The sequence below is a fragment of the Pollachius pollachius genome (assembly GCF_949987615.1).
Source record: "Pollachius pollachius genome assembly, chromosome: 19".
NCBI lineage: Eukaryota > Metazoa > Chordata > Actinopteri > Gadiformes > Gadidae > Pollachius > Pollachius pollachius.
The window spans coordinates 4,941,739-5,065,434 of record NC_136952.1 but is presented as its reverse complement, the minus strand read 5'-3'; the positions used below and the strand labels follow the sequence as shown (position 1 = coordinate 5,065,434).

Below are 123,696 nucleotides of genomic sequence, written 5' to 3'. Positions count from 1 at the left end.
TGAAACTCAGGGCTGGGGGGGTTGTGCTGTCACATCAAAAAAACAAAACTCCTGAAGAAAAACACGCTCACACACACACAAACACACACGCACACACAAATACACACACGCGTGCACACTTTTTCTGCTTGTCAGCATGTTTCATGTCAGCATCAGCATGAAAAGTAGACATTTACATTTTGCATAAGAATCCTAATTTACAGCCCTTAATAAATAGCTTTAACTAACTCTTTACACTGGTTAAAACACTTAGGCCTAATACATAGCTTTAACCGAAATATAGCCTTTAAACACTTAATAGCGTTTTCATTCTTAGTGCTGGTAAGATTGAAGAGTTGTAAAGAGAGAGAGAGCAGAAAAGAGCGGAACAAAGCACGATTTTGAAACTAAACCCTAAAATGACCATCCCTCCCTTCTTACTTTTCTCTGCTATTGAGATGCGTTGCATTTTACGCACCTGTGATTGACAGAGAATGTGTACAGTTATCTAATATAAAATAGTAAAAGTTATAGTAAAAGTTGTAGTTATATCCGCCTGTTAGAGAGTGCATGCTTATAGTTATAGTATAATATTTAATAGTTATAATTATCGTAATGGTTATCCGCCTGTTAAAGAGAGTGTGTTTGAGCATCCAAGATGGCCGAGCGGGGCTGACTGACAGACAGACAGCTGAACATGATGGATTACCTCTCCACCAATCACACGCTGGACTGCTCTAACGCCACCTCCAGGGTGTGTGTGTGTGTGTGTGTGTGTGTGTGTGTGTGTGTGTGTGTGTGTGTGTGTGTGTGTGTGTGTGTGTGTGTGTGTGTGTGTGTGTGTGTGTGGGTGAGCTCTGGACTGTGAAAGCTCGATTAGTGGGAGGTGAGGGTTCAGATTGAGGTCAAAGGTTAAGGCTTATGATGTCACAAAAAGAGAACTCCCACCCAGAGCACATAAAACACACACAACTACTAACACACACAGACACACACACACACACACACACACCATGGTTCTACATGGTAGAAAAGGTCTCAGCTAACCTAACCCAGTTGCCAGCTCCAAGTACAACCAGATGATGGTTGCACTGGCTCCCAGTGTGTCAAGAAGTAGACTCTGGTTTTACTGGCCAGCTCCAAGTGTCCACTAGTAAAATACTGTGGTTCTAATGGGCAGCGCCAAACTGAACCAGCAACAGACTGTGAGTGTACTGGGGCTGTTAGCTTGGTGTTAGCTTGGTGGTAGCATTAGCTCCACGTTAGCTTGGTGTTAGCTGGCTGCTGGCTTGGCGGAACCTTGGTGTAAGCTCACTAGAAGAGAGCAAGTAGAGGACAAGGACTGAGTTGTGTTAGAGAGAGAGCGAGAGAGAGAGAGAGAGTTGCAACAAACATCTTTAAATGAAGCATTAACAGAGGGATGGCCTGGGGGACTCCATGTTTTACGCTCGGAGAGATGCTACAAGAAGCTAACATGCAGCGCTAACACTACAACATCCACCAGTCAGCTAGACCGCTCAGTGGGTGCTTTCAGAAAAAAGCCTTACTTTAAGGTCATGCATTCATGTTGGGTGGTTTGTTTTATTAAGAGGTTTAGAGCATTCTAGAGCAACCGTAACCCCCTTTACGCTTACATGACTATTTATTAAAAGGACAAATTAGTAATTTAGAAGACACTTTTAGAACGTGAGAGTGAATTCAGCCGTCTCTCCTGGCTTCAGTTAAACATCCGTCACTGATAGAATTTGTCAAAATGACTACCTTGTATGGATTCTGCTGAATAGCATTTAGTGTGAGCATGCTCTCGCCACAAACAGTATATATGTATAGCCCTTTCTTTTTTGGAAGCAATACATGATTCACTCAGTATGGCGTTTATGGAGAAAGAAAACCAGTGAATTGTCGTAAATCCCTCAATGTCTTATTGCCGTAAGAGTGCTACTACTATTGTTTAAGTCTGTCGCAGGCGCGATCACAGACAGAGTTGGCACAACAAAGACATTTTTACAAATGATATTGGAAACTGATGTTTAAGTAAAGCCAGGGGAGGCCTTACAGTGATTTAATCACCCAGACTGGGATTGTCCGTTAAGCTACAGGTAGAGGTAGAGAGCTGAAGGATGACACAGGTACACTGGATGGATGATGGATTGATGGACGGCTGGATGGAGAGATGATAGATGGGGGATGGACGGAGAGATGTTGGATGGGGGATGGATGGGGAGATGTTGGATGGGGGATGATGGATAGATGGATGAGATTTAGGAGGTCAGGGGAGAACGGGTGTGAGCCTTGGGGAGCTGAGTTCTTCTGAAACAGCGTTTGGCACTTTAGTGACCTTCACTCAACCCTCCCTCCCTCACCCCTCCTTTACTCTCCCCTCCCTCCCTCCCTCACCCCTCCTTCACTCCCCCCTCTCTCCTTTCTTATATCCTCCCTCTCTCCCTTCTTCACTCCCCCCTCTCTCCCTCCCTCTCTCCCTCCTTCACTCCCCCCTCTCTCCCTCCCTCTCTCTCTCTCTCCCTCCTTCACTCCCCCCTCTCTCCCTCCCTCTCTCTCTCCCTCCTTCACTCCCCCCTCTCTCCCTCCCTCTCTCCCTTCTTCACTCCCCCCCTCTCCTTCACTCCCCCCTCCCTCCTTCACTCCCCCTCTCTCCCCCCTCTCTCCCTCCTTCACTCCCCCCTCTCTCCCTCCCTCTCCTTCACTCCCCCCTCTCTCTTCCTCCCTCACTCACCCCTCCCTCCTTTCATCAAACCCTTCTTCCATCTTCACTACTTCCTCCCTCCTTCCTTAACTCCCTCTCTCCCTCCCTCCTCCACCCCCTCTCCTTCCCTCCCCCCACCGTCCTTCACTCACTCCTCGTTCCTTCACTCCCCCCCTCCCTAATTCACTCCCTTCTTCCCTCCCCCGCCTTCTGTGTTTCCTTTGAGCTGCGGTGGTCAAATCGTTTTCCACTCGTTTACCAGCCTCTGGAGAACACAGAATGATTGACTCTTTCTGCTCGCCCTCCCTCTCTCTCTCTCTCCTTCCATCCCTCTCTTTTTCCGTCTGATTCTGTCCTTTTTTCTTTTTGTCGTTCATGCTCTGTCCGTCTGTCTGTAAATATGATTCTCTCGTATAATGGAGAGAGTATGGAGAGAGGTAAACAAAGAGAGGTAGAAAGAAAATAAGTAGAACGAGGAAGAGAGAGGCTGTGTGTGTGAGGTAAAGAGTGGTTGTGTGTGTCTGTGTGTGTGTGTGGGTGAAAGATAGAGAGAAAGAGAAGTAAATCTTTTACTTCAGCCTATTTTTAATCACCAAGCACTGCAGCAGTGAAGACTTCTCCTCCAGATTCTACGGGTGTTCACTCCAACTCTGCATTCATGAGGATAACTGCTTCCTGAATACTAAAACGTGTTTTGGTTTTATCCAGATGTACGTCTGGCTCTGCATTGTGTTTAATAATAACCAAACACTATAATAACTTCACTAATCTCAACCCAACACTTATCTACATAATAAGGTTTCTTCTCTTTGTCTCTTTGTCTCAGAACCCACCTCAGAGCTCCATCAGAGCACAGCTCCATCATAGAGCTCCACCTCAGAGCTCCACCGCAGAGCACAGCTCCATCATAGAGCCCCACCGCAGAGCTCCACCGCAGAGCACAGCTCCATCATAGAGCCCCACCGCAGAGCTCAACCTCAGAGCACAGCTCCATCATAGAGCTCCACCACAGAGCACAGCTACATCATAGAGCCCCACCACAGAGCACAGCTCCATCATAGAGCTCCATCATAGAACCCCACCGCAGAGCTCAACCTCAGAGCAGAGCTCCATCATAGAGCTCCACCGCAGAGCTCAACTTCAGAGCACAGCTCCATCATAGAGCTCCACCGCAGAGCACAGCCCTATCATAGAGCCCCACCGCAGAGCTCCACCACAGAGCACAGCTCCATCATAGAGCTCCATCATAGAACCCCACCGCAGAGCTCAACCTCAGAGCACAGCTCCATCATAGAGCTCCACCGCAGAGCTCAACTCCATCATAGAGCTCCACCTCAGAGCACAGCTCCATCAGAGAGCTCCACCGCAGAGCTCCACCTCAGAGCACAGCTCTATCATAGAGCCCCACCGCAGAGCTCAACCTCAGAGCACAGCTCCACCACAGAGCTCCACCACAGAGCACAGCTCCGTCATAGAGCTCCACCGCAGAGCTCCACCACAGAGCACAGCGCTATCATAGAGCTCCACCGCAGAGCTCCACCTGAGAGCACAGCTCTGTCATGGACTTCCACAACAGAGCACAGCTCCGTCATTGACTTTCACCTCAGAGCACAGCTGAACTCCAGTCACTTCAAAACCCCAAACTCCCTGGAGGTTCATCGTAGACCACACAAAAAGCCACACAAAAACAAGGGAAAACACATTATTACTAACTGATTTAAATGTTCCGTGTTATAGTGAGGCGATCCAACAGAATTCCAAAGAGTCGACTTAAAGGTAACATTTTGATCCAAATACATCCAGTTGAATAGAAACAAATCTGAAACTCAAAGTCTGATATAAGTAAAAATGCATCCAACCATTAGAATAGTATACCCTAAAATGTTAGTATAGTTTAGAATTTTTCCGAATCTAGAATGATTTAAGATTGTTCACCTCAATCTTAGTGAAACAAAATAATTCTTGGTAAATAGTCCTATAAGTCTTCAACAAAGACTGATTATTATTTCGGGGTGAGTAATTTTACAGCTCCTTGGCAGCCCACAGTGACACGCTGTGGTCACCCGGTGTACTGCAATGATTAATTCAGTGTGTAAAATTAAAATAAATTGGTACATCTTTTGCTTTACAGAAGGTAATACTTTACAGTCCAGTGATATATATATATATACACATATACATATATATATACACATATACATATATATATATATATATATATATATACATATATATATATACACATATATATATATATATATATATATACACACATATATATATACATATACATATATACATACATATATACACATACATATATACACATATACACATATATACATACACATACATATATATATACATATATACATATATATACATATATATACATACATACATACACATACATATATATATACATATATACATATATATATACATATATATATATACATACATACATATATATATATATACACATATATATACATATCTGTAGTCCCTCTACCACATATAAACCAACAACTCAAAGTCAATAGAGTATTTATTTATTACGTATTAACAATGATGTCTTGTTAAAGTCAAATTGACAGCTTGTCTCTTTCAGATGGAGCTGTTCAGACAAAAGGTGGAAAAAAGCAGGATATGAAACAAAAAAAATCTGATGTGTTAGCACATTCGACAGAAAACAAAATGGGCACCGATACGCACAGCACTAGCAATTAACTAGCAGAGGTTTTTTGTTTTTTCGCTGAAGGAGGCTCATCTGTTACCATGGAGACGGTATCTGTGTCGGACTCTGTAAAATAAAACAAGACAAATAAGTTTGATCCTCAAGCAGAAAGTTGGAAATGAGCCCTACAGAGAAAGAGTTAGTCCAGAGTCCTACAGAGAGGTTAGACCAGAGTGCTGCTAAGATAGATTTGGTTCGCCTACCTTTTGGTTGCGTGTCTTTAGGTGTTTTCACTGTGTAGATGATTCCACAAGCTGTTTTCCTCGTTTCTGAAGACAGAAATGTAGACAGACACAGAAAGATATACCAGATCACCGGATTAGGCTGAACTAATGTTGACATTCACATCAGATCAGTTGATCTTTTATCTGTCATCAATATTATGTACGTCATGTTATCATAAGTAGTAGTAATACTGGCTCTCATAGTGTTATTCGCGGTGATGCCAGATGCAGTTGTGTTGTAAAGGTACTGTACCTGCGTGCATCAGAACCGAGCGACAGTTTGAAGACACCCCGTCCTTTGCCTCCACCTCCGACATACCAAACAACTGAGCTCTGAATGCTCACGTTAAAGATGATATACTTAACATATCAATACTTTAGATTATTTGTTTAGTTTTGTGGACAGTCCCTTTTGATTTACTCTACAGTAACAGGAGCAGCTTTAGCCCATTTGGCTCATTTCCCGCTGTAGTCCCCTAAACACTTAAGATTATACATTTAATACATAGATACGTCTATACATCTGTAATATAACCATATCACCACTACAAAACAGGTGTTATATAAAGATATACATGTGCAATGGATGAAGGATACAGGTTGGCAATGTCATAAGGTCCTCTCAGCTCTAAAGCCTGTCACAACAAAAGAAATAAAAGCGTTAACGAAAGAAATTTAGACAACGTTTGATTCTTTAAGATGTTTTATTAAAACTAACCTTGTCCGTCCCGCTGGAGATGATGACATTCTGGAGGAAAAAGTATAACTTTATTAAACAACATATACTTTACATTATTAAAACTGATATACATAGGTAACATTCAAGAGCGATTATTTTAGTTTGATTTGTTAGAAATGGCCTAGCCACCGGTCAGTTATTAGAGAGTGAGTGAGTGAGTGAGTGAGTGAGAATTCACTTTAAGAATATCCCTATTGACTGCGCTTGCCTCTGAATGAGACCATCCAGATTTTATTTACTTTTCCGGGATAGTTTTGGAGAATCCCTCTTGCCTGTCAATCACAGATGCTCTACTTCTGAGGGCGTATAACGAATATAACAAACAGCATCTTTAAATGCAATCCGTCCGCCATGATACAGAGAGACAGCTTGTGAAGACAGACAGACTGACTGACCTTTCCGCTGTTGCGCTCCACCAGGGCCAGGCCGTTGGTAAGGGTGTAGCGCCTCGTGGTGGAGTCTCTGATAGCTGCAGCGTAGCACACCTCAAACATCACCCCTCTCTCTCTGGCCTGCACACACACGCACACACACAATCATTCCTCCACAGGAGTCGTATGAATGATGATATTGCTGGGTGCTTAGGTATGGTGATGAAGACTCACCGCGTTTATAGGTGCCCTTTTGAAGAAGAAGGGAAGCCGCTCTGTCATAGTGATGCAGATGATGTCTACATCAAACGTCATGCATGCCGCCTACACACACACACACACACACACACACACACGCAGTTGATATACATATTACGTTTGAGCATTAATGTGTTGGACGTGTGCGCGTGTGTTGCTGGCTTACATGGAAAAGTTTTTCTGTGGTTGGATGAACAGCCAGGATGTCGTAAGCTTTATACTCAGCTGCATTTTGTCGCTGAGGAGACCGGACAAACACACACCACAGATCACATACTCATTTACATTTACATTTAGGGCATTTAGCAGACGCTTTTATCCAAAGCGACTTACAATAAGTGCAATTGTTACAATAAGTACATTTGTCATAAGAAGTTCAACAATATATCGCTGTCGGTACAGTAAAGATGTTCATAGAACCAAGTGCAAGTATTACAATCGCTAGGCTAACCCATTCCCCGTGTAAAGCAGCGATAGCAGCTACTGTAGATGCTACACAATTAAGTACCTTGAATAAGTGCAATGTACAAGTGCCAGGACGTACAACATTCAATGGTGGCTGTGCATTGGGACTACTCCTCTAGGTTCGTCCCCCTAGACCTAGATAAAATCCATCTGGGTCAGATCCCCATGAAATTTAGATCACATCCCTCTACATATAAATGCCTGTAGATCACTAGACCACATCCCTCTAGAACAGTGGTTCCCAAACTTTTTGTGCCCAAGGCACACCAAAGGACAAATAAAAATTTCAAGGCACACCTATTGTGCAAAATAGCCTTATAACACGTGTTATCACTAATATCATCTGTTTATCTGTTAAGTTTATAATTATTTACTAATGCCAAATAAGATGTGACAAAGACAACTATTCTACTCATGAAATATTTATAAACAAAATACTTCACAAAAATATTTAAACTTTATCAAATTGGGCTTAATCAAACACACCCATTTCAACCAGACAGGTGAGGCAAAGGAAACAGAAATTCAGCAGAGAACTGTCCATGAGAAAGCTGCATGGTCCTGAATCTGACCCACAAATTGTAACTGTAACATTTAGAATCAGGCTTTTTTTGTAAATATTCTGCCTACTAACAAATCAGTGGGACACATGTGCCTGTCGGGGCGCACAGATTTTTTTAATCCTTGGTGGCACGGAGGAGAGGGCCACTCGCAAGTCCTGCTCAACAGAGAGCCGTGACCTGGTCTTGTTCTTCATGTAAACAAGAGTGGAGAACGCCAACTCACACAGGTAGGTGGTGGGGAAATGAAGAAGTTGGTCGATAGCGTGGTGGGAGATGGTTGGATATTCTGATGCACAAACCAACCAAAACTGATCGAGTGTGAGCTCACTAAATTTCAGTTTCAGCGTGCGGTCCGCACGGAGCTCTGCGCTCTCCTCTCTCTCCTTCATAGTGAGCTTCTCGGTTGAGGACTCGGACTCCTGGTTGAATGGGTCTCGGATCCAGTCATTGTCCTCGATGTCCGCCACACGTGGAAAATAGCGCTCAAACCTCTCTTTTAAGGTCTGAAGGTGTTCGGCATATATAGCGCGCTCACTGGCTGCCTGTGGCACAGCTGATGCCAGCGGGAACATGTTCATGGAGCCCTGTTCCAAAGCCTCGCGCCACAGGGTCAGTTTGCCCATAAAGCCCCGAATCTTGTCTGTGGATGATAAAATGTTTTCATTCCTGCCCTGAAGCTTTGCGTTTAACTCGTTGAGAGGCCCAAATATGTCTGCAAGGTAAGCCAGCCTGGCGCACCAGCTCTCATCCGCGAGCCTGTCCTTATGTGGGACAGCGTGTTCACGTGAAAATTCCAAAAGCTCTACCTGATGCTCGTAAAAACGGGATAAGACTTTCCCCCGAGGCAACCATCGTACCTCTGTGTGGAGGATCAGGCTTTGGTGGTCGGCTCCCATCTCAGCGCACAGCTGGGAGAAAAGGTGAGATTTCAGGGGCCTTGATTTGATGTAATTCACCATCTGCACAGCCTGATTCAGCACCTCAGTCAACTCCGGGGGCATGGTTTGGGCAACTAATGCCTCTCGATGCAAAATGCAGTGGTTGGTCACTATCTGTGGATTTTGTGCTTTTACCTTTGCAATAAAGCCTCTCACTCTCCCCGTCATGCATGCCGCACCATCCGTGCACAGACTGACGCACATACTCCAGCACAGATTGTTTTCTTTTAAGTAGTTATCAGTTACCTTGAATATTTTTTCTCCCGTTGTATGGCTTGCCATTTCTTTACAGAAGAAAAAAGTCTCTTTAATAGAGTCACCGTCAACATACCTGACGTTTGCCAGGAGCTGGGCAGCCCCACTTATGTCGGTCGATTCATCTATTTGAAGAGAAAATCTGCCACTCGCCTGCAGTTTCTCTGTTAAATGTTGTTCAATGTCTTCTGACATGTCATCTATTCTTTTTTTTGATTGTGTTATCAGATGCCGGCACCTTGGATAGCTCATTTGCGGCATCTGGACCCAGCATGACACCTGCAATTATTTTGCAAGCAGGCAGGATGAGTGTCTCCGCTATTGTGTGAGGCTTCTTTTGCTTTGCAATAAGCTCCGCTAGCATGTAACTAGCCTCCATTGCCTTTTCAGACACTTTCACACAATCCAACAAACGGTCTTGCTGCCTCTGGTTCAGATCCCGCGCTCTTTTGAAATAGGCCAGGTTTCTCTCAGCGTGGAAGGGATGTTTGGTTTCCAAGTGCCTCTTCAGCTTGCTTGGAACCACATTAGCATTAGCTAACTGCTCCCGACAGAGGACGCACTCCGGCTGAGGAATGTTGACATCCCCGGTCCAACTGAAGCCATAAGACAGGTAACTTTCATGATACTGTCGGCTGACAGTTTTTTTCCTCTTTTCTTTCGGTGGGTTGTCAGACTCGGCAGTCTCTGCACTGGTGGTTGGTGGTTTGCTCCGCACGAGAAAGCGCTCCATTTTCCCTCTTGTTTATGTTTTAATGTTGTGTTGACCTACTGCCTTTGATGTGTCACAGTCTAAATTAAATTCCCACCTGCGCAACTGCACGAACAGCGAAATGTGGGATCCTCTTTGAGGATTTTTTAAATAGTTTTTAGATAAAGAGTTTGCCTCTGTATTATGGAATGAGTGCATTCAAAGTAGTATATAGTAAATTAAAATAATTATTTTTGTCTAGTTGTATACTATATTGCAGGTTGGTTGTCACAAAATCCCACGGCACATTTGGACCTGCCTCACGGCACACCAGTGTGCCGCGGCACACAGTTTGGGAACCACTGCTCTAGAACACAACCTCTATCTCACCCATCTAGATCGCACCTCTCAAGATCACATCCTTTTACACCGGAGCCCTTTTAGTACTCTAGATCAAAACCCTCTGGCTCACATCTGTATACAGCACACACCCTATCAAGTAAATATTATTCATATTAATAATGAGTAAATAAACTTACAAAGTGATTGGAATCTGATACCAAGATGGTCAGTCTGTTGAGAATTTTGATAGGCCGAGATTTCCCCTGAGAGAGAGAGAGAGAGAGAGAGAGAGAGAGATTCAATAACATTTTTTATTATTATCTTATTTATAGTCCTATAAACAACCATCGTTCTTAGACATTCCTGCCTTACTAACGCAGTATTCTAACCAACCCTAACCCTCTTACCTGGACTATTGGAAGCTCGTCTACTAGTTGGTCAAGCGGCGTCGGTCTGGGAATCTCCTGGAAGTTAACAGAGTGTCGGGTCAGGTGGATGGAGGTGATCATGACGTTGGTGTTGATTATGGCAGGGTTGGTGTTGATAGGGGTGGTGGTGGCGATAGTGGTGCTGCAGGTGGTGTTCGTGAAGTTATGTTAGTGCTGGTCTGGTCATTGTTGGTGATGCTGAATCAAACCTTTTTGCCCTTGCTCTGCGCCTCATGCACATAGTTGATGGCGACCGTGGAGAAGCCAACTGACGCAAAGAAAGAAATACAATACAATTACCCAGTGATAAATAGTCCAAGGGAGTTTAAGACGCTAAAAAATAAAGATCACAGGTTAAATTAAGTAACATCATTATTCGTAGTAGAGTAGTTACGGTGTGCAGCTGTCTCCAGGAGGGTCTTGAGTCTCTTCTTGTCCGCAGTGAAGGGAAGGTTGAGGTCCATGAACAAAGACATGATGGTTGAGGTCTAAGATGAAAGGTTTAACATTACCTACATGCAGAATAAATGTTATGTTTGAGGTATTGGATGTCTGATAGGGAAGGTTTCTGTCAACATGTGGGGCTACTGGGGCCGAAACGTCTGACGGGAAATGTAGTTGTACCAAGACAGACTTATTTCCGTTTCCGTTTATAGTCGATACATATTCCTTGGTTTTGCCTTCCAGGAACAAACACTCATTGTTAATAAATATAGATTGATAATTGATACATATTTATTCATTAGACATAAAATGTAACTTGTCATATACCTCAACTCTGCTTTTTATATGCAGCCGCAGTGTATCTGAGTGTCCACTGGGTGTCATCGTAACACAATGAAACGCTCATTCATTAACGATACGATTATATATGACTGTACTAAAGCTATAATTGACTGCTTTAATAGTTCATATTAATACGCTGAGGATATTATTAATTCACTGTTCCCGTTCATTTTAAACCAATATAACCAGGGTATTTGTAAAAATAGTGTCTTCTTCTCGCGAGTGTTGCTTCGAGAAGTGGGCGTGGATGTGGGTGTATTCAGTCCGGTGATTGGTCCGCTGTTTCATGTTTAAAATGACCCCGCGGCCAACCGAACAACAAGCTTTTCTTAATGTATTGCTTTGAAAGATCTCGACAAGATTAAGTCAAAGTTACTGCCATTAAGTAGGTATAGTTACCGTATGATATATTAGTATTGTATAAGACCACCTGAAATACCCACTGCCAGTGCTTACAGTAATGTAGGTTGGAAATGTGTCTCTGCAGTAACTTTAGTTAGCACGGGTTTAGCCGCTAGTTGAGCCACTGATGTTGTCGTTTACTGTACTACTGTTGTCGTTCTCGTGCAACTGTGTTACACTGTTGATTATGACGTTATGAATATTATGATGATCTTAAAACCAGAATGATGGAGAGCTGCTTGGCTGCGAAGCCCGATAGAGAGGGTCCTCTGAAGGTAGACGATATCCGCAAAGATCTATTCCAGGACTACTCCTCACCAACCCCGGTTTGATTACGAATAATGCATTATTATAATAATGTATTATCATTAATGTTGTCTTCAAAACAGGTTTGATTAACCGTTAATAATTTGTCATCATTTAATGATGATGTTAATCTCTCCATAAAATAACAGCATAAAACAAATATTAAGCAGCTGAAGGTGAACGTCCAGAAGGAGAACCTTCAGGTCTATCTTAGGATCAGACCCATCACCTCAAGGGAGATCATCCAGGACGTGCCACAGGTAACACACACACACACACACACACACACACACACACACACACACACACACACACACACACACACACTTAGGATGTTTCCCATTACCTTGTAAAGATTTTTTAATGCTTCCTATAGCATTGACACCTATTTACAAACCTTCCGACTTCCTATGACCTTGATACCAGTATAAGAGTGTCTTTAGTATTGTCGATGTGTGTATTCAGTTTTATATGAGTGTGTGATTGCATAGTTGCATGTGTATTTTTATCGTCAGTGTGTGTAGTCGGTGGTATATGAGTGTGTGATAGTATAGTAGTCTTGTAGTTGTTTTATCAGTAGTATTGGGGTGTGCGTAGTTGTGTAGACATAGGTGTGTAGACATCAGTATAGGGCTGTGTATAGTTGTATATTATGAGTGTGTAGTATTGGAGTGTGTGTAGTCGGCACTAGTGTTCGAATGTGTGTGAGTGTGTAAGTGCATTAAGCAGACTGTGTCTTTCCTCAGGACTGTGTGTCTCTGGAGGGGGAGGAAACGGTGGTGTTGAAGGCTCCTTCATTCTGTCAGTCTAGTTGGCACAGCGAAAAGAACCTCCCAAAAACTGTGCAGAAGTTCAACTTCACCAAGGTGAGAATATGTGTCTATCTATTTACAGAGAACAGTGTGTACTGGTGTCTATGAGAACAAGCATTGCATTTATATCTCTTTATAATATATTTTATCCTTTGTCTTCCCCTTAATGTTTCCTTTTCTTTGATATCATGTATGACCTCAGGGCATGCAGATGTAAACAAGCATTCCCGGATTAGTCTGACACATTTTCAAAATGTTTTTACTTGCACGGTCCCAGTCAAATAAACCAAGAACCAAGTATACACTGTACAAGATGGTATCAAAAAGTGTATTTATTAATATAGTGCTAGTATCAGTATGTTTAACTATAGTAAATCCAAAGGCAACATACTGGGAAACAGGACGGCTAGCAGACCAAAAGCACTAACATAGTACTACATGCGCGTAGTAATTATAATAAAGTAAAGTGATGTAGTTAGAAATTGTAGTCACTAGTTCCTAGTATTAGCCTAGTTCTTACTAGCATATGTTCTTTAGGTCTAGCTAGTATTATGCTACGTTCCAGGGACACTTTTCAGCCCGTAAGTTACGACTTAAAGTCACGACTCATGACTTTGTAGCGTTCCAGGAATATTCCAAGTATGTTGCACTCAAAGCCAGGGTATGCTGTGACACGAAAGTATCTCTGTTTTAGCATTGCTGTATCACCATGGTGACGTATGCTGCCAACCTTACCCGGCCTGGCGCAGTTGCGTAAAAGCACCTCCTACTGACCAATCAATTATCTTGAAAAACAAAGTTATCCGATGCGCGTGCAAAAATGCTACTACTATGGACGTTCATACCATAAAACATGTCCTAGCAACCGATTTTATTTGTTTTTATAGATGGTACCAACAGAGGCCGCCATTGGTTTTTATGTGTGTGACGTCAAAAGCTGTTACTGGGTGTAGAATCGGTCTGGTATGCACGCCAGTAGTACCAGTACTAACTGGTACATGCCCTGTAGGTGCTGGGTCCAGACAGCAGCCAGAGACAGGTGTTTGAGGGGACGGTGAACCCGCTCGTCCAAGGGGTTCTGGAGGGAAGAGACGCTGTCGTCTTTACCTACGGCGTCACCAACGCCGGCAAGACCTTCACCTTCCTGGGTCAGAACCAATAACCTACCTTATACCACTCTGAACCAAGAGACTAACTCTGTGTTAGCACCAATCTATGTCCTGTCTGGCTATATGCTATAGATCTAGTGTGTGTTTAGCTGTACAACTAGTTTGTGTATATCTATATATATCTAGTATGTGTGTCTATATATGTCTAGTACATGTTTATCTATGTATATATTATGTGTGCATCTATCTTTCCCAAGTATGTGTGCGTCAATCTTGACCTAGTATGTGTACATCTAGCTTTACCTAGTATTGTATATGTCCTCAGGTCCGGAGCATGATGGGGGGATCCTACCCAGGTCTCTGTCTGTCATCTTCAGGTCTATAGAGGGCCATATCTCTGCTGACTGCAGCCTGAAGCCTCAGCGCTGCAAAGACGTCACTAAGCTAACCCGCCTGCAACAGACCAACGAAGCCACACTTAAGAACCAGCTGCTGAAGCTGTTCAAACAGGTGTGTGTCTGTCTGTCTGTCTGTCTTTCTGTCTGTCTCTGTGTGTGTGGGTTAGGGATGGGTCAGAATATTCGATTATTCGTTCCCGAGGGTCAAAGTCGATTTTTAACATTTGGACCGTAAACATTTTGTTCCCAATTCAAATAAACAAGAAATAACGGACGACAGAGAAAATAAATGAAGACCATTCATTTATAGGGGGATTATTTGTTTATCAACACGGCGGATGTGCGTGCATAATTATCGCCGTAAGAAAATTTGATTGACCGGTTGCCATGGTCTCTCTGTGCGGTTAATTTGCAGTTGCGGTGTTAACTAGCGATGTTGTCAGCTTACTGTTACATTAAACTGTAATCAGACAACGCAGTTATATTCTATAGACCCTTTAGTATCTGTGGTATAAAGGCTGGGACGAATTTCAAATTATAAATACGTACTCTTTATGTTGAAAGTAGACCATCGCGATTCAGCCTTTATACCACAGATACTGTAGGACTATAGCATATAACCGCGTTTTCGGATTACAGTTTAATGCATTTTTCACAATTTACCAGCTCTTGTTTTGGGGGCTGAACAGACAATTTGACTGGAACTACTTAGCAGGTGGTTGTTGTTTTGCGTTTAAGATATTAAGTGATTTCTTGCCGATGATCCATGGCTGCCTTTGTGAATGTCGGCACACATCGAATAATTGATTATTCGTTCATACCACCCACTGATTATTCCTTCTTCCTGGATATTTTCTCTCTCTCTTTAGAGCGACAGTCAGAAGCCCAACTTGTCTCAGAGTTCAACCTGTTCTTCAGAAGGTATTAAAACAAGATATAACTATTACTACTAATAGTAACCTTTACTACTAATTATTAGTACAATGCATAACTATGAGTAACTACCACTGTGCTATTTATTTATTTATTTATTTATCACTACCATACATAACTATTCCTGCACCTGTGTGTTGTTCTGAGTTGATTTAATGTGTGTCTGTGTGTGTGTGTGTGTGTGTGTGTGTTAGGTGACTCCAGGATAAGCAGTGCTAGCACTAGTGCTGATACTAGTGCTAACATCAGTGCTAACATCAGTGCTAACAGCAGTACTACAGAGTCTGATAGTTTCCAGCTCAGCATCGACTCTGCAACAGAGTTCTCAGTCTGGGTTTCTTTCTGTGAGATCTACCGGGAAAATATACATGACTTACTGGAAACACAGGTAACACACACACACACGCGCACACACAGAATGAGGGGTGTTATGGTCATGGGATGTGGGTGTGGTTATTATGCTCATGTGATGATGGGGTGTCGTGTTCACGTGATGCAGGAGCCTCGAACCCAGAAGAGAAATCTTCTACGTCTGGCTCAGGATGTCAAGGGAAACTCCTTCATCAAAGGTACCTCTCCCCCATCATCTACCTCAACCCACCTCAACCCCACCCCATAATGTACCTCAGCCACTCTCATAACCCCACCACTACATAATGTACCTCACCCCACCCCCATAATATACCTCACCCACTCTCATAACACCCAACTACATAATGTGCCTCACCCCCACCCCCATAATCCACTTCACGCCCATATTCTCCCCCACCCCCATATCCTGCCTTACCCCAGCCCCCATAATCTAGTTCTCCCTCCCCCCCATAATCTTCCTCACCCACCCCCATAAACTATCTCTGCCTATCTACAAGATCCTAGTATATAGTAGTACACGATAGTGTAGTATATCTATAGTGTGTAGGATAAGAAAAGATAATCCTTTATTAGTCCCACACTGGGGAAATTCGCAGGGTTTCAGCAGCAAACTCTCTCCGTGCAAAATACAAATACAAGCAAAGGACTATGTACAACAGTGTGCACTTGTGCATATGTATTGGCAGTGAGTGTGTGTATATATGTGTATTCTTATAGTATGTGTGTTGTGTGCAGATCTACGCTGGGTTCAGGTCCACAGTGCAGAGGAGGCCTACAGGATCATGAAGATCGGCAAGAAGAACCAAAGCCTGTTCGCTACAAAACTGAACCAGCTGTCTAGCCGCAGGTAACAACCAATACAAGGCCAGCAGGGATGTTTTGAAAGACGACAAAGCCTGGCTTGTCAACTCCTACAAACTTGGGCAGAAACGCCTCTCATCGTTTCCCCATGCTAACTGCAAGGCTAGCGTTAGTCGAAAGGCTTGCGTTGGATGCAAAGCTAGCGTTAGCTGCAGAGCAAGCGTTTTTCATCGAAGAATTCCCCCAATAGGTACCTGTCTTTCTGACTGTCTGTCTCACTCTCCACCTGTCTGTCTCCTTGTCTCCAGCCACAGTATGTTCTCCATCAGGATCTTGCGTTTGGAGAAGACAGGACTCATGAGAGTGAAGTCTGTGAGCGAGTAAGTCTCTCTTATAGATCACTAATGACTTACTACGGCTCACTCTAATCACAGCACTGAAGTGTGTGTGTTTGAGTGTTGCAGGCTGTATATTACAGTAAGGACAGTACTGAAGTGTGTGTGTTGCAGGCTGTGTCTCTGCGACCTGGCCGGATCCGAGCGTTGCACTCGCACTCAGAGCCAGGGTGAGCGTCTTAAAGAAGCGGGAAACATCAACACCTCCCTGCTCACTCTGGGCAAGTGTCTGAACGCCATGAGGCTGAACCAGCATCACAGGTCAGTAGAGCCGCAGTGTACCTCCTGCCAATCCATTTCTGCCCTTATTTGGTCGCAAGATGTTTGTCAGCATTGTGTGTCCGCTTCTCTAACCACTCGTTTCCCGCCTCCTCCCATCTGTCCTCTAGGATTCAACAGCACGTGCCCTTCAGGGAGTCCAAACTCACCCACTTCCTGCAGGGCTTCCTGTGCGGCCGCGGGGCCGTTTGCATGATCGTCAACATCAGCCAGTGTCCCTCCGCGTACGACGAGACCCTCAACGTCCTCAAGTTCTCCGCCCTGGCCCAGAAGGTTCGTCCCTCGCCCGCCGCGCCCATTTCATCCAGAAACACCGCCCTAAAGGCCGCCGTTTTCCATCCGCCAAGTAGGCTGTGAAACGCGACATCGATGGGGTACAATGTATTCACTCTAGATTTAAGTGCTGCGTGTTCAATGACGCGAGCCGCTGTGTGGCGCAACGCAACCATTGACGTGGTATCGTTGACCAATCACAGGCATTTGTGTATTGGGGCGGTGTGTGGGCTGCTTCGGCTGAGCAACTGTGGTGGCCCAATGCGGCGATTCGGTTTTAAGTACGTCAGAGCCTGAAGGGCCCCCAACACACCACAGGCTACAGAACGCTGCACTCCACAGAGTGTGTATCAGGGCCCTTACAAATCTCACTCTCTCCGTCTCTCTCCATCTATCTCGTTCTCTCTATTTCCCTCTGTCCCTCGCTCGCTAACTATCTCTTAATATCTGTGTCTGTCTCTGTCCCTCTCTCACTCTCTCCCTCTCTCTCTTTGTCTCTCTGTCTCTCTCTCTTTCTGTCTGTCCATGTCTATCTCTCTCTCTGTCCCTCACTCCGTAGGTGGTGGTGCTAACCTCGCAGCCTGTTCTGCCCCCTGTGGCCCCCAAGAGGACAGCCAGGGAGCTGTCCATGATGATCGACCAGGCTGATTGTCCCATCAAACGGGGACGGCAGAGCTCCATGGTTGCCTGGGAGACGAGCCTAGAGGATGTGGTGGAGGAAGCTGATGATGATGATGAGGATGAGGATGAGGATGATGATGATGATACTGAAGAGGAAGAGGACGAGGACGAGGAGTGTATGGATGAGGAGACTGTGCTCGAAGCAGGCAACGAGGAGGTGAGTGTCTGTCTGCCTGTCGGTCTGTCTCTATCTGTTCGTTCCAAAAATTGACTTGTAGAAGGTTGTCCTTTTAACTGCCATGGTGGAAAAATAGACCAGCATCCGAGGAATTGTTACAAAATGTCACCCTACATATTCTTTTACCTGCCAAATCTATCTGTCACGGGCTTCACAGTCCCCTAGCGTACCACATGTTTAAATAAACTGATCATGTGTGTTTTGCATAATATATAGGTCCTATTAGTTATGTATGATCTAATGCAGTGGTTTTCAAACTGAGGAGCGCCTCCCCTGGGGGGCGCCAGAGTTCCTCAGGAGGGGCGCGACGTGAGAAAAAATAAACCAGAAAAAGTAACAGAAAAAAACGCGAAGACGCAAAGTCAAACGCAAACTCATTGCTCCCACTAAAGAGAGGTGAGCTAAAAAGGAGGCTAAACTGGCAGTTTACAGATGAAGCTGTTCAAATGTATTTAAAAAATAAGTTAAGCAAAAACATGCTTAGATAAAGATGTTAAAATGTGTTAAGAAATGTAATTAAAAACGCACAAAGATGATTGGAATGTTTCAAAAATATGTTTAAAATGTTTCAAAAATATCTTTAAAATGTTTCAAAAATATGATCAGAGATATTTAAAATGTGTAAAATATGATCAGAGATGTTTTAAAATGTGTAAAATAATTAAAAGAGCTTTCAAAACACAGGGATTTAGAACATTTTGTTGGGGGGGGGGCTCAGCTGAAATTTGTTCTCTGAGGGGGGTCTCACTCTCTCGTACTTTGAAAACCCCTGGTCTAATGTGTACCAGGGCGGCTGGCGGGAGGCTCTAGAGCTGCAGATCAGGGAGGAGGTCAGTGCTGAGTTCATGGAGCTCTTTGAACAAATGGAGAAGGACTACAGGTACTTATCCTACTATACTACAACCACTACTACTCCTATATACCTACTATATTGTCACTGTACTTTACTATGTATTTTACCACTTCTATACTCTACAGCTCGTATCTATACTACTACTAGTGCGACATTTGTTTGTATTCTACAGTGAGCGCCTGGTGAGGGAGAGGGAGATTCTGGAGGATAGAGCAGAAAAAAGAATGGAAATCATGAAGACCCTCTTCAACAAGACTTTCTCTTTGTCTGCCCCTAGCGAGGTACTGTCTGTCTGTCTGTACTGTCTGTACTGTCTGTACTGTCTGTACTGTCTGTGTGTGCTACTTCATGTCTGTCTCACCCTTTATCTGTTACTAAGGTACTGTTATAAGGTACTGTCTGTCTGCTACTAATGAGGTACTGTCTGTCTGTCGCTAACGAGGTACTGTCTGTCTGTCTGTGTGTGTGCTACTTCATGTCTGTTTCACCCTTTATCTGTTACTAAGGTACTGTTATAAGGTACTGTCTGTCTGCTACTAATGAGGAACTGTCTGTCTATCTGTCTAACCCATCTGTAACTAAGGTACTGTTATAAGGTACTGTCTGTCTGCTACTAATGAGGTTCTGGCTGTCTGCTTGCTGCGTCATGTCTGTCTCAGCCTTTATCTGTAGGTACTGTTGTAAGGTACTGTCTGTCTGACTAACCGTCTGCCACTAACAAGGTCTCCTATGTCTGTCTGCTCAAAAGGTTATACTGAGCTAACCCAGCACATATCTGTCTCCTAGCAACACACCTTTTCACCTAGCAACACACTCTGTCTCCGAGCGACACACCATGGCCCTCATAGCAACACAGTCTTTATTATACGTTAAATATGATGTCATCATGTGTAATAGGAGGTTTAGAATATTAAAGGATTGAGTGTGATGTATAATTTGTGTCCTTACAGGAGGAGGGGAAAGACGCCCTGGAGCAGATGGTGACCATGATAGCTGCTGACCTCCAGAAGATCAAGAGTGTTGCAGAGGAGGCACAAACCTGTCTCACTGACAACACAGGTACACAAACACTCACCTCTACCACTGACAACACACACACACACACACCTGTCCCACCGACACGAGATACACAAACACACACCTCTACCACTGACAACACAGGTACACAAACACTCACCTCTACCACTGACAACACACACACACACACACCTGTCCCACCGACACGAGATACACAAACACACACCTCTACCACTGACAATACAGGTACACAAACACTCACCTCTACCACTGACAACACACACACACACACACACACCCTGTCTCACTGACTCTGGATACACAAACACACACCTGTCTCACTGACGCTAGTTACACAATCACACACCTGTCTCACTGACAAGAGATACACAAACACACCTGTCTCACTGACTCACTCACTCAATCTCTCACTCTCCAGGTACCCCCCCCCCCCCCCCCCCCCCCCCCCCCCCCCCCCCGTCTCAGGTTTGTGTGTGTATGTGTGGCGATCTATATAATATCAACTGGTATATGAGTACATGTGACCTCGTTTCATAACGTGTTCCTAATGCACAAGAGGCTTGAGTGTGGAGCCCAGCACAATGAAGGTAGAATGGGGGATTTGAACCTATTGGTTTTAGAGACTGATGCTGATCTGACCAATCACAACCTTAATCATGTTGTTCTGCCTGCAGAGCTTGAGATGCTGCGATTGGACCAGCAGAGATCCCATGATCAGCTGGAGGCGCTGCGATTGGACCAGCAGAGATCACCTGATGAGCTGGAGGCGCTGCGATTGGAGCAGCAGAGTTCCCATGATCAGCTGAAGGCGACTCAGGAGGTACTCATCTTATTCTTCTGCTACCAGTACTATTTGTATGCAAGTAGTTTCACTATGAGTACTACTACTGCACACTTATACGTATGTGTGTGTGTGTGCGTGCGTGTAGAAGGTGTCCGATCTGATGGAGGCATGTCAACAGAAAGATGACACCATCAGCAAGCTGCAGGTCTCCATGGAGACGGCTGACACACAGGTATATATGTTTTATTAGTCATCTTTCAGGGAACCTTTAATAAGGTTTAAGTTGAAATGTCCTAATGTTACTTTTGTGTTTTAGCTCACCAGGTTACAGCTCCAGATCAGGGAGAAGACTGACACTGAAGCTAGCCTATCAAAGCTATTAGAAGATGCAAAGAGCCGCCTCCAAATCCTGGATCTCCAATTGGAAGAGAAGAGCCAGAGCATCGACCTTCTCACCCAGGAAGCGGATGCCTTGCGACAGGGAACGACTCGGGTAGCTGGCTGCTTCAAATTCACCTTGTTGGCCCCACAGCCTGTAACAAAATATAAAAATGTTCATTAGTGACTTTACCACTACATCTTACACACTGTGGTGGCTAGCTGTGGTGCCTAGCTGTTCTGGCTAGCTGTGAGGGCTAGGGGTGACAAAGGGCTGTCTGCTTTACAGAGGCGTGAAGAAAAAGAGGAGGGTGCTTCTGTCTTCCCTGCGGCTGTGGAGGAGATGAGGAACGAGAGGCAGGATGCTGTCGAGAAGTCGGCCCAGAAGAGGCAGCACATAGCCCAGCTACAGAAGAAGATGGACCATCTCAGAGACTTACTGACCAGCAGGTACATCACCGTGCCTACCCTTACGCCTTAGCCCTACTAACTCGTATCCCTAACCGTACATAACCCTAAAGGCACCGATATACTAAAACTAAATCAAAATTGGATTTTTCCACTTTACCAAATGGTAGATTCTGGGTACCAAATCAAAATGCCACATTGGACTTGTATTGCCAGAGTGTTTAGGGAACTCTAGTCAAACTTTTCCCACAGATCTTCCAATTGAGCGATTGCTGCCCACAATTGTTTTTTAATAACAAAAGACAATTCCCTCTGCCCTACACCAAATTAAACCCTTTCACCTCTCTCCCTCTCCTTATCTTTCCTCTCTTCTCCACCGCTCATCTCTCAGTCAGAAGGAGTGTGTCCAGCTCAGGGACGACCTAGCCAATCAGAGAGAGGAGTCCCTCAATCTGCGTCAAACCTGGCAGACAGACAAAAGGCTCCTGCAGCAGCAAGCAGAGGGCCTCACGGTGCAGCTGAAGGCCTCTGAGGAGAGCTGCGCGAAGGGGACCATTGTGGAAGAGCGCCTCGCTGAAAGTGAGACCCAGTGTGCAGCTCTGCAACAGAGACTAAGTGAGAAGGAGCTTGCAGATGAGGAGAGGAAAGCGCAAGATGAGGGAGTGAAAGAAGGTAAAAATATAAACCTAAAGTGGTTGAATCCTGTGTGATTTTGATCTGCGCTTAACACGTGTGTGTGTGTGTGTGTGTGTGTCAGAGTTGCGGCTGGCTCTCTCTTCTCTGCAGGAAAGGCTAACAGAAAGCCAGACGGAAACAAGCAGTTCAGGTAACTGACTTCCAACTACTACTAAATAACTGGAAAACAATTACACATGTTAATAGATGATATATGATTATATAACATACGACTATGGAGATTGATTCCTTCTCTCTGCAGAGCCAAACTCTCACACGAGCAGCGAGGAGGAGGACAGAGGAGTGGAGGAGGTCGTGAGGAGAGAGGAAGATGAGGTGGTGAGGAGAGAGGAAGATGAGGTGGTGGTGGTGGTGGTGGGGGAGGGGAGGGCGGTGGAGGAGAGGAAGGCAACTGTGGTTGAGGAGTTGAAGGAAGAACTGCAGCGTTTCCACCAGAAGAAGGAGGAGGAGAGGAGCAGAGCCGAGTTTGAGGCGGTGAAGAGAGAGATGGAGAGGCTGCAGAGGAGCGAAAAGGAGCAGAAGGTGAGAACTCGTGATCGACCGATTTATCGGGCCGGCCGATATTTGCGTTTTTTACGTGTATCGGCCATTTTCTTTTTTTTCTTTTTTTTTTTTTTTTCTTCGGCATGATTTACAGACAGTTCAATAAACAGTTCATTTTTTTTAAATTGAGATATTGTAACATTTGTAATCATCATTGTGTCATTTTTATGATGTTAATTGAGGGAGGCTTAGCCTGGAAATCCAGACCCACATCTAGGAAACTGTAGGGTCTGGCAACGAGTAATGAAAATGGCCCAACTCGAGGGGCCGCACCAAGCACGCATCTGAAAATATCAGAAGAATACAAGGGGTGACGTATCCAGACCAGTGGAGCTAACCAATAGATAGGACTCTTGCCGTATCGGTTGGTAAAACAGCAACGCTTTTGGCCCGCCTATATTGATACATCACAAGTATACACGAGTATATTGCTCGTTCCCAGAGTGACTCGCCGAGAACTCTGGATTTCCAGGGTATTATCGGCTCAAGAAAATCGGCATCGGTGTATCGGTTATCGACTAAGGCTGATGAAAAAATATCGGTATCGGCCCTAAAAAATCCATATCGGTCGATCCCTAGTGAGAACCCTTTCAACTCAACATAAAGAAAGAAATTTCTACAAAATTAAACAACCCATTTTTTGTATTTAGTATTACAAACCTACTCGCACATCACACATGGTGTTATTGCTTTGTGGTTTGTGTTGTGGCAGCGAGTGGTTGTTTGCGGCGTTTAATAGTTTTGATTGGATATTTTAACCATGGCCACCCTTCTGCTCTTTTCAAGCATCCCAACACCAGAAGCTGTCGCAAGAGGAAAAGTGAGGTGAGTCTCTGTCTATGTTGGGATGATCTTTGAAGGATGAGAGCCATATGAAGGGATGAGGGCCATTTGAAGGGATGAAAGCTATGTTCTCTTTGAAGGAATGAGATCTCTGTGAAGGGATGCAGGCCATATGGAGGGATGAAAACTATGTTCTTGAAGAAGGGATGAGAGCTCTATGAATGGATGAGAGCTCTTTTTTTGTGAGGGGATGATGGCTATGTTCTCTGTGAAGTGATGAGTGCTCTATTCACCACCCATACATTTTGTACTTTTTTTGTGTCCTTGTGGTTGGTGTCTCTCATTGTTGTGTTCTGGTGTTAACGAAATGTGGTTGTTTTGTTGTTGTAACCATGACGACTCATCCTCTTCTCTTTTTTCAAGGCTCATCCCAACACCAGAAACCTACGCAGGAGGAAGGTTCAGGTAGGTCTCTCTGGGTCTACCGAGGGTATGAGAGCTATATGGAGGAGTAGGAGCTCTCTGAAGGGATGGATGAGGGCTCTGTTCTCTATGAAGGGATGAGGGCTCTGTTCTCTATGAAGGGATGAGGGCTCTGTTCTCTATGAAGGGATGAGGGCTCTGTTCTCTATGAAGGGATGAGGGCTCTGTTCTCTATGAAGGGATGAGGGCTCTGTTCTCTATGAAGGGATGAGGGCTCTGTTCTCTATGAAGGGGTGAGGGCTCTGTTCTCTATGAAGGGATGAGCACTCCACCACCCCCCATTCATTGGTGAATTATATAATTGTATGTTTGTGTTTTAAGGAGCCGCAGGAAAATGACACGAAGAGAAACAGACATGGAGAAAACGGAGTGAAGGTAAATAATACTACCTTACCAACTGACAAGATACTACAGTAGAAACGCACAGCAATACTACACTCATACTGACACTATACTACAGTACAGAATGACACAATACTACACTCCATACTGACACTATACTACAGTACAGACTGACACAATACTACACTCAATACTGACACTATACTACAGTACGTACTGAAACTACTTTCTAGTACGACTAGTAATAAGGTTGTACCACTGTTGTACTAGATACTACTAGTTACTGTTATACAGTTGTACTATGTTAATACTATGTACTTTGTAGTATTTTACAGTTTTACTATGCTAATACTACAGTTGTACTATCTAGTATTATACAGTTGTACTATCTAGTATTATAATACTAGGTAGTATTAGACAGTAGCACTATGTTACTACAGTAAAACTAGGTAGTATTAGACAGCAGTAATATGTTACTACAGTAATACTAGGTAGTATTAGACAATAGTATTATGTTACTACAGTAATACTAGGTAGTATTTGACAGTAGTACTATGTTACTACAGTAATACTAGGTAGTATTAGACAGTAGTACTATGGAACTACAGTAATACTAGGTGGTACTAGACAGTAGTACTATGGTACTACAGTAATACTAGGTGGTATTAGACAGTAGTACTATGGTACTACAGTAATACTACATGGAGTGTTTTGTTTCTGCAGGCGCCAGATGGAACGCTCCAGAGGATTCTGAACTCCCCCTCCCTCCTGAGCAGCACAGGTTTGTGTTTGTGTGTGTGTGTGTGTGTGTGTGTGTGTGTGTGTGTGTGTGTGTGTGTGTGTGTGTGTGTGTGTGTGTGTGTGTGTGTGTGTGTGTGTGTGTGTGTGTGTGTGTGTGTGTGTGTGCGTGCGTGCGTGCGTGCGTGCGTGCGTGCATGCTCTGAGGAGAGATTGATCTTTAACGTCGGTCTTTAACCTCTGCCCTGAGCAGCGAAGAGCATCCTGAACCTGGTGGTCAATCGCTCGGGAGAGAAAGAGGAGGTTGGCGTGGAAACAAAGCAAAAACGAGGACGGAAAAGACTCTTCAAGAAAGACATCTCCTCTCCCCTGCTCACCCTCACGCCGCACTCTGTACTATAGTTCTACTACGCCACTGTTGTAGTACTATTATTATATATAAATCTCCTCAACATGCTTCTATTAGTACAATGGTTAAATATAATAACATGCTATTATTGCAACCTCACCACATTTCGCAAATCATTGCAGAGCCGTGTTGCTTATATGCACCTCAAATCAAGGCGTTTGAACCCCCTAGTGTACATTTGGTGTAATAACACCTCGTTGTATAGCTTGCAGAAACGCAGATAATGATATCTGTTGGCAACATTGTTGCGTTGTGTTTTGCGTGCCAACTATTCGAACAAATCACCATAGAAGCATTTTGATACCTTTTAGGGTCAGTTATTATTATGGTACAGCAATCATAGAAGCATTATATTATAATGTTACCGCTATTATAATGCATTAAGTGACTTTGTTCTTGCAGACTATGGAAGGATCAGCATGAAAAGAACGCAGTGACATGAAGAGACTGCTGTGACGCTACTGGCGGGCCGTCACTGTTTTCTTTCACCGTTTCTTTCATCATTATTTCAATTGTTTCAATTATATCAATTGTTTAGACAAAACAATATCTTACCTTTTTGTATTGTTCACTATTTGTATTGTTCACTATCACTATTGTTCACCTTGTTCACTAAAATAAAACGTTGACTGCCTAATCTGTGATAGAAATGCCTTATCTTCAATCGAAAACTTCAAACAATGACAGTGGGCATGTGCTAGCTGCATGCTTTCAAAATTGTGTGTGTGTGTGTGGGATCTGTTTAGTGTGTAGAGTGGAGTAGTGGGTTAACTGATAAGCAACCTTGATCCGTTGAGCAACATGGCAGAGCTCGGGGACAGGTTTAGCGGGATTACATCTGCGGAGACGGGACTTAATGAGATCAAGCAGTGATACGCCGCTACCCTATTACCGGGTTATAATGAAACTACCCACCACAGATATTAACCAGGTTAGTAGGGAGACCCTTAAGGGACCTACATATACCGGGGAAAAAATAAGATTTATGTAGTGTGGAAAAAAGATTAGGGTAAATAATTTGGCGGTGTGGAAAAATAACTACAGGGCCACGGAAAAAAAGGTGCGATGTGAAAAGAATTATCTTGGGCTGTGAAAAAAAGACGAGGGTCGAAAAATAAATGTTTTCTCAGATACTTATCTCGTAAAGATCTAATTTGAATTTACAATATAAACAAATCAAATCAGTGTTAGGTTACAGTTGATCTAACGTTACCCACCGCCAATATATAGCCACAGACTACAGCTGTTTTTAAACCAAACCTTAAGACTTATCTTTTTAAAAAAGCCTTTTGATTATTTCTCTTTTACTGTAGGCCTATATGTATTATATCTTTTAACAACCCTTTTTTCGCTCTTAAACTCTGTAGATCTTTGAGATTTTCGGCCCCTGCTCTACAAATAAAATGTATTATTATTTTAAATATTTAATACCGACCATATAAGTTATAACCCCATGCCACAAATAATGTATATGCAATTCAAACCATAAACATCCGTTTTTATTGGTTGATTACTATATTTAAATATTTAGTTTGATATTCAATAATAATAATAGCGTTCTTCGAGAAAGACTAAAGTATGAATTAATGCCAGATTACTGCGCGTTTTTTCGGGGGAAGAAGCGCTGAGAAGCAGGTGCCCGTGACGTCAGCGAGTGGCAGGAAGTCGGAAGCCGTCTGAGAGAGGGGGGCTTGGGAGGTTGGGGGGTGTATATATAAATAATTATGTATTTTATCTATGTAAATTACACACAAGCTATGGTCGCGCTGACTGCAGCGTTTATTACTTGTCGTTAGCGATTGTGTAAAAAACGGTCACGTAAAATTCAGCATCAGGGTTGTCGGGAACGAGCCTTTTGGGAACGCTCCTTATTGTTCCGGTTCTCCGGGCCTGCGTTGAGACATGGCCGACAACGGACGGTCCCCCGAACAGAAGAGACCGTGTCACCATGTCCCTCAACCCGGGGATGTTAACGGTTCTACCGTGGACACGGGCTGCGGCACCGTGGACTCGGGCTGCGGCACCGGCGACTCGGGCTCTAGCGGCGCCGGTGGAAGCCGAAGCAGCAGCGAATGTTTTGATGAGGAGGAGCCGAAACTGAGCCGAGTCCGGCGAAGGACAGACTCCTGCAGGAAGAACAGACCACGTAAGTTTATTATTTATTTAAATGCAATATAGCTGTATTGGTCTTGTTAATATATATATATATAATGATTGTGTGTACATGCATACATAAATATATACAAAAAACCCATAAATATTATGTTCATGTTGTGTGTGTATATGTATGTTTATTTTATAAATAGGATCACATCTGATTTATTGCGTTTTTTTTAGTCGCCGGCACAGAATGAAGTAATGTTCTCTGTGTCAGAGTGCACATTCCAGGACACCTTTATCACTCAGCCGATCATTGACAGATATGTCATCTGTTCTCTCTCTCTCTCTCTCTCTCTCTCTCGCTCTCTCTCTCTCTCTCGCGCGCCCTGTTTCTGTGTGTTGTATGGATCCTTGTTGAGCTTCCCATTTGCTGGCTGAGAGACGTCAGCTGTCTGCTGACGGAGCAAACAGCCAATCAGCAGTAGGGGGAGCGGAACCAACAGCACAACATAGATCACCAACAACAGTATAGTTCCCCAACGATACTTATGTTGTTATACTGGTTCTGTGATCGTAAGCGGAGACTTCTAGGCGTCGCCTCATGGGCCCTGTCGTGCACTGAAAACACCCGACAATGTACCAATCAGCGGGGGCCCCGTGCACATCTCCCACTGCGGCACAGAGCACCTTATCGCCTTACGGGCAAAGGTGAAGCTGAGCAATTGTGACCCTGCTGGACTCAAGTCTCAGGGCACATCGGACTCAATAAGCTGAGAATGTGCAAAACACAACAGCTACAATAAAACCTCTGCATTCCTAAGAACACGCAGGGCAGCGATCCAAAGAACGGAGCGAGTCCGTGACCTCTGACTCAACCCGCCTCGGGAATCGATATTTGTTGTAGAACATGCGTCGCCATATGTGTAAGTACTCTCGGCATACTACGAGTACTACACCACAAAGGAGCTCTCCGCATTTGACCCATCCCTCGTTGGAGCAGTGGGGAGGGGGGGCCGCCACATGGAGGCGCTCTGGAACCAACTCCTGGTCTGCTGCCTTGGCCAAAGGCACAGGCAGGAGCATTATCCTAGCATGTGTTTCTGTTGGTGTGGGAGGAAACCGCAGCCACCGGAGGAGAACCACGTGAACATGGGGAGAACGTACAAACTCCGCAGGGAAAGGCGGAGGGGTCTCGAACCCAGGACCCTCTTGCTTTGAGGCAGCAGGGCTTACCCCTGTAGCACTGTGCCTAAACCTAATTTGACGTGCGTTATTTACCTCCGTTCCACTTTTCCCTTCTCCCCAGCGTTCCCGTGGTTCGGGATGGACATCGGAGGAACTCTGGTGAAGCTGGTCTACTTTGAGCCGGTCGACGTCACTGCTGAAGAAGAACAGGAGGAAGTGGACAACCTCAAGTCCATCCGGAAGTACCTGACCTCCAATGTGGCCTACGGTGAGAGAGAGAGAGAGAGAGAGAGAGAGAGAGAGAGAGAGATCATGAAGGGGCCCAGAGAGGGATAAAGAGCGCCGGAGCCCCTAAAGAAAGAGAGCGAGGCCGAGGGGATGGCCCAAAGACCCAAGGCCAGCTGCTCCATTATTCTATTTTATTCCGCTAATCCCTCTCTTAAAACAGTTTGTATATATATATATGACAGACAGGTGGTCAGCCCATAACAGTCTCATAGACACGCCCCCTTGTAATGTTTGGTCTCCTAGGCGACTCGGGCATCAGGGACGTGCACCTGGAGCTCCGGAAGCTGACCATATGTGGGCGGACAGGAAACCTCCACTTCATCCGCTTCCCCACGCAGGACATGCTTGGCTTCATCCAGATGGGGCAGGACAAGAACTTCTCCTCCCTGCACACCTCCCTCTGTGCCACCGGGGGCGGGGCTTTCAAGTTCGAACAGGACTTTGCTACGGTGAGCACCTCTCTCCCCGTTCTTCTGACTGTCTGTCCGTCTGTCTCCTCTACCTGTCTACCCCTCTCTGACTACCTGTCTGCCTGCCAGTCTCCCTGTCTGTGTACTCTGTCGTTCTACCCCCGTCTTTCAGACCACCTACCTGACAAGTCTGACTACCCGTCTCCTCACCTGTCTGTGTGCAGATGGCAGGTCTAGAGCTGTGTGAGCTAGATGAGCGTGACTGTCTCTCTGACTACCTGTGTGTGTGCAGATGGCAGGTTTAGAGCTGTGTATGCTAGATGAGCGTGACTGTCTCTCTGACTACCTGTCTGTGTGCAGATGGCAGGTCTAGAGCTGTGTATGCTAGATGAACATGACTGTCTCTCTGACTACCTGTATGTGTGCAGATGGCGGGTCTAGAGCTGTGTAAGCTAGATGAGCTGGACTGTCTGATCCGGGGGCTGCTCTACGTGGACAGCGTGGGCTTCAACGGTCTCCCCGAGTGTTTCTACTTCCAAAACCCCTCGGACCCGGACCACAGCACCAAGCACAGCTGTAGCCTGGACAACCCCTTCCCCATGCTGCTGGTTAACATCGGTACTACCGCCTACACTACTAACCCTTACTATAGTATACCCTCCTAACCCTAAACTGAACTACAGTCTACACTACTAACCCTTACTATAGTATACACTCCTAACCCTAAACTGAACTACAGTCTACACTACTAACCCTTACTGCAGCCTACACTACTAACTTGTAAACATGACTGCTTGTTATTCAGGTTCCGGGGTGTCCATCCTTGCTGTTTACTCTAAGGACCACTACAAACGAGTTACGGGGACCAGGTATGACCTATTCTCTCTGCTGATTGGCTGAACTAGGGCGCGGGGCCTTTTTACGGGCTGCGTTCTGATTGGATGTGTGTGTAGCCTAGAGGACTGTGAGATCCTGGGGATTGGTTCTGATTTGAAGTGTGTGTAGTCTAGGGGGCGGGACCTTCCTGGGGCTGTGCTCTCTGCTGACCGGCTGCCAGAGCTTCGAGGAAGCGCTGGAGATGGCGGCTAAAGGGGACTCCACCAACGCCGACAAACTGGTACGAGACATCTACGGAGGAGACTATGAGCGCTTCGGTCTGCAGGGAGCTGCCGTCGCCTCCAGGTCAGACATGCACGCACGCACACACACACACACACACACACGTGGGCGTAGCATCTGTGTCATGAAAAAGCTTGATGTAGCATCTGTGACGGCACCCATTGGTTGACACAGAACCGTTTTGACGGTGTAGATTTGTCGAGACAGACACCTCTGCGTCAAGAAAAGACCGTCACCTGCATTCGGAAAATAATGGAACACTAATGTAATGGTTTGTGGAGGTTTTCTCTACATCGCCATTTTAGTAACAGACAAAATGCTTTTGATCTCAAATTGATGATCATATAAGACAGATACCTCGTACAAATGTGTGAAAGGGTTTTGGCTCAATTGCTATTTAATTGCTTTCATTAGATAACACGGTCAAATAGGACTTCTCAATACATAACATGGAGATGACCTAGCCACTAAGCGCCCAACCGAATGAGGACAAAATGTAATGGCTTTTTATTGCAGGAATGAAATCCCATCTTTCTGTTGAAATAAAATGGTGAACAACCTATAGTTAGAGGAACCACATGTTAGTCGCTTCCACATGGGCTTCAGGAACTGGCGGTCTAGCTGACCATGAATTGAATGTGTTGTAGTTTGAGGATGTCATGTGTTGAAGTTTGAAGATGTCATGTGTTGTGGTTTAATTATGTCATGTGTTGAAGTTTATTGATGTCGTGTTGCAGTTTTGGTCACATGATGTGCAAGGAGAAGAGGGAAAGCGTCAGTAAAGAGGACCTGGCCAGAGCGACGTTGGTCACCATCACCAACAACATAGGATCTATTGCACGCATGTGTGCAGTCAACGAGGTACAAACACACACTCACTCACTCACTCACTCACTCACTCACTCACTCACTCACTCACTCACTCACTCACTCACTCACTCACTCACTCACTCACTCACTCACTCACTCACTCACTCACTCACTCACTCACTCACACACTCACTCATCCTATTGGCTGTGAGGAGGCTTGAGATGTCTCTGGAACTTGATTGGATTCCAACTGTGGCAAATTGAACTGATTGGACACGATATGAAAAAGCAATACCCAGATACAGTTTTTGATTTAATTTAAACATTTCTAGAAACATATCCAGAGATACGTATATATATATAACGTAAACAAATGTTTCGATTGTCATTATTTGGCCGCTCATCATTTCTATCTGTGGCTGTTTTGACCAGAACATCGAACGTGTGGTGTTTGTTGGAAACTTCCTGAGGATCAACACAGTGTCCACCAAGCTGCTGTCCTATGCCATGGATTTCTGGTCCAACGGACAACTGCGAGCCCTGTTCCTGGAGCACGAGGTACAAAACCTTTACCCCGAAAAAAAGCCCGAACCTAACCCTGTCCTACACCACGTACTACTGCCCAACGGGACACTCGGATCCCTGTGCCTGGAACAAACGGGCCCTCACCCGTGCATTACCTACCATTACCTAACACTAATCATCAAGTTAAAGGGACACCGTCAAGCTTACACATTTTCCATTTCCAGGGAGTCCTGCTCATACCCTTGTGGTTAATAATCTGCGCCTCACAAAAAAGCTCAAAGATCATTGTCAATTCCAAAATATGTGCAAGACAAATAGAGGAATCGAAAAAGCGTTTTTCTCTGACCCACGGTACAATAAGTAGAAAAGGATAAAATTAGGTAAAATAAAATAAGTAATATTTACAATAAATTATTTCTAAATAGTGCAAAATAATTCAGAATAGTGCAAAGGTAGGCAAAACAAATAGGTAGATATACAATAAAGTAAAAAAAATAAATAAATCCATCGGCCCAGCACTCGATTCGACCAAGTTAGCAATTGAGACAGTGAGCAAAAATCAGTGGAAGGGGATGAGGTTGACGTCAACGAAGTGAGGGTAAAAAAGAAAAGAAAAAAGAAAGATAGTTTAGCGATTTCTCTCTGGCAAACATTCTAAGATTAAAGGGTGACTCGCTGGAAAACCCTGGCCAGGATAATAGCTTATTTATCCTTGCCATACTCCTTGCACAACATACCCATTACATGTCCAATGAGTTACAGATCCTTTTTTAAAACATTGAATAAAGGATAGGCACGGGGGTTATCAAGTTCAGCTCTATCCAACTGACTCTCTAATTACTGTATTTTCCCAAATATATACTGCAGATCTATTCCCGATTTTACAAACCAAAGCCGTTGCTGCTGCACATTTTTCAGAACAGATTATCGGTCGATTTCGGTGCCGTTTATAGCGATTTGCGATTTCCAGTGATAGATCATGGTTCCCAATGCCGTCAAGATTTAAGGCCCATATGCTCACTTAAATGCAAAAAAAAAAAAAGGTTTGCGAGGAAAAGATAACCTAATTTTAGCCTGCCAGTGCCTCAACTCCACTTTTCCAAGAAAGCCCGCCATCTCCCTAGAGTGGTAGGCTGAATAGTCGAGGGAAGAATTATCTATAACCTTCACCTTCCCTGTGAAGGGGAGTGTGGATGATAGCTGGCTAAGCAGCCTCCCCTGGCGGATTCTGATTGGACTCTGGGGCTTGGTGAGGCTGCACACCTGTTGCACATGGAGTAATCAGTGTGCACAGGTTAAACCGGCCATCTCCACACACACTCGGGAGATCTCCTGGAAGGCAGCGGAGCCCCCCTGTCACGTTAATTATCAGACCTTTGCAACAGGTGTGCAGGCGGCCCACCCAGCCCCAGAGTCCAATCAGAATCCGCCAGGTGAGGCTGCTTAAGCCGGCCATCATCCACCCACCCGCCTACATTCCCCTTATTCTTACAATAACCCTTAACCTTACTCAAACCCTCTTCCATGAACACAAGGTACCGTCTATCTTCTGCCCTTGTCCTAGACATAACCCTTTACCAAACCCTTTATCTAACTCTTACCCTTCATATAGCCCTTACCCAAAGCTACCCTAACAAGTACAAAAGCAAGCTTATTCGAAACATCAAAACCACAATGAAACCATTGTGATAGCCATTTAAAATTGCCCCATCAATATGCAAATCACTCCAACATTCATTAGAACCATAACAAGGTTATTTATAATTGTATTTGAACATACAAGGAAGTGATTTGGTAAGGATGGTGCAATAAAGACATGAAGCAACACGCTATCAAGCAAAATATTAAAAACAAATGTTACCAGGAGAATTGACACCACTATTAATTAACAATATATACACACTAAGTTATTATTGATTATTCATTATTTACGCTGTGGAAGGCAAAGAAATGGCTAGAGGCTACTAAATTGGTTTGGGTCCTATCATGTAGCCAGCCATACGGTGATACATGATAGGATGGACTCATCGATGGCCCTGTAGAACTTGACCACCTTGATTGTTGACACACAAGACCTGTGTGTTGCAAGACAGCTGTCCTCACATAGGCTGATGGATGAAGTCACAGCCTCTTTGTGTTCATCCAGGCTGTTGGAAGCAGTCCTTGAAAGATCCCCGTCTGTGTTATCAGGGCCGTCACGCAGTTCCTCTACTGCTTCCCTGCTGCTCAAATTCTTAGAATTGCGCACAACAGGTCTATAGAGTTTTAGTTTCTGCCTGTCTACTGGGATCATGAGAGTAAGAGTGTGATTGCAGAGTGTCAGATAGCCCTAGGGCCGTCTAGGGGAGTGTGTGAGAAGCTTCAGCTGATAGTTACTTAACAGTGATCCAAGGTCAGGCTTTTAATTAACTGTTTATATTTGGGGACTTTGAGTTAAGTTGCCATTGTCAAAGTCTTGCCTGGGGAGTCCTGGCTCCCTCTCTCCACTCCCTATATTTGGTCTGCGAGTTAGCTTGGAGCCTTGTGCATGTCAGCCTAGGGGGGAGGGGGATGTAAATGGAAGCCAATATAAAGGAAGTGAATTCCCAGGGAGTGTCAAATGGCGGACAGGTTTGGAGAACCAGTTTGTGACTTCATTTTAAACTTTTTGCACCAGCCAGCCTTCATTAGAACACTAACCCTCAACCCTTTGCTTTGTAAGAAAGTTCCGGTTTGCGTGTAGGAGCTGAAAGCTGGGCAGTGCTCGAGAGGAATTTGGTTTGGATCACCCATCTCATACTCCGTGAAACACAAAAACAGAATAGAGAGAATAGGCTCTATTTGTCCTGATAAGAAGACACAATTTGTCAATTTTGTTGCACAGTGTGCAGACATTTGCGATGAGTATTCCCGGCATAGGCGCGCAAAGTCCTCTCTATTTGAAGCGCACCAGCCCATTCCTCTGTCTCTGCCTCACTGCTTGGCCAAGGGCCAAAGCACCTTGACCAAGATAGCCAGAAGATCCACGGATGAGGAGTACCTGAGCATCTCATCCCTCATGGAAATAATTTGTGGAATCACAATAAACTATAGCACAAAACACTATTGACCAGCAAAAACAGAGAAGTGGGCCCAAACACTTCTGCTATCTTGGTTACAATTACATTGGTTTAGCAAAGCTAACTTAGCTTTTTGTGTCCTCTGTGGGATATTTATTTGGTTTATAGAAATCGATTTCTAGAAAACATACAAGACACAAGAAACTTTGTGTGGTGGTTAATGCTTTCGATACAGCATGGTTCCACTCTTGGCGCACAACAACTACCCACCACCAGTACACATATACACATATAGACACTGAATACGTCCAACTGGGCGATACACAGGTGTGTGTGTATATAAAACGGTCACCGGGGGGAACATACATGGCCGTGGTTGTATAGGATGCTGTGGTGGGCGTGTGTGGGTCTCCGAGGGGCCAGGGTTCTGACAGGAGTGGGAGAGGTGCTGTTGGGGAACATAGTGGCTTTAGTCCTTAAAGACCTGTGTCGTCTTCCTGAGGTTAGAGGCTGGGTGAGTGGGTCCTCTGCTAGCTTATAAGATAAGTTATTATATATATAAGTTACTTATGTGGTTGTGTGTTAGGTGTATAAGGGGATGGCGATGCCAGTGCCATTGAAGCACACGTCTCGTAGAATATTGCATGGTTCTTATGTTATGCATTTATATTAAAGCAAAGTACCAGCTAATATCGATCTCTCTGTCTCTCTCTCTAGGGTTATTTTGGCGCAGTTGGTGCCTTCCTTGAACTACTGAAGCCGTCTGAAGACCTTTAACTTTATACTGACCTCTACGTGACCTCCTTAACCCAGCAAGACATCATAGATCTATCCATCTATTTGTCCATCATCTCTAGACATCACAGGTCTATCCATCTGTCTGTCCATCCTCTCTAGGCAACATTGATCTAGCCACCTATCATCTCTAACTTAGCGCTGGCTGCTTCGTGCTGCTTGGCCAATCACAGGCGGCTTTTGATCTGTTTGAGATATCGAGTGCCACCCTTAGCCCCCTTCGGGCGGGGTTAATCATCCTACCTGTGTGTTCCAACTAAACCATTACTAGTTAATGACCAGGTTGGTTTGGCCGCCTGTTCTGGTACTATCGGAACTCAGTTCGTTATGAACTTAACTTCAAATAACAAAAGTAATTTTATGATAATTTTCCATTTAATGTCTTCAAGTGTCATAATTCCGATTAACTTATTTTAATATTTTGTAAAAGAAACCCTCTATCTTTGTCTGTCTGTCTAACTGACGGACTGCCTGTCTGTCTGTTTGTCTGCCTGCCTGTATTGTTAAAAACGACAGTCAGGATTTTGTGGCTTCATATTCTTCGTATTTGTTGATAATGTGAAGGTAAATCTTTCTAGACCCGTTGTATTTTACTAACATTACCGAGAGATTGAGACGGCATTCATTCATGTACCTGCAAGTGTTGAAGTAGTGAGAGAAAAGCGTAACACTTAATATTGTTGTTACCATCGGATACCACTCCCTTTAGATAACAAAAGGGTTTAGATTAGATTAGGGGTAGATTAGAGTAGGGTTAGATAAAATAGCGATTAGATAACATGATTAGATTAGAATTTTATTAGGATTAGTTTGGATTCGGATATGATTCTTTCCCGTTCTGGTGAGGGTGCACCTGTGTTGCTTTATTGAACACAAGTGAGCGAGATCTGTTTTTAATATATACATTATTTTTTATCAATTCACTACTTGAACCTGAAATGTGAACCATTTCTATTATGAGGATTATCCTCAGATATCATGACTGTAATGTTCAATACTTAAATTATAAAGAAAATGTATGTTATAATTTGAAGAAAATATCATACTGCGCCCAGTGTTCATTACTTGCTTACCTATCTACTCTGCTTATACACCATTCACATCCCTTGCTAACATCATGCTAATAGCTCCTATTTCTAGATACAATCATGCTTACAGCTCATATATTTAGCTAGCATCATGCTAACAGCTGCTATATTTAGCCAACCCCATGCTAACTGCTCTTGTCTGCAGCTTACATAATGTAAACTGCTCCTGTATCTTGCTTACATGATGCTAACATAATGCTTGCAGCTCCTATTTCTAGCTGATATGCTATCAGCTTCCATCTCTAGCTAAAATCATGCTAACAGCCCTTTCCTCCATCATGCTAACGGCCCCTATCTCTAGCTAACGTAATGCTTACAGTTCACACACACACACACACACACACACACACACACACACACACACACACACACACCAGTGCAGCAGTATATGAGGAGTTGATCACATGACACTCCAGGACATTCCTGTACCACCCTGGGCTGTCTCCTAGCAACCGCCCCAGCCTCTCCATGGCGACCCCTCTGACTTGGTCCGATTCAAAGTCCCATCATGAAGCCTGTCGTTGTCATAGAAACGACTATCTTCTACACAACCATTGCAAAGGGTGAACTGTGTCGTTGATTGAGTTATCATAGCAACCATCATTACTAAAATGGTGTCTTGTTTGATATGTTGTATTATATATGTAAATGATCAATGAGATTATGCAAATGTCGTTAATAAAACCTTGTTTGTGTTCAGAAATAAACTAATGTAAATAACGGTTTGAACTCTTTATTTAGAATCAACACACACAAATAACAGTCACTTGCCGCTTAAATTGGTTTGGATATATATATATATATATATATATATATATATATATATATATATATATATATATATATATATATATATATGTGTTTATCTATATATGTATGTGTATATATGTATATACACATACATATTTATATATATATGTATTTATATATGTATGTATGTGTATATATATATATGTATAATAGCCTATATGTGTTTATTTATATCTATGCATTCAGTATATTATATACTGTCTAGCAGTAAAACCTACATCAATTAAAAGACAGAGATAAAACATGTTGGACAAGGTTTCCTGCAGGCAGAAACCAACACTCGACTGCGCAGTCCAACCCCCCTTATTTATATCCGCGCGAAGCCCCTCCCTCTTCCCACTTTGATTAGCCGACCATACAGATTGACAGCTAAACCGTTTCAATAAGTGCACACGGGAACAACAAATGCAATACAAAATCTTTAACAATCCCAGGGTCGCTACAATATATATAAATATATATATATATATATAGAGAGAGATAGATTTATAGATAGATAGATAGATAGATTAATAGATAGATATATGGTTAGATCAAATATAGCAGGGGACGGATGAATAGTTAATTTCCCCCTAGATTGCGGAACGAGATAAAGAGGGTTTTTGTTCAGGGGTCTAGAACAAAAAACTTCTATCTGTGGAAATTCACTTTTCAGGTTAAACAGACAGAATCGCTTGGCCATTGTTACTGCAGACTTGCTGAACTCCTGCAATTGCATAATTAGTTTTCACGTGTCGGGGGGGAGGAGGTGTGTGTATGTGTGTGTGTGGGGGGGGGGGTCTTCCACGTCTCGTGTTGCTGCAAAGGGGACCGCGGCGGCAGAAAAAGTTCAGCACTGTGTTGTGATGCCATACGGTGCGCCTCTGCTGTTCCGTACGGTAACCGGCACGACCGCAAGTGGCGAGAGTTGTGATGCTGCAAAAGTTTTCCTAGTTCGGGCTGAGCTGGCCCGCGCGTGCGGTACCGTAGAACCGGCGAACACCGGAGGACACTTCAACTTGTTCAATGATCAAGTGACTGCTCGCCTTCACTCCTGACTCAGCATACCACCAGGTTAGTCAAACTGGAGAGGTTTTGGCAAAAACCATGGAGAGGATTGGATCTGCTATAACATGTTATTATACGGGCACAGTGGCGTAGTTGTCATGTGTTTTGCAACTGTTGTGTTGGTGAATAGGTTCGCTATGCATATTCAACTCTTAAAGTTAAATTAACGTTCCTTAAAAAAAAAGACAAAATGGCCCGTGTGTACGCCGGTGTGTGGGACCCCTATGGCGAGGATGGGGGGGGAGGGGGTTAGAGGTGGGAAAAGCAAGGTTGGTATGACTGCGATGCACGCAAACCCAGGGCATGGTGGCGGGTGCGACCCGAACAGACTCAGGGATGGTAATGGGGGAACGACCAGACATACTCAGGGGTGATGAGACTTATCGATGTAGCATTCTTTGACATAATGCATGCCCACGTGACTTGTCGTTAAGGTCGTGCGGTGCGGTGCACGAACTCAAATGACGAGAGCTGGTCTTGGCACTCCGCCACAGCGATACAACTTAGTTTTAGAGTCAGCCTGTAAGCATATGTTTTACTGAGCCTGGTTCCCATGGCCCCCATGACCAGAGAGTACTCGTATGTTAACCGATCCTTGCTCCATGGGGCCCTTATGACCAAAGTAATGGTTACTGGCTTCCAGGGTCTCTCGGCACCAGAGGACCGGGGTATTTCCCTTGCTCCCAGGGCCCCTCTAGATCAGAGTACTAGTTTGTTTTACTGGCCCCCAAGGCCCCTAACCTAAATGCTGGTGTGTTGGTCAGGCAACCAGGGTCCGTCAAGGTGTTTCTGCTAGGGTGTTTTCCAGGGTGCTAAGATATTGTTCAGGCACCCAGGGCCCTGCAGTACCTGAGCGCCAGTGTGTTTTACAGGTACCCAGGGCCATACAGTACCTGAGCGCCAGTGGGTTTTGCTCTAACTGGCTGAGTCTGGCTCAGGGTTCACCGTGACCAGTGTTCGGTTGTGAGCAACAACATGTTGTCTGTAAACACATTGTGGACCATTACTTTTGTAATGCACGTTTGTTGGTCTGTTATCTAGGCAGTAAACACCTCTCTTCTCAAGTCTGGCAGGGACAGAAATAACCAGCGGACAAAAATAGTCCTGTTGACCGTCTAGGTGTGCTGAGTAAGGACCCCCCGCCATCCCATCAGACAGTACTGTTAGTACCCCAACCTACGAGGGACAGATCCTCGCCAGGAACCTGGGCTAAAATTAAAGATGTAAGTTATTGACCCTGGGCTGACTTTAAGGATGTGAGTAGTTTGCCCTCGGATGACTTTAAGGATGTTTGCTAAGGACTCTGAGCTAGCATTAAGGATTTGAGCTACTGACTCTAAGCTTACACTAAGGATGTGAGCTATGGACTCTGAGCTAATATGAAGGATGTGAGCTATGGTATCTGAGCTAGCGTTAAGGATGTGAACTGTGGAAACTTGGCTAACATTTAGGATGTGAGCTATGGACTCTGAGCTAACATTTAGGATGTGAGCTATGGACTCTTGGCTAACATTTAGGATATGAGTTAAGGACTCTGAGCTAACATTTAGGATGTGAGCTATGGACTCTGAGCTAACATTTAGGATGTGAGCTATGGACTCTTGGCTAACATTTAGGATATGAGTTAAAGACTCTTGACTAACATTTAGGATGTGAGTTAAGGATGTGAGCTAACATTAAGGATGTGAGATATGGATACATTGATAGATGTGTCTCATAGACTTATGATTCTTCAGCATGTGAAAAATCTACAGATCGACAGATTTTACACACACACACACACACACACACACATTTGTACATCTTGTGCAACACTAACACCTAGAACACACATACATCTCTTGCAACACACATACACAACATGGACCACACCACAACAGGGGCGGCACTGGCTCAGGAGGCAGAGAGGGTTGCCTGGCAACCAAAAGGTTGCTAGTTTGATCCGCAGCTCCTACTAGCTGGGGAGTGTTGAGGGGTCCCTGAGCAAAACACATAACCCTGACTTCTCCAAATGAGCTGGCCGCTGGCCGTTTCTTTGCATGGCTGAGGCCGCTGTCTGTCTTTTAAATGGGTCGATTTTAGGCCATAGTTGTAAAGTGCTTTGAATGGCCACTGGTTGGGAAAAGTGCTATATAGATCTGTGCAGTCCATTTACCATTTACAACGCACACACCTCATACAGGTGGTCTCTACTGTTGTCTCATTGTGTGTGTTGTAGGGCATTGTGGTATGTTTACATTATTATAAACAAGATCCATATCACACACAGTTAATTCAGCCCTTTTGATTAACTGATTATCCCACCATTGGCAGTAGATCATGAACTTCTGTCGACCTAGCATACTTTCTGACGTCTTGCGTCAACTCTGCACATGCAAAATGCAACTCTGGCTCGCGTGGCTCTATGAAATCTTTTAGGAGGTTGTGCAGCAACGGAAACCCTGGTCTGCCTACACGCCCCTTATAAAGCGCTTTACTTTGGATTTCATACATTAAAGTCAGTTAACAGTTATATTCTATCAGATACAAATAATCAAAGGTCATCTTCTATCAGATACACCGCAGAAGGCACCAGTTCTCATCTATCAAGTTAATACCGGCTTACTTGTTACCTATTTGAGCCTCTTCTGAAAAATTATAAAAATATTTGTGTCCTAACTAAAAAATGGATGCAAACCAAAACGTGTGGACAATACGCATAAGCAAACTACGGTGTAATTAGGTTAGAAAGTTGTGGTATCGAATTGCTCTTGCAATAAAAAACACTGATAAACTAAAATGTATTTTATTAATGCATGAGCTGCATGGCTGTCTGACCACAGTTGCTTGATTCTCTGGAGGAGATACTAATGTGCCCACTATAAGCAGAACATTCAGTTCCCAGTCTGTTCCCATCACCTTCTCACCTAAAGCTGACCGAAACGCAATTCATTCATTTTCTACCGCAGTTTGTTTGTTCAGTCCGCACCAGAGTTGTCTACTATCTTCGAAATATCTCCATAGTTGATTAAGTAAAGTACCCTTTCTTACAGGACAGACACTTTGTGCTCTGTTGGTTAGTATCTCCACATCTATGCAGAACCCGCTCAATTTGACGTGTTTTTTTATCAAGTTTAGAGGTTAGAGTCCGATAGATTTTGAGCAAATCAATAACATGGTTGTGCCACAAGTACCGCAAACTAGATAAATAATACAACTGACAAAATGGTTTTGTCACTGCAAAGAGGTAAAATGTAAAGTCTGCACTCATTTTATTTTCTATTGATCATTAAAAACCAAGTCTGAAATCTTGGTGTAATTATAGCCTCAGACCTAAACTCTAAAAGCCATGTAAAGTTAACGTCTAGTGTTGTGTTTCATTGTTTAGTGTTGTGTGTCCCTATCCAGAAGATTTATGTCGTCCATGGCTGGCCCCACTGCAATGCATCCTGGGAAGCGGCAGTGGGGGGGGTCTCCGCCAGACGGGGGATGGGGATGGGTCATCGTCGCCTGCTGCTTCATGGTTACAGTTTGTACCCGCGCTGTTACAAGGTAACACACACACAACGGGGCAAATTAATTAATCACACGCTCACACACCCACACACAAACGTAGGTTACTAGGTGTCAGACATTCAGACTTTGACTAGATAGCACACAGAGTTAAGGTTCCAGCCTTTGGTAAACAGATACGCTAACCTAAACAGAAAGTAGGCCAGCAACTCCAAGTATGTCTTTGGTGACGGCTTGAGGAAACTTCAACCTGCCAAAAATTTAAACGGTGGTCAAGGATGGGTATCCTTATACCCCATGCGTCCTGATGATAGCTCTGATCTGTCCTGTGTCATTACGAAATATGTTTACTCCAGTATGATGTGGAAGAATTTATATATAGATATGTCTGCGTATGTATTTGTTAATCACTCTCTCTCTCTCTCTCTCTCTCTCTCCCTGTCTCTCTCACCAGGTGTATCTCTATCTTCTTTGTAGAATTCCAGGCGCATTTTGGAGGAGACTATTCTGGGACTGCCTGGATACACAGTCTAGTAGACTGTACCACTATGCTCTGTGGTAAGACCCTGAACTGTCCCATAATACAGAAGCAGGAATTGACCACTATGTAGAACCAGGACTGTAGCATTATATTACATAGGGCCTGGGCCATACCATTATCCAATATAGAACCAGGACCAAACCATTATGATATATAGAGCATGGACTGCTCCATTATGTTGAATAGAAATAGGACTCTACGATGTTATTAAGACCCAGGACCTAACCAGTATGTAGATGCAGGACCATACCATTATGTTATGCAGAACCATGACTGCACCATATGTTTGTAGCTCCACTGGCAGCGCTATAGCAACCAGGCGGTCCAGCCCAGTGATTCAATTTATATGTTTGTGTGTGTGTGTAGCTCCACTAGGTAGCGCTATAGCCACCTGGTGGTCCATACAGGGATTACATTTATATATGTGTGTGTGTGTGTGTGTAGCTCCACTAGGTAGCGCTATAGCCACCAGGTGGTCCAGCCGGGTGTCGGTGGTGCTGGGGGGCCTCCTGTCCTCCTCTGGTCTCCTGCTGAGCTCCTTCTGCTCCAGCCTGGAGGGCCTCTATCTCTCCCTGGGCATCATCACTGGTAATGTGTACTAACTGCTGTTACGATGCTGCCGTGTATCAACCGGTAATGCATACACTATACTATTATTTGATACTACATATACTCACTGGTAGTATATATATTATATTATTTGATACTACATATACTCACTGGTAGTGTATGTATTATATTATTTGATACTACATATACTCACTGGTCGTGTATGTATTATATTATTTGATACTACATATACTCACTGGTAGTGTATATATTATATTATTTTATACTACATATACTCACTGGTAGTGTATATATTATATTATTTTATACTATAATATAGTTACTATTATACTATAGTGAGGTCACAGAGTGTGAGGTCACGTGATTAGGATGGTCTCCCGGCAACCTGGTGAGGCCAATCACAACCGTTCCCCCAATGTGGCTCGGGTTCTATACGATGGCCGCACAGAGGCGAGCGCCGTACAGATCCAAACATCCAAGATGGCTGTCCCCGAGGGCTGACACTGTGTCGTATCGCTGCTCGGATTGGTTGTGGGTCGTTCAAACGGCGTCCGGAGGCGTCATGGCCGGCGCGCGTTGATAAGGCCCCGTGGGATTGTATAATGAACTGAGAGGTTCCAGACTAGTTGGGTCCAGAGCAGTTGACTGTTATTAATAGTGTGGCTTGGCTGTTCCGAAATAATAGACCTCTGAAGGCCTTCATTTACTATTCATAATCAAGTATTCAACAAAGCTGTTTAATAAACTATTAATTACACTATTTATGCTGTATATATAATAGTGTTTATATTATCTTATATATACTCACTAGCATATTATTATATTATAATATATAGGGTCCCTAATATAAAGCATTATATTTTATTATACACTTTCCTCTCTCTCCCTCTCTTTCCCACTCCTAGTATAAACATACTATATATACTATACTACAACTAAACTGAAAATATACTCCCTGATAATGTGCACTATCATGTAGTATGCAGTATACAGACTGCGTGTGCGTGTTTCCCCCAGGTGTGGGCTTCGCCCTGTGTTACACCCCGGCCATCGCCACGGTGGGCTGCTACTTCAGCCACCGTAAGGCGCTGGCGTACGGCATCGCCATGTCGGGCAGCGGTATTGGCACCTTCCTCCTGGCCCCGGCCGTCCAGCTCCTCATCGACTATTACAGCTGGAGGGGCGCCCTCCTCATCCTCAGCGGCTTCGTGGCCAACCTGTGTGTGTGTGGCGCCCTGCTGCGACCCAACGCCAGCAGCCACAACACGGACATAGAAAGGCAGGGTAAGGAGCATTCCATGTGTGATTGGGGATTCCTTCCTTCCACAATTGTACCGTTGACAGAGAAATCTGTATTTTTCTTAAAAATTGTAACGACAAATGTAGAGGCGACAATGTCATCTTGTTTGTAGTCAATGAGTGATACGAGGGTGCTCAAGTGTAGTCGCTGTAAATCAGTTCACATCAACTGTGTTCTCTTCTGTCCTGCCAAAGAAAGCGTAGAATCGCTCATTTTTTGAAGTCCCTAGTGAGGAGAGCGGACAGTAGAAGGTGCCCATGAGAGGACAGACACATACAGACAGGGAGAGGCAGACAGACAGGTAGATGACGTGAACAGAGATGTGATGTGAAATGTCTTGTCTCCAGGTAACCAGTCCCTGGGAGAAAAACACCCTAAGGAAACGTCGCTCCTTAAGGATCCTACTATCCTTAAGGAGCCTTCGGTCGCCGCCTCGCCGACGTCTCCTCAGCGGCCTACAGGAGCTGACGTCACAGACCACACCCCCTCTTCCAGCTGCAAGCCAATCGGAGGGCGGCGTCTTAGTTCCTGCTTCCTGTCCAGCAGGGACTACAGGTTCCTGCTGCTGCCTGACTTCCTGTGTCTGGCCGTGTCCTTCCTGTTCCTGGCCAGCGGCTGCAGCCTGCCCTTTGTGTACCTGGTGCCCTACGCCCTGAACTCAGGGGTCAGCAGCCAGAACGCGGCCCTGCTCATGTCTACCCTGGGGGCCGTGGGCATCGTAGGAAACATCACCTTCGGATGGCTCACTGATAGAAGGTACCGTAGTGCTGTATAAAACGGCTGTAGTATGTATTATACTGCAGTATTACAGTCGGTGTATATAGTAGCCTGGCCCCCGTGGGCGTGGGATGGCTCAGTTGAAGAAGCTTCATTCCTGTTTTACTGTAGTGGTATGTATTACACTGTAGTATAATAAAAGGGATCATTCTGTTCCGCGATTCTGATTGGCCTCGAAGCTGATGTAAAATACTAATAATAATTTGTTCAATTATTACGCCGCCAATCTCAAAGTTTGCTAGTCTGCGTTGCTTGGCATCTATTTTGCTGTCTTGAGGAACTATATTGCTTGGCAGTTTTTTTTTTATCATATATATTATTAACTATATTTCATTATAAATATATATATATATATATTATATCACTATCATAAAAAAATATCGGTATGCATCTGTGTTCTTTTGTGAAATCTTGTAGAGTAACCGTTTCAGATTTCATATAATCGTTGTAAGGCACTCTGTGGCTTTTGCTAATCTATAGTGGGTCATATATAGTTTAGCCTCATGAGGGGGATGGCTTAATGACAGTAGGTACTTATTATAATGTAGTACTATATAAGCAATATATTAACGTGTGTGTGTGTGTGTTGCGTGCGTGCGTGTGTGTGTGTGTTTGTGCACACAGGTGTCTGAAGCCATATCGACGGGCGTGTTACACCTTTGCCGTGGGGATGGAAGGTGTGTGTTGTGTGTGTGTCCCCTTGCTGTGCACCTTCTCCAAGCTCCTCCCCTTCTCCGTCCTCTATGGGTACTTTGATGGGGCCTACGTGGCTCTCATCCCCGTGGTAACCAGCGACGTCGTCGGCCCTGCACACCTCTCCTCCGCTCTGGGCGTCGTCTACTTCCTGCACGCCTTCCCCTACCTGCTGAGTCCGCCCGTAGGAGGTAACACACACACACACACACACACACACAGTAACAAACACCAAATACACAGACACACACACACACACACACACTCAGACCGTACACAGAAACACACACAGTATAACACATTGTCACACACACACACTCACACACAAACACACTCACACAAACACAAACACACACACACACACACAAACAAACACACTCTCACACTCACAAACAAACACACTCTTACACAAACAGTAATACACACCATACACACACAATATATACACTCACACTGTATAACATATAGTAACACACTTTAATCGAAAGCAAAAGTTGTGCAGAACACTTGGGAATGCTGACCTTGGTAACCCTGTCAGTGGTGTCACCATAGCTATATCTGTGTTGGGAAATTAGTAGTGGTTGCATCACTCTTGCAGCTGTCAGCCTGCAGCCTGATTATGCAATACTAAGTAGACAAACAAGAACAGTGGTAGGTTATCCTGCCCGGGGCACTCATTAATAGTCTGTCAGCATCTCTACATCCCGAACAACCATTACTGGCTAGAAATAGCTGACAAGTTATCTAACTAGCCTCCATGGCAATCACACCATTTAGCCTACCTAGAAAACAAGCCAACTTGCCTCGAAAGCAACCAAGCTAACTAGCCTTGTTATCAACCAAGCTAGCTAGCCTCCATGGCAACTATCTAAATATCCTCCCTCAGTAACAGCCAAGCTATCTAGCCTCCCTTGCAATTAAGCTAACTAGCCTCTATGCCAGGAAAACTAATTAGCTTCTATCTACTCAATCCTACTCCACACCAGTTCTTGTGTATCCCCCCTTCACTGTAAAGCGTCTTTGAGTATCTAGAAAAGCGCTATATAAATTCAATCCATTATTATTATTATTATAATTATTATGTTTGAAGCGCCTGAGTGCTGACGAATAACCCTGGATGGCTAATAAAAAAGTAGCTACTAAAACCAATAGTAGCTATTAAAAACAGCTTCTTAACATCTGGCCAGTGTACCGGTCATTGATGCCTGACCTTTGACCCTGTGCTCCTCTTCTGCAGGATGGTTGGTCGACACGACAGGAAGCTACGCCGCCACCTTCTTCCTCAGTGGTACCGCCCTCCTGACCAGCTCATTTGTTCTCTCCACGATCGCCTGGATACGACACTGTCGGCGCCACACGTCATCGAAAGCGTCACCCATAGCAACCAAGGCTAACATCTCTAAGGACACAGAGCCCCTCCCACTTGGCCCAGCCAACAAATCAGACTGCTTCATTGTTTTTAACAAAGATGCTCAAGACGCGATGCCTACAGACAGCCAGGCAATAGCTTCCTAGCAGTGAATCACAGTGTGATGCTAGAGATGCTAAGCATTATGGCTGCATAGCAGTAGCTCATACTGTGATGCTAAAGATGATAGAGATGCAAAGCCTAGTTAATGGCAGTGGACCAAAGTACTAGCAATACCAAAGAGCATTCAAAGAGTAAGTGATCAAATACCTCAAAGGAAAAGTATGGCTGATCATATGTGACAGGGTGAATTCATGGAATTGGACTTCTACCATAATGGTCTTTGTGGTATTGGACTTAGAAATTTGACTTAACAACCTAATTGTAATGTACCCTTGCTTTGTTGCTAAGTGTGTCAGGACAGCAGGCCGGCTTAATGGGATATGAATCAAAAGTCACATTTGCGATTATTCCCTGCGCACAGTGAGCTTGTTAGATGATAAAGGCCCAGTAGACTTTGAACAACATCGAAATTGGTGTCATAGCACCCAGAAAATGACAGGTCTATGGCCAACTTGAAGCGCCACATTGGGCCTCCCATCCCCACAGCGTCACAAGGTACCTGTACAGTCAAATCGTCTCACAGGCCCCCTGGCCTTGTTCTCATCTCACAATGGAGCGCCTTGAATGCGCCGTGCTTTGACTGTGCTTCCGATAGAGGGACGTCTACTCCCGTTTGCATTTGCTTTGTCAAATCCCTCGTCAAAAGTCTTTACATTTCAATCTCAATTTCTTCGTTGTTCTAGTCATGTTCTGAAGATTCTCTCTCCGGTGACTATTAACTGACATATACAGCTGATAGAAATTAAGAGAAAGGATATGGGAAATTCAGTAGACCAGACATGCCTTCTCAGCCTACACTGCTGCCTGCAATTGGGTTACAATACCACATTAATGATTGTGTTAGGAATCCGCCCCCATACATTGCGTTGACTATAGTACCCTGGTAAATTCACTGTGTTCAACCGCTTATGCAAACACAGCAGTTCCAAAGTATATCTGTCCTCAAAGCCGATTTAAGAGTTACTGGTGGTGGACCGCGAACTACAGGCCAAGTATAGAAGAACAGAAATCGGAGGTCAATAAGGTAGTACCTGATAAATGTTACACAACTAATACCCTGAATGCTTCTAACTGTTGAAGGGCTATTCATCTTTCTATTCAAATTTGGGGACTGTTAAATATTATTCAATTTAATTTTTTCTTGTTCCATGTTTCAATGAGCTTTATTTTTGTCATTATTGTTGTTGGGCAAGTTTGATATATTTTTGTTGTTGTCCAAACCGAATCATTGTACTTGTGCCATAGGCTTAATTACTTTGTATTATCAGGGACCTGAATGTGATCATCTATATGTCTTGTCATGGTCCTAACACTTTACAAAAGATGTAATCTTATTCTCTTTAGGTTGAGGGGGATGTAGTTTTCCTTGTTGACCAGAAGAGGGAGACTGATATTCTTTGTAACCAAAGCATTTCTCTCAGTTTACTTGACAAACTGACTTCCTTCTAACTCAGGAACACGTTCTATTGGATAGAAATATCCAATCGAGAAATAATGAAAATAAAAAAAATATCTTACCATATTTTTGCTATCTTTTTCATCTCAAATCCAAAAACCGGATTTGAGATGAAAAATGTGAGATGTTAACTTTGTACTTTGAAGTAGTTAACAGTCGTAACTCCATTGTGCGATTAAACAACCTTTTGAAAAGGATAATTATCATTGTATAAAAATGCTGCTGATTACGGATACTTGATTTTGAATAAAGTACTAAAGTGTCACGTCACGTTTCCATAGCAACCGATTTTGGGTTCTACATAAACCAAATTAACAAGGGGGAAATCCTATGCCACACGAACGTTTTATAGAAAAGGAACCATTTTCTTTCGAATTCATTTGCGAGTTCGCTTTACCAATGATGTAAGTTGTATTGAGACTGGGCCAACTTACCGTTACATTATAAATGTTCACGCTAGCGCTAACCTTTCCTTTTAATACCCCAGGGGAAAACATGAACGCCTCAACATGTTTCGATTGGTAGTGGTTTTCACCTCTTGAAATTGATGTATTTTCATTTTGAAAGAAACAACACATGGAAGCAATGGAGAACGCCATCTCTCGTTCGGTTGTTTAGAACTGAAAATCCGGTTTCCAGGACAACGTGACGTTTTCACTTTAGTACTCCATTATGTTGGAATTAAACCCAAGCATGGTGGAATCACCATGTTCGAACCAAAAGTGTCTTGAACCTGTTGTTTTACAAGAAGGAAAGTTACTTCACCACTGCACCACCAAGACACTTGCTTAAGAGATGGCCGGATATTATAATTTAAATATTATTAATCACACAATGACTTTATGATGAAAACCACCAACATAAGAAGGACTTGAACCCTGGTCTCCCAACTGATTAATCATCAGATCCTAACACTGCACCAAAAGGACACTGACAGTATCCTACATGCTCAGATTTTATATTTGACATTTAAATCACACGACGACGTTATATTTTAAAAAAAAAACGCCAACGTAGGAAGGACTTTAACGCTGGTCTCCAGGCCAGCCCGTTAATCAGTAGGTCAAACCGCTGAACCACCACACACTAACTAAGCGATGTCGAAAATAATATTTGAATTCTTTGTCGAAATCTTGTGTGGTAATTTCTCACACACTGACAAAAACGCCTTTGCCTCCGTCAGCCAGTTCATCAAGTAACAATTATTACACTACCAATTCATCAGTGGGCAATAGGGTCAAACACCATTGTGGGCAAAAGATAGAGATGGATACATTAAACTTACATGACAATCCTCGAGATTGCAAATTTAAATTCCCATGACTTTATGTAAATAAATGAACCAACATTTGCGGGAGTCGAACCTGTGTCTCTGTGATTTATAACACAGCTTTCCCACCATGGCACCAGTACAGCATAAATTATCTGGTCCGAAGTTACTTAGAGACAGTCAATATTTTTGTTCATGCCAATGAAGCTCTTTGAATTTAACTGAATAAAGATAGAGGTTAGAGGAGCAATATTGTGGTTGAGTAAAATCATTGTAATAGCCATACAATAAACTATATCTAATATAATACTTTATGAAATTATGATGTCATACATTGTGTGTGTGTGTGTGTGTGTGTGTGTGTGTGTGTGTGTGTGTGTTTGTGCGTGTCTTGTGTGTTTGTATGTGTGTGTTATCTAACCTGCAGTATATGTGTGTGTGTTACTAACGTTCACTTTGTATGTGTGTGTTACTAATGTGCACTATTTGTATGTGTGTTCGTAGAAAACAATTTGGATTCAATTTTGTCATCATTGTTTTATACCTGCCTATACAGTAATACATTCATATTGAGGATAAGTTCACCACCTAATTTCTAAAACATCATACAGTCTAGCTATAGCTACTGTGGAGCAGAAGCTAAATGTTTTTGCTAGTAATACCCTTACTTTATCTACTCTATAACTGTCCAGATGCACTGAGGAAGCCCTCAGCTGCTGGAGAAGGGACATCTGATCTCCTGTCTTCACCGCTCTCTGAAGCATGTAAATTCAGCCAATAAATTGATATTTGTTTTATTTTCCCACACACATGATGCTTATATATTTGTTTTCACACAAACCTCAAGTCACTCTGGAGCCAACAGCAGACACACATCTCACTCTATCTCTACCGCACCCGATCCACCCATCTCTCTTTCTGCACCTCCATTCCACCCCAAATTATTTTGCACTAGGATGGACGACCACTGGGGCACCAAATGCTAATCTCGCCGAGAGCACCAAAACGGTCAGAGCCGGCCCTGCTACGATGCATGAGAGCTGACCATTGAGTCATCTCGCCTCCTTTGTTGCGAGTTGCGACCATAACCTCTTTCTACTGTTGAGTGACCAACACATGCTCAGGAAGCACTTTTAATTGTGATTCTCCTGTAGGTAAGATTCATAAGCTGTAAATAAAGGCTGAAGAGAGCAAGGTTATGAAAATAAGAAACCCCATAAAACCTCACCTCCCTCTCTGACAGGCATGATGACGATGATTGATGATTGATTGATTATTCCCTGATCCGTCTCGACCCCAATATCCTCTCTCGACACCTTTTAATTGTTTCACGGAAAGAATAACAGATTTTTTACATCGTCGTTTTTTTACGTCTCTGCTTGTATCGCATGCCTCACCTGAAGTTATCTGGCACCCCCGAGGGGAGGAAGGGGGCGTTTCTCACAGTAGAAAACCGCCTACAAAACTGTAGATGGGCTGTTAACCTTTTCCAATCATTATCATGGTTATTAATAAGGAGTTGCATGCTAAATGTATATTATATATAGTGTAGTGATAGTGTGGGGTGGGGGAGGGGGGAGGAAGGCTTGAGTGCAGGGTCCTGGCCACCCCTGGCCTCCCATCCTATCAGCTGCTTTTGTCACCGTTTTCCATGTTTTATTCATTCAAGTTGCATGAATGTTGCACTTTGGAGAGAGTATACTCCACTGAAACCAGCAGGTGTCTTCCCCGCCATCCTAAGATATTTGTAAGTCAGTTAAATGCCATTAAACAATTACAATAAGCTTCTTTGGTTCAAACATTTTCAACAGGGGGTGGTTTTCCCAAACCTACCGATTTTCTTTTGACTTTTCCTTTTAAACACACTTTCTCCTTACCGAACTTACATCTAATATCTGATGACTGACCTTTTCAACTCTTTAGTTTGGTCAATTCATGTTAAATCCAATGATGTCTTCCATTGGTTTCAACATGTGTTAAAAGGTCATCTTTCACCTCCAAAATATATTGATGGTAACATAGTTAATAAATACACAAATACATAATAAAATCAACAGGCTTAACACACATTATGACGTTCTTCGTTATTTTAAAATTATGATGGGCCAATGGGCGCGCGAGTGTGTGTGGGCGTGCGTGCGTATATGTGTGTGCCTTTGTTAATTAGTGTGTGTGCATGCGTGTGTGTTTGCGCGCGCGTATATTTGTGAGCGTGCGTGCGTGCTTTTGTGCGTGCGTGCGTGTGTGTGTGTGTGTTTGTGTAGGTGCGTCTATGCGTGCGTGTGTGTGGTGTGTGTGTGTGTGTGTGTGTGTGTGTGTGTGTGTGTGTGTGTGTGTGTGTGTGTGTGTGTGTGTGTGTGATTGTGTGTGTGTGTGTGTGTGTGTGTGTGTGTCCCAAATGGAGGGCGTGCAGTGCAGTCTATAAGAACAGGGTTTGGTTAATAGGTCGCTAATATGCATTAGCGTATTTATCTCATAGAACAGATGGCCGTCGTTACTCCGCTCTCCTCCAGTCAATCGAATCAGGAGATTGAATAAGGGGGCCGAGAAGCTGTCGGGACGGGACGCGGTGAGGGCGGGCCGCTCGTGTCGGCGGGATGGGCGTGGAGAACAGATCCTCGCTCGTCCCACCGGCCGCTCCTCTCACTTTCATGCACCTTCTCAGCTCCTAGGGTCGCGTCGGTCGGTACCGCAAGTCATTGGTCTGCTCCAGAACTAAAGTACTCCAGAACTTTAGTTGGCTACCCCAGAACTAAAGTAGGCTCACCACACAGTCCTCTAGAGGCTTCGCCACACACATAGTGCTCCTGGATCATTTCTGTTCAGCTGGACGTTATCCGTTTTAAGTGTCGCAGCTGCCTGGAGCGCAACAGCCAAGTCAACTGCGCTCCACCGTGGAAATCACTGGTGCTAACTGTTGAGTGTCCTGATGGAGACCGTGTTCCTGGCGCTGCTCCTGGGGGCGGTGAGTCCGCCTCACACCTGCTGCCACGCCGCACTACACGCATCATTTACAAACGCACTGAAACTTAAAATAATGTTTTTAACTAATTTGTTGTATCAGGGTTGTACATTCCTGTTTTGGTAACTTCGTCCCAGAAGCATTTTGAATCAAACGTATGAAAAATTTATCCAGCCCTTATTACGCATCGAGCGCCGCAGCCAGGGTCGGATGAGGGTTACGTTAGGGGGGTAAGGAAGGGTTAAGCTTTGAGTCTGGGTTGGGTTAATGTTAGGGTCGGGGTTGGGTTAAGGTTAGTGTCTGCTTTAGGTTTTTAGTGTTAGGTTAGGCTCTCGGTTTGGTGACTGTTAGGCTCTGGATTAAGTTATGATTAGGCTCTGGGATATGTTAAGTTTAGGCCCTCGGTTGAGTTAAGGTTAGGGTCTGGGTCAAGTTAAGGTAAGGCTCTGGGTTGGGTTAAGGTAAGGGTCTGGGTTAAGTTAAGGTTCTGGGTTGGGTTAAGGTTAAACTATGGGTTAAGTTAAGGGTTAGGGTTAGCCCCTCTGTTTAACCAGAGGGGCACAAAAAAAAGGCAAAGAATTATATTTAAAGATTATAAACTTTACTTTACTTTGAAATCATCAAACATTTAATCTTTACAAGAGTTTATAACTTCACCAGTCTGTATTTTTCTGTCAAACTATCTTAAATTGATGGAGCTTATGCACTAAATCATCAAAATCATATAAACATTTGTTTTGTACAAGCGTGCAAGAGAGGTAGGGACATAAAAAATAAAAAATACAGTACAGGGTAAAACATACAGTGTGTCCCTTTTCATCTTGTCTTCCCTCCTCCCCCCTACTTTCCTGCTCCCCTCCACTCCTCTGTCTGTTCAATCAAGGTATTCGCTATATGAGTCTATACCTTCCTCTATAGCCAGACTATGAGTCTATACCTTCCTCTATAGCCAGGCTATCAGTCTGTGCCTTTCTCTATAGCGATGAGTCTGTATCTTCCTCTATAGCTATGAGTCTGTATCTTCCTCTTTAGCTATGAGTCTGTGCCTTTCTCTATAGCGATGAGTCTGTATCTTCCTCTATAGCTATGAGTCTGTACCTTTCTCTATTGCCATGAGTCTGTACCTTTCTCTATAGCTATGAATCTGTACATTTCTCTATAGCTATGAGTCTGTACCTTTCTCTATTGCCATGAGTCTGTACCTTTCTCTATAGCTATGAGTCTGTACCTTTCTCTATAGCTATGAGTCTGTACATTTCTCTATTGCCATGAGTCTGTACCTTTCTCTATAGCTATGAGTCTGTACCTTTCTCTATAGCTATGAGTCTGTACCTTTCTCTATAGCTATGAGTGTGTACATTTCTCTATTGCTATGAGTCTGTAGCCTACCTTCCCCTATAGCCAGGCTTTGAATCTATACCTTTCTCTATAGCTATGAGTCTCCATCTTTCTCTATAGCCAGGCTATGAGTCTATACCTTCTTTTATAGCCAGACTATGAGTCTGTGCATTTCTCTATAGCTATGAGTGTGTACCTTCCTCTTCAGTGGGGGTTCTAGACACATTTTACTAGGGGGTCCAAGGTGGGGCCAGTGTTTAACCAGAGGGGCACAAAAAAAGGTAAAAAATTATATTTAAAGAATATAAACTTTACTTTACTTTGAAATCATCAAACATTTAATCTGTACAAGAGTTTATAACTTCACCAGTCTGTATTTTTCAGTCAAACTATCTTAAATTGATGGAGCTTATGCACTAAATCATCAAAATCATATAAACATTTGTTTTTTACAAGCGTGCAAGAGAGGTAGGGACATTAAAAAAAAAAAAATACAGTACAGGGTAAAACATACAGTGTGTACGACGACATGTCTACAGGGGCACTGGCCCCCGTAGACCGCCGTGTAGATTGTTCTATGCTATGAGTCTTTACCTTTCGATGAGTCTGCACCTTTCTCTATAGCTATGAGTCTGTACCTTCCTCTATAGCCAGTCTACGAGTCTATACCTTCCTCTATAACCAGGCTATGAGTCTGTACCTTCCTCTATAACCAGGCTATGAGTCTGTACCTTCCTCTATAACCAGGCTATGAGTCTGTACCTTTCTCTATAGCTATGAGTCTGTACCTTCCTTTATAGCTATGAGTCTGTACCTTCCTCTATAGCCAGTCTACGAGTCTATACCTTCCTCTATAACCAGGCTATGAGTCTGTACCTTCCTCTATAACCAGGCTATGAGTCTGTACCTTTCTCTATAGCTATGAGTCTGTACCTTTCTCTATAGCTATGAGTCTGTACCTTCCTCTATAGCCAGTCTATGAGTCTGTACCTTCCTCTATAACCAGGCTATAAGTCTATACCTTTCTCCCTAGATATGAGTCTGTACATTTCTCTATAGCCAGGCTATGAGTCAACGCCCCCCCCTGTTTGCAATGCTTCACTAGAACCGGCCGTAGCTTTCCCCGCTTTTCTAAGGGGATGTCAGACTCAGCGCACACAGCCACAAAGCCCTGAATAAATTCTCGTCTCCAATCTGGGGATGCGCTTGCACTAGTAATGGTGGTCAGAGGAGGCTTGCTCTGGCTACCAGGCTGCTTTGCCTTGTTCTTCACATGGGGCTTCAGCCTTTAAGTGATCCTCACACATATTTGTACAGTCCAATCAATAGTATGTTGACAGAATTTGCAAAACAGTTTACCCCCAACTCATAAAAGTCCCGGTATTGATCTGCTCTGAATTTAGGAGTAAGGGTCGAATTCTTTAGTTTTTAATTGCGCTCTTTGACACGTTTCTATCAAAACACTCAGATCGAAAATGATTGCTGTATTTATGCCTACTCATCTGTAATTCTAAAATTGTTTAATCATTATGGGTACTACAATGATCAGGCCTACATTTGATTATCCTTTTTTTTTATCGATTTCCACCAAAATATGGAAAATTTGCAAATTCTGCAATGCTCCATGTTCTACAGTGGATTCATTCTAGTACTAAATTTTTGCAATTCCGTCTGCAATTTCCACGTCGCAGAAATCATAGGGCAACTGTATATACAAATATATATCAACCGTACTGTATATACTAATTATAGGGCACTGATGATTGGTCTGTCGGTTGGCAGGTGGGAGCTTCAGCCAATCAGGCGGCGTGTCCTTCTGGTCAGCTGACCACGGATGGGGTCTGCTGCCTTGAATGTCTACCTGGAGAAGGAGTCACCAAACCCTGCGGAGCAACGCAGACCGTCTGCTCCCCCTGCCTAGACAGTACTGTACTATACACACTATATACTACACACACACACACACACACACACACACACACACAATTCTCCCCCTGCATAGACAGTACTGTACTATACACACTATATACTACACACACACACACACACACACACACAATGCTCCCCCTGCATAGACAGTACTGTACTATACACACTATATACTACACACACACACACACACACACACACACACACACACACACACACACACACACACACAGACACACACAATGCTCCCCCTGCATAGACAGTACTGTACTATACACACTATATACTACACACTACACACATACAAACACACACACACAATTCTCCCCCTGCATAGACAGTACTGTACTATACACACTATATACTACACGCTACACACACACACACACACACACACACACACACACACACACACACACACACACACACACACACAATTCTCCCTGCATACACAGTACTGTACTATACACACTATATACTACATGCTACACACACACACACACACACACAATGCTCCTCCTGCATAGACAGTACTCTACTATACACACTATATGCTACACACACACACACACACACACACACACACACAATGCTCCCCCTGCATAGACAGTACTTTACTATACACACTATATACTACACACTCCAAACACAAACACACACATACACACACACACACACAAACACACAAACACACACACACACACACACGCACAAACACACACATTCTGATCTCCGTGCATGTGTAGGTTTTAAATGCTGACCATTATTAAGTTGTTACGGTTCTCCTCTGTATTATTAATAATAAATAGATATAGATGTATATAGATGTATTATACGTGATATCTTATACATTATATTTTATGTATCATATATATTATATGTGATACATTAAACATATATTCTCAATGCTCCTTATCCTAATAGCTCTGAGAGCAATAGCAGTTGTCATAATAGGAGCACTTTGTAGCAGGATGTACTAGGAAATGATCACTATGTAGCAGAGTGACTTGGTAGGATGTCATTATGTAGCAGGATGTACTAGGAAATTATCACTATGTAGCAGAGTGACTTGGTAGGATGTCATTATGTTGCAGGATGTACTAGGAGATGATCACTATGTAGCAGAGTGACTTGGTAGGATAACATTATGTAGCATGATGTACTAAGAAATGATCACTATGTAGCAGAGTGACTTGGTATGATAACATTATGTAGCAGGATATGTACTAGGAGATCAGTATGTAGCATGAGATATGCTAGGAGATCCCTTTGTAGCAGGGTCTACTAGGGGATCACTATGTTGCAGGGTGTATAAGGGGATCTCTATGTAGCAGAGTGACTATGTAGGAGATCACTATGTAGAAGGGTGGACTAGGTGATATCTAGGTAGCAGGGTGTACTAGTTGATCACTATGTAGCAGGGTGCATTAGGTGATCACAATGTAGCAGGGTGTACTAGTTGATCACTATGTAGCAGGGTGCATTAGGTGATCACGATGTAGCAGGGTGTATTAGGAGATCACTTTGGAGCAGAGTGCGTTGTCAGTAAGTCTCGAGGGGTTAGGGGGCCACTTAATCTTTGACCTCAGCGGCAGCAGGAAGCACTCATTATTTGCCATCCTAACCCGGAGAAGGAGCTGTTTTGTTTGTTTTGAACCATAAATATAACTTATAACAAATACACACAAAAACATTGCTTTTCAAAAACACTTACCAATTGCCAATTGTTTTTCGTTTGACATGATTTTAGGGTTATTACACTTAGCGCTTGAAAGCGTCAACCGCTTATTCCCCAAGCGGAGGTTGATATATAAACAATCGCATTAAGAGACGTACGCATCAAATCTCATATGGCACATCTTCAATACGTGCATTGTGTTCTTATTCCGCACGCAACGCATTACATGATCGATCACCCTGCTACTACACTATACACCTAGCCTGGCTATTGCCAGACCAAGCTCAATTCTAGATTGCATGTTGGTCTGGTGAGGCTGCTGTCATTCTCTTCAGCACAAGAGGTGTGATCAACGGGCCTAGTTCAACTGACTCTGTACGCAATTGGCTGCTTGCCGTCGCTTCCCTGTCGTCAATGTGTTAAACCAGCCAATAGCGCGCCAGGGGGAAAAGCCAGCTTGGTGATTGGCTCCCGCAAAAAAAAACGATCGGAAGCATGAAGAAATGTATTGCTCCTCTCCGTTCTGCCGGCGATTTCAAATCGCTGGCAGCGGGGGGTACCCAGTCTACTATACACCATCACACAGCCCATAACGTATCCACGGTGCTTGTCGTCCACCCAGGTGAGACGTTCTCAGAGGGGCGGAGCCACACGGAACGCTGCCAGCCGTGCACGCGCTGCACCGGCCAGCAGCGCATGAAGTCGCCGTGCACGGACTCCAACGATGCGGTGTGCGTGTGCGACTACGGCTTCTACCTGAGCCAGCAGTCCAACCGCTGCGAGCCGTGCACGCGGTGCCCCGAGGGCGAGGGCCTGCTGTACAGCTGCGACTACGACCGCGACACGGTGTGCGAGTCCTGCAGCGTGGACAACTACTCGGACCAGGAGAGCTCCACGGAGCCCTGCCTGCCCTGCACCCTGTGCGACGAGGACGGCGAAGAGGAGATCCAGCCCTGCAACCAGACCAGGGACACCGTGTGTCAAGGTGAGAGGGCGGGCGGGCGTGCAAGTGTGCGGGGGTTGCAATGCGTGTGTTAGTCGTGCACGTAGGACACACACACACACACACGTGCTCGTGCTCGTACCTGCTAGCATGCAGCCGAGACAATCATACACATAGACACACACACACACACACGTAAACACACACGCAAACACATGCACATGCACACACATGCACACAAACACACCAACACACACACACACACAAACACACATACACACACACACATATGCACACACACACACACACACACACACACACAAACATACATACACACATATGCACACACACACACACACACACACACACAAACATACATACACACACACACACACACACACACACACACACACACACACACACACACACACACACACACACACACACACACCACCCGCCTCGGGCACTCAGTCAGAGAAACATAACACCCCACACTCCACCCTTAACAAAGTCTGTAACACACCTACAGACTGAACCCAGCTACAGACTATATCTGTGTATTATCTATGTACCAAGTGGTAGCATCTCAATTGAAAATAAAATAAAAGAGGGCCTAAAATAGTTCCGTGCGGTACCCCATATGCAATGACTGCAGAAGAAGAGGAATTTGTTAGAATGCAGAGGGTGGTGATCTCTCCTACTAATATTCACCCTGTTTGTGTGTCCCCCCCAACACTAGAGAACATTGATATTCACAAGTTCATCTGGGGAGAACATTAGGGTCAAAAGAGTTAGAGTGCGTCATCCACAAGACAAGTTGTCTCACTGTGCTTCCAGAAGGTCATTTCTAAGACTAGGTTTCTAGCCCGTGGCCACAGAGCCATCAGCCTACATTCCCCCTGAAGGTCTGACCTGATCAGGGAGATTGGCTTTACCATGAAACAACACGTCTATTGATGAATGTTAGCATCCAGAACCCCAAAACTGGTGACTTACAAATCGGCTTTTGTTGTGCCATCTTCCTGTTTGATGCAGCAGCCACAGCCACAACCCTCAACCCTCACTCAGCTACCCTCAGCCACTTAGCTAACCTCAACCAGATAGCACAACCACTTAGCTAACCTTAATCACTCAGTTACAACAGTCAGTTATCTAAACTCAACCAGGTCAGGTAACCTCAGCCACTTATTTTATCTGAAACAGTGTGTTTGTGTGTGTGTGTGTGGGTGTGTGTGTGTGTGTGTGGGGGGGGGGGGGGTTGTGTGTGTGTGTGTGTGTGTGTGTGTGTGTGTGTGTGTGCATTTGTGTGTGGGTGTAGTTCGCAGAAATGCTGCAACCCAAGAAGACGTTTCCAGATTAAACCGGATGTTTCTACAAATAGGAGAAGCGTTTGCCTATGTTAATGATACTGGATTATAAATTAGCTCTCCCCTTCCTAGCTGTCTCATAACTCTCACTCGCTCCTTCCCGCAGGGCCGGCCGCTAAATGGGAAGTTTAATTTGTTGTGTCTCGTCCTCTTGCAACAAAGAACACGTTGAATTAAAACGTTTCTGCAGGACTACGATGAAAGCGCAAGATAAGCATGTACATAGAGATGATACAGATATAAGCTATTCATAATAATAATAATAATAATAATTTTATTTGAAGCGCTTTCCTCGGCACTCCAGGAGTACAGAGGACAGAGGTACACAAAAGTCATTAGAAGGAAACAAAATTAAGAAAGAGAGAAATAAATTGTAATAACAAAAGACATAGTAATTGGCATCAGGTGGAATAGGCAGTTCTGAACAGATGTGATTTGAAAAGGGGAAAATAATCTATGTTTCTGAGTTTGGGTGGAAATGCATTCCAGAGACGGAGAGCAGAGCGGCTGAATGCTCTCTGCCCCATGGTGGTGAGACGGGCAGAGGGGACAGACAGGTGTACGGAGGAAGAGGATCTGAGGGGGCGGGAGGGAGCGGGTACGTGGACGAGGTCGGACAGATATGGGGCAGCGAGGTTGTGGATGGCCTTAAATGTTAACAGGAGGACCTTGAATTTGATACGGAACTGAACCGGGAGCCAGTGGAGCTGCTGGAGGACGGGGGTGATGTGGTGGATGGATGGGGTTCGTGTTATAAGGCGGGCAGCTGAATTCTGGACTGATTGATTTTGCACCAATGAGTAGAACCTCGGTTTTACTGCTATTTAATTTGAGGAGGTTGAGAGTGAACCAGTTTTTTATTTCAGACATGCAATTAGTGAGGGAGGTGGGCGGAAGAGTGGACGAGGGTTTAGTGGTGAGGTAGAGCTGGGTGTCGACAGTGGAAGTGAATGTTAAATTTGTGGAAGATAATGCCGAGGGGAAGGAGGTAGATGATGAAGAGGAGGGGTCCCAGGACAGAGCCCTGGGGCACCCCTGAAGTGACGGAGGAGGGGATGGAATTAAAGGACTTCAGTTGGATAAACTGAGTGCGGCCAGATAGGTATGATTTGAACCAGTCAAACGGATTGTGTCAAAGGCTGAACTCAGGTCGAGGAGGATGAGGATGGTGAGGAGTCCAGAATCAGCTGCCATTAGGAGGTTTTCTGTTATTTTGATGAGTGCTGTTTCAGTGCTATGGAGTAAGCGGAAATAGCCGCGGTTTTGAGGGTTGTAGGGACAGTTCCAGTGGTGAGAGAGGAGTGGATGATGGCAGAAATGAGGGGGGCCAGAGAAGGGAGGCAGGCTTTACCTAGTTGTGTGGGGAGGGGGTCCAGTTGACAAGTGGATGGTTTGGATTACAGGATGAGTTCTGTGATTTCTGAGAGAGTGGGGAGCTTGAAGGAGGAGAGTGAGAGTTGGGATGGGTGAATGTCTGTTGAGATGCTGAGGTGAGGGATTAATCCAAGATGCTGGAGGATATTGTTGAGTAGGGAGAACAGTGACTTGGAGTTGTCTTTATTGGCAGTGGTTATACTGGAGTAGTAGTGGGTTTTAGTGCTGGCAATGGAGTCCTTGTAGTGTAAGATGCGATTATTTAAGGTTGGCAACTCAAGTTGCCGACCTTTGGCTTTCATCAGACGACGGTCAGGGGTTAACCAAGTGGCCGAGACAGAGGAAGAAACAGATCTGTTTTTTAACGGAGCAAGAGAATAAGAATATTGTGGAGTCGAGTGTTGTAATGAGAGACCAGATCATCAGGGGTGGATGTCAGGGAGGCGGAAAGAGTGGATACTTGAAGTGAGAGTGGTAGGGTTAATGTTCTTTATATTCCGGAATGAAATGAGGCGTGGTGTTTTAAAGACGGAGAGAGTGAGTTTCACGGTGAATGACCGGAGAAAATGGTCAGTTATGGGGTGTTCATCAGCTGTAAGTTCAAAAGGGGTGACACCAGAGCATCAGATTCAGTCTAGAATGTGTCCTTTGGAGTGTGTGGGAATAGTGGCATGTTGCTGGCATCCAAGACTATCTAAACAGGAAGTCTTTGAGCAGCAGATTGATATTGTCCATATGGACGTTTAAATCATTCAGCAGTATTATGTTTGGGGAGAGAGAGGATAGATGGGTGAGAAAAGAAGCAAAATCAATCAAAAAGTCACTATTTGGTTTAGGGGGACTGTAGACAGTAGCAGTGAGTTTATAAACAGATAAAGGTAAGGTAACAGATAAAAAACTAAACATGGTGTATTGTTAAGAGTTTGCATCAGGTTTAGAGAGACCGTTATCAGGTAGAGAGAGGCCAGAAGCAGGTAGAGAGAGAGACTAGAAGGAGAGAACAGACTACAGTCAATAACGAAAACGTAAAGGAGAAGGTGATCCGTGTAGATCTATCGACATTTAGGAGATCAATAGAAGATAGGAGAGGAGTAGAGAGATTGAAATGGATGATTAGGCATCTCCGAGAGATAGAGAGACAGGCCAAAGAGAGACAGGCCAAAGAAAGACATGACATAGAGAGACAGTACAAAAAGAGACAGGGAATAGAAAGACAGGAAATAGAGACACCGGCCAAAGAGAGACAGGCCATAGAAAGACAGGACATAGAGAGACAGATCATAGAGTGACAGGCAAAATAAAGAAAGGGCCTAGAGAGAAAGAACATGACAGACTGGACAGACGGACAAGATAAACCTTATAGACATTGGAGTGGGCATTCCTTAAAGTGTCCAGATCATTAGATCATCAGGATGTGTGCAGTCAGATCCACAGACCTCCTCTGTTTGCTAAACAGCTTGGCTTTGTCCGACCCGCCTCTTGCTACCATCAGCCTGGCGACCACAACCCCCCCCCCGCGCTGAGCCTGGGGATGAACACTGAGTCTGGGTGGACCCCATGTCCTTCCAGAGGTGATTTGGCCGGGGGGGTTGCATGCCTCTGGTTCTGGTTGTAGAAGCTCTGCATATCAATCTTCTGATCTCCTGGAAGCATGTCAGCAATCTGCCATTTAGGGGAATGTCAGAGAGCCGCCACAGAGGGTCTTGTGTTCTACTAGAGATAAGAGGGGGTATACTGGAGTAGTGGACCAGTGTACTGGGAGTACTGGCAGTACTGTCATATATATTCATGTATATGTTCCCTATGCAACGGTCGCCATGCTATGTGAGCTGGGCATTGTGGGGTTGCCCCGGAAACGGGGCCTCTGAGTTCCGTAGTCGTAGGTGTCTGAGATCATCACGACGTCATGACATCGAAACGCCTCAACATCCCAAAACACCACTACATCATAACATCACTACATGACATCATAACACCCTACATCAAATCATGACATAAATACATCTCTACATCGTAACAACACAAAATCATCATTACATCTCTATAAAACAGCATGATTACGTTATAAATCATTGCATCATAACATCGTACCATATCGGCCGCACAACATCACGAAATCACGACATAACAGCACGTCAACATGTACAGGTAGCTGTTACCAACTGATATGGTATGAACAACAAAGATACAGCCTAAGTCTGCAGATATAGACTCAGTCTAAAGCTAGAGACAGAACAGATGGAGGGAGAGAGACAGAGGGAACAGAGAGACATGTGGGAGAGAGACAACTGAGAACAGAGAGAGAGATGAAGGGATAGAGAGCAGATGCTGAGAAATGGTAGCATCAATAAGAGATGAAATTTCTACTGCGACCTCTACCACACACACACACACACACACACACACACACACACACACACACACACACACACACGCAAACACACACAAAACAAAAAGAATACTAGTCACAGCAAAGAAAGATGAGAATATTGGGGGAGGGAGAGAAATTGATAACTAACTAGCCCATCCCTAGGTAATATGGAAGAGACAGACTGAGTGGTTAAAGAGACAGTGAAAAAAAACGTAAGAAACTTTCCATGATACAGAATAAAGGTTTGATCTAAACCAACCATCCATCGCTATTAGGAATCCCCAATCCCCACCCCACCATCCATCGCTACCCCCAATCCCCACAGAACAATAATTAATTCCAGGCGAAGACACGCATAGTTGTCAACACTTCATGCTCGAGGAGCTGGCGATGTGCCTGCAAACATACAGCCGGAGAGCCGGAGCTTTATGTTACCTCGTTCCCAGGCGTTCCCATCCCACGACGTAACGCCTGGAACAAGGTGCCTCAAACACACGGCATTGGCGAGAGAGGGGGCGGGACTTCTGATCAAAGGAAGTGGCATCCGTTTCAGTTACATGGGTTCAGTGGCGGGGGTTGAGAGAGAGGGCGGGACTACTGATCAAAGGAAGTGGCATCCGTTTCAGTTACATGGGTTCAGTGGCCGGGGTGAACAGAGAGGGCGGGACTTCTGATAAAGGGGTTTCCGGTATTTGTAAAGAAATACCTTATTGTTCCTGTCATGTTCTCGTTCTCCTCTCGGAGGTGACTCTGAACTGGCGTATGTGAGACTGGGATGTGATTGTAAGTAATATATATATGTTTATATATATATATACAAATTTTTCATTCAGTGTGTCATCATAAACATTCCCAAGTTGATTTGGAAATCTTGGCTTCTAGCCGGACAAAAATTCCCAATGTGGGATTTAATGACCAGCCTCAGATACACAGACACACACACACACACACACCCACACACCTGCCAACACCTGGGAGGAAGAACCTGCACGATGCTGCCCCTCCCAACACATGCACACACACACACACACACACACACACACACACACACACACACACACACACACACAAAACTACACCTACAGACACACACAGACACTTACTTACACTCTTAAATACACACACATACACACACACACACGCACACTACCTTACAGTCTTTAACACAATCACACAGAAATATATACACACACACACACACACACACGTAAAGAAAGATGGAAGGAGAATGGACATGGAGGGCATGGATGAGGGGAACAATAGTCTGTCTACAAAAGAAGGAAGAGGGTCTAGTTTCCAGAGGGGGGGCAGACAAAGATGGCCTGTGTGTCAGGGTGTCTGATGTCACCAATCAGAGATGGAGAGGAGAGGAGAGTGTGGAGGAGGAGAAAGGAGAGAGGAGAGAGAACAGGACTGGAGAGGAGCTAGGCAGGGGAGGAGAGGAGGGCGTGGAGGGGGAGAAAGGAGAGAGGAGAAAGGACAGGACTGGAGAGGAGAGGGCAGAGGAGGAGGGGGGGGGGAAGAGAAGGGGAGGGGAGGGGAGGAATCGAAAAGAGAGGAGGGGAGAGGAGGAGGAGAAGGGAGAGCAAAGGAGGGGAGGAGGGGAGAGGAGGGGGGAGAGGTAAGAGGAGAGGAAATTCAATTTTTATTTAATAAAAAGCACTATAGACACTAGCTAACACCCTAGACACTATTGAACACCCTAGACACTAATAAACACCGGTACATTTTCTAAACATTGTCTAGTTTACAGTATGAGAACGTTGTTTACACATGCAGAGGACAGATTCGTCCCTTTGACAGAGTGTCAGTGCGCGCCATCGTCCAAGATGTCTTCACCATAATTCCCCTAACGTTAAGTTGCTAACTGAGTCGACGACTTAGACATCCGTGGATACTGTTGCATGGTAAATTAAATTGCCGGGTGGCCCAGCTGTGTTATCCGTGTTCGAAACGATCTAAAAATAACCTTTTGAGCGTGTTGATCGTTGATGTAACGTTATTAACGTTCCTGTTCGCATTAGCTTGATGACTTGCATGAGACGCTTGTCATCGTAGTTAGCTAGATCGGTATTAAAATGTCATATCCATGAATCAGGTCTCTACTGGATTACTGTTTCCGATGTTTCCCCTGAGATGAGTGGGCAAAGCGATATGAGTTTGAACATTGTTAGAAATATTTGGGATTATTTAAGTACAGAATTTCAGAAAGAGTATAACAAAGGTCTAATTATTTTTGTTTGTTACAGTGTATGTTTAAGTTGATATGTTACATATCATACCTTTACAGAGTGTTATTTAAATGAAGACCTCCCATTTAAGAAAGTGAGTTTTAAAGCAGACCGCCCCTTTAAGAGAGTGTTACTTAAATGCAGAGGGAAGGCTTCCCCTTTAAGGGAGTAGATAGCATCTTGCACTTAGAGGACAAGAAACTCGACACCTACTTCAACCTAAGAGGCTGACTGGTAAAACATTAAGAAGATCAATACATATACACTTTATGGATTCACCAATATGTTCCTCCGTTTGATAAATACTTATAGGTACTTATAGGGTTGGACATGGGTTATTATGTACTTACTGCGCCCTCAGATATGTCTTACAATATACACACCGTAACCTCTCCCTCATAATAAACCTATCCCTGTAATAACCCTGAACCCAGTCTGCACTATAGGAGACTGTGGTTTTATTGGGGAGCTCCCAATAAAAGCATGACCAGTAGTAGACTGTGGGGAAGCTGCCCCAGTATAACCTTATGAGTAATTATGGTTCTACTGGGCTGCTCAGAGTGTCCACCACTAGTAGACTGGTTGTACTGGGCAGCTCCCAGTGTCCACTAGTACCGGACTGGTTGAACTGGGCAGCTCCCAGTAGTAGAATGATTGTATTGGGCTGCTCCCAGTGTCGACCATTACCAGACGGTTTGTACTGGGCAGCTTCCAGTGTCCACCAGTAATATACTGGCTCTCCTTGGCTGCTCAGAGTGGCCACCAGTAGTGACCTGGTTGTACTGGGCAGCTCCCAGGGCCACCAGTAGAAGCCTCTGCTTAGTCAACCAGTATAAGGCTAACTGTAACGACTGTTTCCTCTGCAGGCACGAACCCGGAGACGGCTACGCCCCCGCCCACCATCACGTACTCGGACCCCCCGGCGTCATCGGACTACGTGGATCCGGCTGGCCCCCCTCCCTCAGAGGAGCCCAACCCCACGGAGAGGCCGGGGTCCGTCTACAAGGGCCTGCACTACAAGCTCATCCCCATCTACTGCTCCATCCTGGCCGCCGTGGTGTTGGGCCTGCTGGCCTTCGTCATCTTCAAGAGGTGAGCCAGACTGGGTGGCCGCGCCCGTTCTGCCAGTGATTTGAGTTCGCCTCGAAGAAGGGTCTGGAGAAGAGCAACACATTTCTCTCTAGTTTCGATACGTTTTTGCGTAGCCAATCAGCGAGCTGGCTTTTCCCCCTGGCGCACTATTGGCTGGTTTAACACAATGAGGACAGGGAAGCGACGGCAAGCAGCCAATTGCATACAGAGTCAGTTGAACTAGGCCCGTTGATCACGCCTCTTGTGCTAAAGAAAATGACAGCAGCTTCCCCAGACCAAGCAATAGCCAGGCTAGAGGTGAGCACCATCGGACCCGAACCCTGACCTTTAACCCCTGACCTTTGACCCTGAACCCTCCAGCCCTAAACTGTCACCCTGTACTCTAACCTCTAACCCACTAACGCCTATCCCTGACTCTGGCCTTAACCCTAACACCAATAATCTCAGTAAGCCCAGTGTATGTACTGTAACTGTGGTTCGGACGCTTTTATTGACGTATAGCTTGTAGTTAATTAGCATGCGAGCAGTACAGCCAGCCCGGCCAGTTGGATGAGTTAGCTGCTTCTGTTGAAATGTTCTAACAGGATCAAGCTGTTTGGAAACGGACCTAGTTACAAGTGTTAACACGCAGGAATGCAGAGGAGACCACACTTCCCTGGAGGGTGACGTCAAACGAGGACATTTCGACACAGACCAGAACCTCTGCTTGTTAAACTCTGATTCCTATTCTTACGATGGTTGACATTCTGCTTGAAATAATACCTGTTTTGTGACACTGCAGAGCCTCCATATGTCAGCTGAACAGTGAAGCATGTCGGGTTGCCAGTAGGTCAACTGATTAGAATCTCAGGAAAAACAACATGAATATTTTATTTGATGTTTCTTATTAATGAAGTCATCTGCCACTTCCCCCGGACACCATAGATACACACACTCAGACACACAAAAAGCATACACAAACACTCTATGCGGTAATTACTGTAGCAATGTGAATATTAAAGTAAAGAAAAGACAAATATTATAGTAAGATATTTTACTTTGACAAACATTACTGTCATGTAACTACTTAGAAAAGATAAATACAGAGCTTCTGCCAACTCTCCCAATGGTGAATCACTCCCTTGGTCTTTGTCTTTGCTTCTAGGTATGCCAAGCGTTCATAGTATTTCTAGGTTTTCATTAATCATTACTGAACTAGGTCTGAACCTGTCTCTATGTCCTGATTGAAGTCATTCCCTGGAACTTGGTTGCTTTCTGTGCAGGATTCCTTTGTAAAATAGATATTTGATATCAACGGGAGTAACTCATAACAAAAGATTATAAAAGATAAACACAAATGATGGCCATACCATTGTATTGGCTTCATGTTAGACATACAGCTAGCATAAACCTTACCGTATACTTAACCTCAATCAACTCCATACTAGCCCTATAAGATACACATAGCTTTCTGTGTGGATTTGTAGATTCCTGCTGTGTAATACTTGCACAAGTGCAATGGCAAATAAATATGCTACGATACTTAAACCTCACACAAACCCTTAACCTACTCTATAACCAACCCCAACCCTATATGCCTTACCCTTAACCCTACCCTATACTCAATCATATATGCACATACCTATGAAGGCACATGTCATTTTGTGTAACCTATATAACAGCTGTTTGTGTTTAGACAGTATGATATACATGCATACTGTATATTCATGCATACATGTATGTGTGTGTGTGTGTGTGTTTCCTGTAGGTGGAACAGCTGTAAGCAGAACAAGCAGGGGAACAGCTGTCCGTCAGGGCAGGGCGCGGTGCAGCAGGCCAGCCCGTCTCCCGAGGGGGAGAAGATGCACAGCGACAGTGGGATCTCCGTGGACAGCCAGAGCCTCCAGGAAGGACACAGCACGTCACAAACAGGCACGGCAATGCACAGCGCATACGCCCACACACACGTTCCAAACATGCGCACATGCACAAATGCACATCACACACAGATACTCCCACGCACACACACACACGTACACGTCCACACACACACGTCACACAGACACACAGACACAGACACACAGACACACACACACACACACACACACACACACACACACACTCTCTAGTTGTTCCTACTGACAATATTATACTTTTCATGATTTTCGTTAGCATTGAAGAATTATTCCATGAGATTACTATCCCCTGTTTTCTCTCCTTTTCCTCTGAAACTCTGATTAATCCTTAAATCATAAGTCACACTGGGTCAGAACCAATCCTCTAGCAATAAACCCTATTGTTTAACCTGTAACCCTACACATCCACTGAAAATTCCATTTCTAAACTATATATTTTGTAGTTTCTGCCTTCAGCGTCACGGCTGCTTACTGTTTATATCATGCGTACCAAGAAACCTGTTATTCATCCAATATAAGTCTCATCATCTGCGCACTGCACCATTGCGTCCAATTTCTTGCGTAGATCTATATCGTTATCTAGTAGCTGAATGTTCAAATGTTTACTTAGCTCTGTTCTTGCACTATGTTTAATCGGTGAGTACATTGAGAGCCAAGACAAATACATGACTCAGATTCCTTGAATGTTTGTTTACAGACACACTCGGGCCAACAAAGCGGGTGACTGACTGTAGAGCATTCACACGTTGTTAGCAGACCATGTGCATTGCCTCAGGAAAGCTGATTTTATTATTGTTTCTCTCACTTGCTCGTGTAACGCCATGTGACTCAATGGGACTCCACGTGACTAAATATAAATACATAAGTAGTCGAAACGGCCCGAAATTCATTTAAGCTTAATAAATACAAACAACCCTATAAATACTACATGCATCCATAGTGTTCCTTCACTGGACACCTGAAGGTAGACGGAAAAGAGGACGACCCAAGACCTCCTGGTTTCGCACAGCAGAGGAAGAAATGTAATCTATGAACCTGACACGGGGAGACGTCCGGAAAACAGCCCGGAACCGACCAGAGCGGAGGACCTTCGTTGCTGCCCCATATGCCAGGAGGCATAGCGGACAGTAAGTAACACACGGCGTTGACTGAGGTCTTTCTTGTTCCAGTGGTGACGGTGGACGAGGACCCTTGCCTGCTGGTCCCCCTGCAGACCCGCGAGGAGCTGGAGGTGCTGGAGACCCTGCTCCTGGGCGGGGGCCCCGGCCTGGAGCTCCTGGACGGGGGTCCGGGGCTGGGGGAGGGCGAGTGGAGCCGCCTGGCCGCCCTGCTGGGATACTCCCCGGACCAGATCGAGGGGCTCCGCCGACGCCAGCAGCCCGTGCGGGCGCTGCTCGGGGACTGGGCAGGGCGGGAGGGGGCGGGCCGCGACCTGCTGTGCTCGGCGCTGAACACGATGAACCGCCCGGACCTGGCGGAGAAGCTACTGCCCGCGGCGCCCAAACCCAGCGGCGCCAAGTCCAACGCCACGTCGGTGGTGTGATCGCTCCCCGGCTAGCTCAGCTATATACATGATTAACGTCTACGTTTTAACATTATGCAAGTGGCACACTTTGTCCATTTAAACATGAATCTGAGGCCAAACCCCCCCATTGCCCTAAAGCTCTCACCCTAACCCTCTCATCCTAACCTAACCCTTTCAGCTTAACCCTCTCACTACCATCAACTCTGGACCCACTCCAGAATCCTCTTAGGGAACAACACAAAAATGTCCCAGTGTCTATATATTGTTAATTTAATGTTTATGATGTCTATATCAGGCCTATATAAGGTCTGGAGTCTAGTCAACTTTCTAGCCATCTGACTTCTTACCCACCATTTGTATCTGTGACTACTACTACTACTACTACTACTACTACTACAACCACTATTACAACTACTACTAATAATAATAGTATTAAATATAAATATAAGTTACTACTGTGCTCTTATTAATCGTGCATGGACAATCTGACAGCATCCCTGCTGTGAGAACAAACTATCTGCTTCAGGACAATCTAAGTCTATGTTTATCAAGGTTCACCGTGCTCTCTGCGAGCCCCACATCTGCCCTCTGCGAGACACACACCTATTCTCCGCTAGCCATGTACCTTTTTCCTGCTAGCTCTGTACCTAGTCTCTGCTAAACATGTACCCGCTCTGTGCTAGCAGCATGCTGGCTCTCTGCTAGCGACACCTACTTTCTGCTAGCCATATACCTGTCCTCCCTAGCAACGTACTGTCCTCTGTAGCCATGCAGTGTCCTCACCATCCATGAACCTGTCCTTCCTAGTCATGTACTGTCCTGTCCTCTCTAATCATGTACTGTACTGTCCTCCCAGTTTGCATGCCTTCTGTCCTGTTCAGTGCTCTCATGGACCCCCCGCTTGTCAATCCTAACCACGCCTTTGAAATCAGAACGGCATGGCAGATATTACGGGAGTTGTACTAATAGTCTGTTAGCATTCAAGAATAGGGTGTTGCTTCGCCATTAAACTGCTCTAGACCAGTAGAGACACACGGAATGAAGGCGTGTATTCTCTAATGCGTAACACATGCAACAAAGTGGGCACTTAATCACGTCTGTCATACGAATGTATGACAGACGTCATACATTCTGTGCTTGGATCCTGCCTGCTTGAGACTGGGATCCTCCTCAGGGGTCAACTAACTAAGTAGTTTGACGCGATAAATGTTGTGTTGAGTTTGTAGATGTATATAATAGCCATGTCATGTTTCGGCCGCTTTGGGATATTGTACAAGAGGAGATATTTTATCAGGTGCCATATGGTACGAGGGAGATTGAGGCGTTCCTGCATACAATGTTACATTAAGACACTTATAAAGTTCCAACCTTGGTTTACCAGAGCTGGAACAGCCACTGAACACTGAATGTCAATGTAGACGACGCAAAGACCGCTGTACGTAACAATCTCCTCCGCCCATGATCTTAGAGGACAAGAAGTGAATGAGCAGTAAGATGTCTTGATATGGAAGATTCTGGAGGAACCTAGGACAACCCATGAGACGATGGGAGACTCTGGGAGACATTGGTAGACCCTGGGAGATGTTGGTACAGACGTGGCTCACCCTGTTGACCTGGAGACGTTGGGTGATGTTTGGAGACCCCTGGGAGACCAGGGCGGACTCAGGGTGACCCTTCCAGATGTGACCGGCCCCTGGGAGACTTTTGGAGATGTTGAGAGATGTTTGGGGACCCTTGGAGATGTGTAAAGACGTTGGGAGACCCTTGGAGATATTGGGAGAAGCTAGGACAGAAGTGCCTCAGCCTGTTGACCTCACCTTGTGGCAGGAGGTGGCTTTGGCGTCACTTAGTAGAGATTAAATATGTATGGTTTTAATTTTTAGCTTACCAACTAGTATTAGTAGATATGTCAGTATTTATCCACCAAGCCTAGCTCTTTTACGACCAAACTGTTCATGTTTTTTATATTTGTTAATTTCCGTACATACAGTGTATAGAGTGGAGGAAGGTTGTAGTACGTGCAAACTAACTTATGATTGAAGGAAAATAAATGGGTTGACAATGCACTTATGTAAGTAACCATGTCATCCATTGGCAGAGTTAGGGTTAGTATTTGGGTTAGTGTTAGTTAGAGTTCGTTTTAGGGTCAGGGGTCAGGGTTGGTGGTAGTTTGTATCTCACTGAGACTGAAGTGTACATAGAAAACAATGAATGTTCCTTGTTCTTACTAACATATATCATAGTATATACATCATACTTAACATGTATATCAAGCTGTATGATACATTAAAACTGTACAAATCTGTCTGTTCTGTTCTGGATTATCATTTCTCACACACACACACACACACACACACACACACACACACACACCACTACACCACACCCACCTCTCGATGTAAAATTGTTAGACCATATTCTTAACTGAAACTGCACCTTAGAAGTCCAAAAAGCCACTTGATGACTTAATTTGGAGTCTGGGGCCTCTAATGCCAAGGTAATTCAATCTAGTTAACAATCCATTATGGACAGAAGGCCACTCTGGCCCTCTCCTCCCGATCAGATAACCCTGATGGCACTATGACCTGCCCCCCACCCCCACTCTCTGAACCTGGGTGGTACATCAGAGCTCCTCTAGACCCCCAGACCAGAACCCCTAACGCCCCTCGTGGGACTGCTGGAGCTTAAATATCAACCAGACCTCCATGTTAGGATGGGGGGCATGTGGAAGGCCTCATTAGGGTTAGTCCAGGGTTAGGATTAGACCCAGTGAGACCCTAGTCACTAGACACTGAGACCCTGGTCACTAGACACTGAGACACTAGCCACTTTAAACACAAGAGACACTGAACATACCAGAGACACTAGCCAATGGAGAAAATAGCCAATGGAGACACAAGCCACTAGAGATACTACTACTACACAATGGAGACAGCAGCCACTATGGAGCAGGCTGCAATTGTCCGTCCGCCACGTGTGTAACAAAGCCTTTTCCTACGCAGCCCCAGCAATGTTCTGTTCATGATTTGGAACAGAACATTTGGCACAAGAGAGATTGCGCTTGTTCTTATGTTCTTTTGTATGTCCTGTGCCACTAGACATGCTCGTGCAAGTCATCCTTGGAAAATATACTTTAAATATCAATTGGTGTAACCTAGATAAATACATTTTCATGTAGTATTAGTCATTCATTTCATGCTGTTATTCTTGCTATGCAGGCCCTTGTCTAGAACACCATGTGTTGTACTGCATTCTAGACGAAAACATACTTAGCATGATGCAACAAGAAGCTAAAAAAACAGTTAAAACTTTTGCCTTTATGCAGAAATGCTCTATGAAGACATGCCTACAGCCAACTGTACAAACTGCTTTTTGTTTGCTACTCCCGTGGTTCATTGAGTGACAGGCTGATGCAATGCATGCTGGGACACGTTTCTGCAAAGCAGTTATTTTCTGTCAACATATATTAATAAAGGAATATCCCAGAAGAAGGTGAGGTTCATGGTTTGTTAACGGGTTTTGGTTAATAAATATCCACGAAGAAGGTGAGGGTTACGGTTTGTGAAGGGTTTGGTCAGAATCCTAAGAACAACAGCAGTCCTTCACTCTTTACTAGCAAAGAATGTTCCCTCCGAGTGGGCCCGTAGGGGAGGAGGTGAGGGAGGACTGACTGAGCAGTCACTCAGCTGGCTGAAACACCTGAGGTATTCTCCCTGGGGAGAAGAGACACATGATATATCACTGTGTGTGTCCACCTGCAATGGCCACTTGTCTACTAGTCTCTTCTGATCTGGAATCTCTACAGGTGTATATTGGTTTCTTCTGGTCCCTCCTGTTGTCTCTACTGGTCTCTACTGGTGTCGAATTGTGTTTAAGGATCTCTATGGTAGTATACCAGTGTATACAGGTCTCTTCTGGTCTCTACTGGTTTATAATGGCCTTTATTGTAATATACTAGTGTATATGGGTCTCTTCTGGTCTCTACTGGTGTCTAATGGTTTCTCTATTGTAGTATACTAGTGTATAAAGGTCTCTTCTGGTCTCTTATGGTCTCTTTTTGGTCCATACTGGTCTCTAAAGTGTCTGCTCTCTCTCTCTCTGTCTCGACTGGGCTCTTCTGGTCTCCATCGGCGTACACTGGTTAATAATGACATCTCCTGATGATTCTACTGATGTCTACTGGTCTCTTCGAGTCTTGGCTGGTCGTTACTGGTATCTATTGATGTATCACCTGATCTATATTGATGCATATTCAGTTCTCTACTGGTATCTACTGGTCTTAACTGGTGCACATTGATGTGTATACTGGTCTCGATGGTTGGCCCTAGTAGGCCCTAGATAAAGGCTGTCCTAGTTTCATTATTACTGGAGGGGAGAGGATTGCAGAGGATATGAGGAGAGGATCAGAGCAGAGGAGAGGACAGAGTGGATAGGATGAAGGAGAGGAGAGGAGAAAGGGAGGAGAGGAGGGATGTGTCGATGGGGAGAGGAGGAGAGGAGAGAGCAAACAGAGGAGGAGAAAGAGGAGAAGAGTAAGGAGCGAAAGGGATGAGGGGAGTAGGGAGAAAAGAGAAAAAGAGGAGGGAAGTGAAGAGATGGGCAGAGGAGATGAGGAGAAAGAGGAGAGGAGTAAGAGAGGAGGGGAGGGGGAAAGAGGGCAGATAGCAGAGAGAGGAGCGGAGGAGAGAGAGAAGGGCTACTGTTTTCTATTAGGCTTCTGAGGAAATAAAACCTGCTGTGCAAATGGAAGGGAAGAGTGGGGAGAGGAGGGGATATGAGAGGAGGAGAGATGCGTAGGGGAGCCTCCCTGGGGGGCTGGAGGAAATTCTATTAGACTCTAAGAGGCCATTTATCTACTGTTCCTCCATCTGTCTCACCATCCAGTATGTCTCACTCCATCCAGCCTGTCTATTCAGTACACTATATATATGTAGAGAGAGGGAGACATAAATAGGGAGAGATAGTGAGAGGGCAATAGAGTGAGCGATAGAGAGAGTGAGAGAAATAGGGGGAAAGAGAGCAAGAAAGAGAGAGAGAGGGAGAGAGAGAGATAGAGAGAGAGAGAAAGAGAGAAGAGAGGGGGGGAATCAATCAAGGCTGTTAGTATTGGCATCGGGATAAGGTCAGACTGGTCCTTACAGCGGTTTCAAGATCAGCAGCACTTAGCTACTGGTACACACTGTAACCTGGCTGACTTATGGTACAGACTATGACCTGGCTTGGTTATGATACCAACTATAATCTGGGCGGGTTATGGTACAGACTATGACCTTGCAGGGTTAGGGTATAGTCTAGGAACTGGCTAGGCTATGGTAGAGTCAATGACTGGGCTGGGTTATGGTACAGAGAATGACCGGATTTACAGGATGGGTTACGAAAATAGGGTTAGGGTTACACCAACATGTTGGAAGCTATACCCTTCATTTGTGGCGACATTCATCTGCGCCATGCAACGGCATATTGAGCCGCTCTGACGTTACTTGTGGACGATAGTGGATGGTGATTGAACCCTCCCAGCCTCACTGCTTCATAGAGCGATCTTAAAAACCGTTGGAGGAACTCAATGCTACAACAGGAGCTGGAGGAGCAGAGCCTTCTCTTGAAGTGGGTGTGGGGGCCACTTCCGTACAGAAGGGGGGGTTTGATCGGTGGGGGAAAACGTGACGCCAGATTGCGATTTGAGGAGAGTTGAGGAAGACCCAGGTAAGAGCACCCGTCGTCTGCTCCAGGGTCCCTCCTCTCAGGAAGAAAAGGCTGCTGTCGGATTGGCTCTTTTTTTATTAAAATATAATTTTACAGCTGTCCCAATTTACTGAAAGGCGGCAATTCTTGCAGTACATTTCCAGAATGTTGAGTCTTGCCCTCAACCACTCATTTGTGGGGGAGAGGAGGGATGGGTAAACCGCATTCTGCAGACATTTAATATTATATGATAGTGTATAAATATTAAACAGGGTAGGGCTTCGATTGCAATTCATATCTCCCACTCTCTCTCTCTCTCTCTCTCTCTCTCTCTCTCTCTCTAACATATATATTATATGTAATATATTATGTACCATATTATATTGCTGGACCTCTGGTTGTACGTAACCAGAAGCCATCAGAGCTCCGTCACTTCAAAGAAGGGAAGAGAAAAGAGGCAGATCCACACCCTCTTTTCTAATGGGACCCCCCCGCCTGTCCCCCTGGGAGTTGTAATGGGAGTGTCCAGTTACCCTCTGGGCTGGAGCCATATGGGTTAGACCAAAGAGGTGGGGTGGGGGGGGTGGGGGGGGGGGGGGTTGGTGACAGGCTTTGCATTGAAACGTCTCCATAAAATCTATTCTACCTGTAAACTCTGGTCAGATGAAGAGCAGGGTATTGTTGGGGGTTAAACTGCCTTTACGTTTTAAACGTATTTAGGATACTTTAGATTGTTGCATAATTATTACATAATTAGATACAGCCCTTAAATGTGTGGTATGTAAGAGCTATAAGTTATAGCTCCTGAACTCTATTCAAGAGCTCCTGTCTGATTTATGACCAATCAGGGCATCTCTTCCCTGATTGGTTTGGGGAATCCAACTTGCTGGTGAATCTTGTGCGCTCGCACAGTGTTGTATCGTAGCTCGACCACAGCATTGTGACTGCAATAATTCACATTGGCAGAGAAACGTAGAGAGGGTTCAGTATCTAAGTATCTTACCAATAATTTCTAAATAGCATTATAACATCTGGTATCATCTATCCAGTACCATAACATCCATCCTGTATCATAACATCTAGTATCATCTATCCAGTATCATAACATCTAGTAGTATCTATAGTATCAAAACATCTATCCAGTATCAGAACATCTAGTATTATCTATAGTATCAAAACATATATCCAGTACTACAACATCTCAAATCTTACCACTTAAACAGCATCCACACACATCTTACCGATCTGGTTCTAATTTAGACCTGCTCCCTGCAGATCTGATGTCTGGAACACAGGAAGGTCCGACGGTTCCATCGACCAGTAAGTCAACCTCAGGTCTTTAGTTTCACGTTTGATTACTCCTTCCGAAGGCCAATCATCATTAACCTTCGATTAGAAGGCGAAACAAACATATTACATCCTGCACATTCACGCAATGGTTATCTACCACACATAGTAGTTTATATTATATATTATTGATAGTAAACTATATTATTTTATTATACTAATTATATTTTTCAACTGCATTAATAAATTATATTATTTGTACACGTTATAATAAAACTACATCCCTTTAATTAGACTGTATAAGGTTATAATAAAACCATATTAGTCTAACTTAGTGGAGATAGGGTCGCTAGGGTGCACTGTAACCAGTTGCTGCCCCCTGTTGGTGTGAAACAGTTCTACGTTATGCTAAAGTTTAGAAGAAAAACCATGGTCGCTAATCCCCAAATTATGAATTATGAAAAATTTAAGATTTTGCAGGATGCGTTTTATATGAAAACACACATGTGCATAGGGCAGGATGTCCTTTAAAAAACGATGTAAGCAGTACCTATAAAGTGATAGTAATACGACTGCATTTGATCCATTTATCTTAATCAGACGCTGCAGTCGCTCATGTCATTTTTATGTAAACCTGGATAGTTTGATCCAAAATCCATTAATCGCTAACAAAAAATCAGCTACTAGTTATATCCAAAATCCAATAATCGCTCACAAAAAAGCAAGGAATCCAAGTCTGCTTTGCATTAAATACAAAATAGCTGTGATTTATTCCTTTTTGAACAAATACGGCAACAACGAATTGTCACTGCCATAATAAAGGGAGCTAACAGTCTTTCCACAGAGGAGGGTCTCGGAACATTAAAACGTGTTCAAATTCAATTCTCCCAGTCTTCAATCCTGCCCAGAAATGTCCGGCTGCACTTTACAATTGACATTTGGTTTACAGAGCCTCCATCGGCTTGTACAAATTGATATGAAAAAATAATTACAAGGACGAAGCAGAGGTCACTAACAACATGACGTCATAAACGGTCTCCGGGCCGAGGGAGTGGCTCGGTAGCTAGGTCGCTAGCCAGCTGTAGCTTCGTCAGTGGATGGCTGTCCAGGCTCTCCTTCAGGCTCCTCTCGGATTGTAGTCCTACCAGCGGGTCTTGTAGTCCTACCAGTGGGTTTTGTAGTCCTACCAGTAGTCCTTGTAGTCCTACCAGTGGGTCTTGTAGTCCTACCAGTAATCCTTGTAGTCCTAGTAGTAGTTCTTGTAGTCCTACTAGTAGGACTACAAGGACTACTAGTAGTTCTTGTAGTCCTACCAGTAGTCCTTGTAGTCCTACCAGTAGTTCTTGTAGTCCTACCAGTAGTCCTTGCAGTCCTACCAGTAGTCCTTGTAGTCCTACCAGTAGTCCTTGCAGTCCTACCAGTAGTCCTTGTAGTCCTACCAGTAGTTCTTGCAGTTTTAGTAGAGGGTCTTGTAGTCCCACGAGTAGTTCTTGGATTCCTACGAGGGCTTGGAGTCCTAGTAGGTCCTATACTCCTACTAGTGGGTCTTGTAGTCCTAGTAGTAGGTATTGTAGTCCTACTGGTAGGTCCTGCAGTCCTAGTAGTAGGTATTGTAGTCCTACCAGTAGGTCTTGCAGTCCTACCAGTAGGTCTTGCAGTCCTACCAGTAGGTCTTGCAGTCCTACCAGTAGGTCTTGGTGTCTTTCAGGATTCTCAAAACCCATTCACCAAGAGAACAGTCCAACATGGAGATAACTACTACTCTACTCTACTACTCTACTCTACTGCTCCTGAAGGTTTCCCCCTCCCCTCCAATCCCGCTCCCAGAACCTAACCATCTGGTTAGGGTCTAACCAGCTGGGAAGGCTACTCGAGAGCTGGTTAGCGTCTAACTAGCTGGTGAGGATCTAACGAGCTGGTCTAGTTCTAACTAGCTGGTTTAGCATCTAGCTAGTTGGCTGGGATCTAGCTAGCTGGCTAGGATCTAAGAAGTTGGTCACACCCAACTAGTTTGACTAGATCTAACTCGCTTGTTAGGGTGTAACATGTGGGTCTAGAGCTAACTAGCTGGTTAGTCTCTAACTAGTTGGTCTACATCTACCTAGCCATTTATGGTCTAAGTATCTGTCTGGGATCGATTTAGTGGGTTAGATCTAACTAGCTGGTTATGACTTAACTAGCTGTTCTAGTTAGATGACTAGTACCAACTAGTTCTTGGTGGCGGTTAACGTTCTGTCCAGGAGGAGGGCCCTTCGGCAACGGGTGTGTGTATGTATGTATGTGTGTGTGCATGTGTGCGTGTTCGTGTGTGTGTGTGTGTGTGTGTGTGTGTGTTAGGACTGCTTGAGGCGCTTGCGGGGCGGGCCCAGGAAGGGGCACTGGGCCGAGGCCAGGGAGCGGTACGCCTCAGCCACCAGGTGGGGGTGGGAGGCCACCATGGACCTCCAGCCAGCCGTCTCCATCACCTCCGCAGCATGGCTACACACACAGGCAAACGCACACACACAGAGAGAGAGACACACACAAACACACACACAGGCAGACGCACACACACAAAGAGAGAAAGACACACACACACACACAGGCAAACGCACACACACACACAGGCAAACGCACACACACACACACACACAAACAAAGAGAGAGACACACAAACACACACCAGACATACACACACACACAAAAAGAGAGACACACATGCGCGCACACACACAAAGAGAGAGAGACACACACACACACACACACACACCCATCCAAACACACACAAAGAGAGAGAGAGAGACACACACACACACACACACACACACACACAAAGAGAGAACCACACAGACACAATCAATTAAAAACCCGCTGGGGTGGCAGGTTTCATACACAAGGAGTCTAATAAGGCTAATGTAGGGAGACAAGAGTGAGGAAGTGACAGAGCGAGAGAGAGGACGTGACAGAGCGAGAGAGAGGACAGAGAGAGGGAAATTGACAGAGAGACAGAGAGAGGGAGAGACGGAGAGAGGAAGTGAGAGGAAGTGATAGAGAGAGAGAGACAGAGAGAGGGAAATGGACAGAGAGGGAGAGTACTGACTAGTTGATGAAGTCTACAGCTTGGGTCTTCAGCTGGTCAGCACTGTGTAGATCTGCGAGGATCAGGACATCGGCTGCGTTCTCCACCGACAGACTGCTGCACAACGCGTCCTCACACATGACCTTTAACCTCTCCAGGGCGTACTGACAAACAGAGAAACCACACGGTAACATCAGGGCTACCGACAGACATTTGAGGATGTTTGATGGAGTCCGAAGCTAAGGATGCAGTGGTCAATTTGTAGATTTATATCTTTAAATGACCAGGGTATCTTTAAAACGTTTTGTTATCTTAAAACACCATTGTATCTTTTAAACACCATGAAATCTTTAAAAGGCTCTGGTATCTTTAAAACACTGTGGCATCTTTAAAAGATTAGGGTTTCTTTAAAACACAAAGATATCTTTAAAAGACCAGGGTATCTTTAAAAGACGAGGGCATCTTTAAAAGACCTTGTCAGCTGCAGCTAGCAGGTCATCAGCCATCTTGTCCAGGTTGGGAGCTTTGTCAGTGTAAATGAAGCACATCATCTCTTTGAAGACCTCCGGCTCAACATCGTTGATCTCCACACGGTTCTGGAACACAACGTAGACAGCAGCAAAGTTCAGCATAGTGCAGCATGATATCGAATAGTGCAGTCGAGTATGATATAGAAAATGACAGCAGAAATACAGTATAGTTCCAACAATAATTAAAAATGAGCGTTCACCTTTTTACTCTCCTCCATCTCATGTTCAAACATGGCACTGAACACGGGCGACCGAGCTGTAAAACCAACAGGAGAGCGAGTCAGAACGAGCTGGAAACAACCGCAGAGGAAGTCAGCATGACTTGGCACTCTCCATTATGCAGACAACAAATTAGACGATGCACAAAATGAAGGAAAACATTTCTTTTCCCTCAGGGCTCTGTTAGTACCTGCAAGTATGGCTTTGTGTGCCTGGAACTCCTGTCCCGCGACGCAGAGCGAGCAGTCAGTGAACCTGGAGTTCTCCCACAGGCCTCCCAGCTCCTCCGCCAGCCGGCAGTCCGGCACCTTCACCATGTTCATGGTGTTCTGGCCAGAGATGTTCACCGAGTCCTGCACCACACTCACCTGCAAGGGAACACCTTTAAGGACCAACCTGACCCTTACCCATAGCATAGCCCTTACTACGCAAACCAGAACTTCATCTAATCAGCCCCAGCCCTAACCCACCCAAACCATGAACCAATCTAACCAGCCCCAGCCCTAACCCACCCAAACCATGAACCAATCTAACCAGCCCTGCCCTAACCCTAACCCAGGTAAACCATAACCCAATCTAACCAGCCCTGCCCTAACCCTAACCCACGTAAACCATAACCCAATCTAATCAGCCCTGCCCTAACCCTAACCCACGTAAACCATAACCCAATCTAACCAGCCCTGCCCTAACCCTAACCCACGTAAACCATAACCCAATCTAACCAGCCCTGCCCTAACCCTAACCCACGTAAACCATAAACCTAACCCTAACTCTCTGGTCTTATACTAGGCAGCTCCCATAATAATCAGTAGAAGACTGTGGTTGAACTGGGCAGCTATCGTGATAACCAGTGGAAAACGGTGGATGTACTTGGCAGCTCATGGTAATACAAGTAGAGGTCTGTGGTTGTAATGGGCAGCTCCCAGTATTCGCCAGTTCAAATAAATCAAATAAAGGGCGATTACCTCACAGAACAGGGTGAGCTTGTCGTCAGGCAGAAGACCGTTGGCTTCGTCCAATAGAAAGTCTCGTCGGATGAACTTCTTGAAACCCCAGTCTTTACCCTGCACGAAGCGGTACGCTCGCTGGCTTTCTGCACGCACACACGAACACACACACACACACACGTTAGTACATACGCTATTCTAATTGCTAGCCCTGGTATAATTAGCACCAACATGATTGCAAAGAGGTAGCCTCTACATCAGAAGATTATCTATTATTTTATAATTACATTATCTATTATTTTATGAACTCATCGTTGACACAATCGGTGGACCTCTGGACTGAATGTGATGCTGCTGCCGCCTCACCCATAGCCTTGGTCTCCTCCCCTTTGGCATTAAGGATTGAAAACTTGAACTTGGCACGGACCTCTGCCTTCGGACAGCTCACGAGCAGCAGGTAGAGAGACAGGTAGTCCTTACTCTCCTCGTCCAAACCCTTAGGGTTAACTCGCAAACACCTAGAGGACACAGGAGATCGCGTTAGTGTTAGTCTGTCAACGGGGCGTCGGCTTAACTCAGGAGGCAGAGCGGGTTGCTTTGTAACCAGAAGGTTGCTAGTTCGATCCCCGGCTCCTCGTAGTGAAGTGTACTGGTGTCTCTGAGCAAGACACCTCATCCTGACTGCTCATTACGAGCTAGCTACCGCCTTGCATGGTTGACTCAACTGTGAATGTGAGTATGAACAGTTGTAGGTCGCTTTGGATAAAATCGTCTGCTAAATCCCCTAAATGTAAATGTCAAGATCTGTAAGGGGTAACACACACACCTAGCGGAAAGGTTAACTGAGATTTGCGCCGAGAATACACGGCAGTAAATGCCTGCATTTATAATTTCTATATTGCTGTGGACGCGCAGGGCTTGGCGACAAATCCAGCCTGATTCCCATGATTATGTCACTTTGCGCAGTTTACACATGGTGACAATCCTTACGTTTTAAGGTTAGTCTTTGTCTTTCGCGACCCTGAGGTTTGATCACAAAAGATGTAGAGAACTCGTTAATATTATTGCCACAGTGAGCTTGAGGAGAAACTGCGTGTGAACGACATCGGAAGAACTGTGGCCCAAGGATCTGATCCCTAAATGTGTTGCGGGAAAGAAGTTAGGTTTATTTCTCCAATCAACTCACCATTTCAGTTTATCGTTAGCCCCGGAGGAGAAGGTGGAGCTCTTGATGACCTCTCCCATCTCCTCACGACAGAAGCTGAAGTTGTTGATGGTCCACATGTAGGAGAACTTCACCACTTTGATCTGAAAAAGAAAAAAAGAAGATAATCAGTTGGTCTCCTCTACAGGTAACCTTCATCTTGAGGTCCCGTTATGTAACATCCAGTTTTATCTGGTAAAATGCTTAAAGTTCCAATGTATAAGATTGAGCTCCTCCCAGTCAATAGGCGGGAGGCTTCCAGAATTGAAAATTATTTTTTGCAGAATATATCAGTTACTAATATTATTTTATTGATAACATTATCAAAATCACCATCGATCAGCATTGACTACAGATATGTCGAGGTAATTTAAATCCACAAGCTAGTTCCAATTGTTGACGGTACGACTTTAACGTGCCAGGTCAATGAGCCTTTGTGTGTGTGGATGTAAGGTTGAGTGTGTTTACCTGTGTGTAGCACCAGGACTCGGCCACCGGTCCACTGGACATGTCGGCAGGGGGAGGGGGGCTCGGGACTCTGGACATGGCCAGCTTGACCACCGGTGTGCTAAGCTAGGCTAAGCGTTCCTCTCAGTAAAGTAGTTCCAAACACAGCACTCAGACACCTGGAAGACATCATCATCATCATCATCGTCCTCCTCCTCCTCCTCCTCATGGCCAAGTGAACCAATTGAATTTCCTCATTAGGGTAAGAGGATGAAATATAAATACTTTCTTCCGCATTCAACTAAAAAAACTGAATTGTTTAAGAAATGACAACAATATAATAACTAAATAACAATAACTCAACAGAATAAACAACATTATCTATCCATCTATACCTATAAATATATACACATACACACACCGACACAAACATACATAAATATATGTAAAGGCCAAAATAGTTTTGTTGATCTTGATATATGTTAAAGATAAAGAAGCAGATTATTATATACATTATACAGCTGTGATATAATTGACATGGCATATTCATGGTGATTATATATTCATTATAAAGGTAAAATAAGAGCAGCAGAATATTTTAGACATTATATGTATCATATGTATCTTTATACATCATCAAATATGCATACATCATACAGGTATTCGTTATAAGTAAAGCAGATTATTTTATGCAGAAGCAACAATATGATGAATTAGCAGCGCCACGTTAAATCCTTCAGGAACGACATCTTCTTGTATAAAGATGAGTCAACAAATGTTCAATGGAGGGTTTCATGGCAATATTAGACTCACCGTAAACATTTAATCCTAATTTAATCCTAACGTTGATGTTCTTGTTGTTGTTAGCTCCAGGCTAGCGCTGAGCTAGCGGTAGCTGAAGAGTCAGCGACATGGAGCTCAGCGCCCCCTGGTTCGCCGGAGGGTCATTAACCACGTGTGGCGGTTAACCCATAGTTCACACCCACCACCAATAGTAGGATTCATACAATAACCCTAATCATACAATAACCCTAACCAACTAAACCCAAAAGTAAAGGTTAGCATTTGAGAATGCAGTAGGTAAATATTTAGTAGTATTAGTAGTATTTATAGTATTTATTGTGTGCTTATGTCATCTAAAAGCATAAAGTAAAAAGCGGGGTAAAGAAAAACGTTTTTTTTTTACTTTGAAACCGAATCTTCAAATGCAGCGGATCTTTTAAATCTATGCTTTTATTCTGTGGACGATGTGATAGAATATTACTAAATGTTATTTCTATCTTGTGCAGTTTGTAGCTTTCCCTCCATTTGTTACAAATGGAGGGAAAGCTACAACCCCACCACACACACACACACTCAGCATGTAATGCTTTGGGTGTCTTAAGGAAGCCATATATGAATGCAATGAATTATTATTCAACATGACTCTTTTTGTTGTAGAGATTGAGGGTTCTCTGTGCAGTTCACAGCATTAGTTCAAAGTTAATCTCATGCATATTTAAGCAATTGCTATGGTAACATAAACATCCCTAAAGGAATCCATGTTGAACTTGAATCACATGGAATATAACCCTGTGCATCGGGAAAACATTGGATATACTCAGTTCTAATAATAAACATCAAATGTAATTTACAAACTAATCTTTATTTAAAAATTTAATAATTTTAAAAATTTTAATTTTTATTTAAAAAAGAAATATTGCACATATAAAACTATGCTACAAAGAAAAGGACAAACAATAATAGAAACACCAAACAATATTCTTTCTCCTAATGTAATCGTCATTTTCTTTGAAATCATCCGGTACTCAGAAATAATAGTTATTTTGGTTTAGGGATGACGATATTTCCGCTGGTTGCTATGGGGATGAGCATCCTTCTGTATTCCATGGGAAGATATTTCTCAATGAGGACTTCCACAGGAACCTTGTCAGTAACATAGCCCTGTCTGGAAACACACACACACACACACAGACACACACACGATTTTTAGTTGGTTGCAAAACACAAAACCTTTTACATCATTTTCACAGATATATGTTTTTCAACATATTTTCAAATTTGGTAGAATCTGTCCCGCCTTTGCCGGACTTGCTTGTGGGTTCATTGTGGTTGGGAACTCTGTACTGCCACCTTGTGTGCAAGTGTATGTGGTGGAAGTATAAATGCAGTCAGCTCGGCTAAGATCCACATGGTGTCTCGGACGTGGATCTTTGAAAAAAACAGGTTGAATGCCGAACTAAGAAAAATAAAGAGGCTGAGTACAAGCAGCAGTTCACACGAGCGCTGCAGGGACAGCTAGCTGTAAGGTACCGAGGGTGGGAGGGAGTACTGGAGAACCACGGTTTAGACGACAGTACAGTAAGACCCTCTCTCCTTTACGTTTCTCTATCTGCTAAAGACTCCCATGGACCCTCTCTCCTTTACGTTTCTCTATCTGCTAAAGACTCCCATGGACCCTCTCTCCTTTACGTTTCTCTATCTGCTGACGGACAACAGACCGACCACAGACCTCCTCAGCAGCAGTTCCACGTCTGCGACTTCGATGGTCTTCCTCTTTGCGTGATGCGCGTACGTCTCCAAATCCAACGCCATCCGCTCAAAGTAGGCTTCCACTCTGGAAAACACACACGAGTGAGTGAGATGTATCAGTGTGTGTGTGTGTGTGTGTGTGTGTGTGTGTGTGTGTGTGTGTGTGTGTGTGTGTGTGTGTGTGTGTGTGTGTGTGTGTGTGTGTGTATGTACACACACACACACACACACACACACACAAACAGATCATTCCAAGATGTCGGGGACGATGGAGAAACCGAAGCAAAATTCAAGAAAAAAGAAAAGAAAACACAGATCACTAAGTCACTCCTTTAAGACCAATCATCAAGGAGGGAGTGGTCCCGAGGGAATGCCCACTTTCAGAGGAGGATAACTTCAGGGCTGGAGATCAGGTGATGCTGGACCCACAATGTTGGTCCAGTAAATTATAAAAACAAGATAATTTACTGGACCCACGTTGTTTTACTGGACCCACGTTGTTTTACTGGACCCACGTTGTTTTACTGGACCCACGTTGTTTTACTGGACCCACATTGTTTTACTGGACCCACGTTGTTTTACTGGACCCACGTTGTTTTACTGGACCCACATTGTCTTACTGGACCCACTTTGTTTTACTGGACCCACGTTGTTTTACAGGACCCACGTTGTTTTACTGGAGATGTTTTGATAATAAAACCCAGGTTCTTAAGGTTAGGTCGAGGTTATGGTGACTCACATGTTGTCCAGGACGGGATACACATCGGCCGCGACCCTGGTCTTGGCAAAGTGCTTGAAGGTGCTCATCAGGTAGCTCTTGGGGAGGTGGCTGGCTCCCGCTCGCTTAGCCCTCACCTTTCTGGGCTTGGCCGGAGCCTTCCTGTGGACATCCATGTGATAGGGCTCCTTAACTGGTTCCACGCACGCCTCCCATTAACTCGTTCAATATACCGTATTTCCCGCACTATAACGCGCACCGGATTATAAGGCGCACCTTCAATGAATTACCTATTTTAGAACTTTTTTCATAAATAGGGCGCACCGGATTATAAGGCGCATAGCAAAGAAGATACTGTGAGTGTGATACTGTGAGATACTGGGACTGTGAGTAAGCGCAGTAAAATGCTGTGTGCACTGACTACGATAGCCGTAATGCTGCAAGCAGTGTGGCTTTATCGTAGTCGTAGTGAAAAATTGTATTATTATTATTAAATTGTTTTTATTGTTTTTTCATACTGAAACATTTTGACAGAGCGCCGTTTACAACCAGTATGGATCAACCAATTAACCAATTGATCCATATATAAGGCGCTCTGGATTATAAGGCGCACTGTCGCTTTGAGAAAATTACCGGCTTTTAAGTGCGCCTTATAGTGCGGAAAATACGGCACAATCCTTAGCTTACAGGCCCTGACAAGGCAAACCTGTGCTGTTACAGAAGACGATTCAAGTTGAAGTGTGTGCAAAAACAACAGACTAAAGTAATTTGCTGTAATTAACGTGAATTGCCACACCGCGTTCGTCTCCATTATCATGTGTTGGAGGCCATGGATGCCTTATGAAAAGGCAGACAAGATGGGACCTCAGCACGGGCTGAGAGTTTCAACGGTATGTTGAACCAACGTCTACTGGGGACCTTCTTTAGGATAAGGTGATGCGGCAGCAAACTGGCAAACAAATGCGTGTAATTATTCATTCCTTGATAGTGACTAGGCAGGTTAACTCACCGAGTGTCCGGAAGACCTTGTTGAGGAGTCGTACTGCCTTCCCCCGGAGGAGGATCAAAAATCCTCTTCATTCGGACAAAGGCGGGAGTCTTCATAGACAGTACTACATGGAGGGAACAAAGTAGCCATTTAGCAGACACTTTTCCCCCGTAGCGACTTGCATATATACACACATTTGTTTACCTCCACTTTGCTCTCCCTCGAGTTCCTCCTGGTCCTCCTCCTCCTGCCCCTCTTCCGCCTGCACCTCCTCCTCCCCCTGGATCCCCTCATCACCCTGCTCATCCTCCTCCTCCTCCTCCTCCCACTGGACCCCCTCATCACCCTGCTCATCCTCCTCCTCCTCCTCCCCATGGCCCTCCTCTTCACCCTGCTCATCCTCCTCCTCCACCTCCCCCTGGATCCCCTCTTCACCCTGCTCATCCTCCTCCTCCTCCTCCCACTGGATCCCCTCTTCACCCTGCTCATCCTCCTCCTCCTCCTCCTCCCCATGGACCTCCTCATCACCTTGTTCCACCTGCTGCTCCTCGTCACTTTGCTCCACTTCCTCCACCGCCTTCTCCTCCTCCTGCCACTCTTCCGCCTGCACCTCCTCCTCCCCATGGACCTCCTCATCACCTTGTTCCACCTGCTGCTCCTCATCACTTTGCTCCACTTCCTCCACCGCCTTCTCCTCCTCCTGCCACTCTTCCGCCTGCACCTCCTCCTCCCCCTGGACCTCCTCATCGCCCCGCTCCTCCTCCTCTTCCCCTTGGACCTCCTTATCACCCTCCTCCTTCTCCACCACCGCCTTCTCCTCCTCCTCCTCTTGCAACTCTTCCGCCTGCACCCCCTCCCCCCCCTGCCCAGCCTCCTCCTCCTCCTCCCCCTGCACCCCCTGTCCAGCCTCCTCCTCCTCCTCCCCCTGCACCCCCTGCCCAGCCTCTTTCTCCTTCACCCCCTCCCCCCCCTGCCCAGCCTCCTCCTCCTCCCCCCCCTGCCCAGCCTGCTCCTCCTCCCCCCCCTGCCCAGCCTGCTCCTCCTCCCCCCCCTGCCCAGCCTGCTCCTCCTCCCCCCCCTGCCCAGCCTCCTCCTCCTCCAACCCCTGCACCCCCTCCCCCCCCAGCCCAGCCTGCTCCTCCTTCTCCCCCCCCTGCCCAGCCTGCTCCTCCTCCCCCCCCTGCCCAGCCTCCTCCTCCTCCAACTCCTGCACCCCCTCCACCTGGGCCTGGCCTGCAGAGGAACGGAGGCTCTCATGGTCAACCACATTGGTCGGTCCAATTCGAGTAAGATCATTTTCTTCCATCATCTTGCTGGGATCTGAATGGAGGTACAGAGTCATGGGTCATTATACGCTACACGTGTTCACAATGCCCACTACACCAGCACTACAGTTAACCTCTGTGTCGATCCTCACCTCTGGCCCCAATGCTCTTGTAGCCCCTCTCTCTCTGGGCAGAGCGATGCTCCGTGAGTAGATGGCCTTCAGAACGATGTTCTCTTGGAAGATGGCCTTCAGAACGATGTTCTCTTGGAAGATGGCCTTCAGAACGATGTTCTCTTGGAAGATGGCCTTCAGAACGATGTTCTCTTGGAAGATGGCCTTCAGAACGATGTTCTCTTGGAAGATGGCCTTCAGAACGATGTTCTCTTGGAAGATGGCCTTCAGAACGATGTTCTCTTGGTAGATGGCCTTCAGAACGATGTTCTCTTGGTAGATGGCCTTCAGAACGATGTTCTCTTGGTAGATGGCCTTCAGAACGAGGCCTGCTACTGCTGCCGTCCACGCCAGGTTGTCCTGAGGCAGTCTGATACCCAGGAACCTCTTCCTCACTCTGGGTCTCCATAGCCACCTCTTCCTCACTCTGGGTCTCCATAGCAATGCTTTTTCCCTTCTCCTCTTCCTCCACGTTAGTCTCCGCACCCTCCTCCTCCTCCCCAGTCTCCATAGTGACCGGCTCAGCCTCAGTGGTGGGGTAGGTGATACGGTCATCCTCTTCAGCAGAGGGGTGGCCTTGAGAAGGGCGAGGGTCTTCGGTAGAGGGAAGGTCTTTGGTTGCTGTGCGGTCTTCGGTCGATGGGTGCTCTTCGTTCGGGGGCTGGCCTTCTCTTTCTGCTCCCTGTTCCGTGCCCCCCAGTGGTTGGAGGGTGTCATACAGCTTGGTACGTTGGTGAATATTGTCAGTGGTGATGTCGGGAAGGTCACTAATTTCACGAGTAAAGGAATCCGTCAGGTGGGGCCTGTCCTCACTCTCTGCTGGGGGCCAGAAACAAGATGATTAACCAACGAACCCAGATGCTGTCCTAGCTAATTCCTAGACCCAGCTTACCCTGCAAGACCCAACTAACTCCCCAAGACCCAACTAACTCCCCAAGACCCAACTAATTCCCCAAGACCCAACTTACTCCCCAAGACCAAACAAACTTCGCCATACCCAGCCGACCCCCCAGACCCCCCCTGCTTTCCCCCAAACTGTCTCACTCACCGTGACCCCCGGCCAACTGTCTCTGTTGAACAGCAGCAATGAAATCCTCAGCACTGAATTTGGTTAGTCTTTGTGTCTTCCTCCTCAGCCCAGCCCTTCGAGGGGAGGCCTCCGCTGGCGATGTGTTTAAACTCAATGAAGCAGATCTGGAAATGTAATTCACATGCAGGTATAAAGTGACAACCCAGGTCAAGTGGATCCACAGATCAGATCACATTTGCATACCTTGGTTCAGAAGTTCACAACATGATTAATAATGTGTTTTGCAATTATGTTTTGCATTAATAATGGGGCCTCAGTTTCTTACCCCAATGAGGTAGAGAGAGACAAGAGTTCAAGTCCTGATTCCTCAGCCTGAAGTTCTGCATCTTGAAAAAAAGAAAATAACAATAACGTGAGCTGACCTTGATCTGGTTCAGTGAGCTCACCTTGATCTGGTTCAGTGAACTCACCTTGACCTTGCACAGGTAGCTAACCTTGACTTTGCTCAGGTAACTTACCTTGACCGGTTTCCATGTTCTTCTCAAAAGCCATGACATTGAAGCTTTGTCGCTGCCTCGTTCTCCTCAGTACCCTTACCGTACTGTCGATGCCAGCCAGGGTTACATCTTGCAGATCCAGATCAATACTGGAAGGGAGGACAGTGGAGTATTAATGGGGTTCATTGGGACAGTACCTATGTTGAGAGATTGCCTGTCCTGCATATATTGAATAATACGTATATATGTGGGAGGGGGTGTATGCTAGCCCTACCTAGAAGTTAATTACTAATGGGCTATTAGGGCTGTGGTTTGCTCCGGGTTAGCACTGTACAGAATGACTTAAACTCGTCTGGGTTAGGATTGTCTGCAACCTTAAAAAGGGATCATGTGAACTGACTGAAACGGTGGGGAAGTGCCCCATTCTAAACAATGAACCACATTACAGAGTAATAGGTCCCTACCAGAGAATAGGACAGAGGTGTCGGCAGGTCACCTACCTAGCATTATTCCTGGCAACACTGACATCCGCTGGGCGATCGCTCCCCTCAGCTTCAGTCCTTACGTGGATCCCCGGGGTCACCACTGCCGCTACACACACACACACCCATACCCATTAACACACACACAAGTTAAGTACACACCTCGACAGCACACAAGCACACACACACTAGGGATGGGCCGATGGTCGATTCTATCAACTATCAACGATCGATGGATTCCGTCGTCGATCGCCTCAAGTTGCCGATGAAAAGGCGTTTTTTTTTTGTGATTTTTTTTTTTGTGTCTGGTGGCTAATTTTACAGCATAAAAAGCCCCGCAAATTGTAATTGTAGTTAGCGTGACTGTAGCACTGACCTGACGTATTATCTCACTGTTACGAGAGGAGAGGAATGGAGAGGGGAGGGGCTCGAAACCTACCGGTCTGAGAAATAGTCTGCCAATTTGGCAGACTAATTTGGCAGACAGGTTGGTAAGCGACGTCAACGTCTTTGGCACTGCCAAAGACGTTACCGGACATGCTGGGGTTGATAAGTTACCGGGACATGGAATTCTATTCCGATCAGAGAATTGTATTCCGATTGAGGCGTATATATGATAATTTTTTATTACGATTGAGCTGTTCTTCCACTTCTAATCGGATCAGATGTGGCGGAGCTATTGCGTGTGTGTGTGTGCATGAACGTCCTCTCGCTCTGGCGTCAAAGGAAATCAATGAGAGCATCTGAAAACTATGCCGGTAAGAAACTAAAACTGTGATTCTGAAGAAAGTATAGAAGCCATCGAAATTTCATTAGATATTAATGAAGAGACAAGTGTGTAGATGTGTTCATGGGTTCGAACGAAGGTAAACGGTTGAAAAATGAATTGGTTACGATGTGTTGAATTGTCAGAGGTTGACCAGACTGCTTCAATGAAACCAACCCTAAAGAAGTAGAAAGGAGTAGTTGCATCCGGCGTTACATTAAACAGTGATATTGACGACCCCCTTGATAATCGTTTTTAAGAAAAAATGAGAAAATAAACGGCAATTTCACAATGTCATAAATCAGCTTAAAAAAAGTGAATGAGTGGAGCACCCCCCCCCCAGTTTTCACTATTGAGACACACCGACTGTGTCATCATGACAGCACCGACGTATCCAAACTTAAATCAGCGGAGGCTCACGCTGGTCCAAGGGGAAGACCATCCAAAAATAAAACGGCAATTTTATAATGCGATAAATCAGCTTGTAGACGATCGCCCAACCTTAACACAGACACACACACACACACACACACCCACACCCACACACACCAGTGCTTATGATTTTCTGAAGAAGGCGTCTGGGTGTGACGTCATCGTCGTCCAGGAGTGATGTCATGGGCCCAGGCCGGCGTAAGCCTGACAGGCGTCTGCTCTCCAGGACCAGAGCAGATCCGGAGGCACTCTGAGGACGGAAGGACAAGTAGAGGTGGTAGTACAGGGGGTGGGTCACAGGGGGGTGGGTGGGTGGGTCACAGGGGGGTGGGTGGATGGAGGGTTTACACGTTGGTGGATGGATGGATTTTAAAAATGAGCCTAGTCACTCTACCTTACGGAGCTTCTGTTTCAGATGCATCTTCAGGGCTTCCTGCGGGGTCTGAACGGTGAAAGAAGGCCTCTTCCTTGAGCTGACACGTCTCACAATATCACCCTGGGTCTCCAACCCCCCCTGGGATACCTGTAGCATCAGGGTGTCAGACCTGATATGTTAGAACATATTGTACCATGTGGCCAATAGCAAGGGGTTCTCTACCGTCACGTTTCCAACATGGATGTTGGTTGGTGATAAGCAAGATAAGCCATGTGCCACTGCCTACCCTGTGGGGTTCTTTCAGATGCATGTCCGGAGAGTGGCTGGTGCTGGGAAGGCTTCTCCTGGTCCGGAGGCTCCGTCGTGTAGTAGTGCCTTGTACCTCAGCCGGGGGTTCCTGAGTGATGAACAATTGCTTATTTTAGTTTACTTCTCGACAGGAGAGGATTTGACTTACTAGAGAGCATGATCATGGGAAGACACAGGCAATGGTTTACCAAACCTCTCCAATGAGTCCATGTGGTGTACATTATGCTTATAGGGGAAACTTCAACATTGTTTACAAAAGCATCAAAGGGTTAAACATTAACAAAGAAATCGTTCCTATGGTCTGCAACTATTCAGGTGGACGGGATATACAGGTGCATCACAATTAATTAGAATATTGTGGAAAGGTTCATTAATTTCTATAATTCAATTCACATGAAACTCATGTAATATCGATTCATTACACCCAAAGTGAAATATGTCACGCCTTTATTTGTATTAATCTTGATGATTATGGCTTATAGCTCATTAATCCCAAAATTTGGTATCTGTATGTTGTGAAAAAGTCAAACATTGTAGACTCAATTAGGGGTCACAGTCTAATCAGCAAATTGCCTCAAAAAGTCAAAATACCTGCAAAAGTTTCCTGAGCCTTTAAATGGTCTCTCAGTCTTGTTCAGTAGGCTTCACGGGGAAGACTGCTGACTTGACAGTTGTGCAGAAGACAGTCATTGACACCCTCCACAAGGAGGCTAAGACTCAAAAGGTCATGGCTGGCTGTTCACAGAGAGCCTTATCAAACCATATTATAGAAAGTTGATTGAAAGGAGAAAGCGTGGTAGAAAAATGGTGCACAAACAACAGGGATAGCCACTGCCCTTAGAAGATTGTCAAGCAAAGGCCATTTAAAAATGTGTGGGACTTTCATAAGGAGTCGACTAAGGCCGTCCCCTGAAAGTCGATGATTCGAATCATCAGTCGGGAAACCCTGCAGTCTTCCTTTATTTATTTATTTATTTATTTTCGTCAGTGAGTGGTGTGCATTAACAAAACTAAAAATAGAAAACATTAAAATGCACAGGAATAATATTTATATGGATAACAATTATAATTATATATTTAAAAGGACTGATGCGGCACGACGTGTGCTGAAATGGATACAAATTGAAACCAGAACGGTTGGTGCACGGACGGTGGTGGTTTTACTATAGCAAATGTTAACATAGCCTATAACCATGTCTCAGAAGACGTCAAAAGTGTGGCGACATTTATAAATAGGCCTACATATAAACAAACAATACAATAAATATGACTGACTCCGAAGAGACAGCTGGGGCCTTGCCGAAAGGAGAGAGAGTGAGAGAGAAGGTTAGGAGCGTTACTTTGTGTATTTTCAAAGAGTTTTTATTTGATCTCAGTAAAAGACCCAACCTTTAGTGTAGACGTGTCAGGCCATATGCATGAATCGACACATTTATTGTGACTTTTTATCATTCTTCCGCTGCAATCAGATCGTGAACACAGGGCTCATATAGTGGATTATCCACTAGCCTATACATGAGCCCCGTGTTCATTATCGGACCGCATTATGGGCAGGAGCCTAATTAAAACCCGACAGGAATAAGTTGGCTACAATTCCGACGAGTTTGATTGACAGAAAACTGTTCAGGTGAGAACGTAATGAGCGCAACGCGGAAGCATATATAAACGTCCTATAGCCTACCAAAACAGAGTGTTAATAGAAAAAAAACTAATTTTTTGAACCTCCAAAAGACCTGCCCCGCACGGCCGCCGAATAGTCGTATCTCTGGACTGAAAAGGCAGATCTGATTCGACTCAGAAAATTTCGACTGAGGCAGGAGTCCGTGCATCAAGAGCCCCCACGCCAGACGGATCCAGGACATGGGCTACTACAACTGTCGCATTCCTCGTCTCAAGCCACTCCTAAACCGGAGACTACCTCATAAGCGCCATTTGTAAATCAAGGTCCAAGAGTCTGGAGGAAGAATGGAAAGGCACAGAATCCAAGTTTCTTGAAGTCCAATGTGAGGTTCCCACAGTCAGTGGTGATTTGGAGAGTCATGTCAGCTTCTGGTGTTGGCCCACTGTGTTTTATTATCAAGTCCAACGTCAACACAGCCGTCTAACAGGACGTTTTAGAGCACTTCATGCTTCCTTCTGCTGACTTTAAGCTTTAAGGGGATGCTGATTTCATTTTCCAGCAGGACGTGGCACCTGCCCACACTTCCAAAAGTACCAATACCTGGTGTATATACCTGGTGCAATAGTGTAAAATGTGCCTACCATTTGGAGCCTGATCAGACGCTTGCCTTGGGTCTTGTGCCTCAGGCTACGTCGCACCATACCGCCTTCAGCCTCCACATCGCCTGGGCCAGCCTCGGCCGTCACATCCCTCTGGGCTACTGTGCGCCAAGATCTGCTCCAACGGACGGACCAAACGTTGCCAATATTGCAGTGCAAACAAAGATTGGGGGTGGACCCAAAATGCGTTATGCTTCATATAAGACCAATACATACTCTCACACAAGACCAATACATACACTAATGTAGACCAACTCTCATACAAGACCAACACATACTCCAATGTAGACCAATACATACTCTCATACAAGACCAATAAATACTATGATGTAGACCAATACATACTATAATGTAGACCAATACATACTCTAATGTAGACCAATACATACTCTCATACAAGACCAACACATACTCCAATTTAGACCAATGCATACTCTCATATAAGTCCAATAAGCACTCGAATGTAGACCAATACATACTCTCATACAAGACCAATACATACTCTCATATAAGACCCGTACCTACTCTAATGTAGACCAATACAAACTCTCATATGAGACCAATACATACTATGTACGTGTACTCATTGTGCTAATAACTGCTACTATTGTAGCGTGTTGTTCATAAGTAGTTCTTGATTATGGGGCTAGTCGTAGCCACCGGGGCTGCTCGTTACTTTACAGAGTAGACTAGCACCCTATACCTCGATACTGTGTCTAATAAAGTTAAGTAAGGTGTACAGTAGTGTACATTTATGTAAGTAAGTAGTTAATTCAGTAAAGTAATGTAAAATGAAGTGTTACCGGGTAACAGGGGACCGCGGAGGCTCTGTGGAGATAATACTACGCAGCAGGACACGAGGAGACACGTTAGTCAGGGTAGGATCCATCGTGTTGTAACCAAGGGTGTACTATAATATTAATATATAATGGTATAATACTAATATATAACATTAGAAGCTCCTGGTCAACTTATTGTTGATAGCTTTGATTGTTATGACGGAAGTTACGCCTTCCCGCGTCAAACTTAAGTGCATTCTCGCGATAGCACCGACGGGTATTGGATATGTAGTTTGTAAGTGGCTCTCGCGATAGGACAATCTGGGATATGTAGTTTATTCGTGATGCACGACAGCCAGCTGTGGGATATGTAGTTCATTTCTGACCTTCTGCATGTACGAATGACCAGTCTATCTTTAGAATTAGCCTATGGATTGACAATGTCCTACTCATGACAATGTCATTAACATGTTCTCTAATAATATATAATAGAAAAGACAAGTCAATCATCATCTGGGAAAGATCCCACCATGCACACAACATGAGAGTCATTTATTGAAATTGTTTCAATTAGTTTAAGTGCTTTTTTATTTAGAAGTTTTTTTAGTCGCAGAAATGTTTAGAAGTCAGGTCTGTCCTTCTTCAAAGTAGAGTAATCCATATTCACTGTAAACATCTGTGAAGGACAATCGATATCATGGTAAATATCATCTATTGCATAAACATAAAGGATATTAATGTGTAATGAATATATTTTAAGCATATGAATAATTATAGAATTATATGCTGAATATATATGAAATCAAATAATACATGATTCGTAGCATGAAATAGAACAATATGATCGGATAAATATATTAAATGTCAGATATGATGAAATATGAAGTAAATGTTCACCTTGTACTGATGTTTGGGGTCCAGGTTGTTCCAGGGTTCTGGGTTGTTCTTGTGGTCCCATCTGAATGTGAAGGTAGATGAGTAATAATTAACAACCAAAATACACAGGGTCCGTCTTCATTTTGAAACATTTTAAAATGTTTCTCAAAATTATCCCCCCCTCTGTTTTTTTCACAAATCGCACCCTGTGTATATATATGTATATATATAATACATAGGCTAATACATATATATATTATGAGTTCTATTTATTACTACTAATATACCATGATCATTTATATATATATATATATATATATATATATATATAAAACATGACCCTACATGAGCATTACACACACACGCACTCACACGCATTCACACGAACACGTAGGCTACACTGCACACACACACACACACACACACACACACACACACACACACACACACACACACACACACACACACACACACACACACACACACACACACATATTCTTGCCGTTTGACACTTACGAGACGTCAGGGTTTTTCAGGGCTAGGCGGGCCAGGTACATCGCGCTCATGGTCGCCCCTCCACCGATGAAGATGAACAGAGGAATGAGCTAGAGAGGCAGGATCAGACCGTACTGAATAGCACACCAAGTTGTATGGTATTCTGATTAGGCGTGTAACAAAAGTGTTAAGTTATTCAAGATCCATATATCCCTTGCTGTCTGTTCATAAAATCATGTAAAGGTCAACTTGAACACATGTTTTAAAAATAACATCAATTAATTCACCTGTTCAGCAATATAATTATAGGCTATGCAACTGCATTGTACAATACATTTCATATTCATATTGAATGAATCGTCAAGGTCTAATTGCAGTCGTCAAGTGTCCTGGCACGTTCACTGCGGAAGGAGAGTCACGATTCAATGTCATCTGTGATTCGCCCAATAAAAGGACTCAAACTTACAGCGGGATGACTTTTAAGCTGCTTGGCCACGACGCCGAGCACAGACGACATAGCGATTGTCAATCCGTTTACCAATACACTTGCTTGCGGTGGTTAGAATTGTTCTCCAACCGGGTGGGTCTTCAGAAGAACCGTCTGCTCTGTTCCGCAGTCTATATCAGAATGCACGTCTCACACGGCACCCGACAGAACCCAGTCTAATCAGACACGTTATAGTCCACCACGGCACGTCATGTCATAAAGGCGAACCATGAACCTAAACGACGATGCACAAGTAGGCCTACATCCCTTTTGTTGAGAACATTTATGGAACAGAACCTGCAGAATAGATTCAGCCAGATGTGTACGTGCGCATTATTTCATTAATATTTGACTTGTGCAAGACATGAAAAACTCCCAGAACTCAGAATTCCAAATTACTGATACATCTGCTACAATATTATGCCTGCTACTACTACTTATAATTGTACTCTTTATATTACAATTAATATTATACTAATGATGCTACTACTAATAATATTAATATATTAATAGTAATATTATAATACTAATACTATTATACTAATATTACTGTTATTACTATTTTTTTAATACCAATATGATACTATCGTGAATCGCTATGGTCTGAATTAATGCTAAATGAGCAGAGAGTACCACCTGGTGGCAAGCCAAGGTACATGGAAACTCTTTTAAGCATGACAATGGAGTACATTCTAGTCTGCACTTGTCTTTTCACTTGTATTACTATTCAAGCAAAATAAAAACAGGCTCCCTCTGTCATACAAATGAACAAGATTAAAATTCAAAATTGTGTACAAACCCTATTGGATTAACAGTTACAAATACAAATATTATATATATATATATATATATATATATATATATATATATATATATATATATATATATATATATATATATATATATATATATATATATCATTTATTTATTTATTTATTTTTCTTTCAGTTGTTTGTTGTGTCTGAGATTGTCTGAATCAGGGATCGGGAACCTTAGGCACGCGTGCCACCACTGGCACATGGCGGCATAATCATTGGCACATTTATTTATTATTTTATTATTAAAAAAAATTCACCGCACAATACGGCAGCATAATTATTGCTACCAATTTTTTTTGCACTTTATTCTTTTTTGGGCATTTCCTCCCAGTGCAAATATGATTAAATGAGTTACTGAAAGCAGTGTTCTGAAATGGGATCAATTGAGAAGAAAATATAAGTGGAAAAAATATATATAAAAGTGGCCTGTATGCATCGCCTTCACATGGTTTTGCAAAGCTGTACATGTCTTAAAGATATTGCTGTAGATCAGGAGTGCCCAACCAGTCGATCGCGGTCTGCCAGTAGACCGCCGACAGATCCCAAGTCGACCGCGAGGGGTGAAGAGAAAAAAAACAAAAACTTTTTTTTTTTTTTTTTTTTTAGAAATAAAAAACGAGAGCTCCTCGCGCTACGGCCATCCGGAGGCGCACTGAGCTTTTGGCCGTGATATTATATATACAATTATATTATATTATGTTATATATAGAGCTCCGGGAGTCGCAAACGGCAACAATCACTCTCTCCTCCATGCTGCAGTTCACCTCGGACTGCACTGCACTGAGTTGGCCGGTTGAACGCTGATTGGCTGTTACGTTACACATGTCACTCAGTGGCCATGCTGTTGAACGCTGATTGGCTGTCATCACGCGAATGTTGCGTCAAAGTTTAAATATTTATTAAAGATTGATAGATTGCGGGGAACATAGGACCCTTTTTCAGAAAAAGGGTATTATGCTCCCCGGTATGTATCAATACAGGGGAACATAGGACCCTTTTTGGGAAAAACGGGGAACATAGGACTTAAAAAAAAGAGAAAAAAAAGGGTCCTATGTTCCCGCATGACATGCGCTGTCAACAGCAGTTGAAAGCTGTCAACAGTAGTTACGCACTCCCAAACGTTGACATGGCTGAGGGGAAACGAGCTAAAACCTACCATTTTCACTCTGAGTGGGAGGAAGATTATTTTTTTGTTTATTCTCATTCAAAGCCTGTTTGTTTGATCTGCAATGCAACGGTGGCGTTGGCAAAGAAAGGGAATCTGGAGCGGCATTTTAAAACAGTACACGGGTACACAGGTACGAGAGGGATTTCCCTGCAGAAACGCCTTTACGTGCCACAAAAGTGCGGGATTTGAAAGCACAGCTTGCAGCACGGCAGTCAATCTTCACCAAACCAAAGACCCAGGCTAATAAGGCCGCAACAGTTGCTTCCTATCGCGTCAGTCACGTCCTTGCTAAACACAAGAAGCCATTCAAAGACGGCGATATTGTGAAGGAAGCCTTTCTCGAAGCAGCGGATAGCCTTTTTGAAGACTTTAAAAATAAAGCAGAGATCGTGAAGGCCATTAAAGAAGTGCAACTCTCCCGCAATACTACCACAAGGCGATGTGAGGGAATGGCGGTGGATGTAGCGGAGCAGCTAAGGAAGGACATTGACTTGTGTGAGTGCTTTTCCCTCCAATTTGACGAGTTGACTGATATGGTGGATATGGCACAATTGTGTGTTTTCATCAGGATGGTTTTTGAAGATATGAGCACCAAGGAAGAGCTACTCACCATTTTGCCATTAAAAGGACACACCAGAGGTAAGGATATCTTTAATGCTTTCATGGGATTCGTTAACGAGAAAAAACTGCCGCTCTTTAAGCTGATCTCCATCACAACTGATGGGGCGCCTGCTATGATGGGCCGCACCACTGGGTTCATTGCACTGTGCAAAGAAAGTGAATCTTTCCCAGATATCCTGAATTATCACTGTATAATTCACCAGCAAGCGTTGTGTGGAAAGATTTTAAATATGAAAGAAGTGATGGATATTGCAATGAAAATTGTGTGTTCAGTTCGGGCCAGGAGTCTGCAGAGAAGGCTTTTCCGTGCTCACTTGGAGGAGAATGGTGCTGAGCACACAGACCTGCTGCTCCACACGGATGTTAGGTGGTTAAGTAGAGGAAAATTTTTTGGCCAGATTCACAGAGCTGTACTTCCTGAAGCTTTCAACACATGTGGATTACCATACAAAGCTAGAGGACCACCAGTGGCTTTTAGATTTATCTTTCCTCACTGATCTCACTTGCGAGCTCAATGAATTTAATTTAGAGCTGCAGGGTAAGATGTAATCAACATGATGAGTTCAGTAAACACGTTTAAAAGCAAGCTACAGCTGATGTCAAGCAGGCTGCAGCGTGGTAACCTGCGCAACTTCCCTCACATGCAAGCAGAACTACAACATCAGGGTAAAGGTGTGACACAGCTTGACCTTGCACGTTATGAGGAGCGTGTTCAGAGCATCTCGTCAGAGTTTGAGAGGCCTTTTACTGACTTTGCATCCATCGAGCCTGTAGCCAGCTATTTGTGTTATCCATTCTCTGCAAGTATTGATGTTGGTGACATTGCCGCCAAAGTCAAATCACTTTTCGACTTTGAAAGCTCCGCTCTTGAGGATGAGATTCTGAAATTGCAAAATGACATTGAGATTAAAGCCAGATCAACATCCGCTCAACCAGGAGAGCATGCAGTGTTCTGGAAGCTACTGGTGGAGGATAAGTATCCCAATCTCAGAAGATGTGCCTTGAACCTGACAGCTCTTTTTGGATCAACTTATTTGTGCGAGTCTGCTTTCTCGCACATGAAAATCATCAAGTCCAAGAACAGATCAACAATGACAGATGACCATCTTGCAGCCTGCCTACGCCTTGCAACCAGCTCCTACACTCCTGACTACGAGAAGTTAGCCTCCTCCTCCCAATGCCAGGTCTCCCATTAAAGTAGGAAGTGATTTCCTTTTTTCTAACTCAAGAGATCTACCTGTTTTGTATCTGGTTATTTTTGTTTTGTCATATACTGTTCATATTAAGGTCAGTTATGGCTATTGCTCATCATGCAGATTGGCATGTGTGTGTCGAGAGAGAGAGAGAGAGAGAGAGAGAGAGAGAGAGAGAGAGCGCTACAGCACACTATCCAAACTGGCAACTGTGAGAGGAATTTGTCTGTGTGTGTGTTTGAGAGAGGGATGGTTTGTGATGTGATGTCTAGTGGTTGTGTGACAACAAGAAAAAGTGTTGTGAGGTTAGTTACTGCAGGCTGGGAACGATGTGTGTGGGTTTGCAATGTTGACACTAGACTGGTAGATCTCGGGAGGTTGGCTACTTGAAAAGTAGATCTTGGGTCAAAAAAGGTTGGGCACCCCTGCTGTAGATGGTTCCAACATTCTCATCTATTCTTGTTTTTTACATTTCTCAAAGTTCAAATATGTTTTTGAATGAGTTTCTGAAAGTGGTGTTTGAGATTGGGCCTTATGTAATTATAATTTGTAAGCCCATGTAGCAAATATAACAAAAAAAAGCATTTAAAATGTTGATGCATGATTGTGGACTATATGGAAATAATACAATTCCAGGTCTTCTGGAAATGTTTTTGGTCGCTGTGGCATAATTCAGCTTAATATTTAATATATTGTTGCTTAAGGCACACTCATTAACGAGAAAATTTCAAACTGGCACTGCATGTTGAAAAGGTTGTTGACCCCTGGTCTAGAACATAATCCCCCTTAGAATTTGGTGTTTCTCACCCACAGACACATGACTGTGTTTTTCACGAAACTTGCCATGTTGAGACTTCCACAACGGTTGGCATATGAACTGTGAATGGTGGCGGTCTGCCCATGTATTTTGAGGAAGTGGGATTGAAGGGAGGGCTGAAGGGATTTTGGGGACTTTTTTCGGTTTAATACTTTCAATATCTTGCCAACTCTGGTAGGTTTTTCCAAATAGCCTAGGCTAGATTTAAGTGAATAAACTATTTTAAAACATGCCTTTTGCAGGTGCAATCCAACTGTCTTAGTAATAGAAGACAGACTGTTACGGCCCGAGATGGGGGGAGCCCAAACGCACGACAGAGACAAGAGTTGTAACAGTTCATATGTTTATTTGCTGGGAAATGAGAAGAGGCTGGTTGGTGCTGGAGGCCAGCTGGGTTGGAGTAGGAACCAGGACGGCGGTGTGGAGGAACAGTGCCGTGGTAGTGAGATGGTCTGGACAGGAACATAGGGTTATAACCCGATACTCAAGAAAACAGGAACCAAGATACATAGGAACCAGGAACGCTACTTACGTAGACTGTTTGACTATCTGGCGATGACTGATTGAGAAGCCGGAGTACATAAACAGGAAGTGAGGATGAAGATGATCATCAGGTGTATCTGGTGTAGAAAAGGCGGAGAAAGGTGTGACCTTGGGTACGCCGCAGCTCTTCTGCTTCTTGTATAAAACTCACGGAGACAGGTTGGGTGGAGCACTGGACTGGTATATTTGCTGCAACATGGGACAACACATAACCAGTCATAGGCGTCGATTACGCCGGGGACGCGTCCCCACCAGTTTTCGGCAAGATTCATTTTGTCCCCCCCAGAAAAAAAAAAAATAATAATAATAATAATTAATTATGTTGGTTGTGGTATATATGTTATCAATATTGTAATTGGTTTTTGACAAAATATTGGTTTGAAGTGTGCGGTTGCCTGGTACCATGGTTGTTACTTGGTACAAATAATATGGATGATTTACGACCATCTAGTGGGGAGTCTGCAAACTGCTAACGAAACGTCATCGAAGTGAAAATAAAATAAATCATCCGTACTGTTATAAATTCAAAATTAATTTAAATAGGAAAGCTAAACGTTAAAGCACATAGGGCAAAACACTCCGGTAGCACTAGGCATGCTAGCCAACAGTGTGTCGCGCTGGTAGAGGCTAGCTAGCTAAAAAAAACTCAAGAATGACATATTTCTAGAATAATATTAATTTAGCTGAGCTCATAAGACACTAGCACACTTACTGTGCATGTCAGCTTCAACTGCTTAGCTTTAAAAAAAGCTCTGATGTCCTGTCCACTCCTTTTTGACATTATGCTGTATAATCAACTAGGTAGGATGAGAGAATGTCGGGCTCTGGTTGTATCGCTATCTCGTCTTTTTTCAGTCGTGACTAGATGCCCCCTCTGCAGCACCGTAGTTGTGGATTATTTTTGTATGAGGTGCCAGCCTGGCTTGGACAATGAATGAGATATTAATACCAATACTCTATGGCTGGTATGCAATGATGAGGCATCAGACCGTCAATTAATTTTAGCCTGAATACATAGGAAAAAAACACCAGACCGTTAGTACCACGGATGGACAGTATCAGAGCGAAAACCTGTTGAACTAAATGGATGTGGTTAGGCAGCAGGCATGCAGGCAACCCTGCGAGATACATCTGCAGACCACTGGCACATTAATAAAGGTAAGATGCAATATTTATTGCTTAAGATTTGCTGGTACTTTGGCAAGATCATTTTTTGCCCTCATGTGGTCAGCTGTTTTAACTTGAAATAGTACTACTAGCCATAGCCTCCAAGTAGCTTAACTTAAATTATCCAGTGTTTGCGTTCTTACGATGTTGGGTATAGACTAGTGGATATTACGATAGTGGAGTCGGTGGAGTCAGTCTCTTGTTGACTCAAAGTGACTTTTGGTCATTCGCTTTGCTTGAATTCTGGAATAATTGTGTCTGTGTGGTTGGGGGGGGGGGGGGGGAGTGCATGGGTTTCGGTCAGAATGCCCTGTAGATTGGATGGATGTGTGTTGTGAATTGAGAACAGCCAGCTCATGATGTGATATATAGCGTTCAGCTATAATTATTTTTAGCTTTTTCAATCTTTTTGTAGTGCTATGTGTAGCTACACGTTTGCCCCTTCTGAACTTAAACACGTAGGTAATAAGCTCCTTGTAGTGCCGGAGGAAAAGGAGGACGTAGGCAGCGTAATAATAACCGTTTTAATCCAACAACGACAGAGCAGAACAATCACTCGCAGCGCATGGCTAGAACTCGTGCAACCGCATAACCCGTCCCCCTAGACCCCCGTGACTCATAGCCAGTTCCCTCCCACTCGATCAGTAAGAGGGGAACACGAACCCATAATGTAGTCACTACACCAGCCCCCCCAGTGTTCACCTCAATATTCAAAATCCCCGCGGCGAGGAGGGCGTATGGCCCGGCCCCTACGACTGTAGGCAAAGTCAGGAGGTGCGGGAGGAGGTGTGACATCGTCCATCACATCCTCTTGTTGTGCGGGGGGGGGGGGCAGCGTCGACCCGAGGGCCGCAAGCTGTGGGGGCTTGCAGGGGTTGGAGGGGGGAACGGCCACGGCGTGGCAGGGGGGGTAGGACGGGGGGGCGGCCCCTGAGCGGTGGCAGAGCCAAGTCCGGGGGCAGTTCAAGGTCCAAGTGAGCCGGTTTGAGGCGATCAACAGACACACACTCCGGCGTACCCCCCATATCAACCATGAAGCTCTTGGCTCCCGCCTCGATGACACGGAAGGGTCCGTCATAGGGAGGTCGTAGCGGAGCCCTGTGGCCGTCGTGGCGGATGAAAACGTAACCCGCAGACTGCAGCTCCGGGGGCACCCGCGAAGCAGGGACGCCATGCCGCGTGGTCGGGACCGGGGCGAAGGCCCTGGCGCCGTCCAGCAGGGAGGCGCGCTGAGTGGAGGCGGACCAGGGCTCCGTCGGCTTGGGGATGAAGTCACCAGGGACCCGCAGCGGCTGTCCGAACACCAGCTCAGCCGACGATGACCGGAGGTCCTCCTTGGGCGCCGTCCTGAGCCCCAGCATGACCCACGGCAGTTTGTCGAGCCAGTTGCTGTCCGTGAGGCCGGCCCGAAGGGCGGCCTTCATGGAGCGATGAAAGCGCTCCACAAGACCGTTAGCCTGTGGGTGGTAGGCGGTAGTGCGGTGGAGCCTGACCCCCAGATTCTCTGCCACCGCCGCCCACAGCCCCGAAGTAAACTGCGGGCCGCGGTCAGAGGAGAGGTCAGCAGGAGTGCCGTAGTGGGAGACCCACACCGCGATGAATGCCCGGGCCAGGTCGGGGGCTGTCGTTGAGGAGAGTGGGACTGCTTCCGGCCAGCGGGTCGTCCTGTCCACCATGGTAAAGAGGTAGGTGAAGCCATGCGAGGGGGGCAGGGGTCCCACCAGGTCCACGTTGACATGGTCGAACCTCCGCTCGGGCACCGCGAACTGTTCCAGGGGGCCCTTGACATGGCGATGCACCTTGGCGCGTTGACAGGCAGTGCAAGTGTCGACCCAGGACCTCACATCCCTCTTGAGCCCGTGCCAGACGAACTTCGCTGACACCAGCCGTGAGGACGGTTTCCTACCCGGGTGAGATAAGCTGTGCACCGCCTCGAAGACGGGGCGTCTCCAGTTGGCGGGGACTACTGGCCTTGGCTGACCCATGGAAACGTCGCACAAGAGCTTGGCCCCTGTGTCACTGAAGAGCACCTCCTCCAGGCGCAGCCCTGTGTTTGACGACTTTAGAGCTTGGACGGAGGGGTCGGCAGCCTGATCCACAGCCATGCGGGAGTAGTCCAAGTTCAGCTGGACCGCACCGACCACCGCCCTGGAGAGACAATCGGCGACCACGTTGGACTTCCCAGCCACGTGCTGGATGTCTGTGGTGAACTCGGAGATGTAGGAGAGTTGGCGCTGCTGGCGGTCGGACCAAGGCTCCGTGGTTTTGGACATGGCGTGTGTGAGCGGCTTGTGGTCCACGTAGGCCGTAAACTCACGGCCTTCCAGCAAAAAACGGAAGTGTCTGACCGCGAGCCACAACCCGAGGAGCTCCCTGTCGAAGGTGCTGTACTTGCGCTCTCTGGGAGACAGCTGGCGGCTGAAGAATGCGAGTGGCTGCCAGGCATCCCCAACCCACTGCTCGTACACCGCCCCCACGGCAAAGTCCAATGCGTCCGTGGTGAGAGCAGTGGGCGCAGAGGGTGAGGGGTGGGCCAACATGGCCGCGCGGGCCAGGGCCGCCTTGGCGTCCTGGAAGGCCTTGACACGTTCCGCCGTCCAGTCGACCGGTTGTTTCAGAGCCTTGCCCTTCTGGGCCTCGTACAGTGGGTGCAGGATGTGAGCTATGTGGCGGAGGAAGCGATAGTAGAAAGTCACCATCCCGATGAACCCCTTGAGCTCGCTGACTGTGCAGGGGCGCGGGAAGGCTGCAACAGCTTCTACCTTCGAGGGTAGGGGGGTCACACCCTCCGCGGAGACCTGATGCCCGAGAAAGTCAAGGGTGTGTCGTCCGAACTCACACTTCGCCGGATTGACAGCCCATGTTGGCTGAGTCGCGTGAAGAGGGTCCGGAGGTGGGACAGGTGCTCCTCTTCTGTGGTGCTCGCGACGAGGATGTCATCCAAGTAGACGAAGAGGAAGGGCAGGTCCTGGAGCACCGAGTGCATGAGGCGTTGGAAGGTCTGCGCCGCGTTCCTCAGGCCGAAGGGCATCCGCAGAAACTCGAAGAGACCGAAGGGGGTGACGACGGCTGTTTTAGGGACGTCCTCTGGGTGCACCGGCACCTGATGGTACCCCCGTACCAGGTCCACCTTGGAGAAGAAGCGTTTGCCCGCCAGATGCGCTGAAAAGTCCTGGATATGCGGGACTGGGTAGCGGTCAGGCTTGGACGCTTCGTTGAGGCGGCGGTAGTCCCCACATGGGCGCCACCCACCGTCTGGCTTAGGGACGATGTGCAGGGGAGACGCCCAGGGGCTGTTCGAGCGTCGAACAATGCCCACCTGCTCCATGTGCGCGAACTCCGCCCTGGCGACGGACAGCTTCTCCGGGTTGAGGCGCCTGGCCCTGGCGTGGAGGGGAGGCCCATTGGTCTCGATGTGGTGCTCCACACCATGCTTCACCGTGGGAGCGGAGAAGGTGGGCTTAGTGAGGTCAGGGAATTCGGCGAGCAGCCGAAGGTACTGGTCGCCGTCGGCGAGCGTGTTGGACAACCCGCTGTAGATCGCCTCCCCCTGCGTACAGGCGAAGGAAGCGAAAGTCTGCGAGTTGACCAGGCGCCTGTTCCCCACGTCCACCAACAGGTTGTGGGCGCACAGAAAATCAGCGCCCAGGAGGGGAAACGTGACAGCAGCGACGACAAAATCCCAGGTAAAGCGTTGTCCACCGAAGCAAACATCCAGCACTCTAGTGCCATAGGAACGGATAGGCGTGCCGTCCGCACCCACCAACTGCGGACCGTGCTCCCCCTTCGCCACCTCCGATCCCCCTGACGGAATGATGCTCCATTGGGCACCCGTGTCACAAAGGAATCTGCGACCGGAAATGGTGTCTTTTATGAAGAGCAGCCTGTTGGTGACACCAGCGCTCAGGGCTACTACCGAACGCCGGCCCTGCCGTTTCCCACCGGTCCAAAGGAGCAGGGCGAGCGGCATCGTTTGGCCTTGGCGCCAAAAGTGGCGTGGTAGAAACAATGGCCCGCAGCGTTACCCTGCTGGCCTGAGGGTCCGGCGTCGTCCTTCGCTCTCCTGCGACGGTCCGGCGGTGGAGCAGCCGCGGGAGCCAGCAGGTCCGGGGACCGTTGAGGCATGGCCAAGACGAACCGGTCTGCCTCCCTGGCCAGGGCGCGGGGTCCAACGATGGTGGTGTTAGCAAGCGCCATCCTGACCTGAGCTGGCAGTGCGCGCACAAACAGCTCCGTGAAGAGGATCATGGGGTCTTCTGTACCGAGCAGGTTAAGCATCCTCTCCATACGTGCAGAGGGCCTCTCGTCTCCCAAGTCCGACATGTCAAACAAGCGGCGCACCCTCTCTGCGGTGGACAGCTCAAATGTCTCCAGGAGCAGGGCCTTCAGGCGCTCATACTTGTTTGTCGCCGGGGGGCCGGACAGAAACCCCACCACACGCGCTGCGGTGGAGCTGCCTAACATAGCCACAGCATGGTTGTACCGGTCGTCGTCGTCGGTAACGTCGCTTTTGTAGAAATGTGCCTCTACTATAGTGAACCATGCAGCAGGCGTTGAGTCCCAGAACTCTGGCAGCTTAAGATTGGGGGTGCGCACGACCTGCGTCACCCTGACAGGAGACGGTGATGTCTGCCGCTTTGAACGTCTTCCTCGGGCGGACATGTTGCAGAATTGCAGTGTTCGCTTGTGCGGTTTTTGTAAACGAATAAATAACAAAAACGAACGTCGGGGTCACCAATGTAGTGCCGGAGGAAAAGGAGGACGTAGGCAGCGTAATAATAACCGTTTTAATCCAACAACGACAGAGCAGAACAATCACTCGCAGCGCATGGCTAGAACTCGTGCAAACGCATAACCCGTCCCCCTAGACCCCCGTGACTCATAGCCAGTTCCCTCCCACTCGATCAGTAAGAGGGGAACACGAACCCATAATGTAGTCACTACATCCTCTTTGTTTATGTTGGTATAGCTCATGCCATGTCACGTCAACATTGAGTGCATCATGGAGCAGAACATAGTGGGTCATCATGTCCAATGCTTTTTGAAAACGCTTACTTCATAAAACGTGTCAGACATCATTTTTTTGTATAAATTTCATATTAGTAAGCTACATGGGTATCCCGTCTTTCAGAACCTTTCATGACCTGCGCTAAAGAAAAATAAGGTGCATCCTCAATGTACCCAGCACTTCTGAAAAAGCACTCCAGATTGCGTCTCTGTCCCCACCACATTTCAAACCAAACTGACGCCAATGTAACCAGTGTTCGCATATATATATTCAGCCGTAGTCCGTTTGAACACAACGTAAGCTTGGTTGCTTCTGAACTTTTAAAACAAACAAAAAACATTAAGTGATCGTATAGTGGTATTACAACACAAAGCATTAAACAAACGTACCTGCAACATGGGACAACACACAACCAGTGTTCGCATATATATATATATTCAGCCGTAGTCCGTTCGAACACAACGTAAGCTTGGTTGCTTCTGAACTTTTAAACACAAACTTCCGCCGTGGCCTTTCAGAATAAAATATAAAATGTTGGTTGGAGTCCCAAGTTTAACAGAATTTAACAAATAAAATAAATTATTTACACTGTCATTCTTTACACTGTTACATACACCCCCTTTAAATTCAGTTAAACAACAGACAAATCCAGAGCAGTATAACGAGAAAAGAAATAGAAAGAAAGAAAAAAACTTAGGGTTGCTCAATGTGGACCCAAACCACCGATGCGAACTACAGTCCATACAAAATCCCCCCATAGGGAGTGCAAAAGAATTAGGAAGTACCAAGCCTGATACTTTTCACAGACAAGTAGAAGACGCCATATACACCTTCTGAACATCTCGATCAAGGCAACACACATTTCATACTCAAGTACAAAAAAATAGTATTTGGATGCAGCCCCTATAAAATTGGGAAAAAAAAGAAAAAGAAGAAAGAAAACAAAACTCCAGGTCATCGAGAGCTTAATCAGTCCATGGAAGAATGCATACAAAGGACTTGAACCAGGAGAGGTATGCTCAACCTTCTGTGTTGACATCTCATGAATCAGCTTCTCATGAGGTCTGACATGTCTCCCATATTTAGTAGTGACTGCACCACCCTGACCTGCATGAACAGCTGGACGTCTGGTACCGCCATCGCTAAGAGCAAGCAAAGGTCGATCAGCAAAGTCACAACCTTTCTCTGTTTTGGGACCTCAGTGGTGGAACGAGCTCCCTACCGATGTCAGGACCGCAGAGTCACTCACCAGCTTCCGCAAAAGACTCAAAACTCACCTGTTCAGAGTTCATCTCGACTCTGCATAGAAACCAATGCACAGCCACCATTGAATGTTGTACGTCCTGGCACTTGTACATTGCACTTATTCAAGGTACTTAATTGTGTAGCATCTACAGTAGCTGCTATCGCTGCTTTACACGGGGAATGGGTTAGCCTAGCGATTGTAATACTTGCACTTGGTTCTATGAACGTCTTTACTGTACCGACAGCGATATATTGTTTCACTTCTTATGACAAATGTACTTATTGTAACAAATGCACTTATTGTAAGTCGCTTTGGATAAAAGCGTCTGCCAAATGCCCTAAATGTAAATGTAAATGTAATGAACACTGCAAGGTTGCACACAAATAGCAGTGTTTTCATCAAGTTCTTCTCCGAGAGTCAAGTGAGATACATCTGGCACAGATAAGTGAGCAACACTAGCGGAAACTGGGTCAGATGAATGAGCCACACTGACGGGGACTGGGTCAGATGAATAAGCCACACTGACGGGGACTGGGTCAGGTGAGTGGATTAGCCAGTCAATAGTCTGGTTGTAGCCATCTACATTGTTCATCTCCACAGAGTCTCGACCACTTCCACATGCCACATCCGGATTATCTGAGTCAACAAGGGAAGCAGGAGTTTCATCCACAGTAAGAAAGTCAACCTGGAGGAGAAGGTTCCGGTGCATAACTCTCTCTCTGCCAGTTATGGCATCTCTGATTCTGTATACGTTGATCCCAGATCTCACAGACACAACATCGTACGGTGTAGAGTCCCACTTGTCAGCAAGCTTTCTTTTCCCTCTTTCACCACGGTTGGCCAACAACACGCGATCACCCATAGCCAGTGGAGAGCCTTTCACTCTGCGGTTGTACAGCCTGGCATGACGTGCTTGCTCGTCAAGGCTGTGTTTCCGAGCAATTCCTGAGGCTTCACTCAAGTCCTGCTTCAACCGTGAGACAAACTCGCCATGGCTGATCACTTTGTCATCTTGAACCACATGCTGGAACAGGACGTCAATAGGGAGACGTGGAACCCGTCCATACATGAGGTAAAATGGGGCAAAGCCGGTCATCTCATGCATAGTACAGTTGTAGCAAAAGGTTAGAGTCCGCAGCACCTGGGGCCACCTGGCTTTTGCAGTTGGGGGAAGAGTTCTCAACATATTCCCCAGCGTCCTGTTTAAGCGCTCTGTGACATTACCCATTGGGTGGTAAGGTGTGGTGTGTGACTTTTTAACCCCTGCCATCTCCAAAAGTTCCCTTAGGAGCCTGCTCTCAAAGTTGGCCCCCTGATCCGAATGGATTCTCTTGGGAAAGCCATACACACAGAAGAAATCATCCCACAATCGGCAAGCTACGTGTTTCGCAGTTTGACTCTGACAGGGGAAGGCATGTGCCATTTTGGAGAAGTGGTCAGTTATGACCAAGACATCAACTGTTTTTTTATCACTCAGTTCAGCTGTCCAAAAGTCAATGCACACCAGCTCCATTGGTTCAGATGTGTGAATGGATTCAAGGGGTGCACGGGCTGCAGGTTCAAGAGTTATGCCAACAATGCATCGTTCACATCGTAAATGATTAAATGATTTACTATGTCTGTTTCCATGCCAGCCCAGAAAAACCTCTCTCTGGCGAGGGAGAGGGTTCGTGCGCGGCCCTGATGACCAGCATTGTCATGGAGACCAAGGAGGATCTCATGTTTAAGGCCATCTGGCACAATGAACTGGGACAACTTTTTTTCAGTCGGTTGTCTTTTCTCACCCTGTACAGAATCCCATTTAGTACTTTTAGCTTTTTCCAATGTCTAAGGAGCTTATTGACGCAGGCAGGTTCAGCTGCAGCCTCACATCTGGTAGCTTTCCTTTTTCACTGCACATAGAACAGGACTCTGCTTATGGTTTGGTCTTGCTCCTGCAGGCTCAAAAGCTGGCTCTGAGGGATCACAGTGGAAGGGTCTTCGTCAGGCAACTGTGGCAACGGTAAGTTAGCACTGAGATGACCACAACCACCATGAGCGCTCAGTGCAGCTGACACCTCATCCGAGCTGATGGAACATCCCTCAGTCTGAGGATCATGCACATCACTAAGGTCTGATGGCTCTGCCCTTGCACCTTGAACAACCTGACAATTATTTGTCAGCCAAAAAGCATCCTGCACTGTGCCTCTGACAACGCCGTTAACTTCGTCCAATAATGCGATATAGGGCTCTTTCAGCAAACGGTGACCAACACATGACTGAACAAATGGCTCAGGCTCAAAGCATCTGCAACAGTGTTCTGAACTCCTGGAACGTACTTCAGATCGAAGTTGAACGCTGCCAGCTTGGCCACCCACCTCTGCTCACATGCATCTAAGCGTGGTTTTGTCAGAATGTAGGACAGGGGGTTGTTATCCGTCCAGGCGGTGAAGTGTTTCGCCTTTAGCCAATGACTGAATTTGTCGCACACGGCCCATTTCAGCGCCAGGAATTCCAGCCTGTGTGCGGGGTAGTTCATTTGAGAACGGGTCAATGTCTTGCTAGCAAAGGCCACAGGCCTTGTAATTGTCTCACCAGGTGCCACTTGAGACAAGACGGCCCCAATGCCATCAAAAGAAGCATCGACAGCAAGGATGAAAGGCTGGTCGAAGTTAGGGTGAGCCAAAGTAACACCATGAGTGAGTTCACTTTTCAGGATTTGGAATGATTCCTGACATGCACCAGTCCAGTCACTTGGTGTCATAGCCAATGGGGCAGGGTTTTTTTTTCTTGAATTTAGCTCTTTTCTTGGCCTGAGACTGAACTTGACGTCCAGAAATGAGCCTGAAAAGAGGTTTGGCTCACCATCATTTTCCATCAACTCTGACTCTTCTACATCAGCAATAGTCTTGACCTTGTCAGGGTCTGTTCTCACCCCATCTGCACAGATAATGTGGCCCAGAAACCTAACTGAGCTCTTCAGAAGATGGCATTTCTTGGGAGCCAGCTTAAGTTTGTGAGTTTTCAGATGGGAGAACACCATCTCCAGACGTTCAAGGGCTAGCTGTTCACTGGGGGCAAAGACCATCAGGTCGTCTAAGTAACAAAGCAAGCTGCTGAAGTTTTCGTCTCCGAAGATCGATAACATCATTCGCATGAAGGTTGCGGGACTGTTAGATAGACCTTCGGGCATCCTATTGTACTCATGGAGGCCAAAGGGGGAGGAAAAGGCTGTGTACTTCTTGTGTTCCTCATGAAGTGGCACATTGTAAAATCCGGAAGTCAAGTCCATGGTGGAAAAGAAGACATTTCCTCCAAGTGCAGCAAGAGTATCTGCTTGGTGAGGCAGTGGGTGTGCATCTTTCACAGTCTTCACATTAAGCCATTTGAAATCAGTACAAATGCGCAGACTGCCATCCTTTTTCCACACCAAGACCAGTGGTGAAGCGTACTCACTGTGTGACTTCCGGATAATGCCTCTTTCCTCCATGTCATTCAATGCGGTTCTCAACTTCTCGTACTGTGTTGGTGGAACTCGGCGGTACGGTAGGCGAAACGGCCTCTCGTCCACAAGGTGTATTTTGTGGACGAAGTCCGTAGCCTCCCCGCAGTCCATCTTATCCCTTGAGAAGACCAACTCATACTTCACAACGAGCTCCAAAAGTCAATCTTTCCACTGATCAGACACCTCACAGCCATCTAAATCCAAGTCTTGTAGTCCCAAGTTGTTTAAGACCTCTTTCCTCTGCTGAGGGGACTTTGTCACCACAGAGCCCTGTGAGACATCTTGGATATTGACCAAAACCTTTTCAGGTGAAGGCAGTTCCTCAACCGCGACACATGGGAAGACATCTGCAATCTTGCAATTTCTCCTCAGAGTCACTGCCTTACTGCTAGGATTGATCAGTTTTACGGGCACCCACCTGTCACCCCACAGAGGTGTGACAACACGGCCAACCAGTACATTTCTGGGCCTTGATCTTGACTGAGTCGGTTCGACAACAACTGTGCTCCCCACTGACAAAGGTGCAGATACAGGCAACTTGCCCCAGACAAGGTGTTCACACAGAGGTTCAAGTGTAATACTCTGCCTTAACTTTACTGTGCCGATCTTGTCAGGCATGGCCCCCCCCCCGCCACTTTTCAGAGTTGGAGAGCAGGGATAAGAACTGGCTACAGTCATCATCTGCATTGTCAACTGGTGCAGCTAGAAGTCTCCAATAGTCCTCAGACTTTTTCATCAAGTGTATGAGCAGCTTGATAGCGTTACTACCAACAATCATGTCGTCTGTCTGTCCAGGGATGACCAATGTTGGGATGAGCAACTTGAAGCCATAGATAACCACCTCTAAATCATAGACTGCTTTTGGATAAACATGGTGACCCCCAGCACCATCAACAACAATGTCATCAGCAGGACTACTATTCAAATCAGGGCAGTGTTGCAAGAGACGTGCAGCAGCAGCTTCACTTCACTTATAGACATGGAACCACTATCAATTATGGCTTTCAACTGAGCTCCACCTGCAACACAAACATCAGTGTAGAACAAGCTGTCAGATTTCTGAAGTCTGTGTGTTGATTGGAAAATTACTGTCTTGCCAGACGGTGCAAAGGAGCAAAGAGATTCATACAAAGATTCCAAATCATCACTGTCACAGCTGGGAGACTCGCTATCATGGTCCACACTGTCCTCCCTGAAGTGCGGACCCATTAGTTTTCCGGCTGCTGACGAGTGTTTGAGGCTGTGTGGCCAGGACAAGCACGACTCGAGTGGTTTGGTGAGTGACACTGAAAACAGTGCCTATGGTCACGGCAGTGAGTGAAGGCGGAGTGAGCAGTGTCACGACAGACAGAACAAGGTACGTCATGTAATCCTTCAATTCTGGGACGTCGTGGGCCAGACTGTCTGGATGGACCCGACTGAACAGGTCTCTGCAAAAGCACCTTCTCCAGCATGCTGATAAGCCGTTCAAGGGTAGCAGAGTCTGTGGTCTGCGACTGTGGCGCGCCCTGACCCCCAGTAGGTGGAACAGGTGGTGGAGGAGAAGTCTGCTGTATGTTCATTGTTACCCTCTCACTGGCTACCTTGCTACCAGTGGATGTCAGACCTGAATGATACTCGCATAAGATTTCCTGAACTTCATGAGCAGTCCACTTGTCCATAGTCTTTGAACGGAAGGTCATAGAAAGCTCAGGGGGGGGGGAGTTTCTTATGAACATGAGTGTTACCTCAGTGCCAGGACTTTCTAGCGTCTTGCCATGCTCTTTAAGCCATTCAACAGCAATGTCAACGGCACGGTGCAGCCTTAGCCAATAGTCAAATGCCCCCTCCCCTTTCTCAGGCAGAGTGGTATAGAAGTCTGCTAGTGGAAGAGGTGAGCATGGGGCAGAGTCAAAGTGCTTTCGTAGGAGACCATAGATAGCTTCAGGGTCACGGGTGATGTCTATGTCACTATTTCTAGTACCAACTCGGGCGATGTCTTTAGCTTTACCTCTAAGGTGGACAAGGATCTCCTCAGCTTGTTCCTCAGGTCTCAGGTTACTTTTCTTAATATAAGTTCTCATGAGATCCTTCCACTCTCTCACAGACACAGAGTCAGAGCTCTCCCCTCTGAAGCATGGGGGATCTTTCAATTTTCTGTGGGATACAAGCTGTATATGAGAGGCGTCAAGCATGTTTGAAGAAGACATGTCAGCGTCGGTTGGCGAAGCGAAAGCATTGGTTAAAGGGGTGCTAACAGATGGGCTGAGCTGGGTTATAATGTTCTGTACAACCTTCTGAGTAACATGCTGAATTACATCCCCCATCTGATTGACTATCTCATTGGCAAGGGCCTCAGGGCTTGGGAGAGCAGAACTGGTGTGTTGAGGCTCATGTGAATTACCCACAGGGTGACTTGGGGGAGGGGACACATCCCTACCGATCGAAGGGAACCCTGGTGTACCCTCATCTCCCCCCAGAACAATACCACGTCCGTTCACAGGTGTTCCAAACTGTAAGAACAAAGGAGAACCCAACACGCCTCTCCCCCTGCCAACGGCACAAGGGGCGCTATACCCCTCTTGACTAAAACTCATTGTGAAAAAAAATGTAAAATGTCCAATGTCACAAATTTAATTCAACACTCAAAAAAAATGCAATAAAGTAATTACAAAAAGAGCACCTGAAAAAATAAATGAAAAAAAAGAAAATCTATATGCTCTTTGACAGCTCAACAGTCCAAATAAAATGTCCACCTGATTACACTCAGAGGAGCAGCAGCAGAAGACGAATCCCCGGATCGTGCCGAAGAAGCCACCGTCCAGCAGGAGATCGACGAGTCACGGCACCAATGTGACCTTGGGTACACCGCAGCTCTTCTGCTTCATTGCATAAAACTCACGGAGACAGGTTGGGTGGAGCACTGGACTGGTTTATTTGCTGCAACATGGGACAACACATAACCAGTGCTATATATATATATATATTCAGCTGTAGTCCGTTCGAACACAACGTAAGCTTGGTTGCTTCTGAACTTTTAAAACAAACAAAAAACATTAAGTGATCGTATAGTGGTATTACAACACAAAGCATTAAACAAACGTACCTGCAACATGGGACAACACACAACCAGTGTTCGCATATATATATATATATATATATATATATATATATATATATATATATATATATATATATATATATATATATATATATATATATATTCAGCCGTAGTCCGTTCGAACACAACGTAAGCTTGGTTGCTTCTGAACTTTTAAACACAAACTTCCGCCGTGGACTTTCAGACACAAACTTCCGCCGTGGACTTTCAGAATAATATATAAAATGTTGGTTGGAGTCCCAAGTTTAACAGAATTTAACAAATAAAAGAAATTATTTACACTGTCATTATTTACACTGTTACAAAGGCAATGGTATCCAGCTGCAGTCCGGAGCTGGGACCCGTGGTGTGGCAAGGGGCCGACTGTGACGCAAAGCGTTGAAAAAAGCCGAAATAAAAACCACAGGGCCCCTTAACACACCACAGGCTCTGGCTCCGGGGCTGCAGCGGATAGGGTATGTCTGCGTCCTGCAAGACGGAGGCATAACTTGTAGTAAACGTAACTTGTAGTAGGAGGAGGCGTGTCTTGTACTTTTCTAAATCGCGGCCCACGCGAGATCTTCCTCTTTTCGCGGTAAAAAAAAGTTGTAAATCTGTAAATTCTTTTCTTAAATGCATATGACTCAGGGATGTCAGTTTCAGTAAGCCAGTAAGGCTATGATTAAGCTAATCAATAGCATGTTTTTAAATGAGCGTGTCGGGTGCATTATTATTATATAAGGCCTAATATTTGAGGTCCGAGTTGCGGTCATTTATGTGCCCGTGCACCACTGCTACATACTGATCACTTCCGCAATTTAGAAAAGTACTAGACACGCCTCCTACTTACGCGATTTGGAAAAGTACAAGACTCGCCTCCTAATACAAGTTACGCCCACTACAAGTCACGCCTACGTCTTGCCGGACGCAGACGGATACAATTGGCCGCAGTCGGATGCTACTCGAGAAAGGAGGAGTGGGGAGAAGCTGGAGTCCGCCACCTCCGCCCATAACATGAAACAAAAAGACAGACAAAAACAACACAGTGATCCCATTTAAAGAAAATACTAAAAAAAAACATGAGCTGTCCGTAATACACATTTGGACACCAGAATTAAATTCCAATCGTCTACAAAGACCTTTGGCAATAGATGCAAACAAAAATATAACAATCATCAATCATTGACGATATGATTAAACTGTCATAGATAATTACACATATTTTCAGTGATAGATTTCCTCAGCGGTAGGATTTACTGAAGAGTCGGTTTGGTCGCCTTCTGCAGTCCCAGAGCTTTTCTTTTCCCCTGCTGCAACCTCGTCCTCCATTCTACTTCCTGTCCTCAGAGCCCTCCGGAGCTGTTTCCAGAAGAGCAGTTGGGCCAAGGCCGGGTCGGTGCACTCTGAGCCGGGCCACTGCAAATAGGTCTTCCTCAACATGACCTTCCTCATGCGGTGGTAGGAGGAAAGCTCCCTCTCTGGGATATGCTCCAGGAACACCAGCAGCAGAACGTCCCGATGCTCGTCAAAGAGCCGGTAGCTGGCCAGCTGGATCTCCAGTGAACACCACTCACTCTGCAGAAAGTTCCGGCTCACAACACAAAGCGTCTTGCGGCTGCCATACACAGCGGACACGATGTTGTCCACTATGTTACGTCCCGGTTCAAAGTCCCGGTGATGAAGGCAAAGTTTGAACGAGGAGCCGTTTCCCTCCAAGTTTGGGAGCAGCTGCTCTAGAACCCAGTTTTCGTTGTTGAAATTATAGGAGATGAATGCGTCGTATTCACAGTTTTCCTCGTCTTCCCTCAGTTTGCGCCACTGTTCGCTGAACCAGGCACGGAACACATAATAGCCATATTTAATTTTCCAATATAGCTTGACATGTAATAGAGGAACTACAATGGACACAAAGATAACAGCAGCCGTAATGAAAAACAGGGACTTTCCAAGGTCTACAAAGCAAACGTTTGTGTCAAACTTGTAGAAAAAATTATTAATGCTCTCTTTGCATCGCAGGCTATGCATATATATCAATTGCACTTTATGGTTATTAAGTGTCCAGTTTTTTAGTTTTAGGTTTATGCATGAACAGCTGAGTGGAATGTTTCTTATGTCAAGGTAGCTGAGGCTTTGGAGGCTGTCCAGAACATCCACCTCAATGTGCTGCATCACGTTATGGGTAAGGTATAAGCCTTGTAGATTGGTAAGATTTCCAAAAACTTCTTTGGACAAATTCTGAAGGCCCATATTTTGCAGACTCAGCCACTTCAAATTCCTCAGGTTTTTGAAGCTCCCCGGCTCGAGATTTACCAAGCCATTGCACGAGTTATCTAGCGTTAGATAAGTCAGGCCTGTCAGAGCGTCAAAGGTGTCAGAAGCGATGTGATCTATGCGGTTGTTGGTAAGGTACAGATTTGTCAGGGAGTGAAGTCCACGGAAAAAGCCATGAGGTAGCCGGCTTATACCGAAGCGCTGTTGTCCATCCAGTTTAAGATCCCTGAGACTGCTGAGATTCACAAAAGGAGAAATGAAAATTTCATGATTGAAACGAATCTGGTTGTTAAGTAGATCCAACACTTCCAGGGTGTTTTGGAACGGAGCGAACTCAATGCTATCTATTTGTTTAAGGTTGTTTCCATCCAAGTAGAGGTTTCTTAGACGTTTCAATCCCTTGAGGCCACCTTCATAAATATGGGAGATTTTATTCCCACCCAGGTCCAAGATAGTCAGCCGACCGAGATCTAGGAATCTGCCATAGAAAATCACAGCGATGCGGTTGTTGCGAAGATTCAAGGTTTCAAGGCTACTTAAGCCCTCGAAGGTGGTGTTCCACAACTCAGTCAAGAGGTTGTTGTCCAGACGGAGTATCTGGAGCTTGGTTAGCCCTCTGAGTGCTCCGAAATCAAACCTAGCAATGCTGTTTATGTTGAGGTTTAAAATTGTGACATTTGGTGTGTGAGCAAAGGCGTCAGGTTCGACTAAGAGGATGCGATTGTAACGAAAGCCCAACTGTGTGAGGGGAAGTTTATATTTTGTACCCTTGCAGGACAACAGTTGTTTGATGTGGTTGTGTTCTATGTTGAACGTTTGCATGTATTTCTGTCCTTCAAGAAACTGGAGACAGTTGACCTGTTTCAAATTGTTTGAGGAGATGTCGAATGTTCCTGTGATTTGAGGGCAGTTGGATAATGAAGTACTTGGTAACATATTAAATCTATTCGATTTCAGAGTCATGTTGGTTATGTGTTCTCTTTTCCTAGAAAACGTGCATAGCTTATTGATCTGACTTGGATCGGTTAAGCCCATGTCAGAGAAGTCAACATAACTAGCATCAACGTTGGTCACTTTGAAAAATTCAAATATTTTAACTTTTGTTGACCCCATCTGTAAATAGCGAATCTGCGCTAAGTCGACTCCTTTGAAAGCAGTAGTTGAGAGTCCCACGTTCTTTGATAAATCTAGTCGTATGATGTTTGTGAGAAATGAATCAGCGCAAGCCAATGATAACAACTTATTTCCACGTACAAACAATTCAGTCAGGCTCTTAGGCAATGAGCTGTTTAAATGAGTGAGGGATGTCAAAAGGTTAAAGCCAAGATCTAGTGTCTTCAGTTGACTTAGGGATGAAACGGATCGCACGACGACAGAGAAGTTATGCAGACTGTTATTTCGTAAGATCAAGGTGTTCAACTGAGGGGTGGAATTGAAAAGGCTCTGGGGGAGGTCTTCCAATAGGTTGTGTTCCAGTGAGAGATAAGTGAGGTTGTAAAGGTCCTGAAAAACCGAGCAGTTGAGTTTTGATATGAGGTTTAAAGACAAGTTGAGAGTCTTAAGGTGATGCATGTTCTGGAAAGCAAGCCCGTCAATGAATTTCAAATTGTTACTGTGCATGCAAAGTTTTTTCAGTTTGACGAAACGTTGAAAGCTCCCTGTGGGTATGTCCGAAATATTATTATTTACAATGGCGATGTTGATGGCAGATGCTGGCAGGTCACCCACAATTAGAGATATGTGCTTTGCGGTTCGTTGACTGCAAGTGAATGTCAGATTATTTGAGTATTGATCTCCAATGCAATTTTTAAAGCTGTACTGATAGGAGAAGTTAACCAAAAGCCCAACTATCATTATTAATAGGTGTCTAGTTAAAACCGTCATTTTGATCAATATTTAGGTCAAGAAAAGCTCCCAGGGTATTTCCCTTGTATTGTTTCAATCTGGATCACTGTTCTTTTTCAATGCAATTCCATTCTTGCAGTGTATGAGATTAGTAATGTAGCCTGGAAACCTATAGAAAAAAAGAAAACAAAAATCATATTTGTACGTTTAGTATGATAATACCATATTCAGATCTTCCTTTAGTGCCAAATGCTTAAAAGCCCTTTCCAACAGAAGTCAGAGTCATTTTCAAATATCTTTCATGAGTGGTCCTCATATGGCATATATACACATGTATATATATATATCCGTAATGTATACACATTATTCAAGCTATTTTACTAGCTTTACTTAAGTGTAGATTAAAATAAGTAACTCACGCCTCATTATTCACCAATAGAGCCCCCCCAACACTAATGATAGAACCAGGCTATCAATTCCTTTATAGATCTCCCCCCCAATCCAATGGTGTACATTTCAATAGGTTTCATCTGGGTCAAAGTTAATGCATGGGTCATTCATTCCCTGCAGTACACCGAAAGTATTTTTTTTGTCAGACTAGATTCGGTCAAGATTCAGCAGTTTCAGGTTCCTTATAAAGAAACCCAGTCGCCCGAAAAAAAAATTGGTAGGCTATTTGTGCGTTTCTGCAAACGTAGCATATAATAATAATAATCCATGTGGGTTCCATTTTTCCGATTTTCGTTACACATGAATAACCAATTATCCTTTAGCACCTGGACCCGTTAAACTGTCCTTTATACATTTTTGAGAAAACGGATTATAGCCTACGTTAGTACCCGGACCTAAATGTCCCTGTTCTTTGTTTCAACACCACCATTGTAATGATAGGTATGATTTCAGCATATTAAAACATTTGATCAAAATGAAAATACAACGATCAAACTACTTTCTCACACTGTTCTAGGAAATACGATGGAGCGTGCCGCGCTCGGTGGCCAAACCTGGTGTGAGCGCGTCAACCGCATCTTTTTGTGTCTGAGAGCGCGTTACGCGGCTCATCGATCTCCCCTTTAAACCTTTAAGTGTGCCACACGACGCGCATGACGCGTCCTGTGGCGTGCGCTCCGACTAAAAAGTTGTGCTCACGCTA

General features: G+C 45.1%; 9 protein-coding genes across 10 annotated transcripts; 4 read left to right on the top strand and 5 right to left on the bottom strand.

Moving 5' to 3' along the window:
• Positions 1-5,317: 5,317 nt before the first annotated feature.
• Positions 5,318-11,266, bottom strand: rpp30 (ribonuclease P/MRP 30 subunit). Its single transcript, XM_079757417.1, has 12 exons — positions 11,089-11,266; positions 10,904-10,962; positions 10,674-10,730; positions 10,464-10,529; positions 7,179-7,250; positions 6,989-7,078; positions 6,779-6,895; positions 6,363-6,392; positions 6,242-6,279; positions 5,898-5,977; positions 5,624-5,689; positions 5,318-5,486 (listed from the first exon to the last, which is right to left on the bottom strand). Exons 1-12 carry the CDS (start codon positions 11,168-11,170, stop codon positions 5,410-5,412), a joined length of 834 nt encoding a protein of 277 aa, XP_079613543.1. The 5' UTR covers positions 11,171-11,266; the 3' UTR covers positions 5,318-5,409.
• Positions 11,267-11,769: 503 nt separating this feature from the next.
• LOC307090214 (kinesin-like protein KIF20A) lies at positions 11,770-26,475 on the top strand. Its single transcript, XM_079756788.1, has 29 exons — positions 11,770-11,865; positions 12,106-12,208; positions 12,338-12,448; positions 12,935-13,054; positions 14,010-14,148; positions 14,435-14,619; positions 15,377-15,428; positions 15,635-15,828; positions 15,940-16,009; positions 16,548-16,659; positions 16,922-16,993; positions 17,123-17,269; positions 17,398-17,560; positions 18,120-18,398; positions 19,208-19,299; positions 19,445-19,553; positions 20,223-20,331; positions 20,985-21,130; positions 21,240-21,326; positions 21,411-21,587; positions 21,762-21,922; positions 22,272-22,552; positions 22,638-22,706; positions 22,818-23,098; positions 23,906-23,944; positions 24,326-24,367; positions 24,707-24,760; positions 25,451-25,508; positions 25,719-26,475. The coding sequence occupies exons 2-29, from the start codon at positions 12,107-12,109 to the stop codon at positions 25,865-25,867; spliced, it is 3,600 nt and encodes a 1,199-aa protein (XP_079612914.1). The 5' UTR covers positions 11,770-11,865; position 12,106; the 3' UTR covers positions 25,868-26,475.
• Positions 26,476-27,548: 1,073 nt separating this feature from the next.
• LOC307090753 (pantothenate kinase 3-like) lies at positions 27,549-37,915 on the top strand. Its single transcript, XM_079757517.1, has 9 exons — positions 27,549-28,020; positions 29,281-29,427; positions 29,691-29,896; positions 30,286-30,475; positions 30,663-30,726; positions 30,863-31,039; positions 31,714-31,837; positions 32,219-32,344; positions 36,067-37,915. Exons 1-9 carry the CDS (start codon positions 27,777-27,779, stop codon positions 36,124-36,126), a joined length of 1,338 nt encoding a protein of 445 aa, XP_079613643.1. The 5' UTR covers positions 27,549-27,776; the 3' UTR covers positions 36,127-37,915.
• A 946-nt stretch (positions 37,916-38,861) lies between these two features.
• Positions 38,862-49,626, top strand: LOC307090171 (monocarboxylate transporter 12-B-like). Of its 2 annotated transcripts, none has more exons than XM_079756745.1 (8): positions 38,862-39,095; positions 42,477-42,620; positions 43,036-43,139; positions 43,567-43,710; positions 44,710-44,976; positions 45,340-45,748; positions 46,394-46,653; positions 47,700-49,626. In XM_079756745.1, the coding sequence occupies exons 2-8, from the start codon at positions 42,484-42,486 to the stop codon at positions 47,975-47,977; spliced, it is 1,599 nt and encodes a 532-aa protein (XP_079612871.1). In that variant the 5' UTR covers positions 38,862-39,095; positions 42,477-42,483; the 3' UTR covers positions 47,978-49,626. The 2 variants fall into 2 exon arrangements, with proteins under 2 accessions (XP_079612871.1, XP_079612872.1); XM_079756746.1 differs by lacking the exon at positions 38,862-39,095 and adding an exon at positions 40,185-40,312.
• LOC307090213 (tumor necrosis factor receptor superfamily member 16-like) lies at positions 48,437-71,442 on the top strand (the record flags this gene model as incomplete). Its single annotated transcript, XM_079756787.1, has 8 exons — positions 48,437-48,488; positions 53,233-53,401; positions 53,642-53,684; positions 56,802-56,943; positions 59,249-59,611; positions 67,779-68,004; positions 69,752-69,915; positions 71,069-71,442. The coding sequence occupies 8 exons, from the start codon at positions 48,437-48,439 to the stop codon at positions 71,440-71,442; spliced, it is 1,533 nt and encodes a 510-aa protein (XP_079612913.1).
• Positions 71,443-79,128: 7,686 nt separating this feature from the next.
• On the bottom strand, positions 79,129-85,689 carry spop (speckle type BTB/POZ protein). Its single transcript, XM_079756735.1, has 10 exons — positions 85,612-85,689; positions 84,820-84,977; positions 84,334-84,455; positions 83,514-83,665; positions 83,166-83,293; positions 82,391-82,568; positions 82,182-82,237; positions 81,925-82,047; positions 81,473-81,615; positions 79,129-80,871 (listed from the first exon to the last, which is right to left on the bottom strand). Exons 2-10 carry the CDS (start codon positions 84,895-84,897, stop codon positions 80,727-80,729), a joined length of 1,125 nt encoding a protein of 374 aa, XP_079612861.1. The 5' UTR covers positions 84,898-84,977; positions 85,612-85,689; the 3' UTR covers positions 79,129-80,726.
• Positions 85,690-86,504: 815 nt separating this feature from the next.
• Positions 86,505-97,620, bottom strand: cenpt (centromere protein T). Its single transcript, XM_079756786.1, has 16 exons — positions 97,450-97,620; positions 96,629-96,761; positions 94,344-94,454; positions 94,076-94,204; positions 93,799-93,931; positions 92,502-92,592; positions 92,023-92,150; positions 91,830-91,890; positions 91,523-91,668; positions 90,454-91,293; positions 90,226-90,356; positions 89,241-89,400; positions 89,058-89,160; positions 88,070-88,210; positions 87,311-87,415; positions 86,505-86,746 (listed from the first exon to the last, which is right to left on the bottom strand). The coding sequence occupies exons 1-16, from the start codon at positions 97,533-97,535 to the stop codon at positions 86,620-86,622; spliced, it is 2,625 nt and encodes an 874-aa protein (XP_079612912.1). The 5' UTR covers positions 97,536-97,620; the 3' UTR covers positions 86,505-86,619.
• A 384-nt stretch (positions 97,621-98,004) lies between these two features.
• LOC307089871 (cytochrome c oxidase subunit NDUFA4-like) lies at positions 98,005-99,406 on the bottom strand. Its single transcript, XM_079756342.1, has 4 exons — positions 99,263-99,406; positions 98,818-98,906; positions 98,323-98,383; positions 98,005-98,101 (listed from the first exon to the last, which is right to left on the bottom strand). The coding sequence occupies exons 1-4, from the start codon at positions 99,311-99,313 to the stop codon at positions 98,045-98,047; spliced, it is 258 nt and encodes an 85-aa protein (XP_079612468.1). The 5' UTR covers positions 99,314-99,406; the 3' UTR covers positions 98,005-98,044.
• A 19,184-nt stretch (positions 99,407-118,590) lies between these two features.
• On the bottom strand, positions 118,591-122,707 carry LOC307090339 (uncharacterized protein). Its single transcript, XM_079756931.1, has one exon. It carries the CDS (start codon positions 122,580-122,582, stop codon positions 119,652-119,654), a length of 2,931 nt encoding a protein of 976 aa, XP_079613057.1. The 5' UTR covers positions 122,583-122,707; the 3' UTR covers positions 118,591-119,651.
• Positions 122,708-123,696: the final 989 nt, after the last annotated feature.

Excerpts from the sequence above, each read along its gene's own strand:
- rpp30 (XM_079757417.1), bottom strand. The coding sequence starts at position 11,170 with ATGTCTTTGTTCATGGACCTCAACCTTCCCTTCACTGCGGACAAGAAG. Across the intron at positions 6,393-6,778 it reads TGGAGCGCAACAGCGGAAAG|AATGTCATCATCTCCAGCGG; the intron begins GTCAGTCAGTCT and ends TTTTTCCTCCAG. Across the intron at positions 6,280-6,362 it reads TCTCCAGCGGGACGGACAAG|GCTTTAGAGCTGAGAGGACC; the intron begins GTTAGTTTTAAT and ends TTGTTGTGACAG.
- LOC307090214 (XM_079756788.1), top strand. The coding sequence starts at position 12,107 with ATGATGGAGAGCTGCTTGGCTGCGAAGCCCGATAGAGAGGGTCCTCTG. Across the intron at positions 21,131-21,239 it reads AGCTGAAGGCGACTCAGGAG|AAGGTGTCCGATCTGATGGA; the intron begins GTACTCATCTTA and ends GCGTGCGTGTAG. Across the intron at positions 25,509-25,718 it reads CTCCCTCCTGAGCAGCACAG|CGAAGAGCATCCTGAACCTG; the intron begins GTTTGTGTTTGT and ends TGCCCTGAGCAG.
- LOC307090753 (XM_079757517.1), top strand. The coding sequence starts at position 27,777 with ATGGCCGACAACGGACGGTCCCCCGAACAGAAGAGACCGTGTCACCAT. Across the intron at positions 28,021-29,280 it reads CTGCAGGAAGAACAGACCAC|CGTTCCCGTGGTTCGGGATG; the intron begins GTAAGTTTATTA and ends CCTTCTCCCCAG. Across the intron at positions 31,040-31,713 it reads GGAGCTGCCGTCGCCTCCAG|TTTTGGTCACATGATGTGCA; the intron begins GTCAGACATGCA and ends GTCGTGTTGCAG.
- LOC307090171 (XM_079756745.1), top strand. The coding sequence starts at position 42,484 with ATGTCGTCCATGGCTGGCCCCACTGCAATGCATCCTGGGAAGCGGCAG. Across the intron at positions 42,621-43,035 it reads TGTACCCGCGCTGTTACAAG|GTGTATCTCTATCTTCTTTG; the intron begins GTAACACACACA and ends CTCTCTCACCAG. Across the intron at positions 44,977-45,339 it reads CACGGACATAGAAAGGCAGG|GTAACCAGTCCCTGGGAGAA; the intron begins GTAAGGAGCATT and ends TCTTGTCTCCAG.
- spop (XM_079756735.1), bottom strand. The coding sequence starts at position 84,897 with ATGTCCAGAGTCCCGAGCCCCCCTCCCCCTGCCGACATGTCCAGTGGA. Across the intron at positions 83,666-84,333 it reads GCTAACGATAAACTGAAATG|GTGTTTGCGAGTTAACCCTA; the intron begins GTGAGTTGATTG and ends TGTGTCCTCTAG. Across the intron at positions 82,048-82,181 it reads AGATGGAGGAGAGTAAAAAG|AACCGTGTGGAGATCAACGA; the intron begins GTGAACGCTCAT and ends GTTGTGTTCCAG.
- cenpt (XM_079756786.1), bottom strand. The coding sequence starts at position 97,535 with ATGGATCCTACCCTGACTAACGTGTCTCCTCGTGTCCTGCTGCGTAGT. Across the intron at positions 91,294-91,522 it reads ACAGTTGGCCGGGGGTCACG|CAGAGAGTGAGGACAGGCCC; the intron begins GTGAGTGAGACA and ends TCTGGCCCCCAG. Across the intron at positions 89,161-89,240 it reads CGAGGGAGAGCAAAGTGGAG|TACTGTCTATGAAGACTCCC; the intron begins GTAAACAAATGT and ends CCCTCCATGTAG.
- LOC307089871 (XM_079756342.1), bottom strand. The coding sequence starts at position 99,313 with ATGTCGTCTGTGCTCGGCGTCGTGGCCAAGCAGCTTAAAAGTCATCCC. Across the intron at positions 98,384-98,817 it reads CTGAAAAACCCTGACGTCTC|ATGGGACCACAAGAACAACC; the intron begins GTAAGTGTCAAA and ends CTTCACATTCAG. Across the intron at positions 98,102-98,322 it reads ACCCCAAACATCAGTACAAG|ATGTTTACAGTGAATATGGA; the intron begins GTGAACATTTAC and ends TGTCCTTCACAG.
- LOC307090339 (XM_079756931.1), bottom strand. The coding sequence starts at position 122,582 with ATGACGGTTTTAACTAGACACCTATTAATAATGATAGTTGGGCTTTTG.